This window comes from Danio aesculapii, chromosome 8 (genome assembly GCF_903798145.1).
Source record: "Danio aesculapii chromosome 8, fDanAes4.1, whole genome shotgun sequence".
Lineage (NCBI taxonomy): Eukaryota > Metazoa > Chordata > Actinopteri > Cypriniformes > Danionidae > Danio > Danio aesculapii.
In genome coordinates, this window is record NC_079442.1 from 29,926,142 (window position 1) to 30,070,320 (window position 144,179).

Below are 144,179 nucleotides of genomic sequence, written 5' to 3' on the forward strand. Positions count from 1 at the left end.
GGATTATAAGAAATGAGTTATTAAAACTATATCTATCTACTTATCTTCTCTCCGTTAAACAGAAATTGGGGAAAAAAATTAACAGGGGGGCTAATAATTCTAACTTCAACTGTATGTTGAATACATATATACAGTGTATTCTGTATATATGTATTACATATACATACATATATATACATACAGTTGAAGTCAGAATTATTAGCCCCATGAATTAAACACCTAAACACCTGTAAAATGTACAGGAGAAATAATTTTGCATTATCTTAGGCTATATATCATCCTTCCTAGTGTTCAATTTGAAATTTTTCTACAGTCCTTTCTTAGGGTGTATAAAATGTATGGCTACTAAGCTCACTCCATCTATCTATCATTAAATATTTTGTAAATGTAAACAATGATAAATGCAATTAAAATATATGCACATCTACAAATCGCACGTGTTTATAAAAAGGGATAATTATATATTTTAACACTGTCCATTTAAAAGTTGTGTTTGTGACTGAATGCACTAGAGAGTGACTGTGGTGGTGAGAACAGCGTCAATGAGGCTGCCGAAAAATCCCGAGACGTTTCCGAAAGGATCCGATCCAGAGAAAACTGAGGTAGAGCGCAGAGACGGGAGCCGCTGTTTCCAATTGACCATCGCAGAAGAACCCATTTCATTTCGTTCTTTTTTCGTTAACATTCTAAAATAAACGATGGCACCGGGATACTGACGGTCACGGCGAATTGACAGAATCGGGTCTGACTGCCATGTGTGATCCATCTTTTCTGCGCCTTGCATCAAAGACCGTACCAGGCATATGCATTTTAAATATATAGGGCGCTTACATGTACTGTGTACATGTCTCTACATAGAATGGCTACAGTATGTGAGAGGACAACACTGATGCCAGTGGATATACCCGGGGATGATGCTTGATAAAGCGGATTTATTCCCGTCGAAGATAAGATGTGTATCGGTGTGGCGTGGGAGAAAATGTCTTTGGCTCCAGCAAGAAAATGAAGATGGGAAGAAGCGTCTTGTCCTGTAGCCCAGTAGCGAGAGCCAGTCGTTATTTACACTTCTAAATCTGCGCACAAGATAATGAGACTGACGCCGTGTCTCAGGATTAAACCACAAAACACCGCAGAAATAGAGTAACTGTGCTATTGAACTCTGTTTGATTTAGTCACCGTGTGATGGGAATATACTGCTAAGGCTTGGCCTAGCTTTATGGAAAACCCGAAGACATGACATGCACACGAAAAAAGAGGAAACGATATTTTTGTTTTTTAAAACCCGTATGTGTGTAATATTCCAGTTTCGGGCAAAATATCCTTCACACCGTTCAGCAAACGACTTTCCAGCCAAACAGGTCTTGTTTGTCAGACGTGACCATTCCCTGTATTAATTAATTCATTTTTTTTTCGTTCTCTGTTGTTTATAAAGGACATCGAGAATCGTCTTGGATTATAATTTGGATTCATGTGCGATTCCCTGAACACGTTGTGTCGGGACGAAAAAAACCTATTCGCAAGTTTTTGTGTTTTTTCCCTTTTTTTCCCCCTATATTTACAACAAGGTCCCATTAAGGCCTACCATCGACACAAGATCCATTGTCTGAAGGAAGACTGAGAATTATAGGTAAGAGCTCTGTAAAATTATGGCTGTCCTATTTAATGTTAACCTTATTAACTATAAGCATGGGATAGGCGCTCGAGGATATACATAATAATAATAATAATAATAAAAATCAATAATGATCAAATTAAATATCAATGACTCTCGGCATGACGCATACTGTGTACTGAGTGAAATGCAAGCCTGTTTTATGTAGCCTATTTGTTATTTCATTGTCCCTCATGCAAACACACGCGAACGCGCGCGCGCACGGAATAAGACACACACACACACACACACAGAGGGGAGACGCCGTAGTTCTTCATGATATCTAATGATAACCATGCAGGTCACAATCCTCCGCGCATCTAAGAAGATGTGAATCGCACCCAAGAGAGTTAGATAACGAAATATCAATGTAACACAGTCTGGGACTGTCGCTCTGACAGTGTCCATACGGGATATTTGCACTTTTGCGTATTGGCTGTGCGGGTCACGTCATTAGTTCTAAGAAATTCATTATTTTCATGCTTTCTTGTGTCTCACGGAAAGCCATCGACAACCCGCGAGCTGTAAACAGCCTCCAGCTCACTAAACGGTTCAACATCAGTATTGCGCATCACCAAGCGCAACGCAAATGAAGATGATGGAGATACAGAGGAAACATTTTATAAAAGCTAGCCACGAACGACGGGATCACATTGTTCTTTCTCTATCGTATCAAAACGATAGGTGTGGGAGAGTCGAAATGATTCAGGCTCGTTTGGTTGGTGAATTCCGCGTCGCCTCCTCCCACCGAGACCACGGTAGCGATATTCACTGCTGTTGCTATCCAGCCTTCCACCTCCAACCAACTCCCTTTACATCTGACTCCTCCCAACGACATCGAGGGCCTTCTCACTATTAATGCGAGATAAGAGCACACTAAACCTCTGGAGGGAAATATTAAAGAGTCAGAAGAATTAATTCAACGTAATGATAACCCAAGAGATGTCAACTGTAATGGCACAAAGGCCTCCTTTAGGGAAAATGTTTGTTTGTGTGCTGTCAGGTGTGATAACACATTTCTTTTAATCATATTTTCTTTAATTTAATTTGTCTAAGGAAGTCTATTTTCATTTCCAATTTAGTCACATTTCTTTTTTTAATAATACATTATGTAAATTGCTCATATACAAAAAATGCTAGGTTGTTTCAACCCAACTACTGGATTATTTTTTAAACCCAACGCTTAAGTTTGTTCATATTTTACCAAATTTGAGTAGAAACAACCGAGCATTTTTTATAGGAGGGCTATAATGTACAGTATTCTGGCAGAATGTTTTACAATATTAATATAACATTTAAGCACAAAAGCAAACACTTTAGCTAATAATTATCTGTTTAATCACTTCCAGCATGATTACCTCATGTTTTTGTCTGTATTAATAAGTTTTTAGATAATATGAGGCATGAAATATTAGTACAGATATATTTAATTATGAATGAAGTCAGCAAGATTCATTTTTGGAGACAAATAATGCCCTTTGCGGTAGAAGAATGTTGCAGTGCATAGTGATAAACAGGTGTTTAGGAAAGGACTGTGTTGCTGTATAATTAAAAATTTAAAGAGCCATTGCCCCAGGGGGTCTTTTCTACCATATAGCCCCACAAGGAACATTTAAATTCATTAACATCAAGACCAGTTTGTCTTCAAGACATATAGCCCATATTAAATGATGAATATCTGAGAGACTGATTTAAAAGGCATTATCAAAAGTATTGTGGAGGAGGGTAAATTCTGTTTCATTGAACAAATGAAACTTCTCAGCCGCCCTCTTTGGAATGCATGCGTTTCTCCCACGAGTCTATCTAGAGCTGAGAAAATAGAGAGAGGTGAACTTTCACTGATGTAGGTGACATGAATGAAGCTCTGACGCATCCAAATAAGCCGCATATTTGTGTAGCCGTTAATTTAACAGAGCCAAAAAAATGACTGTGGGAACAATCCGCACGCGAATCGATGAAATCTGCATATCTGCGCACTGTAAATATGTTGATACTTCCCCTAATACCAGGTCGACAAACCTCTATTTAACGCGAGAAAATCGTGACATTAAGCAGTTGGGAAAACTCTTCTGGTTTCATGTTCTTTTTATCTTTTTATTTGCATAAAGTTCAATGACATGCATGGTAGTACATTTGATCAATTACTTTAAATACCAATTAAGATCGATTTATGTCTACCCAGCAATCGGAAACTTTTTAATGATATCAATGCTTAGACTTCCGTTCTGAAACAGAATCAGAGTGAAACAGCCAATTCAAATAACACCTTTAACTGATGCAAAGCTGTACAATTCGTAAACCAATTACAACAGGTTGTCACGATATGAGGTTGTAACATTTTGTCCTCTCTCTGACAGAAACATTCGCTCGAGTCTCCATTCTGGCTGATTATTCCTCATGAGTGACACTTCCCTTCCCTCACCTCGATGCATACAATTCTGAGTTGCATTCAGGCTTACAAAGACACATACACCGCACAAGGCAGAAGGACCCTGTAGCCTAGCAACAAGCAGCTGTAATTGCTGTGACACAAGTGAATTAGTGTTTCTGCTCTAAAACAATGGGTCGGCGCAGTTCTATCTCCTGTTGAACTAAGGTACTAGTGACTTTGTCATCAGCCACAGTCTACATATAGCTTTCTCTTTACCAGACGTTGTTAGCTGGTGAAAGCTAGCATAAGTGTCTCTTTAAATGCTGCCAATATCAGCGCAAGGTATAGACCTGAATTCAACACCGTTTCACATCAAGAGAATGTGCTAGTTAGCTGTTCTATGACACATCATGGTGTCTGTTTGACAAGTGTACATGCCTTTGTCTAAATATGTCAACCAGGGGTGGGGCTTTTCCATATGTGAGCAAAAATAAGGCGTAACTTCCAGCAACATTTGGTGAAAAGTGGACAGAAACTGCATTTGTGGAATAACGTCGCTGTGTATTCGAAAGCTGTGCCTTGAAGCTTTGCTACAGCCTTTAATGTTGATTAAAACGATTTACCGCTGCCTTACCTCCCCCTTGCCACAGCATTCCGGTCCACATGCCTATATACTCAACACATAAAAAGTGATGCGTTGTAGCCTAGCAACAATGAGGTAATTACCGTGATAGACTAGTTGCTGGCATGCCATGTAGCGTGTGGTGGAAACAGCTGATCTGCTCGCCTCTAAGGGGGAAGCAGAAGATGCTCCTCAGCATGTCACAGCAGATGCTTACAGGAGCCCTGTTTATCCCATTCAGCAGATTATTGATCGATCTGTGTTTACTGATGGTGGACACCAATGAAACCACTTGTTCTTTATAATATAAATATTAGCTTCCCTGAATATAAGCTTCCCTGAAGTGCCTTTAAGTAGGCAATGTTGGCCAGTCTGTTGGATGGATGTTTCTTACAATACAGTATGTACAGGAAATTTCCTGGAAGACTGGACAGAAGCTCCTCCTTTTAAAAAAAGAAAAAGCCAGTAGCGTTTTGTTTATATCACATCTCGATCAGAGCTATTCAGCTCAGTGAAGCCGTATTTGAGAGCTTATGACATCCACAGTCTAATAGTAATGCTGAGCCTTTCTAATCATTGCTCATCCTAATCTTCTCCGAATAGATTTCAAATGGGTCTGCTATGATTTGTGGTCTGCGTTGACTCAAATGCAAAACTAGATTTCACTCACTCTTATGGAAAGCGTATTTACTGTACATTGTCTGAATTTGTATCCTCTATATAGGGTACTATGTGCCATTCAACATTTGAAAATGGTATTTGTATGAATAAGTGGCTGATTTGAGTTGCTGAGCATAGAGAGCATTTGACTGGTCGGATTATCTGAGAAGAAGCTAAAGTGCAGTGTGACTTTGTGTGATGTTATCTTTGAAATGTGATATTTGTCATTGTTTTAGTGCATACTAGCTTATAGATAACCTGGAAGTGAAGCAGTCAGTCAAGTTTACATTATTTTGTAAACTGGTTTCCACTTTAAAGGGGTGGTCCAGAGTGTATTTTCATGGCTTGGTTGTGTTTATGGGATGTACTCATGCTTCATTTGTAAAAATCACGTTATTTTTTCATAAATCTCACTTTGATTATATACAGCTACTCAGCTAACATGAAAACGACTGTCATATTTCTTAGTTCCTCTGAAAGCCCGCCCTCAAGAGGCTCTGATTGGTCAGCTATCGGCTCCATGTCACCAGGAAGTGTCTCTGCTATAACAGCGCATCCACACGCCCCTTCACTGCATGGGGTGTATGCTCATAGCCTGAAGGGTTTATGACATCGTTAACCCGAATGTATTTTTTTGTAGTCCCCACACTTTGTTCACTGTAGGCTTTGCTAAGGTATCTCTGTAAAAGCCAGCGTCTCCCTTTGCATTCAACTTTAAACATATCAATTTCAGAGATGTTTTTTATGTTTACACTGCTACATTACACATCAACTAAAATTTTAAAAATGATACAGTATCATAGTGGACCCCCCTTTAATGAAAATGTGTTAACCTTGACTAATAAAACCATTTTAAAGAAAACAGCATGTTTTACTATAGCTTTTAGTGCAAGGGCACCGCCATCTTGGAATATAGTTGTGTCTGACGTCATGGGGTTGGTTTCGTTCCCTCAGCTAAACAGATACAGTGGAAGTAATGGACTGAACACGGAGACTGTAAAGCCTAATTTAACCCAATGCGTGAAGTTGTGGACGTGGATCGCAGAGCTGGTGCAAACACAAGCATCAAAGTTGTGTTTAATACATACAAAAATAGTTATACGTTTTCTATTTTTTAAATACCTTTCAATTGATGCACTTTGGTCCAACGCTGGTCCAGCGCTGCCTGACAAGGCAATTTACATTCAGACTAATGTAACGATTAAAGTACATGACTTCACGATTTACTAAGTCATGTCTTTGTGAATTCCCTTTTCAAGTGGATCAACTCGATCTCTTAACATGAAGGACATAAAAACTGCCCTGATCTTAGGCTGTTTCTCAATTTCAAGAACGCAGAGAACGGACTTGCGTTCTTGTGGAGACCGGTCTTGCCAAGTTATCTCAGAAGAATGAACTCGGGAGACTGCAAAAAGAGAGAACGTGTCCTGTGAGAAATGAGATGCTGCATTCTTCCTGATGGTCACATGACCTTCACGAATGTTTAACAGACAATTATTTAAACATTACAGCATTCATACAACAATTTGTTTTTCACCTTTTCACAACATATACTATGGATAAAGACCTTACAAATATATGTTGCACAATACAAATAAAACTAATTTTAATAAAGATTTCAGCAAATAAACACCCTTAAAGTGTTTATGCCTTTATAAAGATTTTCATGTTAATGTTTACTTTCATCGTCTCATTTAGGGAAAGTCCTGAGATAAGTTTAATCTCTAAACTTTATTAATAAATCTATATAAAATGCTGTGCTCCCGACCTCATTTATTGGGCCGCAATGACTTCTGGGACTTTGAGCGAATTTTGCGCTCAAGTCTGCATTGATGCTTCCTCGATATCAAGAACACATACAGGAACTTTCATGCGTCCTCCGTTCTTGCGGACTTGAGTTTTGGAACTGAACTTTGCAGTTAATGGTGACGTTACATGAGAACTTGAGGACGCAAGATGGCTGAAGAACGCATATTGAGAAACAGCCATTAATTGGTTTGAACATGAAAAGAGGTGAGGCGCTGTAATTGTGTAAAGTGAAAGTACCTGCCCCCATTACGTTGGCACTGGACCTCGTTCAAACAATGGTTGAAATCCAGACAGGCAGTGTAATACAGAGAGTGGACCAAAGTGCAGCAAACAATCTGAAATTAAAGGGAGGGGGGGGGAGAGAAGGAAAAATAGAATAAATATATTTTTATATATTAAACATGCATCTGATGCTTGTATTTACACCAGCTCCAAATCCACAAGCATCCCATCACTGGGAAACATTCATACACTCTCATTCACACACATACACTATGGACAATTTAGCCTACCCAATTCACCTATACCACGTCTTTGGACTTGTGGGGGAAACCGTAGCACCTGGAGGAAACCCACACGAACACGGGGAGAACATGCAAACTCCACACAGAAACACCAACTGAGCCAGTCGAGGCTCGAACCAGCGACCTTTTTGCTGGGAGGCGAACGTGCTACTCACTGTGCCACCGCATTGCCATTTCTTATATATTTTGGAGCTGGAGCTGAGCCAGTCTTTTTTGTTCTGTACAAGGTTTACAGTGTGAGACTGCAATTTCACAAGGCTGTTCACACAGCACTGGAAACCTATTATGCTAAATTCATTTTTACATGTTGTTTGATGTATGCCCACAGTGTGTAAACAACACCACCTGTATAGGTTAATATACACAACTGACTGTGTTTATGCAGATTTGTGTTTTTTTTATATAACCCAGTGGTTCTCAACCACGTTCCTGGGCCACCTCCCCCAAAAACTGATGTTACATTTTTACAGAATATCAGAGCCACAGGTTGTAAAGGAAAATGGGTGGGGAGCTCCTATTGACACCATAAATATACAACAATGGATGTCAACCCAGGGTTTAAGACGGTACAGTGTGAAACCCCAGCTTATAAATACCCCAGATTAATTATTAACCTTGGGTACATTAGGAGCAGTGTAAAACATGAGCTTTCATAAATGAAGCACTTTAGAGAAGATGTGCAACTTGTGCAAAACACCGGGTCAGTAAGGCCGCTTCATGCAGCATGACGCCGAGCTACCCGCACATACGTGGGTTAGTGTGATTTGGGTTTAATCAGAGCTGTATTTTTTTGTTTGTTTTGTTCATATATTAGCCTTTAAAACAATTCCATACTCTGCATTATTTTTCATTCAGCTTTTCTGTAAGTGAAAAGTCTATTATTATTTCTGTCTGGCTAGAATGACACCCCTTTAAACAAGAAAAAAAAGTGAGAAACTGTTTTGAGTGCAGAGGCTGTGGTTACAGGAATGAGGGTGGTGTAACCTGAAAATGAGAAAAACTGTTGCAGTTTGCCTCTAGCACATTTAACTAACAAGGAAGGTTACATCATTACATCTAGGCCAAAACTGCATTAACATTAACTTGCTATTAATCTTTTAAGGGAATGGTAATGCGTCATCAATAAGTTAGTTTGAAACTTAAACCTTTCTCATTCAAGTAACAGAATGTTAGAGTTTAGAAGTTCTCAATTTATTCAGGAATGCTAAAGTACATTAAGAGTTTACATTTCTATTGACACCAGTAGTTTGCTGTTGTATATGTGTGCCCTCCTCAGTTGACTAATAACTTAACATGTTTTATTTTCAAAGTAATAATTTAAAAAGTGTTTCTAATGGCATCAAGAATAATATTTTTTTTTCTCAGCATCAGTATCACTTTATGCTCGCTCAATCTTCTTGACCTAAAAATCTTTCTCCCAGGCATTACACAAATGCTAAATTGTCCCTGGAAGCCAGTAGAGTTTGTGGCATTTAAAAACTAGCATTTGTGTGTGAGAAAACAACAGTAACAAATGTTTTGTCCTTTATTCATAGGTGTCAAGGCCAAGAGAACTGACACATTTAAAAGGACGCTCCAAAGAGAACTGTACAAAATGGGGCAATGCAGATCAAGCTTCTCTCCTTCCATTTGAGACAACAACGAAAGGCAACCACGAGGACGGACGACAGCTCAGCCGGAGGCGGCGGAGGTGGAGGAGGGAGTGGAGGAAGTGGAGGTAAAGGAGGAGTTGAAGGAGGAGGGGTGCGATTCCAGCAGCAAAAGGTATGGCCAACGGAAACGCAAGCAGCGATGGGCCTGGGAACCCCTTGGCGGCCGTGGTGTCCACAACAGGCGGTGTGATGGGTGGAGCACCTTCTTCAGCCGTCTCAACCTATGTGAAACTCGTCCTTCTAGGTCTGATCATCTGCATCAGCCTGGTGGGCAACTTAGTTGTATCCCTGTTGGTGTTACGGGACAGAGCCTTACACAAGGCACCATACTACTTTCTTCTGGATCTCTGTCTCGCCGACACCATTCGCTCAGCGGTCTGCTTTCCCTTTGTGCTGGTGTCCATCAAGAACGGCTCGGCCTGGACTTACAGTGTGCTCAGCTGCAAGGTGGTGGCCTTCATGGCCGTCCTTTTCTGCTTCCATGCTGCCTTCATGCTGTTCTGCATCAGCGTCACTCGCTACATGGCCATTGCCCACCACCGCTTCTACTCCAAGCGAATGACCTTCTGGACCTGCGTTGCAGTGGTGTGTATGGTCTGGACGCTGTCAGTCGCCATGGCCTTCCCGCCTGTCTTTGACGTCGGCACGTACAAGTTCATCCGTGAGGAGGACCAATGTATCTTTGAACATCGCTACTTCAAGGCCAATGACACGCTAGGCTTCATGCTAATGCTGGCTGTGCTAATCCTGGCCACTCATGTGGTATACATGAAGCTCCTGCTGTTTGAATACAAGCACCGAAAGATGAAGCCGGTCCAGATGGTTCCAGCCATCAGCCAAAACTGGACCTTTCATGGACCTGGAGCCACCGGTCAGGCAGCTGCAAACTGGATAGCTGGGTTCGGCCGTGGCCCAATGCCTCCCACTTTATTGGGCATAAGACAGAACTTGCACAACCAGAACAGACGCCTACTGGGCATGGAGGAGTTTAAGGCTGAGAAGCAGCTTGGCAGGATGTTCTATGTCATTACCTTGTTTTTTCTGGTGCTCTGGTCCCCGTACATTGTGGCCTGTTACTGGCGGGTCTTTGTAAAGGCATGCACCATCCCGCACCGGTATCTGTCCACAACTGTGTGGATGAGTTTTGCCCAGGCAGGCGTGAACCCCATCATCTGCTTTTTCCTCAACAAGGACCTGAAGAAGGGTCTGCTGGCCCACCTGCCTCCCTGTTGTAGAACTCCACCTCAACTGCCCCGTGAGCCTTACTGTGTCATGTGAAGATGAGTGTTCATTCATTATGTTTTTTTTTTGTTGTTGTTGTTGTTTATTAGTTTTTCTATTCTTTCTCTTCTGAATGGTTGAAAAGTGGACAGCCAGGGGGAGGTAATAAGAGGTCTTTAAAGATGGAGACATGGACGAACTTTAAGAGTTGTTCTGTTGTGGCCTTTGATTCAGTTTAAGATGCTTTAAAGGGGTGTATGTCATTGAATAAGCATCTACTGTCACCTTAATGATTTTAAAGGGAATTGGGCTCTAAGCTATTGGGTGGTTTGGTAGTCAACTCTAAACTGGTTTGAAGAACCATGTTTCTTATTTGGGTGCAAAATTTACAGATCAGCCAAACTGGTGATATATTTTGTAGTGAATGTATGAAGGCTATGCCAAATTGCTTTTTTATGATTGATCTCTACAAACATTACCTTTTGATTTGGCTCAGTATCTGTATCCCTTGACCTGGATCCTGAGGGCCTCAAATCAAAGATTTGCAAAAATAGTATTCATGCCTTGTAAACAACTGCACTCCTGGCAGAGTAATTTATATTATTTGAACTACTGATTCAAAAATACTCAATGTGCATGTGTATTACCTTATCTTTAAGGGAAAACAAACTTGAGATTTAACATTTTCTAAGAATGAGGCATACGCCTCCGGGAATGAATGAGGCTGACATAAAAGACAAAGTTCCTACAATTTGTCCAAATTGGTTGGGCTGAATCCTTCCTGTGGCTCAAGCAGGAATTAAGACACAGTATGTACAAAAAAGCAACTTCCAGAAGAAATAATGTTTTTCCTCTCAAGATGATTCAGAGGGATTGTAGATGAAAGGAGCTGACTGAAAATGTGAACGAATCTGTGTGAATTATGGCCTATTCAGGTTTTTCCTGAGTTACATTTTGCTGTAAATTATTGTTTTTTATTTGTTTATTTTTTTCTCTGTTTCTCAACTCTGTTTACTTATTGAATTATAAATAGTTTCATAGCATTGCACAAAATAACTCATGCCCTTATAATTTCTATGACCAGTCTTATGAAAAGGTAAAGTACTGTATCTGGTCTTGCTTTGTGAAGTGATAGATCAGGATTGCTTGAAAAATCTGATCTGAGGTTAAACCAACCAATCATTTATCCTTCCAAATGATTGCACAGATGATGTTGTTAAGGAGAATTTACTTAGTCTTTGGTGTCTTGAATTACTTGAATGAAAGTTCGCTAGTCTATCAGATGTATATGAAAGGTTTTTTCATACACATATCTCGGAGGATAGTTAATGCAGCTTTTACATTCTCAATCATATGTAAGTGACAGGTAGGTTGCATTAGAGTTATTTTAGTTTGTATTTACAGACTAATAAATGACGAGAGGATTCCTGCAAGGAACAATTTGGCCTAGAGGTGACAAGAAACCTAAAGTTGAATGTTTGTGCTGCACTGAAGTCTAATGTGTAATTCGGCCTCTTATACAAATAATATTTAAAAAAATGGAATGTGTTTGACATTAGGAAAAACATATAAGCTATCAGAGGAATGTTTAGAATTGTTTTTAAATAATAAATTTCAATAGGAGCAAATAAGTGTGTTCATATAAACTGGATACATTTGAAAATGGTGCTTTCATTTAAAATTGCTCTCCGTCTATACTATTGTTCATCCACACCGAAACATCAGAAAATGATTACATCCACTGCAAGTAAGCATTACATCTCCCATTGAATAAATGCACTCTGAAGTATACAAACTGACATTAGCAATGATTCAAACTAAAAAGTAGCCAAAACAAGGTGGTATAATATCATACACCAACTCGCCTTTGGCTGAGTCACACAACTAAAACAGCATTTTCAAATATATCTACATTGAAGGGCATTTTCAAAAATGTCAATTTTTGTTAGCGAATCACCTCAGTGTTGGTGGTCAAAAGGGAAGGAAAAAAGCTGCATTTTCACACAAAAAGGTTGTGTAGACAAGGCCTCAGTGTCAAATGAATTTGAAAGAATATTTTGCACATAACTCACGAAATCATTGATCAGCTACTTGATTTCTCTGGCATATTTTGACTTGAATCAGAATGCTGACCAATGCAGACAGGACAGATTGTAAAATTTATGTGAATGTTCAATGAGATCTCTCTGTAGAGTAGGCGTGGGATTGGTAAGAATGACCAGACTTTCTTTTTCTGAAACCTGTCATTGCGACTGAACACACAGAAAACAGCATCTATGATGAGCAGAAAAAGAGGAATAATTTTTTCTGTTGTCTGCATTTTATGCCTTACTCCATTACCAAGGTTTAATGTTACCAATGCAAGAATGAGATGAAAGCTGTATGCTTCTATAGACACCAATAAATCATGCTAAAACATATGCTGGGGAAAACACAACACTGTGTATTAGTGGATTACCGGAGGACACGTCTTGCTGCCCTTCACAAGCCTGCGAGTGAAAAGTCATCGGTTGTGACAACCAATTCATGAACTGCAACACGCGGGACTGTACAACTTTGCTCAGTTCTCTGGAGAGACTTGAATTTACGAAGAAAATAAAAAATAAAACACGACACAGAGAGACACAACTTGATTTTCCGCGGAATTAAAAGGAACTTCTTGGATTCTTAAGGATTTCTTTGAGACTTTTTTCCTTCTTCTTGTCTTTGGGCGGGCTCGGGGTGGGGGACAGTACGTGAATGATGGTTTGGGCTATTGTATTCACCTGTGAATAGGAAATCGCTTGGGTCGGTGTTGGGTTGGGAGGAATGGATGTGATTTTGTAACAAGCAAAAATGCCTGGTAGAACATTTTTAGTTGCTTCAGGCATCTTATCTTTTGTAAAATAACTGTGAACCTCTGTGTAATTTCATGTGTATTATATGGACAGCGCACTAACTTCAAGTGGGGGGGCGGTGTGAAGGGTGGGTTTACGACCCTTGATCGTCATCTTTTTACCACGCATGTGTGTGTGAGTGTTTACGCCGAGTATGAGTGTGTGGACAGAATTGGGCACTCATGACGAGCAAAGCAAAGGTGAAAGGTCAGAGATACACCATCTGATAGGAAACGCTCCTGAAGTTGGTTCACTAAAATTTCAATGCTACAACAGTACTGTAAAGATTACAGCGAGCTGAGCCTTAAATAAGACAATGTTGATTCAAATCAGCAGGGGATATGGATCATGATCTTGTTTACTACAACTAAAACACCTACATAAAAAACAGAGTTATGGGTAGGCAGTTCCGTCTTTACAATTATGAAGGAATATGTTATGAAGTAATTCTATTTTAAATAGATTTAAAAAGACTGATTTGGCTAAATAACTTTGATTTGCTCATTAGATTTAAAAAACAATCAATTGTTTCAGATCATGGGTGTCAAACTCAGTTCTTTCAGGGCCATAGCCCTGCACAGTTTACTTCCAACCCTGCTCCAACACACTTACCTGTAGATTTCAAACAAGCCTGAAGGACTTAATGAGTTTGATCAGGTGTGTTTAATTAGGGTTAGAACTAAACTGTGCAGAGCTGCGGTGCTCCAGGATCTGAGTTTGACACCTGTGTTTTAAATCATCTTAAATATAATTCCGGGGTCTTTTTAAAAAATATATACACACATATATACACAAGTGCTGGATTGTTTCAACCCAAAAATAAGGACAAATCTATTTGTTTAATACAATTTTAAACACAGCTGTTGAAATTGTCAATATTTATCCCAGATTTGGTTTGAAACAACCCAGCACTTTTAGAGTGGAGTGTACCATGCTGTAAGGTAAGCAAAAAGGGAATATATTTACTTAAAATAGTTGACAACTATTTACTTGGAATCAGGAAAGATTTAGCTAACATACTTGTGTCTTATTTTTTTGCCTTTGAATTAAAGATTGATAGTGCCTGACTTGATCACAAAATCATATTTGTGAATAATTGCCAAATTACACAAACATGAATGAGTTCTACTAAATGAATGGCTAAAATCCTATAGAACAGATAGATACTGTATGACAAGCACTCATACATCTAACTATTATGACACCAGTAGAGAGCACATATCCATCAAACGGTAATCATGCTGAAATTTGAGTGGAACAACTCAGGGGTTGTTTATTAGTGAATGCATGATGAATGAGGGGGTAAAGGAAAATTAAAAAAATTAAAAAAATCAAAGAAACGCGAGTCAGCTTTCAGATATCTTGATCTGTAAATCAACAGGATTTTTTTCCAACATGACAATAAAAGTTTACTTTTGTTGCATTTTTGACTTGTTATTGTTAGCATGTGCGTAACCTGAAGTAACTCACAGCCACTTCAGGTATACACATTTGGATTATCAATTGATCTTTGACCTTAATCTAGCAGATATTATGCATGATGTTCTGCACTGCAGAAAGGCACGAGTGAGTCAGGTAAAATACGTCACTGCACTATACAGGGTTGTGTTTCCAAAACTTCAAGTAACTCACTTAATTACCATAGCACAGTCCATCTCTGAACCAGCTAACCAGCTAGTCATGACTATTTCCAGGCATGCACAGGAAATATGTTGCTTATGTTGTTTGAATAATGTTGATTTGCAGCGGCCTATTTTTTTCACAATATACATTTCAGCATCTTTTCTCTAAAGCTCTCATTTCTGAGAACCAGCTTTGTTCTGATTGGTCATGAAGGCCAAGTCTGTTGCGATTAGTCTACTTCTTATAGTGTGTTGTATATTGAGCTGGGTGGTATATTGAGTGTACAATACTTATACACTATTTCACTACATCTTTTATTAATGACATGGTTTGAAATTGAGACAGTACTGTTTATAATGGTAGGCTCTACAACAGTTTTACACAAGCACATCTGAAAAATAGCAAACAATACAAAGTGAGCTAAAGTGCAAAATCTAGTTCATTCTAAAAATGAGTCATGCTTTTTAGAAGTTACAAAATATATAGACTATATAACAAAGTATAAAGCGGTTTTCCTGTCAAACGCTCTAACAGGTAACATACTGCTGATATACTGTTTGTGACGTTGCATTTTCTTCTGTGCCTAACTTACATTTCACATGTATATTCTTCATGCGAAAATGTTATAAAGACATGAAAATATTTACATTTTGCTCTGCTTGAGCCTTTCACATGCACATTTCCACATGGAGCCATACAAATAGAGATTTGGGGCCCTATCATACACCCAGCGCAATAAGGTGCAAGACGTGTTTGAAGCAATTTATTGCTATTTTCATACCAGCACTACCCTAATTTTCATGTTTTCCATCACGTTGTTTAAATAGCAAATCCATTTGCGCCACTTTGTGGACTTATGGGTGTTCGGGTCTAAAAAGGTGTGTTAAGACACATTGTTGTCGCATTGCTATTTTGAAGAACTGAAATTGAGTGTGCCATCGACCAAATAAAACCTGGTCTAGTCCAGTCCAGCGCAGATCACATTAGTTATGCACCTATTCAAGTTCAAATGCTTAATATACACAGGATGTACAGCAATACACAATTATTTTAACAAAAAAATAAATAAATAAAGGATTAAAATGTTTCAAAAATTATTATTTTCTACATAAAAATAAAAGCCACTACCTCCTAGTTTTGAAACAAATCTTTGCGCTTAACAAACGAAATTTAATATGTAGGCTAATGGATGTCTTCAGCGGAGTGCGTACAACACTGTGTCCTTATCCATAAAAGTAAAGAAGTAAAGTGTAAAAGTAAAGAAAAGGTAAAGAGGCCGAATGGAGGCTTTTTCTTTATCCACTGCACTGCAGATGGTCTGTTTAACTGTTTTCTCACTAGTGAAACACTCAGTTTTTCTCTTACAAAGTCTGCCATGTACATAGCAAATGCGCTATGGCGCGACACAACTGACTCTTAAAGGGAATGTGAGATGAGACTCTGATTGGTTTAATGCAAGTCATGCGCAAAACACATCTATAACTCATTAAGAGAATAAGCACAACCCTGTTAGACCATGTGCCAGGGCACAAAGCGTATTTTTCCATCCTTAAAATAGCAAGATTGGATTCGGACACAGCCTTTTGCTTTTGCACTATGCGCTTTGGACTTTTGAGCCTAGATCATTAAGATAGAGCCCATAATGTTTGCCCAGATCACCTATAGTTGGAAACCAAATAGCCATCACCATATCTGAATATCAAGATTGAAGGCCCCCTCAGATATGGTAAACACAACGATAGAAACAGTAACTACGGTCATGGTTGTACCATATCAGTGATAGCCAAAGTCCTTTGGAAGCGTGTGCAAAGAGTGAATCTGCTTTCACAGAATTAAAAAAAGCACCCTCTTTCTGTCCACAAACCAAATCTCTTCTCCATATGCACCAGACACTTTCTTATAAACACTCCATGTTTCTGGAAAGACATATTGAAATTCTAAGTCTACTTCATGCAAGTAAGGGGCCTTGACAAATCACCTGTATATGACACACTCTTTTCCTCTCCATATGCACCAGACACATTTTTAAAAGCACCGCACACTTCCTGGAAAACACTATGCAATTCTGAGTGTGCTCCATTTAGGTGAGTGGGCTTGAAAAACCACCTGTACGCCACACTTTCTCCTCTTCGTATCCTCAAAGAAAAGAAAAACTGCATTTATGTACTGCCACTATCTGATGATTTGATGTGTTCTTTTATCCTCACAAAAGAGCCTGCTAAATGAGTAAATGTAAACCAATCTCTTCCAGGCCTCAGTTAAAGCTATGTGTCTGACAGTCAAAGTACACAATGTCCATGGACAGCCAATAAAGACAGGCTGACATTATGCAAATTAGATTCTAACCTACAAAGGTTTGTGCAGGAAGTAAACAGAAAGAACTGACGACTTGTTTCAGGCACTTTACAATCGACTCTTTCTTTTGGGACTTTGCACTTTGATCTTGGTAACTGCAGATGCTGACATTCACAAATCAGCTATATTATACACTTTATGTTAAAAAGCATCCATTACTCTCATCTTTCACATTGTGTTTAGGTGCTAAATATTTAGCGTAACATCACATAGCATTAGGTTTCTCAGCATCTCTGCGACCACCTCAGAAATTGCAATCTAAAACTTAAACTGAAAGCCAGGTTCAACAGTGAGTTCAACGGTGAAGTGATCAGCAGCATGGGGTGGATGAACATTAGTCCACTCGGCGTGAGACTGGCCACGGTTAGACGCTCGGACCATATGTGTGAGATCAGCTGATTAATGTTTGCCAGTCTGCGCTTACTGAGGTTTGATCCACAGCAAATCCAGCAAATCCAATAAAGGCAACCCCTCAGACTCATGGCAGACAGAGAGAAGCATGTTGGGATGTGTGTAGCTTGTTTACGTTCTAAAGAGAAGATAGATGGGAAAATGCAGTATGGATATATGTCTGAACAGATGGAAGATAGGAAGAAGGGTTTAACAGAAGAGGAAGAGGCACATGGATATATGCAGGCCTAGAGGAATCTCACCTCTTCATGGGAGGTTAAAGCTGAGCTGAGCTGACCGTCTCGCTGGCTCTGGGGATTCAGGCCACAGATCAAGCGAGGCCAGATGACTCCATCTATAAGGTTCTGCTGCAGCATTCTGATATATTCACTGCACAGATGTTTGCACTGTTGTTCACATAGCTATTACATGGACACAAACAGTGTTAATAAAACAGCCGGGTTTACATCTGTGAAAGAGACTGACAAAAATGAGGTGTTTTAATGGGATTGTTTACTCAAAAATGAAAATATAATCACTATTTACTCAACATCAAGTGGTTACATACCTTTATGAGTTTCTTTATTCTGATGAACACTAAAGAAGTTATGAAGAAAGCTGAAAACCTGTAACCATTGACTACCATAATAGGAGAAACAAATAATATGGAAGTCGGTGGTAACAGATTTCTTCAAAATGTCTTCTTTTCTGTCTGTATGTAACAGAAGAAAGTCTCAGAGGTTTGGAACAAGGGTGAATAAATGATTACAGAATTTTTATTATGGGCAAACTATCCCTTTAAGAAATGTAAAATTAATTAAAATACAACACTGCTTTACCTTGTATTGTAACTTTTGAAGATTGTGTGCGTGTTTAGCACACCCTCGTTTCCAATTTAACCGTCCAAATGTGCATTACGCTGAACTAAACACGTTGTGAATACAATATCACCATCTGGTGGCTAATATAGATATATGTACAGTAGTGGCTAAACAATTGATATCTTTGTCATTGATTCGAATATGTTACGTTGATTTTCTAAATCTGTATTGCGTAGTTGTATTTGAAGAGAGTAAATACTTTTCATGTGCTCCTCAAGTTAATAGTTTTACGTCTAAAAATGCAAGTAAAGATGAGGAATGAGTTTAAGATTGGCTGTTGGACGAAATCTTTATTAATTATATTCTAGTCACAAGCCCATAGCCAGCCTGCTGAAAGCGGTGATTCTTTTTCCTTTAATTTTGAGATTTAAATACTGACATTACTTATTGACTTTTTAAGCACTATTATTAGCTGGATTAGCTTGTTGGATGGTCATCATAACCACATTTTTTGATGTACCAAAAACATTTCCTAAAGACTTCGAATAAATAAATATAAAATACCAATTCATTACATCATATATTGCTAGAATAAAATGGAAATCTGTTCGTTTTAAATTAAAAACTGTAGTCTACAACAATACAGTAGGTCAGCGGCAAAATATGACTTCACATATGTCAGATTGTATTTTTTCTTGCATAGTCAAAAATTCTTGCATGTTGTTAAAATATATTTGTTTGCATTGACCAAAACTAATTAACTAAAGTCACAGAGGATTCCATTTGGTCCTAAAGCCTTTTTTCGATTTTCAGTTTATGATGGCATAGCATTCAAAGTAGGACAAATGAGTTCATGTATGGGACAAACTCAGGACCTTTGTCAATGAGGGGGTGGCCAGGGGCCACCCAAACCACCCCTGGCTACGGGCCTGAGTCATTACATTTAACAATTAAATAAATAAATATTATAAAATATTTTATAAAATCACAAAAATATTTTTATACGACACAATTTTTCATGAACTAAATAAATGAGCATAAAAGCATTGATTGTGGGGGTAAACATTACTTTATTAAAACAATCCTGAAAACCGATCAACTTATAATAACTGAATTAATAATAACAACATGAAGTTAAAAACTACTAAAAGTGTAAATATACAAATAAAAGTTTAAATGAACATTAAAATCTACCCAAAGACAAAACTCTTTTATGACAGCTGGATTAAAACAGATATTTCCGGCAGTTCCTCACACCACATTTGCACTCCATATGGATCCGCTTGATGGGTGATCCTTCAATCCCAGCTCGACTGAAGTCTAAATCCATTTTTGTACTCTCTGCATCTACTGGATCAACTGCAGCAGGAAATGAGAATTACTCAGTAGGCCTTTTACTGCAAACATTAAGATATCAGTTATTGTTTATTTATTATAATTGTATGAATAGTACCACAAGACAAATGAAAGATTATACCGGTCATCTTGTAATCAAAGGTGAGCTCTTCTCCTGCTTTGATCCCTCGTTTTGAAAATAAAGCAATTCTTGGAAGCCTCTCATCCAAGTTGTCAATAAAAACATTGTACACCTGCAAGTTTGGATCACACTGGAAAAACAATTTTAAAAGAATGATGTCATGTACTGTAAAGCTTTTCTGATATAATTGTATATAATGCATTTTAAATGTATACCTGTGATGGCAAATATGAATATTTAGCACAATTACTATAGTCTTGAGTGTCACATAAACATTTCTTAATATCACAGGTGCCCAAACTAGGGCCTGCGGGCCAAAGTTGGCTCATGGTAACCTTTGATTTGAGGGAGAAAGTTGGTGCAAAATGCCTTTAACAGAGATAGTCTTTTCGCATTTAAAGTAACCTTTCATTTGTTTGTTTCTGTCTTTCATTGATAAGCTTTAAAAAAGCAAACTGAAATTAAATGTTTAAATTAAATGTTGTGCATGAATCGGATTTTAAAAATGTAAATACTGCACTTGAAGATAGAGGACAATGCACAAGACATTGATGAGCAAATCAATAAAAAGCTCATTAGAAGATGTAAAAAATATATATATAAATAAATGAATAAAATAATAATTATATATATATAATTATTAATAAAAAAAAATCAAAATGTACTTCAATGTAAAAGTTTGGTATATTAACCTTTGGTCCACCACCCTCAATCAAGTTTGATTTTTGGCCAATCATAAGATAAAGTTTGGCCACGCCTGCCTGATATCATTAATGCTGAAAAGAGTTGATATTTTAGATACTTGACATTTTAGAATGAATGTTTGGCATGTTGACATGGGTTTTCTCTGAGTGCTCCGGTTTCCCCCACAGTCCAAAGACATGCTAAAGGTGAATAGAGTAAGCTAAATTGGCCGTAGCGCATGTGTGTGAGTGTGTATGGGTGTTTCCCAGTACTGGCTATGAGCTGGAAGGGCATCCGCTGAGTAAAACATATGCTGGATAAGTTTGTGGTTCATTCCGCTGTGGCGAACCCAAATTAATAAAAGGACGAAGCCGAAGAAAAATGAATGAATTAATGTATATGAATGATAAAGTACTGATGTACATTAAATGTCTTATTGGTTGGGAGACGTCCATATATTTATGAGCTCATAATTCAGATCTATTTATTTACATTTAGTCATTTAGCAGATGCTTTTCTACAAAGGAACTTACAAGAGAATATTTATGTGTGTAAATGTATATTTATTTGGTTTTTATATTAATTGCAGTATTATTATTGAATTTCATAAAATATTTAGATAAAGTACAATGAAATTTGAAAAGTGATATTCTCTGTCTTTCAGTTGATCTATTACATATTTTTTCACCAAACAAGTGAATCTAATTGGATTTTGATTGTAAAACTTACATAGAAGTTTTTTATTTTATGTCTTTCTATGCTCAAAAAAAATTCTGCATAAATCTGCAAAATTCTGCATACAAAAAGCTAAAAAGTTCCGTAGATTCCGTCTAGCCTTGCTTTTAAGCCACTAATTATACTAAATGAATAAATAAATAAATAAACAAATATATATATTTAACTTTCATTATTTACTGCATTTTTCCTAAATGTCCTAAAAACGTGTATCTGAGTAGTGTACTATAATACCAGAATTTAAGGAACATCAGGAAAACATGTATTAATACAACATATTTTCAGCAAATTAATATCACTTGACAAGAATCTGTTCTAAATGACTAGTGTACAGCTAGCTGGTGCTCACGCTGTGGTTGACAAAGTGAGAGATGTTTCCATAATGAGCCGCGTCGATGGTGTAGACGTCGTCCACATAGTCCAGATCAAACAGGTACGTGACGCCCTGCTTATCGTACAGCTCTCCTCTCCGCTCAGCTTCATCAGTGGTGATGATCTGATGGAACACACAGCTGACAGCAGGTCAGTAATCAACACTGACAGAAGAAAACACAGGGCTGTATCTGACATCTAAAACTGCAAACACACTCATAAAACCACGGGCTGAATAATGACCCACTGATGAGATTCTTAAAGGGATAGTTCACCCAAAACTGAAAATTCTGTCATCATTTACTCATCCTTCACTTGATCCAAATCTGGAAGATATTTGGAAGAAAGCTGGAATCCTGTAACCACTGACATTATTTGGTTTTCCTACCATGGAGGTTAATTGTTACAGATTTTCAGCTTTCCTTAAAATATATTCTTTAGTGTTCAACAGAATAAAGAAAGTTCTAAGTTTTGAAACCACTTGGGGGGGGGGGGGGGGGGGAGTATGGAGTAAATAAAGAGTAAATTTTCATTTTGGGGTAAACTATACCTTTAAGTGTGCATATGTTGGACACATTACAAACCCAGTGGAACATTATTTGACGCATAATATGACTTTTTATTTGCACAAAAGATATTGGATACATTAATTTGAACAATTTACTTGCATATCATATGCGAATAGTTAAATATAGACATTTAATTTTCGATGCTAGCATTACACAGGTTTAGAATTACTTTAAGTCAGCCTGAAATGAAAAATCATCTTATACTGCCTATTGTGATGTATATTTGGGTAAATCTGCAACTTCAAAAGCTGTTTCCATCCAGAGAAGTGAATTAAATACCTCAAAACTGCATAGAACATTTGCAAATAAAGCACAGTTTCTATTTAGTGAGTCAAAGTAAACAAAATGTCCCTTCCTGATAAACTGGCACCAAATATAAAGGTGGCTTTTGGAAACATGAAACCACTCATTGGGAGTGCAGCACATTTCTGATAGATAGTAATACTGAACCACTTTGATGATGAACTTAGGCAAAGGGATTTTAGAATGACCAAAACAACATTTCAGATGTGGTCAGGCCATTGGTTTGTCCATCAATGCCATCCCATTGTGCAATTTTTTTAATCATCAAAATATCTGTTAAAACCAAACCACATTATTTTTTAAGCACATGTGGATATATCCATTAGTATTTTATGAGCAATTCCAGCGTTATGGATCGGACATTTATAGTAAAAACTCAAAACATAAATTCACAGAGAAAGTATATGTTTACATTATATTGAAACATCTCTTATTTTCCAAAACAACTAACCACAGAGTTATGGGATCAGAAAAATATCAATCTGTAAACATTTTTATACTTTAAATGAGGCAAATACACATCCTTTATGCATGTGACCAAAAAAGTATGCGAGTTTACAGTATATGACATACTTTGTAGAAATTCTGTGAATTAAAACTGCACAACCCAAAAGAAACAATGATAATCAATAGGATTACTGTTGTCTCATTATAGAACAAGCATGACTGATTTTATTTTATTTTACATTTTTGTATTTATGAGGAAAAAATGATGTGAAATTGGAACTTGAATGACTTTGGTAAATAAAAAATAATAGTTCGAGAACATTGACGGAGACATTGAGTATTTTTACAGTCCTGTAAAATAAAAGCCTACACAAAAAACTTTAAAAGGGTTTTGCTATTTATCAAAACGTACATTTTTTTCATGCAAGGTTGGCATTTGCATGGAATTGCTCTTATCCAGATCTTCAAAATCGATGTGCATCCTGCAATTTCTATTAACAAAATAGAGTGGGGCTTCATTTGGTCCATTAGGAACTGTGGTTTGCGATTGGTCAATCTCATGTAAGGGACCTGCCTTCAATCCAGCAATCACATCACCAAAGAAAAGATGATGAACCAATCTCAAATGACACACTTCACACACACATTTGTGGTCTAACTATGACCTCCGTGGACTTATCGCTCTATTAAACCCAAGAGACTGTATACAGGATTTCTGCAGGTTTCATCAAGTCAATTTTTTTACTTTTTAGGAACCTTTTAAGACCATTAAGAATGAAATTTTAGACTTATACAGGGTTAAAGACTAAGGGGTTTTGCTAATGGCCTGGTATAATTTAGCTTTTTTTTTAATCAGTTGATTTTTATTTGATAATTTTTAATATTAAAAAAACTTTTTAATTTGGGAATTTGCTGTAAAACAAATGTCATACCAGCTGTTATGAATTGTGTTTCTTTGCAATAAAAAAACTGAAATATAAAAAATAAGATTTTGTTAAGATGTATTTGGTCATTGGATGGATGTCAGCTCGATTGAGGAGGTTTACTTTGACCTGTTTAAAATGATTTAAGACCTACAACAAAATACTTCAGTAAATTTAAGACTTTTTAAGGCCTAAAATTTCATTTTTTGAATTTAAGACTTAAGACCCAGCACACACCCTGTGTATATAGCATAGGGTCTTGTTTATTATTTTAGCTTTGTGAAGAGTACTCAAGTGTCTCCTTTGCAGCCTCTATCCACCCTTGATGAGCACAGAGCAGACATCTACTAACAGTCAAAGTGGCATTATAACTTGAAGATGTGGACTCAAGTGGAAGACCTCAAGGGTTGTGGGTGCCATTTGGGATTGGGCTGAGATGTTGACAGAGAAGGAATATAACTTTTCAAGGGCACATGAATTTTAATAGAATCAAGATTTGCTCAAAAAGATTTATTGATGTTAAACACTCTTTACCACTCCGTATCAGTTGAAAAAAAAATGAATGGTGAATTTAACATCTTACCTCTCCAAGATACTCCATAACAAAGCTGTTTTTATTAATCCTCTGCAGTGTTCGCACTCCCCAGCCTCTGCCATTGTCTGTTTTGAAGATGCACAGGTCATACTGAATACCTCTCTGCACAACCCTGTTGGCACAGTCCGGTCCACAGCGGCACTTGGAGTTACACTCGTAAATGGGTACACCGGGCATCACTTTCACCTGCCTGCTCTCATTATATGCCCTACGAACCTTCAGCAGCCCTGGACAGCAGCCATCAACTGGCTGAGAGATGCAGTCTTCACACTCGCAGCCCACTATCACTGCATTCGTATCTACTCCTTTCCCTAACTTATTCTCATTAATGTAGGTGAAGTTTTTGGGAGGTCCATCCAGGTCCACCTCATTTGAGACAAATATGCGGCCCTTGTGCCTGCAGGTCTGGTTCATGAAGTCTTCCCATTTTTTAAGCCTAATGCGCTGTGTGGCCTTTTGGCGGAGGAAGGAGATGATGGGGCCACTCAAAGATGCAGAATCGAGTGGTTCATTGGCCTGAAGCAGAGCTGTCCTCATGTCTTTTCGGAACTGGTGTAACAGTATTGGGCATTTAAGGTTTTTAAGAGGCTCCCAAGTGTTTTCTGACTCCGCGTAGCCTTTCCACTTCACCAAGAAGAACTCTCGACCCTAAACAGGCATATATTTAAAGGTTACTGTGAGGTAAATCTTATAAATTGGGGATATGAAAAATGGATGAGGAGAAACAGTTGAGGCCAGTGGCTAGGCTACATAAGGGCCCGGGGTGGCACTGACCCCATCAGATTGATAGCTGGTCCACACAATTAAATGAGACAAAAATGTTTTGAAGAAAGGAAAAACATTTCTTTATATTAAATTTGTAAAGATTTAGTCAAAATAGTTAGATCCTGATAGACGAGCCCAGATCTACTATATCTGTGCTTCTATTTTAGGGCAAATTGTAAACGCCAAAGCTGTTGATCAGGGAGCTCAATCTAGGACTGGACAATAAATCGAAAAGTCATTGTAATCGACATTCAGAACCTATAATCGATCTAATTTTTCCAATTACTTTCCCTATTGTGTGTGGAGTCATGTGACCTCGCTCTGTTAAGGCTGATTTATAATTCTGCATCGGGCGCATGTGTATGGTTCGCAGCCTTTGTGCGGTCATATATCTGCGCACCTCTCGAGAAATGTAACTACACATTACAGGATATACAAGAGTTGTTTTATTTAGAAAAGATACTGCTGATTTTCTGCTTTTAATATAAAAAAATCATTGAAAATTATTTGTTTTTAAAAGTGCAAGTTTTTTTACTTTCACTTTTTATAAGAAAAAAAGTGACTGTTTGTTTTAGGCAATGCGTTTTAATTTCAGCTGTTTAACATTGATGTTCAATAAATAATCATAGATAGTAGATGGTGTTTGTTTGCTTTAGTTATTTTTAAATCAAGTCATGCACTCTTTGGTCAAAAATCTCTCTTGTAATACGTGAGCATATTTACTGTACACAACTTATCAGTTAATTATGAGGACAAAAATAAAATAAATTTTATTTAATTTAATTAGAGTTAAATAACCAACTAATCAAGATTTAGGCCAAATCGCCCACCCGTAGCTTAATCCAACACAAGCACTCTCTTGCTGTAAATCTGTCCAGAATTTGTCTCTATCTACTAAACCTACCAAACAACCTTAGCTGAGATTCAGATTCAGTTAAATATTTTCAAGAAAACATTGGAAAACAATGCGATTGGATCCCAGATCCCCAATAGCTTTGCTAGTAGATACAGCGTTTACAAAAATACAGTAAACTAAATTTAATAATGCCATTTTTATCTGTCAAACATTTTACCTCAAATTATATAAAATTCTGTATTTTAGTTTAAGAGACTCTGCAGGTCCATGTTATTTTAATATTTCTGACCTCGCCACAGCCATTAACGTTATACTTACAAAGCAAAATAAACTGACCTTGTGTTTTTTGTAGTTACACAGATACTCCACTTCGTAGTCATTAAAGTTGTTCTTTGTCACACTTAGCTGCTTGCAAACTAGTTTTTTTCTTCGGCACAAAGCCTGAAGGTCCTCCAACAAAAGCTTACAGGGCACCCTGCAATCTTAAAGAACATAAATATGGCTCGATAATGTCGTTTGAGTTAGCGTTAGAAACTACTGCAACTTTTCCCATTCATGTGTAATGGAGCACTTTCTGCACACTAGTAATGTTATTACCTTTGAACTTTAATTAAAACAGCACGTTTATTCGTTGCAAATTATCTGGGACGTGTATAACAGGACTGTTTGTCAAAACTTAAAGAAAGCACAAGCAATCCTACCTTTCAGATCTCGCGCCATGTTCACTTCGTCGCTTCTAGCTAGATGGATTGTTTATGATTCCCAATGAAGGAAAGCCCGCGTTAAGGTATTCGCGTTGATGATTGGTTGAGCTGTAGCCAGGAGAACAATTTCTAACGCTCATTGGTCAGTCCGTCCCTTTGATAGCATGAGGTGGGGGACAGCGATAAATTGCTGTCAATATTTTTTACATGTTATATTTTATTTACTGTGGATTTATGTACATGTGACAAATAGCCATTGAAAGGCTTCATGTAGGCTTCATGAAACACTGAAACAGTCGAAGCAAATGTGTCGAAGCTTCGAAACGTTTCGAAATCCCCCTCTACGGTGACACCTAGTGGTCATTTTTATGTATTGCACTGCAACAGCTTCAGCAAAGTACAGTTTAGCAAATTGAGGTATTAAACCCGCTTTGTGGAATTAAATTTTCAAGTGATTTAGTGGAGTGGTTAGAGTTCCTGACTACCGTACGAGGAGGACAGTGGGTTCAAATCCAGGCTGGTTCTGCTATTTTGAAATGTTTTAATATCAGTTTGAAATGCTTTATTCTTGTATCGTTTTGTTTCAACATTGGTCTGACATCCGAATAAACACGTTGTTTTGGTCATAAAACAGGGTTGTTGCTAGATCAGAGACAGTTCGGCTGTGGCCAGAAGTTAACAGGAATTATTTATATTATTCATTAAATTTCCCATTGTATTTTATTAACGTCTACCCAAAACCTGAACCCAACCATCACAGTACTGTAAAATATACATTATTGTTCTACAGTGTTACAAAAATGATTCTAAATTGATAGCATATCAGCAGCTGTATTGTCTAGACTACACCATAAAACAGTAACATGATTAAAATAAATAAAATCATAATTTCTGAGTATTTGTGCAAGTCGGGATTCAAACCCAAAACTGATTAGAAGCATAGTAACAACGTGCACACACACGGTCCACTAGGCCATATGAGACAGAAGTGAATGCGACTCTGTCAGTTAAAGGGCACCTATGGTTAAAAATCAACTTTTCAAGCTGTTTGGACAGACATATGTGCATGTATGGTATATAGACTGTCATATTGGGGTGATATAAGCACACCCAGTGCTTTTTTTTTTTTTCAATTTAACAACATAAAAAACGGTGGACCAATTGGAACTTGGAATTGGAACTTTACGTAGGAGTGCGGTCCCCCCAACCACCAATATTGATTGACAGACGCGTCATTATATCCTCAGTTTGTTGATGCACGTCCGCCATTTTCAGCGTGAGCCGAAGCGATATCACTAAAGGAACACCCTAGCTCTATTTTTAGATGCAAGGCTCATTGGGCTCAACACAAGAGCAATATTCTCCACATTATCTGAATTATAGGTTGTATCTTTAGGTAGGTTTGCAAACATGTGTACTTCTCATTGAGTCTACCTTATACTTCAGCCGTTTGCATTTCTCGCGATCCCAGAAGCTCCCTGTGATCTTGACTAGCATGCGTTTTAGAATTCTAAACATAGGTTTCTATCAGGGTACACTCAAGTCGACGGCTGGGTGCCGCGGACCGCTGCAGAAACCTATGTTTAGAATTCAAAAATGCGTTGCGCGACAATTCGATGAACTTCATGTTTCTGCCGCGCCACAGAAAGTGTCTGGTGTGCCATGTCACGGCTTCGAGCGGCGCATCCTGTGCCTCAGTCAAAGTTAATTCAGTGTGCGTGTTTATTAGTTTCTGTGTACAAGCTTGGCACTTGAAACTAGCACACAGTTGGCTGTAAAACTGTACAAAGACACATATGATTTTGTACTCTCTGCTTGGTCTGTGTCTCCTGCTCCTCTCAGTCTGCCTGTCAGACTCTGTTGCAAACACAGAGCGGGTGAGCTCATGGCCCCGCCCCCTTGTTAAGTTGGGCGGGAAGCCGAAACTAATCTACATGTGAAGCAACACACCCCTAAATCAGCGAACTGTGGACACACCCCCAACATGACACTTTTTAACACATTATAATAAAAAATCTGAATTGTGTTTTAAACTGAACCTAAACTGGCACACTCAGAAGAACCATAATATCAATATTAAATCATAAAAAAGAGGTAAACTATGTGCCCTTTAAATGCAGATTCGTCAGGTCTCGAAACGCTTCTGAAATGCCTGATGATTTGAATCGCTTTAGTCACGTGACCAGGAACACTTTAGTCACGTGACCTGGGTGTTTCGGATCATACTTCGGTGCAATGTTTCGAAACACTTGCGCTTCGGGATCTCGACACTGTCAAAACATCAGTTTCACGCCAGCCATCCCTTCTAATAATAACAAACTACACAAGCTAACAGCTATTATAGGCCTAACACTTCTAGAACTATTCTAGTAGTGATGGTGAGATTAATCGAATTGGCATTTGTGCATATCCTTAAATGTATTTGTTTAGTTTTCACAGAATGATGTCACATTTAAATTAGATACAGGACTATAAAACGTAAATTTTTCTTTTTCTCTATACAACAGTAACATCGCCATTGTCCACATGGTTAATTTGAGCACTGACAGTAATAGTTGGCATCTTCACTCTCGTAGAGTCCTCTGGTGACGGCGTATGTACTTTCTCTGTGTTTGCTGCAGTTTGCAGTCTGTGCTGTAAGGGGAAAGTAAAGCGGTCCAGTGGTGCGTGTTCAATTTTACAGAGGCTGTCTTCACTGTCGCTATTGTACCCCAGGTTGGAATGGCATGCGTCGTCCTCTTGAGAGGACAGTTGCACTGCGATTGGCAGCTCCTCTTCTGTCTGAATTGCCTTCTCATTGAAGACTCTCAGAACATCCACTTCCATTTCTTCAGCCACATCTTGACATGGTTCAACTTTACGAAATGTATAATGTGCAAAGAGGCTGATGCAGAACATCTCCACAATTACTGAGTAGTGGTAAATTACTTAGAGAAAGGGAAAAATAGACAAAATCAGATAAAAAAAACATTCAGCTCTAAAAGCTTGAGAAAATCTAATTTCTTGTCATTCTTACATTGAGAACGAAACAGGTCAGAGAAGGGTGGAGTGCAGGGGATGACATTCAGCGCACCCATGGTCTCCAGAACTCCACTCTGAAGTCCACAAAGGACCAGGACAACAATGATGCAAATAAACTTGGCTCGAAGACCATATCCAGGTAATGCCCTTTTTGTAGCTTTATAAAACAGCAAGTAGCCATAAAAGGACAGAAATGTGGATATGGCAATGATGGCATTGACATACATGTTGAGATTCACAGAATTCACCTGTGAAAGACATGCGGATTAGTCACATAATTTAGTAATAAATTAATATGCCACTGTAAATGAGATTTCTAAAGTACAGTGCCAATACTAACAACTAACCCGAATAAACAATGTTTCTTGAGAGCCAAATCAGCATATTGGAATGACAGGGACTCATGAAAAACATACCTGTTAAAACATTTTAGGATAATGTTTTTATTTATTTTGTAATATCATTTCAGAATAATGCTGTATGTTTTATCAAATACATGAATCCTTTAAGGCAGAGATGCCCAAAGTAGGGCCGTGGGCCAAAGTTGGCCCATTGTAATTTTTGATTTGGCCTACCATCCCATCTGAGAAGAGAGTGAGGATGATGGAGAGGGCTGGGGCAAATGCCTTTAACACAGAGATCGCTGTTTCTAATTTGATGTAACATTTTTTGTTTATTTTATTGATGAGCTACAAAAGAGAAAACAAATTAAATTTTACAATTAAATGTTGTAAATTAAGCAGATGTTTTTTCAGTACTGGGTTGCGGCTGGAAGGGTAAATCATATGCTGGAATAGTTGACGGTTCATTCCTCTTTGGCAACCTCTGTAATAGATTCTAAGTCAAAGGAAAATCAATGAATAAACTAGATTTTTTAAAATATAAATACTGTCACTCGACGGATAGAGAACTATGCAGAAGACATCAGCGAGCAAATCAGGGCAATATCTGCATTTTGTTTTTACTGTAATAAGTTCATTATAAAATGTAAAAATATATACTGTATTGGTTAATATAAAGCAATGTTTTCTAGTCATTTTTAAATAATAGTAAATAAATTAGGAAATCACCCATGGCAACTGTATTTACCTTCAGTCCACTAGCCTTAATCATGTTTGGTTTTTTGCCCTTCTTAAGAAAGTTTGGGCATCCCTGCTTTATAGTAAACAAAGGCGGAAAACCTGACCTCAAACCTAAATGTAGTGTAGACAAATTATAATTAAAAATGCCTTTTAACTAAGCACATAATGTAGTGGACCTTGAATATTTCAGCTGAATTAATTTAGCTGAATGAAAGATTTTTCCTCTGTAGGCCTCATCAGAACATTAGTATTCTCAGAGAAATAGTGTTGTACTCACATCCCCGTAGTCATATTGTTCATCTGTCCACAGGACGAGAGTAAGGAAGAATAGGATTGTTCTGACCACAGAGAGCTGAAGAACAGCCGCCATCATCCAGCTCACACTGGTCCTAATGACAGAAAAAGGTTTAGATTGCTCCATTATAATAAAACAATCTAGTTATTGTAAATGAATGTGTGATGAAGTACTTGTTGATGTCGAACAGAGGAAGACAGCAGCAGCAGCAGCAGGGGAAGGGGTTTGGAGATACCTGCTCCCCTGCTAATGTCTCCAGCATGCGGGTATTTCCACCAAAGAAGTTTTTGATAAGACCCATGAACTTCAAGAGAGTAATGGAGTGATATCTGGCAAGAGATGCACAACATCCTTTACTTTTGTGACTGGCCATTCGGACCATATTGTTCAATACTACTACAGCACTGCAAGTTAAAAGTTACTCACAGGGATGCAATGAAATTGCACAGAGATGATGAGCGTGGGACATACAGCGCTATGATAGACGTCATCCCGAAGACCTGTCGAGGAAATGAAACGTTAGCAAAGGTTAACTGAATTTTGAAATGAGCTCACTGTGCATGTCCTGCATTACTGGATAAACTCCCAGGATCCACAAACTGAGGCGTTTACGTCGATGAGAGGGAACATGCCGCAGAAAGAAGCCGATCTCCTCCAGAAAGAGAGCAAGCAGAAGCACAGCAAACACAGCAGGGAGGAGGAACAGCCAGAGATCATCCTTGATCACTACAAGAAATCAAAGAAAACCACAAATGAAGCTGCCAGCAGGACAACAGAACTATTTCAGAAGAAAGTTTTTAATAATCTAAAAAGCTTTTTTTTTTCCCAGTACAAAGAATCTTTGCTACAAAGTGCATTGCAGTGATGTAGTCCACGAGTTCCCAAACTTTTCAGCCCTCGACCCCCAAAAGAACTATGCCAGTGACTCACGACTCCCAGTATCATCTGAGGTGGTTATGAATAAACCTTACACACAACAGCGCACACATACCAATAGGACTAAGTCTATTCATTGTTTAATTGTGGAGAATGCCACTTGGAGACCATCCTTCATGTTCAGTTGTGGTCTGTATTTATTTTTAATGTGCTTGAGTGCCGTAAAGGTGTCAGAACGTTTAACCTGGTGCCATAACATCAATGTGCTGTCTTTAATATAGCGTAATCACCTCAGGGGCCACAAAAAATCAAATGGCTGATGGCTTTTCATTTGCATGTTGTTTTTTTAATGTAACTATTAACTACTATTTTGTGTTGGTTATGGATAAAATATGGTAATTCTAATAGTTTAATTAAGTGAATTTGAATTTTTGGAAATCACCAAGCGACCCCCCCCCCCCTCATTGTCCCCCGACCCCCACTTTGGGAACCACTGATGTAGTCAAGACAACTTAAACCAAGACCGAGACTTTCAAAACTGGTCCAGCGATACTGCCATCAAAGGCTCCATAGAGAAACTTTAACAACTGTAAAACTTCTCCACTTCACTACAGGTTCTTTAACTTGAAAATGTTTTTTAGATAATAAGAAAATGATTTACTCTGAGGAATAAAGGGTCTTTTTAGGAACCATTGACTAAAAGATTCTTTGGGCAACCCAAAAGTTATTTTAGGTATTGCTGCTAAAAAAAAAAAAAAAAAAATAAATAAATAATAACTCATGTCCCATTCATGTCTAAAATCTTTTAGCAACATCTAGCTAACTCAGCTTTGTGTATGTTGTTGACTGATGCGCAAGTTCTTTGTTGTCTATTTACCACATACAATCATCCAGTTTACTTAACAATATTTTGCCATTCCTGTCATTATCTGGGGAAAATTAGGTTCAGCACTGTAACATGGAAGACAAGCAGACTCACATGACTTAAGAGCATCTTTCATCATGGTGTGCTGAATTTCTTACCTTTAAAGAACTCAGATGACAGAGGGATCCCACCTCCCATTAAAGTGCAGTTATGGTTTCGCATTGTTCAGTGAAATCTGAAAAACATGAAACACAAAGACAAAAAGAAAGTGGGATTCTTTAAATGCCTCAATCAAAACAGGTAAATGCAATCTTATCTGTAGTTTGTTATGGCATAAACCGCAGCACAGAATAGAACTTATATAACCAATACTTACACTAGATCTATACGAAAGTGGCTTCCTATTATCTATGGATGTCTTTCTGAGCTCACTTGTCAATGATTGACTTACACAGGTAGAGTGCAGGTGTAGAGGGCCAAGTCCATCTTCCCACAGGTCCAGACGGTCTCTACATGTATGCAAATAATCTCACAATGATTTAATCCTTGGAAAAATACATGGAAAGTTTTAAAAACAATTTTATATAGTACTTGACTGATAAAATATATAGCAAACAGCTCCATCTATATATCTCTTATATATAAGGAACACCACAGAAACATTGAAAAAGCTCTTGACTGCAACGGCAACAGACAGAAATCACAGATATACATCATTTGAACAGTTGTACATAGCGTATATTTCATGGTAGTTTTACTGAATGCTATTATTCTAAATCATTTATATTTTATATTCTATACACGTTGTATTATAAGGTTGGAAAATAATTCTCTTTAATAATTTTAAAAAATACATATATTTTGTATATGAAGACTTAAATTAAATATAGGATATTTGCCTATTGCCTAAAGAAATACATTTAAAAATAATTGTATTAACTGTCACAGTTAGGAAATAAATTAAGTTTCTATTTAAAATAAATGTTGACCACAAAAATATTTTTAACCATATGAGTGGATCTGATATAAAATGAACCCAACAAAAACCACACACAATTAAACAAGTCAGCTTAAAATGGCACATTATTACTTATAATAATGATTTACTGGGACGCAATATGCAGAGCGTTAGTTAGAGACTTTTATTTTAAAATCCGTCATTGAAAAACTGACTGGAGACGGAAGTCTAGAGACAGATGTAACGTTACTTGGTATACATTAGGACAACATGCTGCGGTGTATAGCTTTTTTCTGTTTATAACATTTATTTACATTTAATATGCAAGTGCTTATTCGTGTGACTTTAAATATGCATATAGTTTTCATGATAGCCTGAAAAACATGTAAGTCCGCGATATTAACAAAGCATCACATTTGATCTCAGATAAGAGAGTTAAATGAAGACTTCCTCTAATTTTCCTACACAGAGCTGTGGTAGTCAGTAACTAAAGCGATGGAGAAGCAGGATGAAGCCGCTGTCGGTGTGCAGGAGTCTGCAGAAGCTGAGGAGCCGCCGTCTCTCTCTTTTCCAGAGGTTTTCCGCAGGATTCAAGCAGGAGAGGAAGTTCCCGGACTCCAGAAGCTGGACATCAAGCCTTGCCACGACCAACCCACGGTTTCTCAGATGCCCAGAAAATCAAAACCATGGGAAAATAACTAGTGCCTCAAAAATAAAAAAAATGCGGACTGCTTTATCTCTTGTAAAGTAAAACATATTGTGTTATTTGACACTAATGAATAGCAGATTTGTGGATATAAGTGTAAAAAAATACATGCTACTTTAAGATTTAGCATTAAAAACTGCCTGATACCTTCAACTTTAACAAGTTCACCCCAAAATAAAAATTTGATTCATTTGACCATTCAAGATATATGTTTTATAATAAATATATGTACACAATATACTGTTTTAGTTTAGTATATTGTGAAGAATGCTGAAAATCTGCAAGCATTAACTTTCTTCATACTTGTTTTACTGATGTAAATGGTTGCAGGTTTCCAACATTCTTCAAAATATCTTCTTTTGTGTTCAACAGAATACAAAAAATGGTTTGAATTAAGTAAAGGGTTTCATTTTTTTGGGTGAACTATCCCTTTAAATGAAAGAGCAAGTGAATAGTGCTGAACAAAGAATACTTTTGAAGGTCCAAAATCCATATTGAGGCAGTTTTAAGGTAATCCACAAAACATATACCTAAACAATCAGTCATTTTTCATGAAAAAATTTAAATTACATAATTTTTTTTTACAAACGCATTCATGAAACAGCAATTAACAGCCTCTTGCATGACCTATGCACATTATAAAGGTGGAATTATGCTGCCATAGTATGCAGTATGGATTTGAATGGTAAAACAAGGTCAATCCTGGGCTTGCTTATTTTCATTAAATATAATAAAACCATATTCCTCTAAAACTTTCCTTTATGGAAAAAACAACCACTCATAAATCTCAGATGACCTGGGGGGGTCAATAATAAAATTCAGTTTTTGGAAAAATATTCCTTTAAAGACAAGTAAAAATAAAAAAAAAGCAGTGTAACCCAGTTCAAACAAAGACTCTCAGTGTTGTTATTGTCAAGTGGTTCCTCATTGCCTCATGCTCTCATAAAAGGGAAATGCAAACCATTGACACACATCCTGCTTCAGAGTTAATTAGAGGAAGTGAGCGTCACTTGCAGCTGGTCAACTTGCAGTCAAATGTGCAGATCAGACACTAGATAATAACAGTAAAGTTATGCTTAAACCTATACTCATAAATGGGCCAGACTGTGGCTTGCTCAAGTCGGTTTCATTGTTGGCAGGTTGGACTCAGACCTCAGTGGACTGCTTTATAGAAACAGACTTTGATAAGTACTTTATTTTTTCATTCACAAAAATAGTTGTGTTTTGATGGTCAATAAAAAAAAAGCTGAAAATTCAATGTATAGAAACGTCCCTGAATAAAAAGACATTCAAAAGTCAAAGTCCAAAACGATGGACCGAAGGCAAGTGCAGCAGAACAGCAGGAATAAGCCAGTATGTGCATTCGAGTGTCCAGCGGGGTCTTTAATAATAAAAAATTTAAACGGTCACCCCTGGATTGATCAAAACTCTTCTGGTTCACCACCCTCATCTTCTGGAATTACAAACCCTTCCTGTTGAAAGATGGAGTAAGACAGAACTGAGCAGGATGAAGAAAGTTTAACGTCAGTCTTATTTACACATACAGATATTGACTTACGTCTGTGGCGTACAGAATATCCACAATCTTCTGCAGTGTCGGATCACCCTCGCCCTCTTTCTCTTGACAGATGAGCTCGATGTTTCTCAACTTGCCGAAGTAGAAATCCCTTTCCTTTTCCATGTCAGCAATGGTGGCCTTCAAGTCGTTTATCTGCTCAGATGAACAGAACAACGATCAGTAAAACATTTAATATAAGGATACTGAATTATACATAGAATTATTAAACATAACTAATACAAAGACCAAATAGTATAAATTCTAATTAAATCATGTAATATAAAAGCAACACAGATGGAACTTTCATATTTAATGTTGTGAAGCTTATTAAAGCAATCTGCACAAATCTATTAAATTCAACTAAATTAAAGTTTAATGTAAATGAACCAGACATCACTAGATTTTCACCTCTGAAGAATGAAAGAGCTTTAAACTCCAAAATAATCAATTGCAGCCTATGGATGCACACCTATGCACAATTTTACAATTTTTGTTGTATAAATAGTTTAAAGGGCACCTAAATTACCCCTTTTTCAAGATTTAAGATCTTTTGTGTCTCCAGAATGTGTCTGTAAAGTTTCAGATCAAAACACCCATCAGATTATTTATTAAACCTTTCAGAACATTGGAATTTTCTGCTTTGAACACAATGTAGCTGTTTTTATTGCCTGTGCCTATTAAGCTAGTTCTCCCCCCATCATTCCCACATGCCTTTCAGAGTGTGCTTCAGTCTCAGCCTCTGCTGCATCAGATAATCAGCACAGTGACAGAGATGCAAGGAAGCAGATCTCACGTAACGTTTGGGAGAAATACTACAGTAAAAACTTTCCCAATGATTATTTGATGTTTTTGTTGTGGAGTTGCAATGATGAGTCACACAAAATGTTGTTACAAAGTTCACAAACACACACACAGAACCGGCGTTAACGTTTATGTGACAGGATACACGTTAAGATCCACTGCTGTATGGATATCCGTTATGTTATTGTACAAAATAATCCTTATTTAACGTCCACAAACTGGGACTGAAGCGTTTTCTTTTAGAATTGTTCTGACACGTGGCTATGGTGATGAAGTAAAGACGGTAAAATCGCTGTAATTCATTACAAACATGCACTGTTTTAGAAACATTTTAAACTTGTTCTTGATCACAAACTCATTCTTGATCACATTTGATGATGACTAATGATCACAGCGAGCTGAACAGATATTTTGATCCCGGTTGCTTTGCGCAGGTCGTGTCTTGTTGATATGATTATACGTGTTACTATAGAGACATGCTAATACGTGGCTGTCAATCAATTCTGTGGGCGGGGAAACCGCACTCCTACATCACGTTGCAGTTACTTTTTTTCTTTATATCACTCCAATTTGACTGTGGACACACTATACCTATACACAGTTCTGTCCAAACAGCTTAAAAAGATGACTTTCATCATAGGTGCCCTTTAAGTAATGCATTTACACTGAAAATTATAAGGACACTTTAAATACTTGGATGATAATACTACTTATTCAACTGATAAAAAGTGTGAAATGTTGAAAACTTCATGCACTCAACAGTCACAGCTTTGCACACTATCTTGCGCTGAAATACTTCATTTTGAATTGTGCAAGGTAAATTCACAACTGGGATGATTACGACTCCTGATTGTGAATGTGGTTGTACTCATAACAGGCACTATTTGTTTCTTTGATGATTTATAGCACTAGTTTAACAACTGTTAAATGTCTTGGAAATGGTTAGAATATTTTTTTATCGTTTTATTTGTGAACTCAAAGACTACACTGTTCAGTGTATAAGTGCATAGAATGTAATTTGGGACACAACTTGTGTTTTATATAAGCTATTTAAATGCTCAGAACATCTGTACAGCTAAAGCCTTACCATCTGAGTAAGTGCACCCTTTTCTTCATCGCCGCTGCCTGTGGCTCTCGTTGCCGCAGGAGATGTTTTTGCTGTAGATTTAGGTGCTGCTGCTGAACGCTGTGGAGCTGAACAACATAATGACATCCATCACATTCTGATATTTTCAATTTGTTTAGGCATAATGTCTGTTCTAGCCTAAAATACTGTGTATAGACCAATTTCAAGAAAAAAATAAACAAACAAACAAAAATAATCTGCTTTTAGAAAATTAAACCAATAAGAGCAGTAGACCCAACAATCTGTGTCTTTTGTTTAGTGTTCTGTTTTTAGAAAAGTGCAGTATTTGGAAATGTGTTACCAAACTGAGAAAAAAATACCAACAATGTGCATCAAACAATGATAGGTTTACATGACAATGAATGTACTAAAAACAGACAAGCGTAAATTATATGAATTTGTGTGTGTGTGTGTGTGTGTGTGTACACAATAGCAACAGCTGGTATTGTGGTTCAAATTGTGCAAACTGAACTGCGACTTGTTCTTTAACACATTCTATAAATGTGGTTATAAAATGGTCTCTTTTGGTCGTGATGCAGCAGGCGCTAAAAGAGGATCTACTGCATAGTACAACTCCAAAGAAAGGCTGATCTTTTTGTACCCCATATTTTGTAAAATGAGTTGTAATTTTTTACTATCTGCCCTGGCAGTGATGGTTTTCTTTTATGAATAAATAGGATAAGCAAATTCCAAACTGTTTCTTTGTATTTATTTTAACTGTAATAAAAATATTTGGCTTGCGAATAACGTGGGTACTAGGGTTCTCTTTAATCTGTGTGGATGACCATGCTGATCAGCCACCACCAAAAGCTAGTATAGTGGCTGTGTTATATGTAAACCCACCAACATCTGTCATATTAACTTTTGGGATGACTTATCATGAGATAATTGTGAGATGATGTATAACACTGGTCATTAAAAATATATGTAAATTTGCATCAGTTTTTCATTGACATTTTATTTTTTTAAATGGCATGTTGTGCACATTTGTAATTGAAATGAGGCTCATCTCAAAATGATCAATGAAAACAACATGTATGCCAGGCCAATAGGTGGCAATGCAACTTTACAGAAATGCTGTTTTTGAGCACTTCCACATGCCTATAGATCGAACACGTAAAGCCATTTTCGTTTTCAGACACCCAGAACGTGGTGTTCTGTTTTTAGTCAAAACTATGTCATGTAAACCACTAGAACTTATATCTTACCAACAGGGGCCATTGGCTTGATTGCAGGTGTGATACCTGTGTCTGAAGTAAACAGAGAGATCCATGCACAGGCGACGTAAGGCTCCAGCTATTCTCACACATGTAAAAGCAGCTAAAGCATGTTGGACTAGCACATGGGTGCGTGACTGGGTCACACCCACATATTTTGGCCTTATAATCCATAGCAGCTGCAGCTGCCATGCACCTGTTAGCCCTAGAACAGCTAGCTACCCACAATAACAAGTCTAACATACTTTTAAGAGGGTTATATAAATCTAGAAAAACTGATTTGTTGATCAGCAGTTGTATTGAGAACTCCTTACCTGAGCTAGGCTTCCTTCCCTTGTTAGCCGTGGCTACTGCTGGACTCTGACTGGCTGGAATATCTTGTCCCTGTCGAGCTGCCACCGGATCATATTCCTTCCCATCATAGTTCGCATCGAAGAACTTTTTAAACCACTGCACAAATTCAAAGTTGTCCTGAAACTTGCCCTTCACAAGCTTGTCAACAGGAATAATCTGCAGAGACAGATGATGGTTCAAAATAAGCCAAAATCAAGATATGCTGTACATGAATCAAAGTCAAAAAATCATATTTTGCTGTTTATGTCAAATTTTACACACAGAAACAATATTAAATTCAAGTGTCTAAATGTAAATGCTTAAACGTGTTGCCTGCAAATGGGTAAAACCAAGCGTTTTGAAGATTAAAAAGCCAGTTTCGTAGCCACAGTAATTGTAAAATAGGTCTTTTAATGTGTTCTAAAATGTTTCATGGGCTTAATATGCAAAACAAGATTTTCTGCTCTTTACACTGATTTTTTAGAGGATGTCTTCTGGTTAAACTGTATGATGTTAATTTTCTTAACTGAAGAAAAACTTTTTGGTTCAAAATTGTTAAAAAAAAAGCTCTTTTCAAAAACAAAAACTGTGTGTGTTAATAAATGCAACTGGTTGACATACTTTACTAACACCCATCTTTTTAAAACTGGCTTGAAGGAGTTTGAAGTTATGGATGTATTCGTGTTCGAGTTTGGCCTGGAACTTGACTTTCTTCAGTGGAAGACACGATGGGAACAGCATGTCCATAAAGTGACAGTAAGCGGCACCTTAAAACACAAACAAAACTTAATCAGCGAATAAATCAAACAATCAATAAATACACATTTAAATCCAATCTGAACAAAAACTCTCTGGTTTTTACAATCTTTGTCCATCCCTTTAATAAAATGACCACTTACTCAAATATTTAAAGGGATAGCTTGTGAAAATAATTTAGAAAAACTTTGAAAGCCTGCATCATTTGACCTCCAAGGCATTTGTATATCCTATTATGGAATTTGATGATTACAGGTTTTCAGCTTTCTTCAAAGTATCTGTTTTTATGTTCAACAGAAGAAAGAAACTCAAAGGTTTGGAACCACTTGAGGGGCAGTAAATATGTGAGATTTTTTGGTGAACTATCCCTTTAATATATTAATAACCCATATATATGACAAACTATGCCATCCCATTGTTATAACATGAAAGGTAGACTTTGTGTTTACCTCTGAATTGAAGCTCGTGTGTAACGTTAATGTATTGATGCTCAAGCTGATAGTGTGAAAAGTGAAGAGGCCAAGCAGCTGCTCACTGACCTGTGCACAGTTGCTCGATCTTGGCATGGTTCATCTGTAATGACTCGTTTATCCATGTGAGCATGTCATGGCGGCTGAGGTTTTCACTTGTCACCGATGTCGAGAACACGTTCACAGCCATGACTGAGGCAAAACCGGGGATTTAAAGCTGATGGAGACACACTTTCCGCTGATGTTGCAGGAGAGAACGAGAAGGGAGATTGCGTTAAGCCTCATTTCCTTAAACATACATTCACACCCTTTAACACTCAACTTACACCACCATCATTTTACTTCCTAATGTTACTTGATGTCAATTAAAATGTTTGGTTTTACATTTATATCCACGAAAACAAGTCCGATACATACGAGAATAGAAAAACAATGATTAACGTTAACGTAGTTACTTTTCTGTTAACTTTGTTAGATGTCGGTTGACTCCAGGTTTAAAATAGTTTGTTAGTCTTGTTTCACTTTATATAAACAGTTAAGGCGTCACGTAAAACCGTTGCTTTTTAATCCGCTGAACTTTTAAATGAAAACGTTACCAAAAAACAAACAAACAACGTGTCGTTAAAATGAACACAACTACTATTAAATGACGTGTGTAAACAAAAAAGTGTGTGTAAAGTTTATTATATCAAAGTTTAATCTTACATTTAATTATGAAAGTCCGCGCTCGGCCGGGATCTTCTGTTTCACCGGCGTGTCGTTCGTAAAGCGCCGCTTCGGCAGCAGCAGCGACCCTGAAACCACAGCAGCCGCTCGATAACTAACCTCAGATGTCAAAATAAAAGTCATCATCCTGCTATATCAAACCATTAACAAAATAAAAGTAGTCACGTCCAAATAAAAGTCACTCTAGTAAATCACGTTTCTATTTTAGAAAACAGTCGTTGTAAAGATCAGTATATTATTCATATTTTGAGAACTTCAACTCCCTTGCTACGTATATTTCTTTATCATTTATTTTATTTGTTCATTTTTTATATTTCTTTTTGTATATATGTTGTATTATTATTAATGGTGATGGAAAGATTGTGAATGTAAATTGATTATCTCAGTCTTTTGTGCATTTCTATTATTGTTCAAGAATTGTTAATAAATTAATTAATTAAAAAAAAAATCAGTCTATTAAACTCCTCATTACCCGGAAGTTTAATTTCAGACTTTTATTTCAGCATGTCTAAAAAATGTATTACAATGAAATTAGCTTAGCTATCATACTAAAATGCATGATATTTTACATGTCTTCATAGCATTTTACTCATGCTTTTAATCAATATAAACTATAAAGTGGCATACATGAAAAAAATATTTTTTAAACAAATTTAAAACATTTAATTACTTGCTCCTAAGCACAATATTAAATATAAATCTAATAAGACATGCATTCAAAACAAGCAGAAATCTGACACTTAGTTATTTGCCAAAACAATTACATGAACATTTCAATAAAAAAAAGACAGTCAGATAAAAGAGTTTGGTGCAATTTATTTTTCATCAGTGATGTTAGTACAAGCACAGAATATTAAAGCTAGGGATGAAGATTATTTCAGATATTAAAATCTATGTCTTGTCAATCATCAGTTAAAAAAACATCCTAGACCTACAGAAATAATTAGCATTTCATTTAGCACCAAAATACAGGGTTTTAAAGGACCCCTTCAGAAAAAAACAGAACAGAAAAAAGACATTAAGGCCAATTTAAAGGGTAAAAATATATAGTATATTCTGTTCACAAAGTATTGAATAAAAAAAAAAAAATCAAGTGTAACATTATATATCAGTCCAATGAGGCCTGCTGGTGTTGAGACCTGAGGGAGTTATTCTAAAAGAGACAATACTGCACCTCAAAATTACTAACAGACCATCACATCAACATTTTAAAAATGATAACAGATGATTCTGGGACTTTCTAAAGCTTTGCTACAACACATAAACATCCAAATGGGACACAGAATCCAGTTACTGATGTTTCACGAAAGCTCACATTCACCTCATGGTGACCCGTGTCTCACTAAGTTTTTTATCCTTGACCACAATCACCATCTGCATAATGCTTAAAAACACACATGCTAAACGCACAACTACAGAACACACAGTATTTCAACACACATTCTGAAGCTCTAAACTGACATGTTCCACCACAAGTGTTGACAAAAATCTTATATACTTGCCCTAGACAAATGCAAAGTAGCTCAAATGATTCCTTTTAGTTCATTCTCAAGTCATGCCAGTTAAAAACAACACAGTTATCACAAAAATAGAGCCTGCTCACTTGTAGGCACTTGTTTCAGTTTAAGCTCTTAATCAGTCTGCATAATGTTGTACAAAAAAGGCTTAAAATTTAGCACCGGGGCTTACTCTTGAATATATATTGTGGCAAATCCTAAAAAACAAAACAAATTAAAGGCATCCTGCAGTGACTACAGTTTTATACCAATAGCCAAAAGTTGCAATTCGGAAGTGCGTACAGGTAACAAATGGGGTAAACAAAAAAATGCTGCAGTCTTAAAGGAACAGTTCAACCAAAAATGAAAATACTTCAAAAAAGAAAGTTTTCTTACTCTCAGGAGGTTCCAAAACCTTAAGTGTTTTTTTTCCTCTAATGAACACAATATTATTTATTATTTTAAAGATTGTTGGGCACCAGTAGCCACTGACGTCCTATATCAGAAAAGAAATGGCTGTCAGTCTACAACATTCTTCAAAATATCTTTGTGTTCAGCAAAAGAAATAAACTTAAAAAGCTTTGGAACAATTGGAGAGGAAGTAAATTACAGAATTGGAGTAAACCATCCATTTAATTGAAATCCAAGTCACGTATGTGTATTAATATTGTTTTTAGATGATCCTAAACAGAAAATGTTTAAGTGTGGTCATGGTGGCCAAACATTCTACATTATAAAACAGCACCAATACTACCAATTATTATTTTTTAAAATGCATTATTTAATAAAAGAACATGTATTCCTAAACAAGGAACATATCTGTGGAAATGTGATATAAAATGCTGCCATGAGGTTAAAATGATTTCAGATAAAAGAGAACTAGTTAACTTATTCATTAAATTATAAATAGCCATTGCTCCAGACAAAGAACCAATCACAGAGTGGCACTGAGGTAGCGGGTGGAGAATAGTGTGTCTTTCTCCACGTTTACAGTTAAAAACAACAGTACTTATGACTTTAAAAATCAGATCCAAAAGTGTCTGTGCATTCCAAGGACCACTGACCAGGATTTTGAAACAAGTTCTCAATATTGGAAACTAATGAAATGTTAAAACTTGAGAAAAATATTCTGTGAAGTCAGAATCTGCAGAAACCTTTAAAAATAACAATCAAATTCATTTTTCTGAGGGATTTGATGTTAAACCTCCAGTGTTGTCATGACCAGAGAGCGGCTTCACTCGCAAGCAAAGTAATCCTTCAGAGGTGCAAAGAGATGTCGGATCACAGGAACGCTCCAGGACCGTCCTAGAACCTTCTGCCTCTGTCCTCGGCCCATATTATTCACATCTGTGTAATGCTTTGGGAAGCCAAATATTCTGAAAGTGCAAGCAAAAAGAAAAATCAGCCATTTTGTTAAGCCACGTTAGAACAAACAATTTTGGTCTAATAGATTTGCATTATGCATTATATGCGCATTTTGGAGATGCACATAAAAAAAGGGTTGATGAAAACGCCAAGATGCACTTAAATTTTCATATATTCTCTATCTTCATATATTGTCTATAATAATTTTCCCATTTTTGTTTTAACAATGTTGAAATATGAAATAACTGCTTGATAAAGCATGTTATGTAATTACAATGACAGAATAAATATCCCAATTAATTTTTTGAAGTATTAGATATATAGTTATATATAAAATGGGCAAGAGATGTCCTGAATATCAGCAAATAAATTGGACTACAAATGTGATATGGATTTCATTTTTTTACAGCGCATTCCATTTCAGAATTTTTCTTTTGCTATTTTGTTCCTGAATTAACCTGTTTTTTAATTGATCACATGAGAACAAGAGCTGATGATCCCTTCAAAAAGAAATTAGTGAAGTTTCTTATAGAATCATCTGTTTGATTGAATTGTGAATGATTAAATGAGTCGCTGACATCTTTAGTCATGTGACTATTCAGCAAAAATGGTGGTCGACAACAACAACTCCACCTCACTGTCAGTCCATTAAAAAAAAAAAAAAAAAAAAAAAAAAAGAGATACACAACTTTTAGCAATTACACACTATTAATTAAACACTTATGGAAATCAAATTTAAAAATCAGTTTATATAAATATCTCACTTCTCCATTTCGGTGCACCAAAGATAGTCTTCTTTTCCATTCATAGTGACTGGCAGAGGTCCCGTCTTCCCTTGTTTAATGGAATTGGACTTGGTGGTGATGGTGCGAACTTTGCTGAACTAATGATAGAGTGAAAAAAGAAATGGAGTTTAATTGGTTTTGTTAACAGGAAAGAAACTGAGTGAAAGATTTTTTTCTGACATTCTATTACATACCTTTGTTTTCTAGCTCTAGATTTCTGACATTACAACATACATCTTCTTAGACTAATGTAAACTGCAACTACATTAAACTTGTTTTTCTGCATTTGTCTTCCCCCATTCTTGAGCAAAACGTTAATGTCTCAGTCAGAAGACACAATGAACATTTTACCATTGCGGTTCGTCCGGATTCCAGGCAGTCCTGCAGATCTACATTGTCAGTCAGGGAAGTCGCAACAGGTCTAAAAATACAAAATAAAAGTCACATTAATCTATTTCTGAACTGTGCTTTATGCCAATGGATATGCGTGTATGTCGGTGTGCATTTATACCGGTTCATTCCAGGTAAATTCCCCCAGAAGTAACGTGCCCTGTGGGCTGGGCTTACTTTTACAGCATCAATCATCACAGGATTGCACTGGAAAAAGACAAATACATGACAACACACCTTCACAGTAAAATGCCTCTGCTACAAATTATGCATTCATATGAAAATCACAGTGAAGCACAGAAAACATCTCTCTACAGATTTTGCATGCATTTATATTGGTTTGTAGGTGTCTGCAGTTTGTGATTTGCTTCGTAGAACATTAAAGTACTGACAACAGACCTATTGCATGCAAAAAAATGAGAAATGTTCACAAATGTTCATAAAAATCTGACCACATCTCAAGCCAGAGGAAAAGAAAATAACTTTTTTTTACCTCCAAGAAACGGCAGATATCAGCCTTGTCGTGGGCACTCATAGCTACTACATTCTCAAAGAGCCAGAAAAAGGGCCGATCGTCATCCTCTTTTGGTCTCATCATAGTTAACATGCGGTAATATTCAAAGAACAGCCGGCCTGTGCCTTCTGAAACAATACAAGAGAAAGTCAAAATATAACTTTATTGTAATTGCATTATATACTTCTTCTTACTACTAAAAATCTATATCAAATCTATTAAATATGTAGCATGAACACGGAATAAAAAACAAATGTCTTACCAAAAAGACCTTTTCTGGCTGGATTCACCATGGACAGGTCATTACAAGGACTTCCACCAATCAGAAGGTCAAATGGCCCCCATTCTGCCAGCTGCAAAAATGATCAACAGTCGTTTAACAACTACCTTCTTTGTTCTTACTAGGGGATGCTCCGATGAGGATTTTTGGAGCTGATACAGTGTACCGATTACTGGTCATGGTGATCGGCCGATACAGAGTACCGATTCTAATGCTTCAAGCTTTATATAACTTTAACATTGCATAAAGCACAATTTCCCTCTAAGTGGAGAGCTCTTCTTTCCTAAGAGAATAAATGAAGGATGTTGCATATAATCCCTTAAACACATCTCTTATAAACATTTAGTGTGAACACGTCATGGTCAGAAGCTGCTTTACAGAAAATAATACATAAAACATTGGCTTACAATGCAATTTGGAAACATTGCAAATGTAGAAGAAGAATTCAACGTTCCTCAAAGAAGAAAAAGTTTGGAGTGCATATCTGATACATAAGAAGTTAAAATGCATCTTCCTCTGCTTGTAAACCTGTTAACGAACACTTGTGATTCGTTCATGTGATCAGCCAGATTAGCGAGTACCGATTGAGTCAAAAAATCAGATTATTGGCCGATACCGATCTCTGGTCGATCGATCGGAGCATCCCTAGTTCTTACAGGTATGAAAAACGTTGTAAATAAAAATATAGAAGTTCAGCTATTCAAATTTGGTTAACTGCTATAATCTATATACACTTTAAAAAATGTATATAAACAACGTCAAATAGTTCAAGGGCTACGTTCACACTGCGAGGTTTAGTGCTCAAATCTGATTTTTTCTCAGATCTGATTTTTTTGCATGGCTGTTCACACTGCTCTTATAAATGTGGCCAATATCAGATTTGCAGTGTTCAGTTCAATTCAATTCAATTCACCTTTATTTGTATAGCACTTTTACAATGTAGATTGTGTCAAAGCAGCTCCACATAAAAGATCATAAAAAATTGGAACAGTGTAGTTCAGTTTGTAGTGTTTAAGTTCAGTTCAGTTTAGCTCAGTTCAGTGTGGTTTAATAATCACTACTGAGAGTTCAAACACTGAAGAGCAAATCCAACGATGCGCAGCTCTACAGATCCCAAACCATGCAAGCCAGTGGCGACAGCGGAGAGGGAAAAAAACTTCACTAATTGGCGAAGTGTAGAAAAAAAAAAAAAAAAAACAGTAAACAGATCCTGTTCCTAAACTGACCCGCATGTGCAAAAGTACAGATACGGGCAGCACAAAATGTCTAATTATGCACACAATGTGTATACTGTATGAAGTAAGCATGCTGTCAGATCATGCTTATGATTATTACTCTTTCCACAGACAACCGTGGTGTATTTCATGAACTGTAAAGGGTTGTTCTGCTACAACTAATGTGTATTTCGCCATTTGAGACCTAAAATTAGTCTCTTGTGATTAAAAACACTGATCATTTGTGATTTATGACAACCACGGCACGTGGCGTTCTGATCAGCAGTGTAGTGAACTCAAAGGGTTAATGAGCAGCAGCAGACTAAACTGTGAAGGCGGAGTTGCTTTATCTCCGTTTGCAGAGTTATTTAATTTTACTTCGTTATAAACAACAAACAAGTGCAGAAGGGGGGTTTGGGTGCTCGAGCACCTGCCTTTTTTTCCTCTCGGAAAGATCTCCCTCCTTTGCACACAGATCCCCTATCCGCAACACCCACGATGCTTTTCAGCTTCGCGATCAACCCGTGCCTCAATCGTTAACCAGATTGGTTAACAAGCACCAGTTTTGCCTTTAAAATCTTTTAACATGAACAACCAACTTTCTGTGGTACAGTAATCACCCTGTGTGCCATTCTACTATGCTGCTGAGGAGTAGAGGATGTTTGCAGCACAGAATGATGACGCATGTCGCTTGAAGATTATGTAAAAGTCACACACAAAACCGTTCACACTGCGGTCGCATTGCAAAACATCAGATCTGTGTCTGATTTAGGACTACACATGAAAGTGGCACAGATCTGACCTGAAAAGATCACATTCCATGCGGTTTGGGCTGTTCACACTGTCATCACCCGAGTCACATGAGGGGGAAAAAAATCAGATTTGGGCCACATTTGCCTGCAGTGTGAACGTAGCCAAAGTGTATGCAATAATGGTTTATACGCACATGTTTCCTAGTGATGGTGCGCACGTCCTTCACGTATTCAATCTTGCCCTCATGTTTGACCATTCCGACAGCAATGGAGTCTTCACAGATCTCAGAGGCAATGTAGCGCTCCAACTTAAATCCCAGATCTTTCAAAACCAGATAGCCTAAAGGAGAAAAAACAAGTATAGTGGGTTTTCCATGATTAATTAAAACATGTGTCATGTAAACACCCATTTAGTATTTAAATTAAGCAGATTTGAATGGATAATTCAACCGAAAACTAAAACCATTATTCATTATACAAGTCATTATTTCCTCCCTTTCCTGTCACTTCAAACCTTTTGACTGCAGAATACAAAAAATGAATAGTGAACAGACCTGTTGCAATTCCATCAAACAGGGAGAGGACTTTGATTGGACGGCGCTTATGAGCTGGAATAGAAGGATACACTCGATGTGGCTCCTGAAAAATTATTTAATTACATTTTTTTAAATACGTAGATTTATAACAACATCACATGTCAAAAACAGTTTTGGGGTCAGCTCTCTCTTTTAAATCAATCAATAACTACATTAAATAAACACTCACAAATTCTAAGGCACTGTTATTGGCGAAAAACTCCTGCACACGAACACTCCAGTCAGTCCTCAGCTTGAGCACGCCGTAGCACTTTGATGGCAGACAAACGTAGCAGCTCCATGGGTCAACCTCCTTCAGCTTATCAAATGTCCCCGGACCAACCAACACATTCAAACAGTCTTTACAGAAACACCTGAAAAGAGAGTGAAAACAATTATTAAAACAGCGTATTTGGCTGGTTATCATGGCATACAAGAATTAATGTTTAAATGAGCATGTTTCCAAACCTGCAGCAGCTGGCATTTCCACAGAGAATGACCTCTAGTCCAGCGCAGCACACGGTGCAGTAGGATTGATAGCCATCATCATCATATCTGTACAGTGTCTCTGTGAAGTTCTCCTGCACAATCACACAGTGAAAAATGACACTCTCGATGACCAACAGCGTAATGGTTTTGTTATTACTAAAAAGAAAAGGATTCGCTTCATACCTTGCATTTAATACAAAGGCTTCCTTTAAAAAGAGGATGGAATATTTCAGTGTTGCTGCTTCCACAGGACAGACAGAAATCTGGAGAAAAAGCCATAAGACATTCTTTATGATGAATTACACATAAAACAAAAAGCACCTCATGAAGGCAAATATATGTTAGTGTACTGCATTCAACTAACTGGGAATTATATATATATATATATATATATATATATATATATATATATATATATATATATATATATATATATATATATATATATATATATATATATATATATATATATATATATGTATGTATTTGCATGTTGTTGTTTCTAATGCTTTGATTACTCCAATTCTCCACAATTATTAAACATTTTTTATTGTAGAAAAAAAAACACTTGAAATTTAACAGTTACATTTTTTTTTTTTACATTTTCCACACACAAATTCAGTTAAAGAGGTAAATATATTGTTATACATGGGCTAAAACACAACCATATACTGTATTCCACATACAAAAATATACATGTACACATATCAATCAAAATTATCAGTATAATGAGAGGTATTTCCTTGTGCCATGGTATGATTTTGTTCCAAAAACTGTATAAACAGATCCAAAATTTTATAGTACTCCTTTAACTTGCCCTTTATACTGTAGGTGATTCTTTCCAGTGCAATGTACCGTGTCAAATCTTTTAGCCAGAGGTCAATGAATGCACTTTCTATGTTCTTCCAATAGAGTGCTATCAAACGCCTTGCAATAACAAGACACATGTTAATCATTTTAGTTTGATAACCTGGTAATGACAAACTTACAGGAAATAGACCTAAAGCACATATTTCAGAGGTAACTGGAATTGGTTTTGAAATAATTGAGGAGATTAATGTTATTATGTTGTGCCAGAAAATCTTAACCACCTCACATTTCCAGATCCAATAAATGAATGTTCCTTTATGTTTTTGTCATTTCAACATATATCTGGGATATATCTGTTTGGGTTAAACTTGTTTAGTTTTTCAGGTGTGATACAAGTACGCATGGCCAGTTATAATGGATCATTTTAAATCTAGTACTAATTGACAAGTTCTGGGTTTTAACACATATTTCGCTCCATTCAATTCTCCACAATTATAATTCGCTTTGAATAAAAGTAGAGTAAAAAAATAAATACAGAATATTTTAAACCTCAGTTGACCCAGCAAGGGTAAAATAAATTATTGAACAGTTAACAAGCTAAAATGACTAATTAAAAAAAGAAAATAAGTAAGTAAAGTAATAAAATAAGTGCTCACCTTCAATTTTTCTGCCTTTACTGGTTACCTCAAGGACCATTTGATCTGAGAAAAACACAAAATAATAAGTGTACAATTCCTCAATAACACACAATTCAATGCTTAATGAGATGAAAACGATTTATGATTTATGCTCTTTATGTGACGCTTCTGATCTATATTCAGATTGATATAACTCAGTGGTTCCCAAAGTGGGGATTGGGACCCCTTGGGGAGTCATGGGACAATGACAGGGGGTCGTTTGGTGATTTCCAAAAGTCAAATAAATTTGATTAAACTATTAGAATTACCATATTTTATCCATAACTTACTGAAGGTAGGAATAGTAGTTAATAATTGCACAAAAAAAAAATACAACGATCAGTCTTTCAATTTTTTTCATAGGATCGGTGTGTTTACGTTAAATTAATAACACAGCAATAGCGTCAGCTGCAGCAGATTGATTTTATAGCACGAGGTTAAACTTTCTGACACCTTCATGGCAATCAAACACTAAAAATAAAAACAGGCCACAACTGAACAATGAGAATGATGTCCAAGTGGCGGTCTCCAAAATTAAGCCAAGAATAGACTTGTGCTGAAAACATTGTGCCCACCAGTCTCATTACGTAAGGTTAATATTAAATTAAACTAATTAATAAATGACTATAAAATGTATATGGTTGTTAGATAGTTACACTTTTTTCTGTTGTCAATACTCTCGTGTTTATATAGGACTAATGTTGTGTGCCCAATGTTTGGATATTTATAACCACCTCAGAAGATAGTGGAGGTCGCGAGTCACTGGCATTGTTATTTTGGGAGTCATGGGCTAAAAAGTTTGGGAACCCTTGATATAACTGACCTCTGGTGCACTCCTGAGTTAAAGGTCTGTTCTTCAAGACGTACTTTCTCTTTGCTGGAGGCTGATAATCAGACACAGAGGAATCTGACTCCGTTTTATTACTGGTAGAGCTATCTGTGAAATAGAAACCAGAGGAAACAGCGGTTTATAAATCCAGATGTTTTTTATGTGCATAGGCTTTATTTTCTGTTCAATGTGACAATTATAATGTTTTTGTAACAGGCAACTTGCCACTGTTCGCATCTTTTTACATACAGATCATTTTTAGCTTATGTACATACCTGCAGCGGGCAAAAAGCCATCAGCACCCATGGGCTGAAAGCCTCCTAATGCCCAATCCATCATGGCTTTTACCTCTTCGCCTTTCTTCTCTGAAGGCGGGAACAACTTCCCACTGCGCTCTGCTGCCAGCTACACATGAACATTAACATCTCAATACAATTAGAACTGGTTCTTGATTCCTAGCAGAATAATGGATAAAAGAGTATTTTCCACAGTACCTCTAGGATTTGGAAGATGGCATTCTTGTAGGTAGGCAAACCTTCATAGGATTTACTACAGAAATTCTTTGAAAACGCACCAAATGGCAGAAGTCCATCTGTATGAATCTAAGATTGACAAAGAAAACATGCTCTAATAAAAAACTGTATTCTTTAAATCATATGTCTCAAACTGGATTCCTGGAGCGCCGCAGCTCTGCACAGTTTTGCTCCAACCCTCAATCAAACACAGCTGATCCAACTAATCAAGGTGTTCAAGACTACTATTGACTATTAAGCAAGTGTAAGTTGGGGCTGGTTGGAGCTAAACTATGCAGAGCTGTGGACCTCCAAGAATTGAGTTTGAGACCATTGATCTAAAGAAATCTGGGAAATAATGTGAGAATATGGTTGACTCTTAACCTCTGAAAACATTCCATCTCCAAACCACTCCACGCGCCTCATAGACACAGGAACGATCCTGCCCTTCCATGCCACCACCAGTCCAGGCCACAAAGAGAAGTCCTTGACTTTACCCCAAACCAGCTCTCCAACGGCAAAACCTTTTCCATCCTGCACAGAGAAACAGACAATCGGTATGGCATACTACATTCAGAACATCTATGAATAATCACTATTTATTATATCAATCAAGAAGTTACTGTATAGCCAGGATAAATACTACTTTCAATTTTTTTCTAAAACATTTTAGAAAATTACAATTACAAAAAATGTTCCAAAAAACAAAAGATTATATTAACTTCAAACTTATAGATATAACTTCAAACAAGATTCCGCAATATGCTGAAATGTGTGTATTATGAAATGTGGTGGTATTTCTATCAGTTTTTAAAATGTGTAAAAAAAAAAAAATTAAATAAGAGTTGGGCGTTGTCGACCAATTTGGCATTTTACAATGTCTAATGTAAAACATTGCGATGGACGATGGCATTATTGTCGTAGGCTGCGGTAAATTAATTATAGAGGAATAATTAATTAATTCATAACAAATTATTTGTAGTCTACTGTTTCAACTACCTGACCTGTATGGTCTTTGTTTTACCCATAACCAAATCATAAATAAATAAAGATAAGTTACACACAAATTACCACCTGTCAATCACTTTTTCCGCGGGACTCTGGCATGAACAGGCAGAGTGATTGGTGTCGTTATAATGGCATCAACAAACTTGGTTGGTAAAAAGGTGCACAACCAACAGGAACCAACCAATAGTATCTGAGGTTTTTGCTAAAATTACTAAGTACAAGCGTGAAAGTGAAAGACTGAAGCAGTGTACTGACACTGTGACACGTTACCTAATAGATTCAAAGGACCGAAGATTTGTAAGGCAAGGCAAGGCAAGTTTATTTATATTGCACATTTCATACACAGTGGCAATTCAAAGTGCTTTACATAAACAGGAATAAAAGAGACAAGTATAAGAAAAATAAAAAACAAATAATAAAAATTATTTTAAAAAACTGATAAAAACAGATAAAATGGTGTTAAAACGGTTATAAAAAGATGAAAAGGAGAAAAACAAAATAGTGCGATCTGTCGGACGTAGCAGAGTGCTCATTCAGTAAAGACACAGCTAAACAGATGTGTTTTCAGTCTTGATTTGAATGTGCCTAATGTTGGAGCACATCTGATCATTTCTGGAAGCTAATTCCAGCAGCGGGGGGTGTAGTAGCTGAAAGCAGATTCACCCTGCTTTGACTGAACTCTTGGAATTTCTAGTTTATATGATCTTAATGATCTAAGTGATCTATTAGGTTTGTATTTAGTGAGCATATCTGTCATGTATTGAGGTCCTTGGTCATTTAGTGGTTTATAGACAAGTAATAATACTTTAAAATCTATTCTGAATGTAACTGGGAGCCAGTGTAAAGACCTGAGGACAGGCGTGATGTGCTCTGATTTCCTGGTTCTGGTCAGAATCCTGGCCGCAGCGTTCTGGATGAGCTGCAACTGTCTGACTGTCTTTTTGGGAAGACCCGTTTTTTTGGGAAGGCTGTTACAGTAATCCACCCTGCTGCTGATAAAAGCACGAACAAGTTTCTCTGATTTCTCTTAAAATCCCCAGCAATAGTAAAATAGTCAAATTCAGAGGTTACTATTATTAACAGCTCTGTAAAATCATCAAAAGTTGGAGAATATTTTGGAGGTCTGTAGATCATGATCAGTAAGATGCGTGGAGCACCTTTTTAGTGCTATACTCAGATATTCAAAAGACAAATAGTCACCAAATGACACTTGTTTACACTCATAGACATTTTTAAACAGGGCAGCGATGCCTCCACCTCTCCTAGAGACAAGATGAATTAAATGTTACGTTTAACAACTATAGTGAGATGCAATCCAGCGGTACATCCTTGATAAACTGTCTGATATGCACTGCTCTCTGGGTTGACTGCTAGAGCTCAGACGCTGCAGCGCATAACAGAGTTTGTGTGTGTGGTCACGTGAGGTGCTTTTTCAGCTGTATAGTGTGGACATAATAGACGTATTAGTGTAAACGGGGCTGTGTGTATTTTTTGCAAGCGGGTTGCTGCTGCGAAGGGGGTGGGACATTGTGATGGCATCGTCTATTGATCCAATCCTAATCTAAAATGTGCCACAAATTCCATTTTGCATTTCTGACACATGCAGTAAACTGTAACAGCCAGCATTGTGAGAAAAAAAAACAGACATGATGTGTTTTTAGGTTAGATCTTGTAACCTGTCCTGTTTTTGTTTAATAGTTTTCATAGATCAAACCACACAAACATAAATCTTACCAGTTTGTTTTAATTTAAATAAATCTGCCCACGGGTAAACCCTAAAATAACAAAGATTAATGAGAGAATCCTAGAGGACTTACATTGTACGCTTGATCTCTTTTTCCACGTCTGGGACTCGGTGTGGAACTTGATAAATGAGCATCATTTTTCACCTTCAATTAAAAAAACAATTACATTAGGGAGACAAAAATAACATAGCATAGGAAAATTAAAAACCACATATTTCGCATACATAACACACAGTTTAATGAAGCCTCCAGCAAATCTGTGTGTATGCAAGCTTCCAAACAGCAAGCAGCAAGCAGCAATTCTGTTGAAGCTTAAAGGGCTTGAAATATTCTTCATACCCCATGAAAGTTCACCCAAAAACAAAACTGCTATCTTTTGCTACCTTTTACAAACTTGTATTAAGTTCTGTTTGTAATGATCATCATTTTTTAACAATGTGGATGAGCAAAACTTTTATGCTTTCCTATAAATTCCACAGTAAATTGAAAAATTACAATGGAAAAAATTGAATACTAGAAACTATGAGTATTTACACTAGTTACTCCCTCCTACATTTTGCAAAACAAAACTCCAAAATGATGAAATAGTTCATTTTTGGGTGAACTATCCCTTAATTACACAAGCAATTTGCCTTTTGTTAGCTTATCACTACCACATGTGTAATGCTGCAACAGCGCTTCCCACATTATCACTTGCAGTGATAGCCGGATTGAAGCACACCTTTTACCCACAGCACATAAATGGTCAACAAGCAACAAACAAAAAAAATTGTTTTTTAACTATATTTTTATTTATTATGACACTGTTATACAGCTTTTTTTCAGTGGGTAAAGGTTAAAGAAATGGGTAAGTGGGTAAAAGAAATCCACAATTTCTTATACTTTTATGCTATTTAGGAGCCATGTGCACCCACTAACAGGTAAAGGCTGCCCTCTCTCTCTCTAAAGTTGCTTTATTGGCTTGACTTTACAGTATTGACATTACAGACACCAAAGCATTTTAGATTTGTATAAAAGTATGTAATATATTAACATCAATAAATTAATAAAATATGCAGCAAATAAGTAATAAATAACAAAAAAAGTAATAAAAATAGACATTATTGCTAAAAATGATAATAATTACTAGAAGAAAAAGTGTAGATCATTTAAATAAGGCAAATTTGTTGATTAGCCATTTCTAATGGTGTACAAATATTTTGCAGCCAGTATATTTTGTTCTCTCCAAGTATATAGTAAAGTTTATCTGAGCAGTTTATTAAATAATTATTTAATGTTTCTCTAGGGGCTGTGCGTGCGCAGTCAGCTGCGAAAAAGTAATGCAATAAGGTAACGCATACAATTAAAGGCAACTTTAGACAGCGAAAGTAAAACCTGAACCCCGGATATTTTAGGAGATTCAGACTATGGTCGGACGCATTTTGGCACATCTCTGTGGGTCTGCAGAGCACGTGACTGTCTGTGGGAGTGTTGACAGTTTTCACAACACAGAACCAGCAGTAGGAAATGTGCAGTGCGACAGAAGATTTTTCCACTGGTTAATCGATCGCAAACGTTTGGATTTCTTGGGCGGATACAAAAAAAGTGTAAAAGGATGATAATAATAGTATTGTTCATGTGTCACCACCAAATATTCTTGGGCGGCCATTAATATACCGGGGCAGCCTGCCCAAGTAAAGTCTATGTGTGGGAAGCACTGTGCAATGATTTTTAATTGATTCATAAAACAATTTTCACAAAACATTTTCTAAATCAGCAAAGCAAAAAAAACAAGAAACTAAACGCCATTGAGAAGCAAAAGTTAATGTTAGCGATAAAACTGCAGGGGAAAAACAGACAGTGACACACAGCTACAGGAGGAACACAAGATTCATCTAGCAACTAAAAAAGAAACCACAGGACTCATGCACACATTCATGAAGCGGCATTAAATCGCGTATAAAAATGGCTCAATGTAACACAGAGAGCATAAATGGGAGGACATGAAGAAGTGGACACTCGACGTCTGCGATAAAGCCAGAATCTTGACCTGTGCAGGTACATACCGCCTCTGGTTTGCGGTCCATGTCTTGAATCGCTGGTTTGCTCCAGGTACCTGCACCGGCCTGAAAGACTGAACGAGCCTGTGGTTTCTGCCGTAAGCTGCTCTCCCAACCGTGTATTCCCCTAACAGAATCCTATACATAGGCATATAAATTACATACAAGTACGCTAACACTCAGGTCACATGACACCTACAGTGAAGTAATCATTATCAGGGTCCAAAGTTACAGGCTTCAATGATGAAACATCCTATTTTGTTGAACGAGTTTTTATAGAACGCAAATTAAATGCAAGTAAAGTGACAATTTCAATGTTTCAAATAACTTTTGAGAAAGTATCAAAATATGGTGATATAATGCTCCATCGCCAATCAGCTTAAAAAATGATTAATCCATGTATGCATGTACGTATGCATGTATGCATTTGACAATTTGTCTCACTGACCAATGAGGAAATCCAAATGGATTGAAGAATAGTGGAAGTAAAAAAATGTATAGATAGGGCTGGGCGATTTATAGATAGGGCTTTCTCGATCAATTGAACATTTTAACTCGATTACGATTAATGAATGATTCTTTTTATTTATTCATATATTATTTGCCCACTCCGCGCCACCCAAACTCGTCAACAATACCAAGCCGACCAATCACAGAGCTTGCGCTATGCGTAGTTGTGACGTGTAGTTACATTTTTTGAGATGTCAGCATTGGCATCAGTCACGGCGAGGGGTATGCGACCGCGTGTAGGCTGTGCCAGACCATACGCTCTGCTTGACACAAAACAGTAAACAGAGCAGGGTCACGTGACTCCACACGCTGTAGGGAAAGTAATTGAAAAATGTGACCTGGAAAATTTTGATCAATTATAGGTTTTGAATGTTGATTTCAATTACTTTACAAGTAATTGCCCAGCCCTATTTATAAAACATTTGTAGAGGAAAAAAGCAGCGTTACACTTTTATTGATTTGATGGTTGGAAACTCTAAAGAAGTTAAATCAAGTGAGATGAGTGTAATGATATGGTTGATTTGCATGTGAGTGCCAGTGCTTTTTCTTCTGTGGAGCTGATTTAATCAGTTATATTTTGCTTTGTCATCTCAAGAATACAATGTGTCTTTGGTAAGCACTAGTCTAAAAAAAGTCTGAAAACTTTTTTGATGGCTTCAATGCCAAACTTGTTTCGCAGATATTACCTCCTTTAATGTGTTACTAGTCAAGGTGCCATCACTTTTGACTCCGTCTTTCTTCAGGTTCACTTCTGCAGAGGATAACAAAATAAAACAGTTAAATTGATAAGAACAGCCAACAATAACTGTATCCATTTAGTGGTGTCTACGCAAAAAGCAACAATTAACATTGCCTTCACCCACAAAAAAAAAAAAAACATTTGTATTTTCAATGCAATAAATCATTTTCTTGAGCGGAGGCAAAGTAAGAAGATTAACACGAAAAGATGTTCGACACCAACAGAAGCAGTTAAGATTATAAAGCATTATTCGATAGCTGCTCTAGAACCTCTTAAACTGGTCTTAAGCATTTAATTCACACCTCTCTGACTGGTGATCTTCTCCAGTTGCACCACACAAGGCTTCACTGCATTTGAGTGTTGAACCGTCTCTGGAAAACAACACATTGTTTCCATCAATCTAACCAGCCTCTGCTGGATCTGACTGGACAGAATTTTAACTGCTATAAAAATAACAACTTTATTGTACTTATCACATGATAGCACTAAATTGATCCATAACAATTCATTGGGAAATGAATCAAGTAATTTGAGGAACACAACAAAGACTTAATATTAACAACCAGTAGGTCAGAAGATCTTCATATGCTTTAAAAACTTTATGCTGCTCCAGATATTAGTCTTGCAGAGCAGGACCTTAAGCAGTCACCACAAAGTTCACCATGCTGCTTATTTTGACCAAGAACCACCCACTAAATGCTGTCATCAGTACATTCAAAAATAATGAATAATAAAGAAGTTTTCAGCAATTGTCAGCCTGCTCTGACATTGATTCACACTTTTTCTGCAGCAACAGAACTTTGAATATAAAATTTAATAGCATGAACCTAAAATCCAGTGACTTATCAAGGTTTTAGGTTCCTCCTCAAGCATGCTCATGATAGCAAATGTGTAAGCCCAATTTTTCATCCATTTTTCTCCGATTGTTCCCCAGGTATTTCAACTACTGCTGAACTGAGGATATACATCAATCTCATTATGAATTGTTTTCATGCTAATTTTCCTCCTATGATCGTCTGCTTCATTCTTCTAAAAAGAAAACTTACCTGATGTGCTCCGTCTGGATTTTTTCATTATCCCATTTTTGATGGGTGAAATCTGAAGTTCAGAGTTATCTAGGGAGTTGTCATCATTGGAATCCAGCTCCTTTGCCATATCTCTGTCGCTTTCACTTGAACTATCATCCAACTGATCAGCATCGCCACTTTCAATAGCCTATGAGCAATATACCCACTTTAATTTCACGCAAATTGATTAAGACTGATAGAATGTTAGATGCTAAGAAAGATAAATAGCACGATGGAGCAACAGACAGAATAACAGAACGAAAGACGGAAGCAAGATAAAGCAAGAAATGGAATGATAAAAGGAACCACTGGAAGGATGGAGCGAATGATAGAACAATAGATGTAAAACAGAAATGTAAATAAACAACACTCTATACCTGAGCAAAGATATCTTTTGCATCAAGAGATGGACTGGGCAAAACCAAAAGACAGAGGACAAGTCTCTTGAAGATGGACGTTGGTGGAAAAGTCTTGAGCACAGTACACCAGTATCGCTCAATTGAATGAGCTGAAGACATGTTTTCTTCTTCAACAAGCTGGTACTCCAAGAACTCATCGTTGAGTTTTGCAGAATCCTCAGGTTTGGAGCAGAAGCCAAATCGTATAGCTAGGTCAACTATATTCTTTCCTGTGACCTTTAATCGTCCGGCTGGACTAAGAAGCTGTGAAATAGCTCTTAAGACACTATCGCTCAAAGGGAGACTGGCAGCGATGGCGGTAGTAAGAGTTTTATAGATCGCCAAACATACATCATAAAATGTGTTAAGGGAATCTGCTAGTTCCTCTTCTCTGGCAGAAATGAAGTCTTCTAGCACACCCCCCAGACTGAGCTCAGATGCAGGAAGGCACAATGCTTTGTTCTCTAGGATGGCTGGGTCTTGTTCTTTCAGATAGCGTATGACCGCTTGAGGGCGGAGGAAGCTTGAGGCATATGAACGTAAAAGCCCACTTGCTTCTCTAAGGATCTCCACAAGATCAGCACGAACAGAGCTTTTGCTTTCCTGCAAGTGCTGCCCAAAGGCACGAAGTGGACCAAGAGCTTGATCAAGAAACATCAAGGTGAGCCTGATTTCAGGGTTCTCCAACTGTGAACAAATTTGCTTAACGTTGTCATTGTTTTCATCACAGGAAGAGAAGTATGATACCAAATCGCTCCACATTTCAAGCATCCTTTGGACAAGCACACAAAACTCCTCACAGTTTGAGAGGGGATTGCTGTGGACTTTTAGTCCATCAATACCTGCAAACAGCATCTTGAGGTTGTCGTTGCTGGTGGAACCAGTAGAGAAGTGTCTATAGATGTTGACAATAAACTCTTGGATCTGAATAGAGTGAGTCTGTAGGCCAGCACTGCAGGCAGTGTCAGGTATGCTGTAAAGTCCACCGAGGTCAATCACCTGTGGATTGAGCTCCCGGATCTGAGACACTACACTTTCTGAGGTCAGTTCATGGTCATTAATATAAACAGCTACCATGTTGCTTGCAGGAACTTCAAACTTTTTTAGGGTGCTAAATAAACCTCCTGATACAGAGCTAGCGGAGTCTTCAGGCTGAAAGACATCAAGGAAACGGATACAATATCTTGCTTGTTTTTCCTCAAAAAACCCAACAAGTACCACATGGCAGTTGGTCTTTTCTCCAGTCTTCACATCAAGTGGTACCTGCCCGTAAATGTAGATACAGTACGGGTTCAGCTTACAAGCAGAAACAATGTCGTTCGGATACTTTAGACCAAGGATGTATCTTGCACTGCGTTGGGAGACCCCGTTGATCCTTGAGGGTAAACTGGAAAGACAATGCGATTGAATAAAGAGCAGCATGGTTTCACTACATGAAATAGACTCTTCAATCTTCTTTCTCCCAGGTAAATTTGTTCTCCCTGTCTCATGTTTCTTATGATTTTGAGTCAGCTGGTGGCGCTTTAGATCATGAAAACCCGCAAGTAGGATGATATTGTAGTCACACGTTGTGCAGTAAGCATAGTTGTCCCCCATATCGCTAGCTCTGATCCATTTCAAGCTTCTTTGCCACTTAGGATCATAAGTTGCAGAACGCCTCCCTCCATTTAATTCCATGTCAGACTCTTCTCCTACTCTGCCTGTATAAAAAGAAAAACAAACGGCTTTAGAGTTTGCATTTCACTGCCAAGCTGATTTCCCAGACCTATGTATAGTTTAATAAAATAATTAAATTCAACACTCACTAAAAAAATATATATATAACAATAAAATTTTGAAAAAAAATGAAGGCTTACCAGATTCATGTGATCTTGGAGACTTCATGACATCATCTACCTGTACAATTTCTTGACCATCACGAGCTTCATATGCATTGTACACCATCCCTTGCTTTACATTGGCATGGAAAAATTTCTTAAACCACTTCAAATAGGTGAAATTGGGTCTAAACTTCCCAGAGAGAAGCTCATTCACAGGAACTGGCTGAAAGAGGCATAAAAAAATTGTGAAAAATCTAAGTAAAGTAAATAAGTTGATTATTAACATACTTCTCAGATGTTCTAAGAAAAGAGCTGTATTTAAATATTCAGTGTACCATTTCTAATGCATTTGTGTCCACTAGGACCAAACAGGATAGCAACAACATAAAAAATTGTAAGTAAAGGTTTATACACACTGAATACGAAATTTTAGTCCATAAATTTCAGATGTAAAAAAATCTATTCAAACTCATGTTGTGTCAAACATATTGACACACTGCCTCCGAAACTTTTGACTGCAACAAAAAAAATGTGAACCTGGTTAGATTTTTTACGCTTTTCGCATCCAAAAGGCACTTTGAGAGGTGTTTTATCAGTTCTGAACTACTGTACAAGTGAAAAGCTAAATACAGAATGCCGTCATTTAAGCTACAGACAAACACAGAGCATAAAATAAAGACAGAATGTGGCAGACAGTTGAGAACCCCTATGCTGGATTCAGTGACTGATGCGCCACTCCTCTGCTCTTGTTTTGTGTGTATGTATGTGTGTGCGTGTGTCCAAACATTTAAATGTATTAAAATTGCTCTGATTTCCTGAAATAAACTTTGCATTTCGGGATAATCCAGCAGAGCTCTTTGATAATGAACTATACTCTCCTTCCTTTATGCAGTATTGGATGAACACAATATGCAGCTTATTCCTCTTTCATATTCTACTTTGGACAAGAGAGCAGAACAAATGATCACTGCTTTAAACGTTTAGCATTTTTTCGTAATGGATTCATTAATATGCATCGGACTCAAGTGCAAGGTTTGTTTACGTGAAAATTTTTTACACAAATGAATACAAAAAAAAAACAAAAACGCACATGAAAATTTCAGATTCAGTGTGCAAAGACCTTTAGTGTAAAAAAAATGTAAATATGTTTTTTTTTTTACTTATAACAATGTTATAACATCCACAATTTTATATGCAACAAAGAGATTAATAAAACTCATTAGGGCGAATCTAACCTCTGTCACTTCTAAATCCCGGAAAGCTGCCTGAAGAAGACCATAGTTCTGCATAAAATCAGACCTCTTTTGCGACTCAAATTTTACTTTCTTCAAGTTGATGGTCCCTGGGAATAGCAGGTCTATAAGCTGGCAAAAACATGCACCTAAAAACAAGGCAAAACAGAATTATTTTCTCTTATTCATATTAGAGATTTCCTCAATATCTAGACAACAGAATAAAATGTAAACAGTACCTGAACGACATTGCTCCACTTGAGTAAAATTAGTCTGTAGTGTTTTGTTGATCCAACCCAAAACCTCATAGCGACTCCACTTGTCATCAGGATTGTTAGGCTCCAGACTAACATTTGTAGCCATCTTCTGCTTTCATGGGGAAAAGAATCATGCATGTCAGCGATACCCAGGGACAATAAATCATAACCACAAACAAAGCAAGATCAGACAACTGACTTCTGTGTGCACAAAAACAAAACTAAAACAAAGACAGAAGAGACCATATGAACCAGCTCATAGTTATGGAAAAGATGTCAACTTTGCATCAACTTGTTGATGATTAGCATGCAATATAATCCTTTATTAATTTTAGCATATTTATTGCAAACATTTCAGCGGACATGCATTACAGCAGTAAAGACGTTTAAGATGGTGCCAAGTTTCTTATGATGAGATCAGACATTAGACCCAGGATAGAGATAGGGTATGATGGTAAAAATGACACTGAATCCACTTTTTATCATGCTGATTGAGAATTGAAGTTACTCTTATGTGATTGGTAATCTCAAAAACATGTGAAGTATATTAAATTATATTATTGTGCAAAGCATGTGAGACACATATTGCAATGTTATGTTTACTGAAGTACTGTTTCACTGTATTCTGGAGTAGACCAACTAGATTATATTATGCCAACTACCAACCCGATTGTATGATAAAGAAACACTGGTATGTATGTGTTAGCATATTTTGATTTTAAAGCCACAATGTTTACTTATCGCCGACCTGATTTCACCATGTAGGACGTTCCTGGATTTACATCTACAGTGTAAAAAAATGCAGGGTTCCACACAATCCAGTCATCTTGTCCCAACACAAACCGATTAAGTTAACTTAACACTTTTAACAAATTTATGTGGATTGAACATTAAAAAATTAAGTTGTCCCAATGAAATCTCAAGAATTGTGTTGTTTCAGCTTATTTTAAATAAGTAGTCTGAACGAGCAAGAAAAAATATTTGAGTGTATGTAAACAACATTCCAATCAGCAAAACAAATTAAGGGATATGTTTACCGTTTGTGTCAAGTTTAGGCTTACAGATTTCTGTAGACTGTTCTACATGATTGTTATCCAACTATTATTCCCCTCTGATTTTGGAAATTATGTACAGTTATGGTTGGGTTTAGGGGTTGGGAATAAATATGCATTACATATTCGAACAAAAATTATGTTCTAGGATCAACATAGACGTTAATCAGGAACTTGGCAAAATCATGACGTGCTTTACTGACGGTTAGTTTTCCGAAGAGTAACTAGCAGACTGCATTTCCTCGAAACTAAAAAGACTACAGCCTCATTCTCGCGTCAGTGTTGAGTTAAACAACTCCTCCCCAAGTCACGAAAATCTCGCGGGGTAATTTTTGCCGCGAATGAGGCACACTTAAAAAATAGCTTTCACTTTTACAGGTTTCAACGGTGTCGACAAATTGATACACAATACACTTCAGGCTGCTAACGACACCTAAAGTAACGTTAAAAGCTTGAAGTCTACACGTGATATAAAACATATAGCATACATTTAGCCTTTAGCGCTTGGTATATTTGTGGGATGACATAATAAAATTGTAGTGGCAAATAACATGCGATTATTTTAGAATCTTATCAGCGATCTTTGTCTTTGTAACGTTTTCGAAACAATTGGTAAACGCTAACGAAGCTGGAATCTTTATTTGCATTGTATAGTTCTAACTTTGCAAGTACGTTCAACCTAACGAGGTAAACAGCTCACATGCGGTGCATAACATATTAGTAAATAATGGCAATTCAGACGGTAAACACTTTTTTCATAAATCAGATCTTTGTTCTCGTTGTATTAAGACCGGTTGCCTTTGTCAGTATGTCTTTGTGTAGCTGCAATGGTCGCTTGCAAAACAGCGAAATTGTATAACGTTAGGACCATGCAACATACAGATGAGTGCTTTCTAGTGCAGCACAATCCTAAGTCTTTACATAAAATTACAAATTGAAAAGTGTTTTTAGTAATATATGTCCTACCTTATTTGTACCTTGGTCCCGGAGACCTCGCTACTCCCCAGCCTAGAAGGTAATCCCAAATCTACCCAGTGCCTTCCCCCAACACATGCATTGTGCTGACAAGGATTGGCCTGTAGTAGAACCCGAAGTGGGAGGTACTAACGTGAGTGCACTAGCTACCGGCTTAAATTTCACGAAGGAAATAGCTCCACGTTTTTTTTCTTGACGAAAAGTTTAAATACTTTTCACATTGAGATAAAGATAAGATCAAAAGCTTTACCCTATTTATTTGAATTTTGTTTTGTACGTAAACCACATACTGTAGGCCACTTCAATGCAAATCGCCATTCTGTTTCTAGTTATCGCTCAGTTAAAGTTATAACGTTACCCGTTTAGTGTTTTAGCCTACTGTGTTCAGTTAAATTGAAACTGTCGAAACGTATTCTGAATATTTAAATTCGGTAAAAAAAATTAACGCAGGGTAAATAAACGGACTACAATTATGACGGTTAGTGTGATGTTAGCTCGTTTGAGCAATCCTTCAATTAGCAAAGAACGACATTACACAATTGTGACCTCATCTTAAATAAACTGCCGACCTTTTCCGAGAGGATTAAATGATAAGCGTGGAGGCGCGTAGAAAATCGCCAATGAAAGCCACGTGGCGGGCACGCGCGTGGCTCCAGTTAAAGTGCTGACATTAAAATATAATGATTAAATAGTTTACCATTCTGGTTTTAGATATTTAAATATTTACTCAGTGGTCAAACCAGAAGGCGTTTCTACCGTTAAACGCACATGTAGCCTACGTCCGCCAAGCTAACATAAAGCCTGAGTATTCTATATAGCTACAGTAGTAAACAATGAGAAGTTCAGTGATACTGAAATGGCGGGCGGTGCATCGTGCGTTGAGTGTGTGTTAATATGGCGCCAGAATCAGGAAGAGGCTATTTTTCACCACCAAAAATGGCAGGGTAATTTGAATTGGTTTCTTTTTAGTTACTAGGAAACGAGTCGTTTGAAGAGCTTTAAAACTGCGATTTATTACTGATTGGTCAATTTTAGCTTGCTTTAAGCAACAAAAAATTAAGATGTAGCCAAAGTTTGTAAATAATTTATTCAAGAGCTGTTAGCGACCAAAATGGTTAGCCTACATTCAATCATACATACTGATTCATTTACAGTTACTATTGCAATCAGATTACAGCAGCAAAAGACTTTTGTAGAAATAGTAGCATATAGGCTACCTAAAGTAATAAAATTCATTCATGCATTCTAATTAGATGTCAAATTAAAATCAGGGGTCGCCACAGCAGAATGAACCGCCAACTTATCCAGCATATGTTTTATGCAGTGGATGCCCTTACAGTTGCAACACAACACTGGAAAACACCCATCTCCGTTTAATGGACACATTTCTAAACATAATAGTTTTAATAACTCTTTGCCATGATGACAGTAAATAATTTTTTTACTAGATATTTTTCAAGACACTTCTATACAGCTTAAAGTGATGGTTTCTTCTGTCGAAAAAATATAGCTGTAAGGGGTTAATAATTTTGAGCTTTAAATGTTTTTTTAAAAATTAAAAACTGTTTTTATTCTAGCCAAAATAAAACAAATAAGACTTTCTCCATAAGAAAAAATATTATCAGACATACTGTGAAAATTTCCTTTCTCTGTTAAACATAATTTGGTAAATATTTAAAAAGAAAAAAATTCAAAGGGGGTTTAATAATTCTGATTTTAACTGTATATAGCATGTCTTTGAACTGTGGGGGAAACCGGAGCACCTGGAGGAAACCCATGTGAACATGGGGAAAACATGCAAACTCCACACAGAAATGCCAACTTACTCAGCCGGGGCTCGAACCAGCGACCTTGCTGCGAGGTGCCACCGTGACGCCCTAAAGTAATAACATATCGGAGCAAAAAAAAATTCCAGAAAAGTAAAACAGTCATTGGTGTAAAAGTAGGTAAATATACTGAGTTAAAGCATATGATGAAGTTAAATTGTGTTTAGAGGTTTCCCTTTAAATTGCAATTCAACATATTTTTGGAAATATTTGTTTAGTCAAAACAGCTTCTGAACAGACCGGACAGGTGAGTCTCCACCCATGACAACAGCTGACAATAGACTTGTTTGTTTTTTCTTTCTCTTTCTCATAGTCTCTTTCATTTAGCCCTTGTTCTACTTTCTTTCAGAAATTAAAAAAAGAAATAAGATTAATAAAAAAATAATTAAATGTTTTGTAGCCTATAGGCTATTTTTCTTATGAAATCTTAATGCTTCTCAATCTTTAAATGAAGAACCTTTTTGTCTTATTTAAAGAACATTTATTTACTATTTGAACACATTGACAGCTTATCAGAAAAATAGATGATGAATACAGGGCACAAGCAAAGGCACTCAATGCAATCTGTTTTAATCATTTAGTTAATTTATTGAAGTTTACTGTCCAGTGAAACACGGAAATGAGTTCCTTATCAGAAGTGAAAGAAGTTGTCAGTGATCCCTATCACACGTTCCACTTACAAAAGAACACTATAGACGTTATCCTCTCTGCTTCCTGTCCCCTCCAGATGTCTGCTGTTTGAAACTGAAATTAACCGTTTCACTATAACCAAGCGTAAACCCACACATAAATCACTCTCATGCATATTTCAAAATGTGTCTTTTGGCATGCTGGAGAAAGTGACCATTTAACTTATCTGTGACATACTGTTTCTCGTGTTTATATGTAGCTGCCTATTTATGAAAGTATGCTTGTAGAGGAAATGGAAACAATTGGGATACCTGGGTCTTTCACATTCCTAATAGTGATAATAAAATGAAAGCTTTGCCATATTTGCTTGTTGCTCCAGTGTATTCTAAAACAAAATATTCTTAGGATATTAAAGTATTAATCACCAAAAATGCCTCAAAAGTTGCTTGTGTGCTGTACGCCAAACTTTGTTAAGTCATATCTAGAAACATGTTCAAATTAGTTAAATAATCATTTAGATCTGTAAACAAATGTTCTGAATATAGATTATGGTTTTGCATCTGTTTTGAAGCTTGAAAGTTTTCTATAAACCTACATTAAAACTTTATTATATCTGTATGTTTATTATATCTGCAGGGGAAATGTCTTCAAACTATTACTTAATTTCTAATATAAATAATATTAAAATTCTGTGTTCCATGTGGGTTTCCTTCAGGTACCACACACAGTCCAAAGACATGCAGTATAATTGAAATGGATGAACTAAAATTGGCCTTAGTTTATCAGTGCATGTGTGAATGCAAGAGTGTATGGGTGTTTCCCAGTACTGGGTTGCGGCTGGAAGGGCATCCACTGCGTAAAATATATGCCGGAGTAGTTGGCAGTTCATTCCGCTGTGACAACCTCTGATAAATCAGAGATTAAGCCAAAGGAAAATAACTGAATAATATATAAATATATATGAATGAATATAAAATTCTGAAAGCTTTTGCACTGAGTCATATAAATTAGTGTAGCTGTAAAATAGTTTTAAAACTACAAATATTTTCAAGATAATGATTAAATATTTTTTGAAGTATTATGTCACACCACAGTGCACACTTTTTCTTGCTTTAAAAATAGCAAATGCTTCCTAACACAAACACCCAACTCTCGCCTTTAGCCATAGATGAACTCAAGAACCCAGACAGCTCATCACATCACTGACCTCGCTATTGAGATGGCAAATCCTATCTCGCTCAGTACTAGTCATGCCTGGTCTACCACAGCAGGGTCATTGGGGTCAAGGTACGCTTTTGTTATTTATCAAGGAGCAACGCCCTGTGAATGACAGCAGGAGTTTGGTTCTTACCTTCACAAAAGGGAAGTTTTGCTTGAAAAAAGCTGCAATGCTAAATACATTAGACTGTAGCCAGGAGAAAATTTCAATTCAATTCAATTCAATTCACCTTTATTTGTATAGCGCTTATACAATGTAGATTGTGTCAAAGCAGCTTCACATAAAAGGTCACAGTAAATAGGAACAGTGTAGTTAAGTTTGTAGTGTTTAAGTTCAGTTCAGTTTAGCTCAGTTCAGTGTGGTTTAATAATCACTACTGAGAGTCCAAACACTGAAGAGCAAATCCAACGATGCGCGGCTCTACAGATCCTGAACCATGCAAGCCAGTGGCGACAGCGGAGAGGGAAAAAAAACTTCACTAAAGGCGGAAGTGAAGAAAAAAAACCTTGAGAGAAACCAGGCTCAGTTGGGCACGACCATTTTAATTTCTCCGCTGGCCAAACGTCTTGTGCAGAGCTGCAGTCTCAGTGGCGGAGGCTGGAAGCTGGCCTCAGCGAAGACTCGTCTGTCTCTGGAGCGTCATAGGAAACAGTCTCATGTTCTCCACTCTTCCATGACCATCGCAGTAGTTGTTCAGGATTCGGCCAGGTCCAGGATATGGAAACCTTGGGATCATCTCGTCGTTGGTCTTGGATCGAATCAGTGACTCTGCATAGTCTGAGGGCCTCGGGAAGAGTATCCCCAGGTGGAAATGGAGAATAAAGAAAATAATTAGCGTAGCTGATGTTCACAGTGTATATCAGCAAGATGCATAACCTGTGTGGAAGCCCCCTAAGTGGTGCACTAAGTGTATGCTTTACTGAACAGATAGGTCTTTAATCTAGTTTTGAATTGGGAGAGTGTGTCTGAGCCTCGGACGTTATCAGGAAGGCTATTCCAGAGTTTAGGAGCTATAAATGAGAAGGCTCGACCTCCTTTACTCGACTTTGCTATTCGAGGTACTACCAGAAGTCCTGAGTTTTGAGATCTTAAAGAGCGAGTTGGATTGTAGCGAGACAGAAGATTGGTTAGATAAACAGGAGCTAGATTATTTAAAGCTTTATATGTAAGAAGCAATATTTTAAATTCAATACGAAACTTAACAGGCAGCCAGTGTAAGGAGGATAAAATTGGGGTGATGTGATCAAATTTTCTAGACCTGGTTAGAACTCTGGCAGCTGCATTTTGTACTAATTGAAGTTTGTTAATAGAGGATGCTGGGCAGCCAGCAAACAGAGCATTACAGTAGTCCAGCCTAGAAGTCATAAAAGCATGGACTAGCTTTTCTGCATCTGAGATGGATAGCATACTTCGTAACTTAGCTATATTTCTCAGATGAAAGAAAGCAGTTTTTGTGACATGGGAGATATGATTTTTAAAAGTTAAATTGCTGTCTAATATGACACCCAGATCTTTTATAGTAGAACTAACGCTAACTTTGTATCCCTCTAATTGTAGATCGAGTTGTGAGATCTGCTGTGTACAGGATTTAGGCCCAATAAGTAATAATTCTGTTTTGTCTGAGTTTAAGAGAAGATAATTGTTGGTCATCCAGTCTTTAACATCTTTAATACACTCAGTTAGCTTGGACAGATTAGACGTCTCGTCAGGTTTAGTTGAAATATATAATTGAGTATCATCTGCATAGCAGTGAAAGCTGATCCCATGTCTTCTAATAATGTCTCCCAGGGGTAGCATGTATATTGTAAACAGTAAAGGGCCTAAAACTGATCCTTGAGGCACCCCGTATTTTACTGGGCTGATTTGTGAAGGCTGTCCATTTATATTTACAAACTGGTAACGGTCAGATAAGTATGACTTAAACCATTGTAGGGCATGTCCTTGGACACCTGTAGACTTTAAGCGATTAATAAGGATACCATGGTCAATGGTGTCAAATGCCGCACTAAGATCGAGTAGAACTAATAGCGAGATGCACCCTTGGTCAGCAGCTAAGAGTAAATCGTTGGTTATTTTCACTAATGCAGTTTCTGTACTGTGATGAGCTCTGAAACCTGACTGAAACACTTCAAAAACATTGTTGGTCTGCAGAAAGGAGCATAATTGAGCAGAAACAACTTTTTCTAGTATTTTAGATATAAATGGAAGGTTTGAAATAGGCCTATAATTAGCTAAGTTGCTGGGTTCCAGTTGTGGTTTCTTAATAATAGGTTTAATAACAGCTAACTTGTAGGGATTTGGAACATGGCCTAAAGATAAAGAAGAGTTGATAATGTTAAGAAGAGGTTCTCCTATAACAGGTAGCAATTCTTTCAGTAACTTTGTTGGAATTGGGTCCAATATACACGTAGCTGATTTAGAGCTATTTATAATTTTGTCTAGCTCTTCCTGTTGTATGATTTTAAAGCACTGTAGGTTATTTAGATTCAGAGGCGTGTTTACTGGATCTGAAGTATAAGGCGGTGCAGAAAGTTTAATATCTCCTATTTTCTGTCTAAAGCCTTCTATTTTATCACTGAAAAAATTCATGAAGTCATCACTACTAATTTGCGGTGGAACGTTTTGTTCCAAAGATGACCGATTATTTGTTAATTTAGCGATGGTGTTAAATAAGAATCTAGGATTGTTTTGATTATTTTCTATCAGTTTGCGGAGGTGCTCAGCCCTGGCAGATTTTAAAGCCCTCCTAATTCATAACTGAGAGTTGTTGACTTAAACTTGCAAAACTCCCATTAAAGTTCATGGCCAAAAATATGTTTATTATTGTAGCAGTGTATGAAGCAACTTTCTGTCAATAATGAAAAGAAAGTAAAATCGCTGTGTAATTCATAATTGCTGGAATCCCCACCGCTGCATCTGAGGATGCTTCAAAAACGCCCCGGTTCCCACATAAAAAAGTGCAAAGTTAGTGTGTGTACTGCAATCTTTGTAACAGCATTTGTGTGTGACTCATCACTGCAGAAAGGCTTGAATAAACTCCACAATAAATACAGCAAATAACCTTACTTGGTATTTTGACTCTGAACTGAATATCTGCTTCATTGCTGTCTCTTGTGCTGTTCATGTGACGAAGCAGGAGAAGCAGACACGCATGTGGGAATGGTGGGCTGGGAGAACCAGCTCATTTGCATTTAAAGGCCTAGGCAACAAAAGAGCTACAATGCAATCTTACTTCAAAATTCACATATTCAGCATCATATATTTAATGGTCTGATGGGTATTTTGAGCTGAAACTTCACACATTCTAGAGACACCAAAGACATATCCTACATATTGTAAAATAGATAAAATAGGAGCCCCTAACACAAGTTTAAATGTGTGCCATTTAACCATGTGTTCAGATTTCATTACACCTTATGGGAGTGCTCAATATCAATGCACAAGTAATTGTAGGCCTGTCATGATAGATATATTTTTTAAATTATTGTTATAAGTGATATGATTGTCATTTTAAGATCGTTTTATGTCTCTGATTACAAAAGTATGTGGCATAAACACTTTACTTTTTAAAACTATTAGTTTTTAAGATTATTTGGATTATGAAATTTGATATTAAAAGGTAAATGTCCTAAAATAAATGTTGAAATCAGTAGAGATGTAATGATTTTCTGAACTTACGATTTGTTTCTTGATTTTGATTACACAATTCGATTTCCCCACAATTTTCTTTTAAAAAAGTAGTAAATTAAAAGTTGTCCTTTTAATAGGCTATTGCTGCATGTTTGTTTGTAAAAATTAAATGAAATCAAAAATAAATTTAATTTTTAAAACAATCACCAATTTAAATGAGTAAGTAGATAAAAGACATGTATTGTTATAAACAAAGTAAGGCTTTTCCTGTGCTCTTTCCATGTTGAGCCACTGCATTTTGATCATGATCCAAACAATGATAAAGCTTACATGAAGCATGAGCAGTTTTTAATCTAAATTAGACTGTATAGTTTTAAGCTTTAAAGCAAAAAAAAAGTTCCTTCTTTAGTTTTATGAAACTATTTTCATAAAATATCAGAAGGAAACAGCAGACGAGCTGAATGAAACACAGATTCACCCTCCAGCAGGTGACGCTTATGAACAGCACTGATATGACGCTTGATATAGCATGTAATGTTGGTGACATTCACTTTTATGTAAAAATTATGTGTGAAATATATACTGGGTCACCAACAATTATTGAGGCCATGTCCATGCAGTAAGTCAATATATTGATTATGGCAAGAGGTGTAAGTACTAATGAATGAACAAATCCATGTTTAGTTTGTAAGTAAGCATGAAAACAGACAAATGAAAAGGACCTGTGTGGCAACTATCATTTTGAACACAATCAACTGTATGTTTTGTACAACATAGCAAAGTATGAAGTCCTTGTTTTGATGTGCTTTCTCACAACGCATCCCATAATGATGACATGTTTACACAGTGGGCAGAGAATGGGTCAAGTTTTGTGGTTGTTTCGACTTACTCTTGAAGTGGAAAAGCTCTAAATGTTTCAGACACACCTTACCATTGCTCACTTGTGATCTGTTTGATCTAAATGCATCTTAATTCTAAGTGCAGAGTAAATCAGGAGATAAGTAACATATTCTTCCATGATAGGGCTATTTGTATTAATGATTTCTTTGGTTTTTGGAAGTGTGTTAGTCATTAATCACACTTTGAGGAGTCTTATAACTTATATGTTGTACTTTGGGTACATTTGGAGCAAAAAAGTGATACCACTTTAAAATTCTCTATTAAAAATGTTTAGTTTATATCATTTTTGTTTTACTCTCCAAACTTTTGATGACATTGCTTCCAAAATATTGTCATTTAGAACATTTCATTTGCATAAAATTATAAACTAACCACACTATACTACTAATTTGAATTCAGAAGAATTATGAAATAAATTGGAATAACCTTGGTTTTCTATTACAACAAATGAAAATATTTGTCAATTGTCATTTTCTGGTGAAAAAAGGGCTCTAAATTACAATATATTTCATTTGAAATTACGGGTGGCATGGTGGCTCAGTGGTTAGCACTGTCCCCTCAAGGCAAGAAGGTCACTGGTTCGAGTCCTGGCTGGGTCAGTTGGCATTTCTGTGTTTGCATGTTCTCCCAGTGTGCGTGTGGGTTTTTTTCTGGGTGCTCCGGATTCCCCCACAATCCAAAACATGCAGTATAGGTGATTTGGAGCAACTAAATTGGCTGTAGTGTATGAATGTGAGAGCGTACGGGTGTTTCCCAGTATTGAGTTGTGGCTGGAAGGACATTCGCTGCATAAAACATGTGTCGGAGTAGTTGGCGGTTCATTCCGCTGTGGTGACCCCTGATAAATCAGGGACTAAGCTGAAGGAAAATGAATGAATGAAATTGAAATTAGGAAGATTTTTTTCAGACTCCTGAAAACAACTATATGTATAAGAATTCAAATGTATTCTTGAGAATCTTTAAGTAGTCTCATAATTTTCATAGCTGTATATGTGACTTTAGGGAGTTGTGTGTGTTTTCAAAGAGAAAGGTGAGGATAAAATCCCTGCGAGAAAGACGAAGAGCAGCTGCGACAGGGAAAAGACAGAACACAATACTAGAGGTCAAATCCTGACAGGTGTGATCAAACTCATCACAACCTCTCAGGATAAGGAACTCACAGCCACCGCAGGGGGTCACACTGCACTTGTCACAGCCAATCAGACACAACCACAGCATGAGCACTGCCTGTGTTTGTGTCTCCTCACTGAGAGACTTTTCTAGCCAATCATCTTCATCGATTCTGGGTTTGACTGACAGGGATGAGAAGAGAATCGCAAAGCGTGCAATAAAGGTCAGTGGAGCTGGAAGTAGTTTTGAAAACTGCTCTGGACACACGTGGAAGATCTACAAGTGAAATTTTGTGTTTCCAATCGGAAGTGTTTTCAGTGTTGTATTGGTGCTGTTATTATGTTTGTATTAATATATTTTTAATTGGTTCTTATTTTACGTATTAGTTTTAAAGTTTTAGTATTTTTTAGACAAAACATTTCTATATTGTTATTAAACATTAGTAACTGTTTTCTACATATTTAAACAGTATTAGTGACTGATTCTTGAATATGTTTTAAAATAATTAAACAAAAGCCTGTGACTGAAAGCAGAATATTCTGCATCCCTTTTTCATTGTCATGTAAACCTTAGGAAAAATTCTAATATAATAATTAGCTATTTTGTTATATATGATAATTAATTAATTGATTAATAAGGATTATTATTATGAGAAAATCTGTCTTTAAATTTTTGTGAAAAAAAATGCATTTTATGTTTCACAATAATTTGATGAATGCAAAATTCAAAATAGCATTTATTTGAAGTCTTCATTGTCATTAAAAATAATTATATTATCATCTATGTAGGAAATAAATGTAGTGTTGGTAAGCAACAAAGACTTTGAAAATATAATGTTTCCAAACTTTTGACTGTTTGTTTGTATACATTTAATTTGATTCCATTTTAATTAAACACAATCCATATTATGTTGGATTACAATGAGCATTACACTTAACCATAGCAATAAAAGTTTTTTAATCAGTTTATTCAATAGGCTTTATGTGCACAGACTTTTCATTTTCAGCCAGGCAGCCCAAGGGTTTCTGGTGAACTGTCTTTCAATTACAAAATTGTCACAGTTAAGATCTGATTTCTTCAAAAATCAGCGATCTTCACTGCCTGTTAGATATACAATATGTCTCAGATCGGACAAGAAGCACTGCATTAAATTCCATTTTCCCCCACCATGTCTTTAAAATGTATAAATTTATTTTACCCCAGTATTTTCAATGGAATTTCTGCGCTAGCCTGTTGCCTCTGATGGCGCTAGTGGTTACAACAGTCTTTCGTCTCGTTTTACAATTATGTTTAATAACTGCTTAACCTATTTAACTGAATGTATTGTTATAACGTTACAACATTGATGCTGTAAAAACAACCTTGTGAAATAAAAAAAATAGTTACATTAAGCTTTCCCCGGAAGTTTATCGTTGGCTTTAAAACTCTAGCGGTGCATAAAGCCTGTTGGAGTCACACTATAGCTCAACAACATGTTGTATGTTTTTATGAGAGAAACGATGCTATAACAGTAACAATGCCACTGAAATGAACACCACAAAGCTGTCATTGTGAGTGTGCCTGCAAATTGCCACACTAGTATGCAACGTCTAGTTAAAGCAGACAGAACTGTGTTAATGTGTGACTGAGGGTGTTCATATAGAGATGGGGGTGTGTTTGTTGAGGTCAAGAAGGTCATAAACACACATTGGCTTTATGTGGAGTCACAGTTGTATTCTTACACTTGGTCACAATGTGGTTTTGAGTATTGTTAACCCCATAGATAATATAGATACCAGTCATAAACACATTTAACAAATATAATCTCTTTCTTTCTTGTAATTTTCTTCTTTGGTAATTTATTGTGCTGTTTTAACATTCAAAATCCAATAACAGGCATATATATTTTTGTCTAAAACCATGCGGCAAACACATGGCTTGTGAAACAGTTACTTCCTCACAGAAAACCCCACATGGTTGGAAAAAAAAAGTGCTTGAGAAGCACAATGTATAGAAGGGCTGGTTAATAAGGGAATAGAGCGACCTCTACTGGACATGAGTTTTCATCACAACAACCTTTATTAGAGCCTGTATTGCGCATGCGGCGTGTTTTCATGTGCACGTTCTGTTGATTTGTTTGACCATTATTTAAAGTGATAGTTCAGCCAAAAATAAATGTTCTGTCATCATTTACCCACTCTTTACTTACAAACGGTTTTTACGGTTTGATATTCTTCTTCTGTTAAAAACATAATAAGTTATCATGAAGAAAGCTAAAAATGTGTAACAATTGACCTCCATATTGTTTTTCCTATGATATCAATGGTTACCGGATTTCATCTTTCGTCAAAATATCTTCTTTTGCTCTGGAAAAAAGCTTTCATTCATCCAATTAAAAAAATGGGGTAATGGTTCACATCTAAATTTTGTCACTTGACCCCAAAAAACTTTAAACAATATTTTCTATCTCCATGAGAACAATTTTATATAACCTGGTACAAAGCATATTTGTCTTGTTGAAAAAAGTAAATTAATTTAACTTCTTTTTTTGTTCTAAACAAGAAGATATAGCTTTAATCAAAACAACAATTTCCATAAAATGTTCATTCATTCAATTAAATAAATGTAGGGTCATGGTTTCACATCTAAATTTGCTCACTTGAGCCAATGAAAAATAAATATTTTGCCTTAAACAATATTTTTCCATGAAAGTCCATAAATGTACAAAGCATATAGAGCTTCTGTTTAATATGCATCCACTGGCCTGCATAAGTAACCTTAAAGTTTTACATTGGTCAAAAGAAATATTTCTTACTTGAACTCTTAATCAAAAACGTTTATATTTAACTATGAACAATAAATAATACAAATAATATTAAATTGAAATGAAAGATACATATTTAATTGGATGAAGTACTAAAATGTTTTTTCCCAATGTGTGTTTAACAGAAGTACAAAAGTCATAAAGGTTTATAACCACTTGTGGGTAAGTAAACAGTGAGTAAATATAAATTTTTGGCTGAAACATCCCTTTAATTTTTTACACATATAGGCCTTCACATTTACTGCACAGCTTGAGTTTTCAGTCTTTAATCATATTTAAGAGCTCAAGATTTGTCTTTTTCATCAACAAATGACTTTCTATTAGTCTAATACTGTTCATTTTATATTTTACCTTAAATAAATAAAATAAAAAATCTAAATAAATTGCTCTGGACCCTCATTGACACTTGTATTTTGTATTCAACTTTTTATTATTAAAAACACATTGGTATGACTTTTTAAAACGAATTCTCTTTCGGTCTAGTTTTGTTTTTGTTGTTGCTTTGATTACTTTTATTGGTCGTTCATTCATTAGTTGCTTAATAAAAGGGTTTGCCAAATTATTACATTTATTACTGTTATGTTATTATGAATAACTATATTTCATTACAAATAATATTCATATTAATAATTTCAGTGGAAATTTAGAACACTTCCTTTATCGGATGCCTTCGTGCTCCGGCCGCGACTCACTGCAGCCGCCCCAGGAGTCAAACACACACACAGATGCACATACACACACACTGACCTTGAGTTTCCATGACAACCTCACTGCTCCACATGAAGCTTGACTTAAGTAAACAGGCATGCATATAAAGACTTACACATTGGTATGTAAAGTCTGTTTACCCTAAACTATAATTATAGTAAGTGTATCAAGAGAATAATAAGGTCGGAAACAGTCATTTAACACACTCTTAAAGCTTCAATTTCTGAAGAAATATTGAGGTTGATTGACAGAAGAGTGACAGATGAGGTTTTGGGCTTGAACCGACACTGCAAAAAATAGGTTAATTAACAGTTTCCTGTGTGATTAGCAGGTGTTTTTCTGTTTGATTCATTTCTGCTCTGTCAGACTTTTGATGTTGTAATTTTAACTCTGTCAGCCACTTCACCCCAAAAATGAAAACATCTTCACCATTTACTCACAGATACTTTTAAACATTTATGAATTTATTTTCTCTGATAAAAGATATTCTGAAGCACTTTGGAAAAAAATCTGCCAACATCCACAGTTGGAACAAAAATACTATGGGAGTCAATGGCTGTTTTTTTCCAAAGCATTCATTCATTTTTTTTCTGCTTAGTCCCTTTATTAATCTGGGTTCGCCACAGCGGAATGAACCACCAACTTATGTAGCATGTCTTACGCAGTGGATGGCCTTCCAGCTGCAACCCAACACTGGAAACACCCATACACGCTCATTCACACACAAACACTATGGACAACTTAGCCTACCCAATTCACCTATACCACATGTTTTTGGACTTGTGGGGGAAACCGGAGCACCCTGAGGTAACCCACATGAACACGTGGAGAACATGCAAACTCCACACAGAAGCGCCAACTGACACAGCTGAGGCTCGAACCATGCGACCTTGCTGTGAGGCGAACGTGCGACCCACTGCTCCACCGTGCAGCCTTTCTAAGCATTCTTCAGCATATTTTTTATGTTCAACAAAAGGCAGCATCTCAAAATAGTTGGGAACAAGTGGAGGGTGCGTAAATGATGGCAGAATATTAATTTGAGTTTATATTATATTTATTTTTCTATACCTTTACAAAGTGACTTTTATTGACATTTTCAGTGGGTGAATGCTACGGAATAATATAAATAAATCTGCAAATACCAAAATATCACTGTCAGCTTGTAAAACCAGATAATAATTTCATTCTTAAAAGCATACAAACTATAAATTATCTATTAAATAGCAACCTCTCTTGTTGATGCAGAGATCAAGGACCCATAATGAAATGCAAACGCATATATAAAAAGAAAAGATGAATAATAAAATATGAAACAAATATTAAATGGATGATTCTTATAATGAACAACTTTCCAAGGGACAGAGTCACACATGGTTAACAGTTTCCTGTAGAATCTACAATAACTTACTGGCACCAGTTTAATTTACAGCACTATTAACCTTGCTGTAAAATCTTTAGATCTTTACTGTAAAATATACAGTAATTTTCTCAATGCAACTTTAAAACACAGTAACATACTGAATAACTGTCAGTTCATATAATGTAATATATATATATATATATATATATATATATATATATATATATATATATAGAATATTTATACACCAAAGAGCTTCACAATCATGGGTGGGTCTCTCCACACCACCACCAGTGTGCAGCATCCTCTTGGATGATGTGACGGCAGCCACAGGACAAAGACGCCAGTGCGCTCACCACACACCAGCTGTAGGTAGATTGAAAAGAGAGTAGCCAGTTCGATGGATGGGGATGATTGGGAGGCCAGGAAGATAAGGGCCAATGTTGGAAATTTAGCACCTACTCTTTTTACGAGAAGTGCAATGGGATTTTTAATGACCACAGAGAGTCAGTACCTCGGTTTAACGTCTCATCCAAAAGACGGTGCTTACTGAGTATATTGTGTCTCCTGCACTATACTGAGGTATTAGGACCCACACAGACCGCAGGCTGAGCACACCCTGCTGGCCTCACTAACACCACTTCCAACAGCAACCTAGTGTACCCATGTGTTTTCCCATCCAGGTACTGATCAGACTCAGCCCTGCTTAGCTTCAGTGAGTAACCGGCCTTGGGCTGCAGGGTGATATGACTGTGACCTCACAGTTATGTATTTTACTTCTCTTTAACATTATATTGCTAATGTGAAACAACTAAGAATTTAGTTGCTGCCTTAAATTTGTAAGATAAATACAATTTATTTTAAAATGTTGACTCTTAAATAACATAAAAAATGAAGATGAAATATGGTCAACTGCTTTAAACTTTTGCAGTATTTTCATGACATCTGCATAACAATTTAAAGTAATGAAGGTATAAAAAGAAGTCTTGTTATGCAGCTTGAGTTTTCAGTCTTTAATCATATTTAAGAGCTCAAGATTTGTCTTTTTCATCAACAAATGACTTTCTATTAGTCTAATACTGTTCATTTTATATTTTACCTTAAATAAATAAAATAAAAAATCTAAATAAATTGCTCTGGACCCTCATTGACACTTGTATTTTGTATTCAACTTTTTATTATTAAAAACACATTGGTATGACTTTTTAAAACGAATTCTCTTTCGGTCTAGTTTTGTTTTTGTTGTTGCTTTGATTACTTTTATTGGTCGTTCATTCATTAGTTGCTTAATAAAAGGGTTTGCCAAATTATTACATTTATTACTGTTATGTTATTATGAATAACTATATTTCATTACAAATAATATTCATATTAATAATTTCAGTGGAAATTTAGAACACTTCCTTTATCGGATGCCTTCGTGCTCCGGCCGCGACTCACTGCAGCCGCCCCAGGAGTCAAACACACACACAGATGCACATACACACACACTGACCTTGAGTTTCCATGACAACCTCACTGCTCCACATGAAGCTTGACTTAAGTAAACAGGCATGCATATAAAGACTTACACATTGGTATGTAAAGTCTGTTTACCCTAAACTATAATTATAGTAAGTGTATCAAGAGAATAATAAGGTCGGAAACAGTCATTTAACACACTCTTAAAGCTTCAATTTCTGAAGAAATATTGAGGTTGATTGACAGAAGAGTGACAGATGAGGTTTTGGGCTTGAACCGACACTGCAAAAAATAGGTTAATTAACAGTTTCCTGTGTGATTAGCAGGTGTTTTTCTGTTTGATTCATTTCTGCTCTGTCAGACTTTTGATGTTGTAATTTTAACTCTGTCAGCCACTTCACCCCAAAAATGAAAACATCTTCACCATTTACTCACAGATACTTTTAAACATTTATGAATTTATTTTCTCTGATAAAAGATATTCTGAAGCACTTTGGAAAAAAATCTGCCAACATCCACAGTTGGAACAAAAATACTATGGGAGTCAATGGCTGTTTTTTTCCAAAGCATTCATTCATTTTTTTTCTGCTTAGTCCCTTTATTAATCTGGGTTCGCCACAGCGGAATGAACCACCAACTTATGTAGCATGTCTTACGCAGTGGATGGCCTTCCAGCTGCAACCCAACACTGGAAACACCCATACACGCTCATTCACACACAAACACTATGGACAACTTAGCCTACCCAATTCACCTATACCACATGTTTTTGGACTTGTGGGGGAAACCGGAGCACCCTGAGGTAACCCACATGAACACGTGGAGAACATGCAAACTCCACACAGAAGCGCCAACTGACACAGCTGAGGCTCGAACCATGCGACCTTGCTGTGAGGCGAACGTGCGACCCACTGCTCCACCGTGCAGCCTTTCTAAGCATTCTTCAGCATATTTTTTATGTTCAACAAAAGGCAGCATCTCAAAATAGTTGGGAACAAGTGGAGGGTGCGTAAATGATGGCAGAATATTAATTTGAGTTTATATTATATTTATTTTTCTATACCTTTACAAAGTGACTTTTATTGACATTTTCAGTGGGTGAATGCTACGGAATAATATAAATAAATCTGCAAATACCAAAATATCACTGTCAGCTTGTAAAACCAGATAATAATTTCATTCTTAAAAGCATACAAACTATAAATTATCTATTAAATAGCAACCTCTCTTGTTGATGCAGAGATCAAGGACCCATAATGAAATGCAAACGCATATATAAAAAGAAAAGATGAATAATAAAATATGAAACAAATATTAAATGGATGATTCTTATAATGAACAACTTTCCAAGGGACAGAGTCACACATGGTTAACAGTTTCCTGTAGAATCTACAATAACTTACTGGCACCAGTTTAATTTACAGCACTATTAACCTTGCTGTAAAATCTTTAGATCTTTACTGTAAAATATACAGTAATTTTCTCAATGCAACTTTAAAACACAGTAACATACTGAATAACTGTCAGTTCATATAATGTAATATATATATATATATATATATATATATATATATATATATATATATATATATATATATATATATATATATATATATATATATATATATATATATATATATATATATATATATAGCATATTTATACACCAAAGAGCTTCACAATCATGGGTGGGTCTCTCCACACCACCACCAGTGTGCAGCATCCTCTTGGATGATGTGACGGCAGCCACAGGACAAAGACGCCAGTGCGCTCACCACACACCAGCTGTAGGTAGATTGAAAAGAGAGTAGCCAGTTCGATGGATGGGGATGATTGGGAGGCCAGGAAGATAAGGGCCAATGTTGGAAATTTAGCACCTACTCTTTTTACGAGAAGTGCAATGGGATTTTTAATGACCACAGAGAGTCAGTACCTCGGTTTAACGTCTCATCCAAAAGACGGTGCTTACTGAGTATATTGTGTCTCCTGCACTATACTGAGGTATTAGGACCCACACAGACCGCAGGCTGAGCACACCCTGCTGGCCTCACTAACACCACTTCCAACAGCAACCTAGTGTACCCATGTGTTTTCCCATCCAGGTACTGATCAGACTCAGCCCTGCTTAGCTTCAGTGAGTAACCGGCCTTGGGCTGCAGGGTGATATGACTGTGACCTCACAGTTATGTATTTTACTTCTCTTTAACATTATATTGCTAATGTGAAACAACTAAGAATTTAGTTGCTGCCTTAAATTTGTAAGATAAATACAATTTATTTTAAAATGTTGACTCTTAAATAACATAAAAAATGAAGATGAAATATGGTCAACTGCTTTAAACTTTTGCAGTATTTTCATGACATCTGCATAACAATTTAAAGTAATGAAGGTATAAAAAGAAGTCTTGTTATGCACTTCTTCAAAAACAAGGACATCTTGCCAAAACTTCTCCAAAAGAACATTATGTCTCTGCAGCATCAAACATTTATTCACAGACTAACAAAACAGACACAATAAGATGTTAGTTCATTGTAAATCTGAATCAGGCCATGACATTTTGCTCAAGGAAAATACACACTTTTCTTTCTTTCTTTCTTTCTTTCTTTCTTTCTTTCTTTCTTTCTTTCTTTCTTTCTTTCTTTCTTTCTTTCTTTCTTTCTTTCTTTCTTTCTTTCCTTTCTTTCTATCTTTCTTTCTTTCTCCTTTCTTTCTTTCTTTCTTTTACTTTGATGGAATAGTTAAATAGTTAATCTATCATCAGGAAAATATTTATGTCATAATTTGTAAAGCTGCTCCAGTTAAGTGGTGCTGCCATTTATGAAGAAATTGAAAATGCTCTTGGATTTCATTGATTTACTGATGATTCCAGTAGCTCACATTTAATTTGTACTATACTCCATGTTATTTATGTTCCATGGGGACACTGTGAGATGAAGGAACTTTTTGCGACTGTGGCATAGAAGGAGTTATTTCTGTTTATTTTCCTCAACTTAATTAACACAAGTCAGTCTTCATTAGTGAGCGTCTTTGTATTTATGGACTGCAGAGCGAGTGGTTGTTCAGAACTATATTTGCCTCTGAGAGCCAATATGAACAAGTTGTCAAGACGACAAGGTTGATCCTTAAATAACTGTTTTCAACTAGGGAAAGTACATGGAGAAAAGTTTAAAAGGTCCTGAAGATGTATACTTTTTTAATGAAATCAAATAAAATGATGAAAGAAATTGTTTGAACATGATTTTTATTAATCTGATGTATTTTGTACTTCAAAAATATTCTTATTTTAAATAAAAAAAAATATCCCATTGATGGGTTGCAACTGGAAGGGCATCCGCTGTGTAAAACATATGCTGGATAAGTTGGTGGTTCATTCCGCTGTGGCAACCCTAGATTAATAAAGGTACTAAGCCGAAAAGAAAATGAACGAATGAATAAATTTAAATTTTATAGGAGGCACAGTGGCTCAGTAGTTAGCAGCAAGAAGCTATGGTTCGAGTCCTGTCTGGGCCAGTTGGCATTTCTGTGTGGAGTTTGCATGTTCTTCTCGTGTTCACCTTTGTTTCCTCCGGGTGCTCCAGTTTCCCCCACAGTCCAAAGACATGCGCTATAGGTGAATTGAATAAACTAAATCGGCAGTAGTGTATGTGTGTGAATGTGAGAGTGTATGGGTGTTGATGGTTCATTCTGCTGTGGCGACCCCAGATGAATAAAGGGACTAAGCCAAAGGAAAATGAATGAATGAATGAATGAAATTGACTGTGTGTGCATGTTAGTGAATGGGTGTTTCTCAGCACTGGGTTGCAGTTAGAAGGGCATCCGCTGCGTAAAACATATGCTTGATAAGTTGGCGGTTCATTCTACTGTGGTGACACCTGATGAATAAAGGGACTAAGCTGAAGGAAAATGAATGAATGAATGAAAATGTTCTCATAACATAAAATAAAATGATTTGTATGTGCAAAAAAGTGTGTTTCATTATTCTGCTGAGTAAATGCATGAATTGGATTTATTAATAGGAAAGTGTTTTAAAAATCTATAAAAGTAAGCATTTTAATTTTCTTATTGTATTTCTAAATTGTTTTAATGGTAAAACACTGTAATATGCAATAATAAAAACATGTCAATGGCCTTACAGTAAGTCTTCCTCATATGCACTCTTAACAATTACCTGTAGAATACAGCAACTTACTGGGAGCACTTTGCCAGTAACTCACTGTAAATCAGTTATAGCAAAAATACCAGGTTTACAGTATTGTATACTTTTACTGTAAAATATACAGTAATTTTCACAATGCAACTTTTAAATACAGTAATAAACTGCATAACTGTCCTACTCTCAAAAATAAGACACGCAAGGTGTCCCTTTTTATAAGGTACACATTTTTACCTGAAGGGTCCATATTGGTACCTCAAAAGTATATATTATTAGTACCTACAAATTTTAAGAGCAACAGTTTTGTACTTTTTATGTACCCTTGAGGTATTAATATGGACTTTTTAGGTACAAATTTGTATCTTTTATAAAGGTACCACCCCAGTGACAGCTCGTGTACTTTTATTTCTGAGAGTGTAAAATTTAGTTCATATTACAGTTAAATACTGTGTAATTTACAAAAATTGTTAACAGTGTGTTGAATAGAGGACCAAACCAATATTCAGTTATATAATAGTTTGTTTTAGAAAGTGAAATAAAAACAAGTGTTTTTTTGTTAATTTATGTAAAATTAGGGATGACATGGGGCCTCAGCACTGTCGCCTCACAGCAGCTTTGAGTACCAGCAGGGCCAATTGGCATTTCTGTGTGGAGTTAGCATGTTCTCCTCGTGTTTGCGTGGGTTTTCTCCAGGTGCTCCGGTTTCCTCTACAAGTCCAAATACATGCGCTATAGGTGAATTGAATAAGCTTAATTGGCCGTAGTATGAGTGTATATGGGTTTCCCAGTACTGGGTTGCAGCTGAAAGGGCAACTGTGTAAAACATATGCTGGATAAGTTGGCGGTTTATTCCGCTGTGGCAACCCCTAATTAATAAGGGGACTAAGCTAAAGGAAAAGTATTGAATGAATGTAAAATCCTGGCATGTCAGTTTATATTTGTTCATTTTTTAAATCTTTCCTGTATTATGTTGCTGTTAAATGAATCTGTATGACGCTGTACATCATATGAACTTCGAGTACAGCACAAGTTGCTCTAATAAAGTATAACTCTAACTCCAAGTTGAATCCTCATATGATTCTCTAATCACTAAGTGGGTTTGATGATTATAAATAAGCCTATAAACAGAAAAGCTATTTTTATTTCAGTGGGCTGGTATGTGAAATACTAATGAAAAATCTTTTATAGGTATAGGTGATACTCTCTGTCTCCCTCCCTCTCTTTTTCTCTGTTGTGTGTGACGTGTATATACCTATATGCTTCAGATATATAAGATTTATGCATTTAAGTTTAGAGCTCTTTCTTGCATTAAACAAAAACTATTGCTATGTTTTCAGACATTTCTAATCTTTTTTGGACAACATAATACCAATGTTTTAACTTGAAAAGAGTTGAGAAACCAATATTTGGTGTAATAACCTTATTTTTTTATTTTTAATCCCTATATATTAACTTATTTTGACCAATTTTCATACAAAATCTGAATGAAAGTGTCCATTTTTATTTGAAATTTAAAAAAATCACATCTTTATGTGCATCACACCTTTGTAGAATAAATTAAATATTATTATTTTACACAAACTAGTGAATCCTTAATTCATTCAATCATAATTCTGAATAAAAATCTTAACATTTTAACAAACAAAGAAATCATTTATCCATTTTTTCCGTATCTATCTTTTCTAATTCATTTTAAGCATTACACTTTTCTCTCTCTCCTTGCTTGTTGTAGCCCCATGTGTCATAGTTGTCACCGCTGGTTATAATGGTGTACTGTAGTCCAGAGACTGTCAGTCAGTCACATATGGTGTCTTACACACACACACACACACACACACGCACAAACACATGTTCATTCTGCTGAGACTTCAGGGCACACACAGATGTATAAACAAACATATTTACACACATATAAAAGACCTTTATAAATGACCCTCTGCGTCCATCAAGAGTTCAAGTCTGTCCCATTAGCGAAGACCTCCCTCCTTCAGCATCTTCAGCCTCTGCTTCTCCCCCATTCACTGCTCATTTCCTGTTACTTGGTTACCGGTTGCCTCGAACTGCTTGGGCCAATTGTGTTGCCATGGCGACCATGCCCATTCTGTCGTCTCCCAACAGCCTCTTGGCTCTCCTGTCCTGACATTCCCCGCTGCCCCCCAGCTCGAGCGCCAGGGTCCTGGCCCACCCTGCGCCAATGTCCCGCGAGGCTGTCTGTGTGTGTTTGCCCGCCTGTGTTAATCTGTGTGTTTCTCCCCTTCCCCTCGATTCTTCCTCAGTCAGGACAACAAACAGACCGACCACCTCCATGTACAAGCAATTTAACACCTGCTGAAGAATTCATGGCTGATCTGCATGGAAAGACAAGAGGTGGAGAGACAAACCCTGCCGAAATAAACAATAGAAGCCATCATACAATTTGTATTGTTTGTCATGGATATGTGGGAAATTGCATTGGTTTTAATGGAAACTGTAATGGTGGTTTGAGTATCTACTGGTAATTTTTTGGGCCTACTATTGGTGGCATGTTAAAAACAAGAAATCCTAATAGAATAAGTCACAAAACACATTAGATATCATTAAAACTGGTTTTGATTGGCAGATTTTGATGGATTGTATTGTTTTGAAGATGGAATCCATTAGAAGTTCTGTGATGGCTTCCATTGTTTAGTTTGTTTGCTGTTCCAGCAGCAAGGACTGAGGTAAGAAACTGGAAACAGCTATTCATAGTTGTTCCTGGAGGAACAAAACACAGAAAAAAATGCCCAAACATGTCTAAAATGTAGCATGTTGGTGGTTCTCTAAGGCTTAAATTAAATATTTCACTGATTTTGAAGTCTTATGATGCTAATTAGTTTGATTTTGTTCTGCATTCAGAATATATTTTGGAAAAATTAAATAAGTGAGACAGATTGGTCATTACTCTGAAAAAAATAAATGAAGTAAATTAACTGATTGGATTTATTTAGCATTTTTTCAGACAAAAGCCTACTGCATTATAAGTGCAATTCCGCGGCTGAACTTAAGGTGGCAGCAGCGAATAGATCATCCGTCAACTTCACATCAGGCTCCAACTGAGAAACATTAATGTTTGTTGTCAGTGTTAAACTTCATTGGATTCAGCTCTGCCCACACTCTCCTTCTCAGCCACTCTGTTCTTTTAGGTCCGAAAAAATTGGTCAAATGTTTTGTCGAGAGAACTTGATAAATCGCCAGCTTTGACGAACGGGGCGTTGGCCTCAAGTTATATTACAGGTATAGTTTATCTCAACACGAAAATTCTATCGTTATATTGTTGCAAACTGCCTTTCTTCACATATAATGATTTTGCTGAGGGTTTAATCTGTCCTTGTTCATAACTGAAGTAAATTGTGATCTTAGGCCCAGTTTTCACCTGACATTACGATGTGTTTTCGTCAATTTGATCACAAGTTTAGTTATGAACAGTGTCTGATACATTTTAAAACATGAACAAAGAACAATGTCCTACCTCCCATTCAAAAAGTAGATAGCACATTTTGATGACGCAATATGCTAACTTACACATCTGATTTTGCTACCAGTGTAAATTTTAATGTGGAGTAGTGTGATTTGAAGCTCTAACCCCAAACTCAGAACCATTCAAATTAGGGATGTCGCGAGAGACCATTAATTCACGTTACGATATTATACCAGCTGAAGTATCATGACACCAAGTAGTACTGCCATACTGTCATTCATTCATTCATTCATTCATTCATTCATTCATTCATTCATTCATTCATTCATTCATTCATTCATTCATTTTCTTTTCTGCTTAGTCAATTTAATTCAGTTAAATTCACCTTTATTTGTATAGCGCTTTTACAATGTAGATTGTGTCAAAGCAGCTTCACATAGAAGATTATAGTAAATTGAAACAGTGTCAGTCCAGTTTTCAGTGTTTAAGTTCAGTTTAGCTCAGTTCAGCGTGGTTTAATAATCACTACTGAGAGTCCAAACACTGAAGAGCAAATCCATCGATGCGTAGCTCTACAGATCCCGAACCATGCAAGCTAGTTGCGACAGCGGCGAGGAAAAAAACTTCACCAAATGTCGAAAGTGAAGAATTTAAAAACCCCAAGAGAAACCAGTCCCTTTATTAATCTGGGGTCGGCACAGTAGAATAAACCGCCAACTTATCCAGCATTTGCATTACACAGCAAATGCCCCTCCAGCTGCAACCCATCACTGGGAAATATCCATACACACTCATTAACACCCATACACTACAGGAAATTTAGCTTACCCAATTCACCTATACCACATGTGGGAGAAACAGGAGCATCCGGAGTAAACCCACGCCAACACGGGGAGAACATGCAAACTCCACACAGAAAAGCCAACTAACCCAGCTGGGGCTCGAACCAGTGACCTTCTTGCTGTGAGGTGATTGTGCTACCCACTGCGCCACCGTACTGCCCCGATACTGTAATTCATAACTTAAATTTATGAAATAAAGAAAATTGTCAGAAATTTTATATGTTATAATAGGTCTATTAGAATGAATTCATAATTCCCTTATTATTGAAAAAAGTATTTGCACATCACTTCACCTATAATGCATTGGTTTTGTAGATAAATAACCAACACAAAATACATGGAAAAAAGATACAAATTTACCGAACAAAGTTTGTTACAAAAATGCTAATTTTGTGCAAATTTTGGCTATATGAAGTGGTCAAAATTGTTTCAATGTTTCCTGTTCTTCCTTTGGGCTTTTATCTATTGTTTTTTTTTTAGTCTTGTATAAGAATCCAACATAATTCAAAATGTCACTTTGTGAGTCGTTCTTTTTAAGAGATTGCTGCAGTTGTTGTAGCTACTAAATCATATTAACATGAACAGAAATGAACTGATTCAGATGTGCGTTCGAACTGAAGCATCAGAAAACGTGTAAAGGCTACCATAAAAGCCATGATTTCCACACAGTTTTGCAACCTTAAAGTGCTCCACAGACTATTCAAATAAAATGGTCTATTATTGCACAAACATGTGAGCATTTTAGCGACTTTTACACATGGAACATTATGTATTGTAGATAGACCGTTAATGACGATGCTACGTTTACAAAGTACAGTGGTACCGCCAGTATTTTGGAGCCATAGAATCACGATACTACCATAGTACTGGTAAACCGTGCAACCCTAATTTAAATACAGTGTTTGTAACATAATTTGATGGGTAGGATAAAATGTCAGGATAAACACAATCTGTAAACACAAACCCATGGAATTTGGTGTAGTTTTGTGGGTGAAGGAAAAAAGCTCAGCTCTCGTTCATTTTTAATTGCCTCATTTAGCATTGGTATAAATTGTGCAAGTTTATTTCACAATATAAAAAAGAAATAATATTAATAAAAAACTGAGAAATTATAAAAGTTTTCAATAATGGACAAAAGAGAAAGCACCATGTGAAAATGGGCTTGAGTTTTCCATAGTCTGATTATGTTCTGCATGACCAAAATGCATTTGAGCTGTCTCAAACTGCTTACCCGTTCACTCATTTGCTGTCACTAAGTCATATTTAGTGTATGTACATTTAGTATGCTATATCAGGAAATAGGAAACAAAAATGTGTGAGCAAATTTAGATGGAGACATAAATAGCATGAACCAAAGAGCTGTTTGTCACGGATTGTATCATTATGAACACAGCACCGACTCATCTGTTAAGTTTTCATGTGGTAAAGCAGTTTTCCTCTGACTGTGAATGTCAATGGCTACCAGTTTTCAACATTCTAAATATATATATATATATATATATATATATATATATATATATATATATATATATATATATATATATATATATATATAAATATTTTTTTGTTTGTTTGAGGGTAAATTTCCATTTTTGGGTGAACTGTCCCTTTAACGAAGATGAAAATGAGGCTGTGAGAGACCTACACTCACAGGAAGGTCATGGATCACATAAATTTCACAACTTTTAAAAACCTTTTGTCTAAAGTGTTTTTCAGAAAGGCATTCCATCAGCTGAACGTCCATTGAACACACTGTAAACCCATCCCTCCCTCACAGGGTCATATTCCTTCCTTTCTAAGATTAAATATGGTGCCCTGACTAAGGTCTCTTGACTTTCATTAGATGCACACAAAGCCAAGTCCTACTGTTTGGAACAGCGGGATGACTAAATGATGACAGAAGTCTCCAAGGCTTTCCCTTAATTTATACACACAGTCATAGTGCATCCCACTAAACACCTCAGAACCGGGATGAGAATACATGTCCTGCTTGACACTAATCACCACAGTTAGAGAGCAAGGCTTGCTGGCGTACAACTGAGATGAGTCATGTGACCCCTTTGAGGGACCTGGAAGGGGGAGAGATTGCTTCTCCCCGTCCTCCTTCCCTCCTCCAGTTCTAAATGACAGGGTTATGGAGACGATCGCTGAAGGTACATCATTGTCCCCTCCTGCTAAGGGGGAAGGGGAGAGTATTAAGGGGAGTTTAATTATGAAGCGATGGGCTTATTAAGAATGGGAAATGATAACCCCCCTCCTTACGCCAACACACACACACACACACACATACACACACACACACACACCCATCTTCTATTCATCCCACCAGCTGATCCTGATGTAATTTGGGCCGCAGGGTGTTCCGGCACCAATCTAAAGGGGCAAAGGTCAATAAAGTCAAAAGGTCTTAAAATAGACACCGAAGAGAGATTTTTGTGTTGAACGAATACAGTCATCACCAGCAGTCGTGTAATTTTTGTGAGTGTGCTCTTATTTTCTTGCTTATGTTTTAGTTATGTAAATATATCCAGGCCCATAGCTGGGGGATGGGGGTTCAGGCGGTTCGAAAGACGTAGTTACCTACCTGTTATGGACCTACCTACCACAGAAAAAGGTCCAGAATTTGCCATTGGTTCAGAATTTTTGCCCTTATTTTCTCATTTATTCTATTTTGACCTCCATGTCATCATACATTGTGAAAATAACCCATCGAAGGTTTTAAGACCATGCAGAATATGATGTAAATGAAGTCATCTTTTAATTGTTTTTCATTCAGATGGCCAAATTCTGATTGAGGAAAGTTGATTGTGTTGGTCGGTTTGTTATTTGTCTAATAAATGACAACAGGCTACATTTTCTTTTCTAATGATATATGATGTAATAAATTTGTATTTTAAAAATAAGTTTTTGTTCCCCTATGATTGAATAGAAAATGAGGCGAATAACTGAGTCCATCACCCCTATTTATGAGAAAAAAGAACCACCCCTTTCACCAGGCTCGCTACGGGCCTGATATAAACTCAGATATACTCTGGTTAAGTGCAGAGGGTTGCTATGGAGAGGATTAGAGAAAATTTAAAGGTGCAGTATGTAAGTTTGACACTCAGTGGTTGAACTAGGTATTGCATTCCTGGATCAAAACAAATGCAAGCACAGGATGCCAGATTGAGGATCAACAGGAGTGATTGACTATCAAGCCTAACCGTACCTTCCAACACTCCTGTTTCTCCAGAGAGTCTCCCGTATTTCAGACCCATCTCCCGCCACCCTCCCGTTTTGTTATTTCTTCCAGAAAACTCCCGGAATTTTCCTGAGCATTTTCGTACAGTCTGTGAAACCCCCGGGTCTCCATTTTTGGTATAGGATCCGAGCGCAGCAGCAGCCCGAAACACACTCCATAGTACAGTTAGCCTCAGCCTTCAACCGCAGCAGACAAGCTGACTTTACCACAAGTTCTTATAACATATTTAGTTTAGTATTGTTTGACAACGAGTGATGAAACACGACTTTGGGTTCACGAGATTGTACACTTTTCATTAAGAAATTATAATTTGTTTAAATTACATCTTAAATATTTTTAAATAAATAATAAATTAATACATTTTATCTGATTGAAAACCACAAATCCAAAAAAATAAATTTTTGATTTGAAATCAGTTTTTCAGAATCTAGTTTATTTAGCTTTATTTAGTTTATACATCAATAGAAGAAGCTGTATTAAAAATATCGTGGCTCAAAATGAATATGGATAAATTGTTCAGTTTGTTCAATTGTCTGTGTTTTTTTTTTTTTATTAAATATTGATTTCTGTTTGGTTTGCATATGTACTGATATTACATATATATATCGGCAAACTGGGGTGCTGATATATAATTGGCCAAAGTGGCAGTGGGTGGGTCAAAAGAACCGATGCAAAGAAAGCGTAACAGACATTTTCAAAGCAGAATAACTGACTTTAGCATTGTTTTTCAGATAAACAAGTATTCTTGGCAGTTTACTTAGCATGTTCATTAAATATCTGCAAGCATATTATCGTATTTTTGTTCTTTTGAAAAGTCAAAAACTTATATACAGCTAGAAAGGTCAGTAAAGTCAAAAGGTCTTAAAAATGACAGAATAGAGATTTTGCATTGCATGCCTACTGTCATCACCATGAGTCATGTATTTTCTGCTAATATCTTGTTATATTTGTTACGTAAACATATATTTACAGGACCAGTGCAGAAGGATGTTGTGGAGGGGATGAAAGAAAATTTAAGTGATCAACGTCAAGGAAGACTACGTAAAAGATGGGCAAAAAAAGAGGAAAACGTTTTGAGAGAGAAATGAGTGGAAGAGAGGGAGAGATTAAAAGAAAAAGGGTGAGTGTTTTTTTTCCTAAGCTAAGTTCTAAGCTAATGCGCAGCTTTAGTTACACCCACCCTGAGCCGGCAAATATAAGCAGCACTGCACATACACACACACACACACATCCATACAAAACGGCAGCCTCCTCTGCACTGGCACCGTAATCCCTTCTCTCCCATTCACTTCTGCACACACACGCTCTCAATGGGAGTGAGATACACCCTTTGTTGCTGTAACAGAAACCTGGCATGCTGAAGCCAAAGGCTGGTGGTGCGCACTGTCTGTGTGGCCAAAACGGAGAGAGAAACACAGCAAAGGAATGACATGGGAACATAAACTCATAGAAGCACATGCAAAAGGACAAAATAAGAGTGTTCGTTTCAGTGCCAGTACATTTAATCATAGCCAGAAGGCATGATGTAGAAATGTTAGGGTAAGCTCTGCTTTTAACCTCCCTGCCTGTCAGCGATTAGTCATGTGAGCTGATCTGCTAACTCAGAAAGGATGCTCAGGCCCAAAACAGACCAATCACGAGTCAGACCTGGAATTCGCATGTCTCTGTCCAGAGTTTGGTCAAAATGATGAAACTAAGAGAAATGTCCTCTGTTGAAAATTCACACCTGAACAGCACACTGCAGCAGGAGTTCTCATGGTTGGAGACATGCTCCATTTTGGATTATTATAAAATAAATGCAAAATCATTTCTTTTTTAAGGGACAAATTAATAGCCAAATAATCAAAAACGGGTTTCAAATTAGACACTGTAAAATAAATTGCTACCATAAAGAGATATTTCACCCCAAATGTTTAAATCTGTCATCATTGACTCATCCTTTGCTTGCTTTTATGACCTTTATGAGTTTCTTTCTTCTGTTGAACACAAAAGAAGATATTTTAAAGAAAGCTGAAAACCTGAAAACACTGACTTCCATAGTAGGAAAAACAAATATTATGGAACACCAATGGTTTCAGGTTGTCAGCTTTCTTCAAAATATCTTCTTTTGGGTTCAACAGAAGAAAGAATATCATAAAGGTCATAAAAGCATTGAGGGTGAGTAAGTTGAAATCGGTGAGTTATACCTCTTAAATGTTTAGCTTGAATCAAACTTTTATAGGTAATTTCCATTTTTTTTTACAGCAAACTCAAATTTAAAGATTTAAAACATCAAGTTGAGCTTTGAATCTTTTTAAAATGTTTGGATAAAAACTTATTTGAATAACTTAATGCATCATAAAAACAAATTATTAATCATATTTTTACAGGGCATTTCAGTTGTCTTCCATAATGACAATTCATTTAAATTATATATTTGACTCCGCTTTAAAAACTTTGTCTCAAACTTTGCAATAACACCTTCATAAGAAAGCCTGTATTTTAATAGACACCAGTAAGTCCACATGGTTCCTATGGAACAACTATATTTATTTTAAAAGGCGTGACTCGTGCCATGACAAGTGAGTGTTAAAAAATGCAGGTGTTTGATACCAGAATGCTTATAGAATCTTTAGGTTGTACCTTATTCATGCAATTATTACTGTAAAACTGATAATATATAATCTATATGTACAGTGCTCAGCATAATTGAGTACACCACATTTTGGAAATGAATATTTTTATCCATTTCTCAGTGAATATAGGCAATGTATTTTGGTGCATTTAAACAAAACAGATTTATTAAACAGTTATATTTATTACAATAATATTTTATTCAACAAACATATTTAGAGATTGAAAGATAATACAATTAAATTCAAGCAAAATATTGCAAAAAACAATTACAAATTTCAAAATTTGTAAATTTTTTTATAACATATACATTTAGGTGGACTAGTTTTTGGATCGTTATCGCAAGTTATTTTGTTAGATTAGCTCCAGATTTGGCTTCAGTACTGACTAATCTAATGTATATGCAAAAATATAATATTGTATAGCTTCCTATTAAAAATATGAATTTAAAAGAGAGATTTATGAGGGGTGTACTTGCATATGCTGAGCACTGTATATTTTGTTAGCAACAATAATCCTTTACTTTTATAATTCTGCTATATATTTATAAAAAATACCTCTTCTATTATATACTAATGTTTGAAACACATGCAATCACATAAAATATTGTGAAAATGTAGCTTGCTTGGATTATTTTTAGCCAGCAAATGCCTAATTTCAGAGGCTATTATCTTACTAAATCACTTTAACGTAGCTATCTTCTTCATAATTGGTGTGATATAGTTACTAATTAGTTAACTTGAAATTATATCTCTTTTATGTCACTTAAAGGTGTTTGAAAGATCAAGTAATTAGCTTAATATGTGCCCACACGTTTCTATATTCCCACATTGTTTATCCTTTTGCAGAGGTTCATACGTTACTGTTGTAAATTAAAACTGATTTTCTCTAACAGCTCTGTATAATTTATGCTTTCAAACCACTTAAAGGGTCAAAAAATTATATATTTCTTTTGGGAAAAGTAAAATAACGAGTTTATTCTTAGGTGACTAAATAAAAAAACAACATTAATTTAAACACATTTATCTCAAACGTCAGTTTCATCTAAATATAGCTGTGCCTTGAGATGTTAATTGGTTTGTTAATATCTTTTCCAACTAAAGGGGTGCACATCTGGGACAGATATGCAGGGTTGAGCTAATCAAAGAGGATTTACTGCTGTCAGTCAAACATTTTATTGGAACCGACCAGTCAATACTAGCTGCCGGGCAAAACGAACATGGTATTTAAACAAGGTGGAATACCTCTTTAAGAATCGGAGAACATCAAAGGGGACACATTCCGCTCAGCTTCATCCTCTGAATCCCAGATGTTTTGACAGAATTCTGGAGCTCATGGCAGATTCCGGATTGCTGAAGTGATTCTAGACCTTTCAGAACTCTGAGCAGGTTCTAGGACTGAGAGAAGATTCTAGAGCGAGGCAATGCAGTCTGGATGGGGCAGATACAGGCGGCCTGTTCTGCTTCTTCAGCTGCTGGAGCTGAGCTGCTGTCATAGCAACAGCAGCCGACATCACCAGCAGTCCCAGCATGGTCCTCGACACAGCCCCGGAGCACTCACACTGCTGCCTGCACAGAGAACATACCAGCACTCACACAAACACGCTGCAACTAATATGTACACATACATGACCAGACTGTCACAGAGTGTGTTTGGAAATAACAGGCCAAATACACACAACCTGACATCAGAGGGCACTTGAACACACTTGACCACACACAAGCAGTCAGAAACAACAACATAACACAAACCCAGACCCTGCCAAGAATGATGGTGGGAAGAACATGCATATATATAGAAATGTGTGTGTGTGTATATAAGTGTGTATTGGTTTTCCTGAAAAACATTGGAAATTAAAACAAATATCAGTCCATGTTTATTCCCACATAAGTACTGCTTGAGCTAATCACAGTTTTTCTTCAAAAACAATAACCAGAAATTAATTTTAAACTAAATTTCATTTATTGAACACAATGAGTTTAGCATGTGTAACAGTATTTCATGGTGTTGGCAGCATAGCATAGCCCAAATATTTGTGGGCTATATGAATTTTACTAAAACAAATGTTGTATTGTTGTAAAATTGTTAGACTGCAAACCAAAATTTTACAGAAATATGGACTTTTATTTTGTGCCCATAATGAGTTTTATTTTAAAATGTTAGTTAGGTAGTCTATTGTTTTAAAGATTGAGAGAATCATGAGTTGGAGGGCTACTTTAATGTTAAATTATCAACTATCCCCTCTTTTGTTAATGGATTTACTTGTTGATGTAGCCTATAATTTTGTTTGAATATGTTGTGTATTATTGCAAAATTGTCGAACTGAGAAAACAGTAGTTGGTGGACTACCGAATACCCCTTATATTTACAAAATGGTATCCTTGTTTGGTCAGTAATTTTATAATGGAAGAAAACATTGAAGTCGTGGTGATGTATCTGCGGGTAATTATTAATATTATTTAAATATGATGGGTTGTTTTAAAAATATTCAAGTGATCAAGTGGGTCATTTTCTTTTGTCTGAATCGGAAAATGTCTTTTTGTTGCGACACCAGATACAGCCTACCCGCTTTGTAACCGCTGCGTCCACGCGCTGCACAGTCTACTTCCTGAAAAAAAAGAGACTGAGATAAAAAACAAAGCTACTACCTCGTTTCAGCTGCCTTTTATTTCTATCCAAACCACGGTAAACCTTTACATCATAAAACTACCAGTACATATTACATTTTGAGGATTATAAACGAGAAATGTCAATTTGGGACGGTCTGTAGCGTGGCGGCAGCAGTGCACGCGCAGGTCCGATTCAAACAGGTGGAAAGAGTGGGACAGTCCTAGCGCGTGACGGCGGCTTCGGAAGGGAGGCTGTTTCAACCCACTGAGCGTTTTTTTTTTTTGTTTGATGCCTGAATTTCAAAATAATTCAACTCGTCGCTTTCGCTAAACACTCTCGCGTCCGTGTGACATCAACAGGCTTGTGCCACATCCCGTGATAGAACGCGCAGTCTCGCGCCGGTCGTTTGAAAAAGTGGGCCGTTAAAGTCTGTTACGCTGAGCTCTTTTTATCCGGTTTGTGGGTCTTTTTTTACATTTACGGTAACGACCCTTGGGGTTTTTCCCACTTGCGCTGGTCCTCGAGCCGTTTACGCACAGGTGGGAGATACCCGCTTGGTAGGACGGCCCCCTCTCTCAGTTCCTCAGCGGATGATGTGTGCAAGTGACATTTGCCGTTGCGGTTTGGGACAGTAGGCGAGGCGTCTCTGCAAACAGGTGTGCGGCTGCCCGAACCAGGCACATATAATACGACTTTTTTCGCCTTGTTGAGCAGAGGTGGACCCCCAGCACCCGTGTCAAAGCGATCATCCTCGTAGCGGGACAGGGAGAGGAGGGGGAGTCTACTATCATTTTCAGGCTTTGTAGTTGCATTTGATCGTTCCGCGTAGGGCGCACAAAGAGGAAGGAATGGCAACTAAGAAACCATGCGCAGATTTAACGAAAAGGAGCCGAAGTCCCGTCGTGCTGGAAGCGGAGATGTTCAGCGAATTTCAGGACTGGTGCCTCCGGACTTACGGAGACTCGGGTAAAACAAAGACCGTCACGCGCCGAAAATATAACAAAATCATGCAGACCTTGCTGCAGAACGAGGAGTCGGACGGTGTCTATGTCGACAACAGCCACATCAACGCCAAATTCAAATTCTGGGTGAAGTCCAAAGGCTTTCAGGTCGGCAGCAACATCTTGGGCGAGCACAACAAGAAAGAGTCATCGGGGAAGCCCGTCCTGTACGTCCCTGTCAAGTCTACGGTAAAGTGCTTTTTCCAGTTGACTGTGTGTGAGTGAATTGTGTTTGTGTGTCTATGATTGTGAGACTTTAACTCTCAATGTGCTTCTGTAGCCCTCTGTCAATATGCTTCGGGACAGCGCTCGTTTGATTCCACCTACGCGCAACCCACATTGCTGTGCGCAACTTTTCAATCTTACACCTCGGGTTGACCGAGCATATTCATCCCTCACCCCAACCGGGCAGAACAGTCTTACTCCGAGAGCTGGCTGCCATAGCAACGCCGGTCCCTCTTAGCAGTAACGGCGGTGTAGTAATGGTATCTGACGAATTGGCATGACGTTGTCCTGCTGACGGGATCGGGATGTCACAGAAAATCACAGCGTGGCCCGTTTCTTTCCATCTGAGCAAATCGTGAGAACGTTGGTCGGGGCAGTGTGATTTTATTCACTTTGCTTTAACGTTATGTGTCGCTGGACGATTGGAGGCGGGCGAGCGCCCGGGCGCGCGCGTACGGTGAGCTCCCCAATTGTTGGGAACGTCGGGGCGCGGAGAGTTTTCCTGTGGGGTTAATGCTACTATATACCTTAAAACATGATGTAAATAAATGAGTATGAAGTCTGCGGGACTTCAGCTGCTCTCTTGGGCCACTTGAGAGTCTCGCGCAACATCCTCCTCTTGTGGGCATCTCATGACACTCGCGCGCATCCTGATCAATGTGTCATCCAGAGCAGTGTTAAACAACAATCGGCGCACTTTGAACAGGTGCACTCCGAAATGGGCAACTGTTTCACGATCGTGCTCTGTACACTGGAGAAGAAAAGCACTTGCATTGTTCTGTACCGGATGAGGGCGGAGCGGACGGTTGGCACCCGTTGCTCTGGTAACCTACCTGTTCTGCTCTACAATGCTCGCGTTTTTTTCACACATCCCAGGACTATGACAGAATCCATCATTAGAAAGACAGCCGGGGTTCATTTAAAATCAGCCCTAGGGCCTGGAAATGGACAAAATTTGTATTCTGAATATGTTGCTTTATAATTTGTTCAATAAATAAAATACATTTGGTCACGAAGCTTAATTAAACATCCGGTTTGGCCAATAATAGTTTTAATAACACTTTATTGGACTGCAATAATTGTGATGATGATTGCAGAAGGGATTGATGTTTTTATGATATGAGATTATAAAAAATGACCACATTTACAACAGCCTACAAAAGGGAGTGATTTACATCCCAGACTGTTTTCTTGAACACTAGGAGGTCCTCGACTACCACTGGTGCATTATGCCGTTCAGAGTGTCATGAACAGACACCATTTTGAGAATTGCCCTCAAGGGGTCCCACCAACAGACCTTTGTCTGCCACCCAGGAGGGACTAAATCCCCAGAGACTGGCACACCTCAGCCTGAGAAAAATAAGCATTCAAATTAGTGACAGAACTATTTTGTAATGAGCACTTTAATGACTTGTTTCAGTATTCACATAAAGTCCCAGTTGTTTCAGAACACAAGTAATCATGTCAACAGGAGCCACAAAGTCTTTTGATCACTTTCTACAAAATAAACATTCTTCTTCTTTCTTTTTTTTTTTGAAAATAACCAAAGCATTAGTGTCAATTAATCCTCGTTAGCAGATAATTGCTATATGCAAGCATTTGACAGCTCCTAACAGGCAGCTCGCAGCTTGCTTTTAATTTATAAGACTGTGTTAAGAAGAAATGAGGCAGAACTCTGAACAAAGTAATGTCTCCCGCCACTGTTAACCCTTCACACAGACGTGTGGGTTTAACTACCCAAAGGACGTCCAGTGAGCCTGTGGCAATTACAGATCCTCCACCCATAAATTGCCCCTGTAATGGAATGAATGTGCAAAGTCAGATGTGAAAGTGAAGTTCATGATTACACATCTGAATTACTTGTTGAGATGTACGGCCCTCCCCCCAACATACACGCACATCTCTCCACCCACCACCTTTTCTCTCTTTCTCTGAGGACATGTGGCTGATCTGAGGTCTGTATACACTGGCATTCACTATCATTATTTAACAGCTCCCTAATGCCGTGTTTGTTTTACCCTTCATCAGTCATTCTGTCCCTCTGTGGAGCCTCTGTGCATCCTAATACAGCCTCCCTTCACTGCATGACACATACACTACATCTCACAAATGATCTGTCAGTCACACAGATGACCAGTTCTGTCATATGGAAGAGGTTATCTGATGTATGCCCATATATATATATATATATATATATATATATATATATATATATATATATATATATATATATATATTAGTGTTCAGCATAATTATGTACACCCCATTTTGAAAATGAATATTTTTATCCATTTCTCAGTAAATATAGGCAATGTATTTTGGTGCATTTCACCTAAACAGATATATTTATTAAAATAATATTTTATTCAGCAAACATATTTAGAAATTGAAAGATAATACCATTAAATTCAAGCAAAATACTGCAAAAATAAATTACAACCCACAAAATTTCAACAAAATTGTTCAATTTTTTTGGTTGTCTCTTCCTCCTTTTTAAATTTGTATTTAATATTTTTCTATAACATATAAACTTGGTTAAAGTTATTTTGGTAGACCACTACACACACATCATTTAAAAATATTAAAACACTCAAATTATTTAAAACATTAACATTTGCAAATAATATGCTTAATATGTTTATAAATTCACTTTTATAAATTTACTGTAACGAAGACACCAAAATGGAACATCTTGTGTTTGGCTCATGATGACAAAAAAAAATTATGCCTGAAAAGATATTTCTGCCCAACACATCATTGGTCATCTTTTTTTAGTATTTTATATATTTGATTTATGTTGGCTGTAAAAAAGCTATTTTTAAAAAACTTTTTAAGGTCAATATTATTGGCCCCCTTAAGCTATATATATATATATATATATATATATATATATATATATATATATATATATATATATATATATATACACACACATACAGTTGAAGTCAAAATTGTTAGCCTTCCTGAATTATTAGCCCCCCCTGTTTAATTTTTTCCCCCAATTTCTATTAAATGGAGAGAAGATTTTTTCAGCACATTTCTAAACACAATAGTTTTAACTCATTTCTAATAACTGATTAATTTAATCTTTGCCATGATGACAGTAAATAATAATTTACTAGATATTTTTCAAGACACTTCTAATCAGCTTAAAGTGACCTTTAAAGGCTTAACTAGGTTAATTAGGTTAACTAGGCAGGTTAGGGTAATTAGGCAAGTTATTGTATAACGATGTTTTGTTCTGTAGACTATAGAAAAAAATAGCTTAAAGGGGCTAATAATTTTGACCTTAAAATGTTTTAAAAAAAAAATTAAAAACTGCTTTTATTCCAGCAGAAAAATCTCCAGAAGAAAAAAATATTATCAGACATACTGTGAAAATTTCCTTGCTCTGTTAAACATCATTTGGAAAATATTTAAAAAAGAAAATAAAAAAACTCAAACTTCAAATGTGTGTGTATATATATATATGTGTGTATGTATGTATATATATATATATATATATATATAATTATATATTGTAATTGTTTTGAATGGGATGCCTAGTTAAACTAGTTAAGCCTTTAAGTTGAAAACTAGCATTTTGAATAATATCTAAAATATTATGTACTGTCATCATGACCAAGACGAAAGAAATCAGTTAGCACAAATTAGTTATTAAAACTATTATGTTTAGAAATGTGTTTAAAAAATTTCTCCGTTTAACACAACTTGGGGGAAAAATATTAAAGAATTAAAATTTAACAGGATGGCTAACATTTCTGACTTTTATGTATGTGTTGTAAATTAAAAAGAAATGTTTGAGTAAATTTATTAACTTGCACCTAATTATAGGCTCAAAATTTGCAGTAGTCAAAATATGAAGCATGGAAGCTTTTTCATATAGGCCAATAAACTGAAGTACTTTCTCTCATGCCCACCCTGCTGTTGACCAGTCAGCATGCGACAAAGTGGCCAAGAACAAGTAAGCGCAACCATCCACACTTGTATGCACTAAGCAAGCGAGATGTTCACATCAGCATTATTATCTCATTAAAGACTGGAACAGTAGGGGATCCTTCCCAACCTGCTCTATGTACGCAAATTAGACAACAAACAAAGAAAGAAGAACAAACAAAACAGAGCAGAATAATAAGAGGAACAGAGGCAACCGGGGACCTTTTTACAGTAATAGGATACAGACAAAGTGTGGCACAATATCTCTGTGCTTCCCTTTAGTACCATACATGTAGCTAATTGTTTATATCGTGTACAACTTCGCTTGTTAAAACACAACAGATCTGGTGCGTTCATTAAATTGGATTTGGGCACGCTTTTTAAAAATGTTTAATTTCTGTGTCTACCTTTATTTCCTGCTTCTATTTTTGTGTCAAGAGACAGACAGTGAATGCTGTCGCTTATCAGTCACTCTCTCTTTATCATCAGCAATAAACACGAAAATTGACTTCACCCAGGCTGCTCTCTGCCGGCTCCCATCTGAACATTCTCCTCTCCGTTTTTCTCTTTTACCCCACCCCAATTGTGAGCAGTGTCTTCCCTTTCACCTCCCCCTGGGCAGCATGGAGCCGTGCTGTGGCTTGAAGCCCTAGTGCAGTGTAGGATGCAGAAGAGTGGCAGAGGGCCTGTCTGATGCAGCTACTCCATGCATGTGCCAACTTTAGGAAGGAGGGGGACCTGAACAAGCGGTTGTTTATCCTGTGCTGTTGAAGAGAAAATCCCTCTAGGATTTTGCGATTCTGCAGTCTTAGTCAGAATTTTATGCGAAATCATGTCACAATTGTTCTACGTTGTTGTAGATTTTGGGCTGCCTTAGATGCATTTTTTTTGAGTAGAGCCCAATCCCAATTCTATTTTTTTACCCCTACCCCTTCTCCTTGGCCTTTGAAATAGAGTATGAAGGGGAAGGGCTTCAGATTTTACCCCTAAAAATGGGACTCCACTACAACACCTGCACACGTCATCATAAGTCATTGCGAGCTCTCACTTCATACTGTATGAGATCAATGACAGCAATAAGCTTATAACTGTCCTGTGTATTTACACCACGGCCATATTCATTTATATAAACACACGAAAAAAACATTATTCCAGACACTGTAAAAAGGTCATTCCCAGCCACTAGTCTTTTCTGATAGGGTATTCCAGTGTCATCAAGTGTCAGATGTGAAATTATGTTGTGGGACTACTATACAATAGTTATAGCGAAATTTAGCAGTTTTTATAATTTTTTTAAAAGCATGATGGTAAAACACAAGTGCCATTATGAATGTATTAAAACAAGCTTGTTTATTGTAAAAAGTAAAAATAATGACATTAAATACAGTGCATTTCTTGACTTCCGCGTGCAGCCATTTTGCCTTTGTAAATGGTGTACCCCTTGGTTTCGAGTGTTTTTTTTAGCCCTACTGTAAATAATGTACCCCTTGGTAGCGAGTGTGGTTTTTTTAGCCCTACTCCTTCAAACTGATAAAAATTGCGACATACCTTCCCCTTCACGTGAACACACACAACGAGAGGTAGGGGTAAGGGCTAAGGGGTAGAATGGGAATTAGGCATTTATCACAACACATTTTTATCAAAAGTTGAGTTGAAGTACACAATGTATGCTTTGAACCAATCACTAAACTTCTAGGTAATTCATCTATTACTTCCAGTTAGTGTACCACTACAAACATAAAACATTTCTATTTGGACTAACATGCAAGAAAAAATGAGATTACTTAATATATCATGCTTTTTCTAAAAAACTAAAGTTTTCTTTAGTGACTCAAACTGGGCAAAAATAGCAATTTGGTGTACTTTGTTATTCATATGGCCACAGATCAATAATCAATAATATTTTTAGCAATAGTGGAGCAGACTGTTGTATAATTCACATAAATAATAATTTGTTGCTCTAAATCTCTCAGTAACTTCTAGTAAGATTATATTTAAGTGCTTTTATGATCAAAGCTGTAGTTTTAATTGTGGGCAAAATACAATGCAAGAGCCTACAATGATTTTTTTCAACACATTTTTATAACACAATAGTTTTAATATTTAAGTTATAATAACTGATTTCTTTTATCTTTGCCGTGATGGCAGTACATAATATTGTAGTAGATATTTTTAAGATACTAGTATTCAGCTCAAGTGCAATTTGAAGGCTTAACTCGGATATGTTAATTAGGCAAGTGAGAGTATTTAGGCAAGTCATTGTATAATGACGTTTGTTCTGTGGATAATGCGAAAAAATATATGTAGCTTAAAGGGGGCTAATAATGTTTACAATAAAATAGTAAAAAAAAATTAAAAACTGCATTTTATTCTAGCCAAAAAACCCCAAATAAGACTTTATCCAGTAGAAAAATAATTATAGGAAATACTGTGAAAATTTCCCTGCTATGTTAAACAAATATTTAAAAAGAAAAGAAGTCTACAGGAGGGCGAATAATTTTGACCTCAACTGTACATCATATTTGATTAAATATATATTAGAATATTTTTTCTAATGCTAATGATTAGCAAATATTTGATCTTTTGGCACCCTTCGTTTATTAATAATGATACAGTATCCTTATGGTGTTTCTTTGTTTCTCTCAGTGTTCCCTATATAAATGAGAGCCTAATGTTAGTTGAGGTCAAAAAGTCATACAGATTTTACAATATTATTGGCTATGTATAATTATCTCAGCAAAACAACATAAATATATAATAAATGCTGCAAAATTACAGCAATTTGTGAAAAAAGCTGCCGCAAAAGCAGTAATTTTAGGCTGAATCAGAAAAAATGTCTTGTGAAATCCCGTAGAGACTGAAGAGAGTTGTACTTTCACGAAAGAGAAAGAAATAGATCTGCTAATAGTATCTAAGTCGAACATCCCATTCTATTCTGTCAGCGCTGACTGGGCTCACAGCACACATATCATTCATAAAGCTATTAAATATGTATCTGTTGTGTCACAGGCCCAGTGTAGACTTTGTTTCATGAGAGTGGTGCTCAATTCAGCTGCAGGGCATCACAGGCCCGCTCTGCTCTCTGTCTGTCAAAGTCTTTCTCTGTATCACTTTAATATTCTCTCTCTCCCTCTCTCTTGATCTCTTTCTGCTCTTTCTCTTTGTTGGTGTCTTTCTAGTGAAGGGGAGTAGCTTCATTTATCACCTGTTATGTCCTGTGGCAAACACTGGGAGAAAAAACACACTTGTATACAATCAGACACGCAACGTCACATGTAGCTGTGACCACAAGTTCACAGGTGCTCAGAATTTGGCTTTTGGGCCATATCAGTTCATATCAGAGTTTTGTTGTTTGGCCAGATCAGGTCAGTCATGCAGATTTTTATTTGCCCTGCCAACAGTTTTAGAGCACTTTTGGAAAAAAAAATAGAACATTATTTATATATGATGTATATAATCTATACACATGCACTTATTTAGCTGTTTAAAATGTAAAAAAAAAGTTTAAATGATTAAAAAAAAAGAATTAATACGTAATTGCTGACATAAAATCTGATTTTGTAATGTAATGTGTACCTTTTGTGAAGCTGCTTTGGATGGAATATTATTAACTTAAACTGAATTGAATTGATAATAATGCCAATTCAGCATGTTAGCATAATTTCTGAAGAGACTTCTGAAAGTTGAGCTTTAAAAACAATGATTAGGCCTATTTGAAAAAGAAAACGCTTTAAATTTAAATAATATTTTACAAGGGCAGCTTGGTGGCGCAGTGGGTAGAACAAATGCCTCACAGCAAGAAGGTCGCTGGTTCAAGCCCCGTCTGGGTCAGTTGGCATTTCTGTGTGGAGTTTGCAAGTTCTCCCTGTGTTTGTGTGGGTTATCTCTGGGTGCTCCGTTTTCCCCCACAAGTCCAAAGACATATGGTATAGGTGAATTGGGTAAGCTAAATTGGCCGTAGTGTATGTGTGTGAATGAGTGTGTATGGATGTTTTCCATTGATAAGTTGCAGCTGGAAGGGTATCCGCTGTGTAAAACGTATACTGGATAAGTTGGCGGTTCATTCAGCTGTGGCCACCCCAGATGAATAAAGAGACCAAATGGATATAATTTTTTTAAATGTAATTTCTTATGTTCACATATGTACATATGTACATATATATATATATATATATATACACACACACACACACACTACCGGTCAAAAGTTGGGTTCAGTAGGATTTTTAAATGTTTTAAAATAAGCTTATCCTGATTACCAAGGCTGCATTTATCTAATCAAAAATACAGTAAAAATTGTGAAATGTTATTGCACTATAAAATAACGGTTCAGAAGTAGTTTATAATTTAATTTTAATAATTTATTCCAGTGATTTTAATAATGAAATTTCAGCTTCACAACTCTAGTCTTCAGAGTCACATGATCCTTCAGAAATCACTCTAATGTTGGTGCCAATGTTGTAGTGGTTAGTGCGTCGACACATGGCACTGCAGTGCTCACGGCGACCTGAGTTCAATTCCTGCCTATGCCGATCCTTCCTCTCTATATGCTCCCGACAATATCCTGTCAATACTTTCTACTGTCCTGTCCATTAAAGGTGAAAACCCTGAAAAAATTATTTTAAAACAAAAGAAATCACTCTAATATGAATTATTATTGTTATTATTAATATTAATGTTGTTATTATTAGTATTGAAAGCAATAATGACTAGACTCATAATTTAATTTGAAAATACATACAATAAGTTATAAATAAATATTTAATAAATTGGTATTTAACCATTTTTTTGCATTTAATAAATGCTGCCTTGATGAACAGAAAAATTTCCTTAAAAAATGTGAAAAAAACCCGACCCCCAAAAAAAACCCTGGTAGTGTATATGTATGTATGTATGTATGTATGTATGTATGTATGTATGTATGTATGTATGTATGTATGTATGTATGTATGTATATATATATTTTTTAATTTATTTATTTATTTTTTATTTTAGCTAGTCATTTATTTTTGTGTGTTGTATATTCACTAATTTCCATTACGTTTGTTTTCCAGAAATTATTAAAAATGAAGTATAAATTTTGCAGTAATAGACTGCTAAAAACTAAATAACAAAATACACAAATAAGATTGAGATTTGAGATTAATAGCTGTAAATATATTACCCTAACATATTTTGATAGAGCCACATCTAATGAGGAAACTCCAATAATGACCAATCAGTCATTTTAAAATTCTCTCACAGTAGACTGTTCTTATTGTCAGAGATTCTTTATAACACATCTTACAGCCTTCTGCATTTGCACCAAATAAGCATCAACGCTGCTCTACCAACACTCGCACACTTGTTTTCCCCCTTCATCTATGTCCCTGTTGATATTCAGAAACTGATGAAGAGTCCAGCGAGAGGGAGACTTTTTAAAGATTTCCCTTATTAAGGGGGCAAAGGAGAAGAAAGGATGCTGCAAGATTTTAAGTGAGGGAAATGATTGCTTTCTGTTGCTATGCCAACCGAAACAGAAATATCCTCATAGCTGTGTATGTGTGTGTGGCAGAGCGAAGGTTTAGTCAGTGTTCTGCAGTATAGGCCTATAGCGAGAGCATATTCTGAGTCTGTAAGCGGGGGGATATCTCCTGGTCAAGCATACGAGACTCACTCCTGCCAGTATTCTACTGAGGGATGATAGAGGTGCAAGAGAAGCGCACAGGTGTTTCAGAAAATCGAAGGCTTCTTACATCATTCCTGTAACCTAATGTGACTCATCGGTTAGAAATTTCCCTGTCAGATGAACAATTTTTTTTCAGACTAGTAAAAAATTAAATATATTGTGAATGATTTTGCTAGCAGAGGTGCTGAGTAATGCAATGGCCAAGCAGTTATTTATGCAAAATATATATTTTAAGAAAATATAAAAGAACTACAGAACACTTCTTCCCTCAAGGCTGATTTATACTCCTGCGTCAAGCGCATGTATATGGTCTGGCGAAGTCTTCGTGCGGTCGCATAAGGCTGCTTTTTATATATATATACCCATGGTGCCTGCCTTGCACGTAGCTGTTCATTTATACTTCTGCGTGCTGTTTGTGTTGCTTTGCTATAACACTTCCGAAATGCGAGCTGGAAGTAGGTTATGTTATTTTCCTCTGTATCGAGTTTCTGCGTAAGGGTTTTGTTTTTCTGGACGCTACCTTAAATGCACAAGTAGATAAAACTCGCTCATTCAGTGACAAGAACCGGCGGAAGTGCAACAACTTAAATCATTCGGTAAATACAAAACATCTGGAGCTCCTTCAAGGGATTCAACACTTGTAAACTTTCGCTCCATTGGGCTCGCGGCTCTCAGCACCGCCTACACTGCTGAGTGTAGGTGGTGCTGAGAGCTGTCAGCCCGATAGAGCGAGTGTTCACGTGTCGACTAAGCTCCAGGGACCTCATGTATCAACGCTGAAATGAATGTGCGTTGGTCCACGCCAACTTCGTGTCTGGCGTACGTGCATTTCTCGTGTGTGTTTGTTATATTTCCATTGGCGACTCCTAGAGGTAATTATGTTAAATTGCACACTACAAAGTATCTTTGAGCCGTGCAATACCAGCTGTATGAGACGGGATCATCGGCATGTCTAGCAGGTATATAAGGTTTCCATACCATGCAGTTGACCAACCAAACATTAAAGTGAAATTTGCACGCACATTGAGGACAAACTTGCAAATAACACAGTTTTTCTCCGGTCTACCTCTGATAGGAGCACCTCCAATTCACATTCTGTGAAGTTTCTCTTTTGCTTGCTTTTGCCATTGCTTTTTCGTTTGGTTTTGCCAAAGTGGAGTCATTACCATATTTATTAGGGGGAGGAGGCAGGGAGAGGGTTTTGCGCTCGTGCACGTGCGCTCAGTTTCACGTTAATTCGGATGTACAAAGAGAATATGCGTGGGATTTCGCGTACGCAGTGTTTCATACATCTGATTTTTTTACTGCGTACGCACATTTACAGCTTTGTGAGTACGCAATGTTTTAGTATGAATTCAACGCAAGTCTTCGTACATGAGGCCCCAGATGTTTTGTGTTTACACGTCCGCCAGTTCTTATCTCTGAATGAGAGAGTTTTAGGTCATGGTAGCGTTCGGAAAAAACAAAACACCCGCGAAGAAACTCGATACAGAGGAACATAACATAACCTACTGCCAGCTAGCGTTTCGGAAGAGTTATTGTAGAGCAACACAATCAGCAGCTGAAGTATAAATGCACAGCTACGTGAAAGGCATGCAACGGCAATTGCTTGACACAGAAGTATAAATCAGCCTTCAGACAGACGCTACAGATCTCTTTATGCACTAAAACATTTAGGCATAATTTTTTTTCCTCAGACGATCTCAAACTTAAACAGCTAGCACAGCAGTAATAAACAATACAGTATTATTATTGTGTTTATGGTTTCTATAACCTAAAAGTAGCTTATTTGTAAATACAAATATGTTAAAGATCTCATGAAGTGCTTTGAAATGTGCATTTTTTTGTCTTTGTTTGACGTAATCTAAACTGAAAAATATACACATATAGTAGAGGAACATAGAGTAACCCCTCCCCTTAAAAAAAGCAGCCAGTAATGTTTTGAGAGTGGTTGAGCTCAAGGAAATGAGAAGCATCTCGAAGGGGGCGGGACATGTCAGATACTAGAGAGCATTTGATTGGTCAAGATTTGATGAGAAACTGAAATATGAGGTGACATGAAAAAAAAAATCAATGATCCAGTTAGGTGGAGGTAACAAACTGCACGCTTTTTATGTTTATTTCAGTTTTATATTTCCAAAATGCGAATTTTGTCACTGTTTTGGAGTACACTAGCTAGTAGATATCCCTAAAACTAATTCTAGTTCGTCTTATTTTTTGACTTATTTAAATGTATTTTCTGTTCTCTTGTGTTAACATGTGTATATTCTCTGAGCTCCTGTAAAGCACAAAAAATTCCTTGGCGAATAAAGATCATTCTGATTCTAAAAAGGAAGACAGAGGACATACAAAACAAAAAACTAACAGTAACAACCTGCAAGTGTGCTTGCAAACCCTTTTTTAAAATGATTCTTTGGATCGGAGAACTGACACCTTTTCCAAAGCAACATTGGGGTCAGCGATTTTCATCATAATGTAAATGTGTGTGCGTGTTTGCGTGTTTGTTACTGTGTACCCTCTCTTGCTCAAAGCTCCGGGTCAGCAGAAGGCTGATCTGTTCAGCTAAACTCTCAAGAGACGCTGTTGTCCGGCCTGCGGGGATCAGGAGACACTGTCCTCTGTCCTGGAGGAGTTGCTTCTCTTGGCGACTGAGCTCAAAAATATACACACATCCACCCAGATGACTACTGACAACAGTGCACATATCCACACTTAAACGCGTGAAGAAGAGAAGGACTTAAACTGTAGCCAACTGCATTTCGACTCCATTATTAGCATATCACTGAGGAAAAAAATCAGGCAAAAATCTCATTATGATAAGTGATTAATTAGCGAGCGTATCTGGAGAGAGCCTTGGAGAAAAAGGGATCTAAACAGACCTTCCCTCAGCTCCCCTCCCCACCCCTCCAAACCCAGAGACACTCTCTGCTTCAACAGTGGCCTTTTATCTACCAGTCATTTGCATGAATGCTAACAGTTTTGCATGATGCATTTGCAATAGCAGGTTACAACATGAAAAGCCCACAGAGCGCCCTGTGCTGCTGTCCACATGCAACATGTAACAAGACAGCCACAATCTCCCCATCACAAAGACTCTCTGTGACTTGTGTACTTCATTAGTACTGACTCCAAACTTCTTAAATCAGTTCTGTAAAGAAAACTATAAACCTCACCAAGGATAAAAACTGTAATGTTGTGAAATATTATCATTTAAACTCTTTTTGAATAATTCTAGTTAAACTAACTCTGATTGAATATATGTATAATAAGATGTATAAGCATTTATGCCTATGATGGCAAAATTGATCACTGAGCAGTTATTAGTCCAATCCATAAGAAATCATTCTGATTTGCGATGGTTTTTATTATATAATTCTGACGTGCAGCTTCAACATATTTTTGAAGCTCTGCTTTTTTTCTTTTAAATTTAGCATGATAAAAACTATATCTTTAAGTCCTTGCTATCATTCATTACTCATAGAAGTTTTTTGTTCTTTGCTTAAATCAAAGAGGTCCAAACTAGGGCCCGCGGGCCAAAATTGGCCCATGGTAACCTTTGATTTGGCCCGTCATCCCATCTGAGAAGAGAGGGAGATTTTTGGGGAGGGTTGGGGTTAATGCCTTTAATAAAGTCATTTCTAATTTAGCATAACCTTCCGTTTGATAGTTTTATTGATAGCTACAAAAGACACACGAGTTATATTTCAATTAAATGTTGTAAATGAATATGATTTTATTTTTAAAATGAATATACTGTTGCTCATCAGATAGACCACAATTCAGAAGTCCTCAATGGGCAAATCAGAGGCAGGTGCAGCTTGACTAGTGTATTCAGCATTAAACTCTATTGTGTTATAAATGGAATTCTTATGTTTTCATTATATTAGGTTCATTATAAAATAAAATGAAAACATATAATGCATTAGTTAATATGATTAAAGTAATGTTTTCTCTTTATTTTTTAAATGAATGAGGAAATTATCCATGGCAACTTGTAATACAGCTTGATATATTTATTTTCGGCCCACAGCCCTCAATCAAGTTTGGTTTTTAGCTCTTCATAAGAAAAAGTTTGGGCACCCTTGGTTTAGATGAACATGTAAATATGTGCCGTGCACTTCCCAATCTATTATAAAATAAATGTAACATTACATTATATTAATTATAAAAACGACATTTAGGAAATCACCTCATCATAGTGACATCATTAAAGCAATATTGTGACAATTGTGTATACCCTTATGATATTATGTATGACCATAATTACAAATCAAAATTCAGGTTCATTTAAATGTATTATGTGGATTTTCCCATATCAATGATTTTCCTAATTCTAGTTCACATTTGGAGGAACTGTTTTTGCTATGCTCCAATGGTTTCCATATTGATTTACGAACTGTTTGAATGTCTAAAAACTAATGGCAGTTCAGATGTGTTTACCAGAAGTAAATTTTTCCAGATTGGCCAATTTGGCAAACTGTTTTGAAGTCCTGTATAGCAATGGTCCCCAAACTTTTTATCACCAAAGACTGATCAACTTTACAATTTCACCCTGGTGTGGGTGTACGTAGATAACTAGGCGACCATTATCCATTTTCTTAGAGGATGACAAGCTGACAAAATGTTGCTGCTACTCTGATACAAGTTTTATTTATAAAGAAAATGAAAAAGCACTGCAGTGTTTGGGTGTTCAGTGTTAGTCTGAGATAATTGGTCTCCTGAAATGTGTTTACTCCATACCAAGTATGAAGCTGATCGGTTAGTTCTTTTCACGTGACTCGCGGTGCGCTTGCGGTGCGCTTGAAGTGCCCTGGAAGGCGCAAGCGTGTCTGCGCGCCTACATTGCACAAAATGAACTTGCACGTGGAAAAGACGTGATATATGAATGGTCCCTAAATGGCCCTCTTCATTGGCAGTCTTCTTGCACAGACATGCTGGATTCACCTGATTTGTTCACAAATGAGTTGCGGATCCATTCCATGGCAGTTGTGTCCTTCACTGGGCTTTTCCCCTTCACAAAGAAACTTTCCAAAGACGTCTGGTTCTTACTCATTTTGCTAGCTCAGATGACCGAGAAGTAAGCGAGAGGTCATTTTTCAGAACAAAAGTTCCGATTTAGATAATAAATAAGACTTAGGCTTAATTAATGATTTCTTGTGCAGCCCGGTACCAATTGGTCTGCGGACTGGTACCTGGTGGTTGGGGACCACGGCTGTATAGTATTCAAAACAAACTTTTTCGTTTGAATATTTAGTTTGAAATGAAAATATACTTATAACTAGCAGCTCTTAAGTTCTTTTAAGTATACCGGGACGTTTATTGCTAACGTTACATTCCTAAAAGTGTCAATATCTTTCAAAAGAAAACTGTTTGGCCCAAACCATTTCAATCATTGTGTATGCAAGTTAAACATTGCTTAATAAAGTCCAACTGCACATTTTATACTAACAATTGTTGCATCTTTATTGGATCTAAGTAAAAGTTTAAGTTGTTAAGCTGCTAACAATAATTGCAGAGGACAAAAATAATTACCACATTGGTCTCTCAATTTACTAAGAACTGTTCTGATTGTGCTACACACATCCACACGCACACACACCGCCTGATTGACCCACTTCAGTCTGTCTCTTAGAAGTGAGAAGCCTCCTACTTGAAATGGATGTTTGATTCAGAAGTAGGTGATCTGATCCACTATCCTCTCTCTTCTTCCCATCCTTCATGCCATTGTCTTTCTGAGATTTTGGGTTTGACAGAAGTAGAAGTAGTCTGAATCTATAGGAATGTTCAAGGAATGGACACGTGAAGTTCGGGTGCATGTATATGATTATGTACATTGCCAGTGTGTGTATGTTTGTTTTTGTGTGTTACGCATGTTCTGGTGTGTGTGTGTGTGTGAGGAGAGAGGGTCGCGGATGGTGCTGCTCTGGTGTTCCTCCCCTCGGCTCCTTCTCTCTGTTGCCATGGAGAGACCATTCTCCTCTCCCATAGGAGAAGAAATTAACACCATTTTTAACTGGCTCCAGGGCCTCCCCCCTACCAGAGAGAGAGAGAGAGAGAGAGAGATCCTGCAAACACACACTCGCACACCTACACAGATAACCACACACAGACACAGTCCTGCTACACGCTGCCTCCCTGAGCGGATCATGTATGTGCGAGCGAACGAAAGCTCTCTCCATCTCTATTCTGGGAGGATGCAGCTTTGGGACAAAAGAGTGTCTCACTCCATCTCCCCCTCCTCATATTCACCCTCCCTACCCTCTGTGGCACTGTCTCTCTCTCTCTCGTTCTCTCTCTCTCTCTCCTTTGTAATTAACTGCTGCAGTCTCTCATTAGCGTTGTGATCCTGTCCGGTTGTCTCACTGTCTGAACCCCCCCTCCCCACCGCGCAATTACACCATGACACCAGGGTCATGTGACCCAACAGACACCTCCGAGCATGAACACAACACGTTTATACCCACATGCAAACAAGTGTTTCATTTTTTTGTGCTATGCCGTTGCTTAAGTTTGAGGTTTTCAAACTAGCCATTGTTCAATACTGACTAATTCTTTCATTTTTTGGGATGTTTTTCACTATAGTGCAGAGAGGACACATCGGATGCTTAGTGGGTGTGGGATCAGAAAGGACCACGAGCCAGAACTCAAACTTTGTCAGCGCATCCACGCTATGTGTCAAAATGCAGCCCACAAGGCTATTGGCTGTGACAGTGCCCTTCAATCTTGATTTTAGTCATGCATCTCAAGGAAATTCTTGGATGAAACCTAACTTTTTGGACATACTGGGCGAAAAAAAAAGAAACTTTAGTTAGCTATAGCAATTAATATAATATGAATGTAATAGCAATTTTGAATTAGACTTAAGAATAATCAAACATTTAAAATTTTATAAAACTTCACTCATTCTTTCAATTTCTTTTAGTCTTAGTCTTTTTATTAATCTGGGGTTGCCAGATGAACTGCCAACTTATCCAGCATATGTTTTACGCAGCGGATGCCCTTCCAGCTGCAACCCATCACTGGGAAACACCCATACACATTCATTCACACACATACACTACACACAATTTTAGCTTTTGCAATTCACCTATAGCGCATAGGTTTGGACTTGTGGGGGAAACCGGAGCACCCTGAGGAAATCTATACGAACACGGGGAAAACATGCAAACTCCACACAGAAATGCCATCGACCTTGCTGTGAGGCAACAGCGCTGTGCCACTGTGCCAATATTTGATACTGGTCTTTCTGGTTCAAATACTGTGCCACTTGCAAAATGTATTTGTCATATGTTAATTTTTTCAAATAATCGATATTAGGGCGAATCTGAAATTTCGAAATTTTATTTTTCTGTGATTGAAAATTGCGAAATTAATACAGTTTCACAAGATAGTTTCAATGGCTCTATTTGACGGTTTTGTGGAGTTTTAACAGTATTAAGTCACGGAAAATTAATAAATATTTAAATACAATTTTGTAGCTACTGGTCAGCTATAATTCAGACTCAACATTGTATATCTTGCGATGTGACTATTGCAGATGTGCATGTTGTGATATCGATGCTGAAACGATATTGTAACTTGAGGATGCTGGATGACAAAGTTATACTGTATATACAGTATAGTCCATGTAATCAGTCTTTGAGCAGCTCCCAGCTGTGTGTGTAATCAAAGAAGAACTGCAATAGGTGCGAGTATGTGGTGCATGACAGGATTTGTAGTTCAGATTTGTAGTTCTCCAGCGATCTGTATAGACTAGATCACTGGTAATTGTGACAGATATATTGTGCAGCCCTAATCAATATTGGTTAATATAATTATATATTAATAAAATAGGTTAATATAATTAATCAATATTATTGGTTAATAAATTACAAAATCAATTTTTTAAGGATGTTTCAGTTGATGTGAGAATAAAAATATGTAAGATAATATAAAGTGCAAATCCCCTATAATACTTGCAAGAAGCTTTATGTTTTGTTATTATTGATAATAAAACAAAGTCTTTCCGATTCTGTCTATGATACCAGGAAATTCTGACAAAAGTGTTCTTTTGGGTCTTTTTAATATGGCATGAAGATATATAAAAAACATTAATAAATATCTTGTAATAATAATAAGTCAATTATTATTATTATCATTATTATTATTATTAATTCTATTACTTTAAGTAATAGTTTTGATTATAAAGAATCTTGTTCAATACTATACTTTAATATTTTTTAAACCACTAGTTGTAATACTGGCCATTGTGATTTGTCAATCCGCAAATGTGTCATATTTGTTAAAATTTCATACTCTGTGAGTTGTAAAATGTGATTGCAATTGTTTGTATTATAAAACGTTCCCTACATAACACAAAGGTGTAATAACAAATGCAAGTATTTTATAAATAATTCATAAATATTGTAGCTTAATGTACAATAGCTTGTCAAGCAGGGTGTCTGCTGGGTCTTAAAAAGTCTTAAATTTGTTGGCGCCAATGGTGTAGTGGTTAGTGTGTCGACACATAGCACTCCGGTGCTCACGGCAACCCAAGTTCGATTTCTGCTTCTAGGTCCTATGCCGATCTTTTCACTCAATCTGCTCCCCACACTTTCATGTCAAATACTCTCTACTGTTTTATAAGTTGAAGGTGAAAACCCTGAAAAAATTATTATTAAAAAAGTCTTAAATTTCAAAAACAAACTTTTTGGCCTTAAAAAGTCTTAAATTTACTGAAGTATTGTGTTGTAGGTTAAATCAATTTAAACAGGTCTTAATTTTGCTTTGTCAAAGTAAACCTACTCAATCGAGCCAACATCCATTCAGTGACCAACAATACATCTCAATAAAATCAAATTTTTTATATTTAAGTTTTTATTGCAAAGAAACACAATTCATACCAGCTGTTATGACATTTTTACAACAAATCCCCCAAATTAAACTCCTTAATCCTCTGATTCCTCTGAAAAACATTTTACAATACCGGGCCATTATAAAAATCCTTAGTCTTTAACCCTGCATAAGTCTAAAATTTCATTCTTAATGGTCTTAAAAAGTTTTAAATTTAACTTGATGAAGCCTGAAGAAACCCTGTCAAGTGATGTCAGCAGAAAAGAAACTCATTGCAAACAAAGTTCAAAGATTAAGACATTTTTGGAATAATATGCTCTGAAAATATGCCATAGGAAAACGAATTGGGTCAGTTCAGATTTATGTTGAGTTTAGCAGTGTGCACAACAATGTCAGATATGCTGCTTGACTACCACCCTGCAGGAGCGGCACATCAGATGCACACACAAATTATTTTTAAGGGAGCACAATTGAGGCCAAAGCTTTATAGTGACAGACTAATGCAGATGACAGTTAATGATCAGTTGTGTGTGGGTAATGTGGGTGCAGGGAGTCAGATGGAGCTCAGGGAAGAGCAGCACCCGTACGAGGAGCTGAAAGCGTCCGTCACACCCTGTCAGAGAGAGAGAGAGAGAGGAGGGGAGAAAAAGAAACGAGTAGCTGAATGAGAGGGAGGGTTAGGAATGAGGAAAGAGTGAAGGGAGAGGGAAAACTGTAATGTGGATTTAATGGAAGAGTATGGTGAACTTGTAGTGGAAGGATGGTGAGAGAGGAGGGGGAGGGATAATGGGGGGGGGGGGGTCGCAGGACTGAAAAGAGGAGATGAGAGGAGAGGAAAGGAACGGAAGGATTACACTTCATCTTTCCTTGACCTTCATGCACAAAGATTCATACACAGCACCCCTGCCCCGTAACCCTCTTCTAAATCCCTCACCTCCCGCTGAGAAAAAGCCTCTCTACAATTTGTAGGTCCATACCTTTTGCTGGGCTCACAGGATGGAGATGGGACTTTAAGAGGTGACCTGTTATCAGATTTGCAGCAGGCTGATCTGAATCGCATGCTTCACTGAAACACTTCTTTTCTCTCACGCACACACACACACACACACACACACACACACACACACACACAAACACATGCACACACACGCACACACACACACACACACACACACACACAATTCCACTCTAATACAAATATTTCCCCCATTATCCCTCAAGCACTATATCATTGTAATGTGTTATGGCAGATTTAACAAACAAAGCAATTCATAAATACACTGCTGTTTATTAAGTGGCCTGATAGCAGACAACACTCAATTTGCACCACACTAATGTAGTTAGCAATGTTCACTAAGTCTTGCAGCGCTATATGTAAAGCTCGTATGTAAAAATGTTGAAATTCTAATTTTTCCATATCAGGACATTTTATTATATATTATATTAATTATCTGATCTTTTAAAATCTAGAACATAATAACAATAACATATAGTATTAACAAAAAAAGCAGACACTTCTAATCAAATGCTTTAACTATCATTGGCTGAAGATTTTAGCAGTTTGTTGGTCTGGAGCCTTCAGATGTGTGTTAACACGATACCCATTATACAGCTAAAGCTTAGCCAAAGCAATGATCTGCAAACACACCAGCAAATCTATAACAGAAACACCTGAAAAAAGTGAAATAAATCGATGTGTTTATTAGTCCAGTCAAAGTAAAGACCTCGCCCTGACTGAAATATCTGATAACATCATACAGAAAATGTTTACGTTAAAAAATTACTGCTTAAAGTAGATCTACAGGCATCTGAATCAAAGGGTGTCACCCATGACTTTTCTATCTTGGTACTTGGTCTATCTTGGTACTGACAGGGTGGAAAATATGGAAAACCATAAAAGAGTCCTAACTAGGTGTTAGGTGTCCTAACTACTTACATGACTGTAGGTGAGTTAGAATTGAGCCAGTTGTGCTATGCACATAAATAACAACTTAAATTGTGTCGCTTGTGGAGAAGAACTGCAATAAAGCGATTTTTCCTGGAGAAACTGGTATGCCTTAGCAACCATATATATGTATGTCTCATTAAGTGCCATTCCTATGGCTGTTATACCCAAGATGTAAGCCATATTTGAACTGTTTTACAAAAGGTTCCCATTATTGCAGTAGAGTCAAATTAAGCTAAAGTTACATTCAAATACAAGTTATTTTACAGTACAGACCCATAGTTAACCTGGTGAAAAGGGGTGGTTCTTTTTTCTCAAAAAGTGGACATTTTTGCAATTATACAGCTCATTTTCTATTTAATTATCAAATAAAAAATTGCATTTTAGTGACATTTTAAGCACTATTCTGAATTAGCTTGTCGGTTTTCTGAGTTAGCTTTTTGACTGTTTTAGCCAAAATATTATTTAAATCGATTTTAATATGTTCCGCTTTTGGTGCTTCACACCTTTTTATTGGTAATTTTTTGTTTTAAGAATAAGGTCTAAGATTTAGAATAAAAGTTACTTTGAAAAATGTTTTCTCAACAATACAGTAGCGTATAATGACTTCTCTTATATCAGATGCACAGCTGGATGTTGGCCTCATGAAAAATATTTGTTAGTATTCACCAAAACTGATTAGCTAGTCACACTGAAGTGACAGCCAACAGAGGATTCTGCTTGGTCTTAAAACCATTTTCGATGGGTTATTTTCACCATTATGGCAAAGCAATCAAAATAGGACAAATGAGCTCATGTATAGGACAAATTCTGGACCTTTGTCAGTGAGGGGTGGGTCTTCCGAACCACCCGAACCATCTGGCAAAGGGCCTGCAGTATATAAACATGGTTAATCTGCAGGTTTACAGATAATAGGTGATGTCTATGTGTACATGTTTAATGAAGTGTATTTGTGTACTTAAGTGTGTGTGTTGTCCTTGAGGTCCTCAATGATTGGCATCATCTTTTCACAGGTCTTGGATCCCATCAATGGCGCTGCACAAACTCTAGTGGCCTCGGGATGGGCATCCCCAGGTGGAAATAGAGAACAATGAATATAATTAGCATAGCGCTGTTCATAATGTATTTGAATAGGAGATATTAAATGCATCTTATATAAATTAAGATAGGAGTTTAGGAAACAAACAAAAAGCATAGAGTTATTTCTACGTGGTGCATTAAGACAGGAGGAGTGTGTGTACAGGTGGTTTGTCATGCCCACTCAACTCATGGAGCAGGATTATGTGGTGTATTAAGTGTATGCTTTACTAAAAGATAGGTCTTTAATCTAGTTTTGGACTGAAAGAGTGTGTGTCTGAGCCTCGGACATTATCAGGAAGGCTATTCTCGAGTTTAGTAGCCATAAATGAGAAGGCTCGACCTCTTTTAGTAGACTTTGCTATTCTGGGTACTACCAGAAGGCCCAACATGTCCTCTGAAGCCTTTTTTATATGACTTCTTTGATTGTTGTATGCTATATAATCATTAGCTGGCTGAAATCAGACAGCTAATGATTAGGAACTGTAATGCGTTCAAGACTTGCCTTGAATGACTTTAGATGATTATATAAGTGCACACCCTAGAAGGTTCATGCTGTTTTATGTAAAATTACTTGTATTGTCTGTCTTAGGTTATGTATATAGTTTAAGTATTTATATTATATGTATAGATAGCAGACCCCTGTTGAATAAAGGGACTAAGCCAAAAAGAAAATGAATGTATAGATAGTATAGTTTGATTACCCATCCAATATGTTAATTATGAATAGGTTAAAAATAGCTCTTACGTCCAGTGTTGTGTTCATGTTTATGATTGTTTATTTATGTAGCACCATAATACTGCGAGACACGACATTTCGTTTCACTGTATGTCCACACGTCTCACACATGACTCATTAGCCAATCAGAATCAAGCATTCAACAGGCCTCTTGTCTAAATTGCTTTAGTTTATATGAACACTGATCGCTTATGTGAAAAGATTAGGTTAATGCGCTGCAAACATACCACTATAGTGTCCTACTGTCCAGCTATATAGGATTCATGCCCTTGAGGGTTTCATTTTCAAAAGCATCTGACATGTATATATGTATGTAATGTGTAGTGTTTGGTGTCATATCGCTCACGTTCTCATCTATCAGGCCCTCTTTACCCTTTCAAATATTTGCTAGGGCTCTTTTTTTCTCCATCGGCCCATGCATACGTGCATGTGTGTATGACCCAGCTGCCTCCTTTCTCTTGCCCCCCTCCCTTCACTGGCCCTGTGTGTGTACGACTGTTCAGAGACTCTCTGTCTGTGTCTCTGTGTGTGTGTGTGTGTGTGTGTGTGTGTGTGTGTGTGTGTGTGTGTGTGTGTGTGTGTGTGTGTGTGTATGTGTGTGTGTGCACGACTGCCAGAGGGGGTGGGGGGTCGGGGTGGCCGCTTGCCGAATCAGCCCCTCCAGTCTCCTAGCAACAGAGCTGTTTGGAGCGGGACGGGTGAGAGAGGGAAAGAAAGAGAGAGAGAAAAGCAGAGAGAAAGAGAATAGAAAGGATAGAGGAGAGGGGGATTGAAAAATATGCCACATCTGGAAAAAGCCAAGGCTTGCAGGGTCTCAAGAAAAGAGAGAGAGAGACAGATAGAGTTTTAGAAGGGGAAATGCTGATTGCTGCTGCTGACAATTCACAGCGCTTCTTTAAAATGATGAGAGGATGATGAAACTGTGCACTTTCAGGCCCAGAACGCAGCATCTCACACACGCCAGTTCAGCTCTACAGCGGTTTAATGATTAAACACACACTCTGTTGCTCCACGATGGGAACAAACAGTCAGCTCAACCTGTGAATCAAAACACTGGGCTTTTGTGCTTTGAGGAAGAGCGAGTGAGCTAGTGTGTTGTTCACCTGATCAGGGTTAATATCTGAAGCAATCTGAAACATTCACTGTGTGAGTCATACTACAGTATACGCTTTCACAATTGGCTACTGTTAATCGGATTAGGAACAGTCTGCTTTTTTCCAATATAACATTTTTGCAACCAAGCTTTTGTAATATTTATTATCTGTTTATTTTTAAGCACTGCGGAATAATTGATTCTGATTGCTCGATTGCTGCATTCTACAAATGTTTGTGACCGCTAAACTGTGTAATGCATCATTAGCATTAAAACATTCATTCATTCATTTTCCTTCGGCTTAGTCCCCTATTTATCAGGGGTCACCACAGCAGAATGTACCACCAACTATTCCAGCGTATGTTTTATGTGGCAGATGCCCTTCCAGCCGCATCCCAGCACTGGGAAACTCCCATACACTCTATCATTCACACACACACATACTCTACAGCCAATTTAGTTCATCCAATTTACCTATAGTTTTCCAGTGATGGGTTGCAGCTGGAAGGGCATCCGCTGCATAAAACATATACTGGATAAGTTGGCGGTTCATTCTGCTGTGGTGACCCCTGATTAATAAAGAGACTAAGCTGAAAAGAAAATGAATTTACCTAAACTGCATGTCTTTGGACTGTGGGGGAAACCGGAGCACCTGGAGGAAACCCACGTGAACAACATGCAAACTCAACACAGAAATGCCAACTGGCCCTGCCTGGACTCGAAGCAGCGACCTTCTTGCTGTGGGGTGGCAATGCTAACCACTGAGCCATAGTGCATAAAGCATTTGCAAATAAAGTACTGTTTCCATCCAAAATTGCCACTTCCTGATAAACTGGTGCCAAATATAAAAAAGTAAATTGGAAATTGCTACATTAGGAGAAGCCACCGTGGGCCTTTTTTCTTGTATAATAAAATTCTTGCGCCTTAGAATATGAAACACAATAGGCATGCAGTGGCTTTTGAATGTGCAAAACCGCTCTTCAGTTCTAGGAAGTAATGGCTTTGGCTAAGGGGTTTTAGAATGACCAAAACAACTTAGAATATCCATTAATGCTGTCTCACTGCACCTCCTCAGATCACATGATCTGATAAAGCAAAATTCCATGACTTTTTTGATGAGCATGCAGGAATTTATTTGGTAAATATGTTTCCACTGTAGTTTTTGAACACTTTTTTCCAGATAAAACATTTATCCTACTCGTTTGTTATCTGCATTTTAAAAACGTATGTGCTAGGCATGGGCCGGTATAAGATTCTGATAGTATGATAACCTTGGATAAAAATATCACGGTTTCACGGTATTGCAATTACTGTTTTAAAATATATTCTTTTTTTAAATGTCTGGGTTTTTTCTGCTTTGAAAACAATGTATTTTATTTTGAGAAACTTTTAAAATATTTTGGGACAGTAAACATGTCAGGCTAATTTATTAAAATAAATCATCGACTTCTGTTGTGTTCATTAGTTTCAAAAACACAGATTTTAAAACGGCATCTTTTTATATGTTTTTTGCTGGAGATACTGTTGTCCTAAAATAGCTTTACATAAAAAGCTTACACATACTGTAGGAACGGAATAGCTGAACATTTTGGTGGTTTTAAAACCTTGACTTTTCTAAACTGCGGTATACCTTGAAAACAGTTTTGTCCCATGCCTAGTGTGTGCATCTTGCCATTTTCATCATTCCAAATAAGTGAATGAAAACATGACTATTATATCAGTCAACTGATTTTCTAATTGGTCAAAGATGAAAACTGTGCCATAATTTACTTCAGGCGACTGGCCATGATACAGAACTTGCTATTTTTTGGTTGTATTTTGGTCAGAATGTTCTCCAGTCTTGCATACAACCCTAAGTAGTTTTCCAAAATATAATTTGTGTGTAAATATTAGAAGTCTGTTAGCAGGATGCATTTATATGCTTGTGCCTTAAAACAGGAGAAGTAAGGTACCATCTCTACCATCTAGTGCAGTGGTTCCCAAAGTGAGGGTCGCTTGGTGATTTTCAAAAATCTCATATATGTTATTAAACTATTAGAATTACCATACTTTATGCATGACCTACAGAAGTTAAAAATAGTATTCAATAGTTTCTTTAAAAACAAAATAGAAATAAAAGGCCATCAGACTTTAAATTTTTTTTTCCATTGGATTGTGACCCCTGGGGTTATTACGCTAGATTAACGACACAGCAATAGCGTTAGTTGCAGCAGATAAATTTTACGATCTCCAAGTGGTGATCTTCAAAATAACCCAAAATTCTCAGTCTTGCACTGTAAACATTGTGCCCACCAGTCTCATAATATGAGGTTACTATTGAAATAATCAAATGAATAATGACTATAAAAATGATATGGTTGTTAGACTGATGCACTTTTTTTGTGTTGTCAATATGCTCGTGTTTATATAGTATTGGTGTGTATGCACCGTAGTGTGCAATATTTGTATGTTTGTAACTACATCCGAGAATAGTGGGGGGTCACGAGTCACTGGGATTGATATTTTGGAGGTTGCGGGCTGAAAAATTTGTGAACCCCTGACCTACTGGACTGGAGTTATATCAGTTAAAAATTGAGGTTTCGTAAATACACATTAAAATATCTAATAAATAAACAGTATATTTCACTCAGCAGTCTCTTTTCTGGCATAACTGGAGTACCCTAATGTACAGCTCCTCAGTCATTACCGCAAAACAAAGCACTTCAGGGAAATACCAGATCCCCTGTTTTACCCTGCCATTTATTTTGTGATTTACTTGTGGTTTGTTGTTTTTATTGCACACTCAGTGATTCAACGGGCTGTACACAAATCTGTCCCATATTTGGATACATACATATATATTTGGGTACAGTATGGCGTCACTGTGTGTCAGGTTTGGCCCAAGTTAGGCCTTGGGTAGAGCTGAGCAGATCGCCCTGATCCTGCTGGCCTACTTTAGTCACCCACACACTGGTGTCCCAGACTGCGATGTGCCCTCAGATTGGGGAAATGGGTGGGGGGTGTAGAGGAAATGTTTGTGTCTGTGAGTGCATGTGTGAAAGCAACCGGAATGGAGCAGTCAAGCTGAGATGGCGATGTTTGTAGGACAGAGAGAGTCAAACACACACCGAGTCCTTCCCCCACGGCTATAGCCGAGGCTTTCTTCTCAAAGGTATTGAAGGAGCCTGCGTCTGGTGTCCTAGAGGGAGCATTTCTGGAGTATTCTTTGGTAGACGGAAAGCAGGGGTGTTTGTGCATAGGTGTGGTGCTGTCACCTCATGACTGAGATCATGACAGCTAGGCTGCCGCATGTTTGACTGATCATAGCATATTAAGAGTGATAATTATGACGACAAGAGGGAACGCATGCACGAGCAGGATGGCTGGAGAGGGCCGGATTAAATCGAGCCCGCTCTGTGCGCTGGTTTTAGTTGCCATGGCAACCTTCATTACCTGGCACTTGGGAAAGGGGGAGCGAGAGAAAGAGGGAGAGAAGGAAGATGGAGCGGGACAGGAGAAAAAAAAGGAATGGAGAGCAGCAGAGAAAGAGAAAAAAGGAAGATGTCTTGGGGAAAAGGTGATGGTGAAAGGAAAACTGGAGAAAAGAGGAAAAAAATGTTAGCTCCTCAGGGAATCAAAGTAGAAATATGCAGTTAAAGAATGACAGAGAGAGAGAAATAAAAGAAGAGGAAGGAGAATGATTGCTACTTCCTTTTTTACACCACACCTGCTGTTGTGTGTACAAAAACAGGCACTACAAACTAACTTTGTTTGTGCCAGTTAAAGAATCTGGAAACCAGGATAGATGTTTCAGATTTTAGTGACATAAAAAAACAGATTTGTTTAAATAATAATAAGCAAAATAATATGTAGTTACATTCCACTTATACACACTTAATTAAAAGTAAGCTAACAGTAAATAAATGCTCCAAAATGTAAATCTAAAGACAGCTTAGCAGAGTTGCTCAGGCAATGGTGTGATTATGGGGTGGGGCCATCTATGTTTGTCCAATGAAAGACAGTAGTGTGTTCTGGAAACCTGTTTGGAAACAAAAGCTTTTGCAATTTCGTTCGTCCCCCCACATTTGGAATTCACACATTAGCATTATTAGCATTACATTAGCATTATTGTTGATAGATGCATATTAAACAGTCTGTCAAGGTAAGGTTTAGAATAGTTTTATTTTTTAATGTGCTAAAAAAAATCTCAAATATGGGATGTAACAGTTGAGGGGTTAAAAGAAGTAAAATAAGTTACACGTACATGAGAAAAAGACATGTCATTCTGAAGTAGAGCGGAGAAAGAAGTAATGAGAGAAAAAAGGTGTGAAAGCAACAAAGAACAGGTGACAGCGTGGCCTGTGTGGGACTGGGGGAATGAAAAGGTTGTCGTAGCGATCAGAGTTCCGGCAGGTGTCACATGACCCGCTGCCCTCCACACCTGCACGAGAGCGCTGCCAGTTGCCATAGCGACAGGGTCAGCTTTATGGAAAGCAGGGTTGAAGGTGGTGATGGTGGGAGGTGGGGCTGGTCGTGTGTGTGTGTGTGGTGAAGAAAGCAGTTATTTTTAAAATGCTGCAGGAAAGTGTTTAAAAACCACAGTGTTTCTCTCTCACACACAGATCTTAACAGTGGAGACGTTCTGTAAGAGACCCCTTGAGCTGTGGAGGACTTAATATTAGATTCAGATCAATGGACGTCTGAATAATACACTACACAAAGAGACTCTCTTAACCTTACACATAGCCACCATAACCCAAGGGCAGTACTCGTACAGCCCTGTAGCTCAGCACTGTTTAAGGAACTGAGATCAGCATAAATGTGGAGAATACGACTCAAATAATGTATGAGCTGTAAAGAACTGTGCCCATAAAGATGCCAGTCTGTGGACTGGTGCATGCAGAGTTCAGCTGGTTGCTGTGTCATTGCTGCTGTCAGAGGCCTTTGAGCCTGTCAGAGCGACTCTTACTCTTTCTCCAAACCAGACTGCAGTTTTCTGGTCTACAAACACAGACAGAATTGCTTCCTAGCTGTCTGAGCCCAACCTGGACAAGAGAAAGCCTATAATGGCTTTCATCTGAGGGAAATTAATTGGTTACAACTTTCAACGACTTGCGAGCTGCTTCACAAGAGACAAACAATCATCAACTAAACAGTGCTCAGCTCATTAAATATTCATGAGCTTTGTACAGTCCCAAACTTTACATACTGTTAAGTGGCAGTGTTTGAGGGAACAAATGCAACAGGAGTGAAAAAGAAAATGTGTTATTAGCTTTTCTACATTGCTGTTATTTGCCCAATCAGTGTTACTGACCTCATGAATACGCAAATAAGAACATTAACCCAAATGTACAGTAGGAAATCTTGAAACATGAATGCTGTAAAAACTATTTGCAGTGATTGTGAAAAGTGGGAGAATAGAGCTGGTGAATCTGGTCCATCAGAACCATCAAACTAGTAACAAGAATCCCATACTGGTTCCAGCATGTAAAAGATACCTTTTACCTCAATTCTGATTTAATTATTTATAAATTTTAGATTTTTTTTATTATTTAAATGTAACTAAGATACATTTGAATGTGAATTTGTCATTCATAAGAAAGTCTTTAGATCCTTTCACTTGAGAAAAGTGTAAACAAAATGTCTCAGCCTGGCCACTGTCATCTTTTGAGTTTGGAGCCTGAGTTTGCGTAGGAAAATCCAGCACAAAATCCCAAAACCAATTGCAAGCACATAATCGTGACACCACATCATTCTTATATTATTAAAATACTTACTTAAAACATACACTACCTGACAAAATTCTTATCATCAATTCCAGTTGTAAGAGCAACAAATAATAACTTGACTTCTAGTTGTTCATTTGGAAAAGTGGCAGAAGGTAGACATTTTCAGATGAATCATCTGTCGAATGGCATCTCAATCATCACAAATACTGCAGAAGGCCTATCGGAACCAGCATGGACCCAAGATTCTCACAGAAATCAGTCAAGTTTGGTGAAAGGAAAAATTATGGTTTGGGGTTACATTTAGTATGGGGGCGTGCGAGAGATGTGCAGAGTGGATGGCAACATCAACAGCCTGAGGTATCAAGATATTTATGCTGCCCATTACATTACAAACCACATGGAGAGGACAAATTCTTCAGCAGGATAGCGCTCATTCTCATCCTTCAGCCTCCACATTAAAGTTCCTGAAAGCAAAGAAGGTCAAGGTGCTCCAGGATTGGCCAGTACAGTCTCCAGACATGAACATTATTGAGCCTGTCTGGGGTAAGATGAATAAGGGAGGCACTGAAGATGAATCTAAAGCATCTTGATGAACTCTGGAGCTCCTGCAACTCTTTGTCTTTCCAGATTATTTTATTTGAGTCATTACAGAGATGTATGGATGCAGTCATCCAAGCTCATGGGAGTCATACACAATATTCTTTCTTTTTCCACTGCAGCATGACTTTATATTCTATACTGTACATTATTTCTGTTAAGTGAGAAGACTTTTGTCAAAGCAAAGTTAGACCTTACTGTCCTAATTAAATAATTAAAAATCAAGGCATGATCATATTTTATTTTGGTAAAGTAAGCATAATCTAGAGGCCTTTGCCTTTTATATAAGACACTTCTGATTCTAAATGATCAACTAGAAGTCAAGTTATAATTCGTTGTTTCTAAAACTTGGTAAGGCGACAATACTTTTGTCAGGTAGTGTATAAGAGTAACACCTGAACAGGCATCAGTGTAAAAACGTCATTACTAATTGTTAATGAGGACAACCAACAATGATTTAAACAATATTGAAAAAAACACAACAATCTGAAGATAAATGTCATTTTTATTGTGGCTCGCATCCCTTTATTCTACATAGATTGGGCGGGGTTTATACCTTTTACCGCATCCAGTCACCAAGGTACGATTCAAATGGCGTAGCAACCAGGGGGCACAGGGGGGATCCGTCCCCCTCACTTTTAGAGACAGACCACTTAGAAACAGGTGATTAATAATTATATGAACGTATGATCTCATATAGCCGTCCCCCCACTTTTAAAATGTCTGCTACGCCCCTGATTCAAATAGTTTGGCCTCACATTTCAGGATGCCTGAGGTACACTTGGTCCTGATCTAAAGCTGCTGTCACATTTAATTTGGACACTGAATTACAGCTGCAACAGTTGTAATCATATCATGTCACATTCTGCGGCATCATTTATTTATTTATTTTTATTTTATTTTTTATTTTTTTTTTATTTGTTTATTAAACTTTTCAGATATAACATAGTATTTTTACAGAGAAATTTAAACAAATATTATTCCCACCCCTACCCTCTGCATAACATAAGTTGAAATTACATTTATCATAAAAAAATAAATAAATAAATAAATAAAAAAATAAATTAAAAAAATTAAAAAAAAAAAAAATGATTACTCATGATAACAACAAAATAATAATCAAATAAATAGAAACAGTTTAGTAAATAAAATGAATACATTATAAAGAATAAAAATTAAATAAATAAATAACTCAAAATTATATTAAAAAATGAGTCCTCGGATATTTATAAAGTACCTAGTCATGTGATATGCTCAGAAAAAAAAAGTCTAAATGGATCCCATGTTTCAGAAAAGGCCCTAGTATTGCCATTTATTGTAAACCTAATTTTTTCCAAGTGGATGAAGCTCATTGCGTCCCGCAACCAGCTGTCAAAACTCGGAGGGAATCTTTGTTTCCATAATAACAGAATACAACGTCTTGCTAACAGTGTCAAAAATGCAAGGGCATTTGCAGTACGGCTTGATAACCCTACTAAATTCTGGGAAAGTCCAAAAAGTGCAATAAGAGGGCATGGTTCGATGTGTATCTTTGTCACAGAAGAGAAACACTTGAAAATTGATAGCCAAAAAGAAGTGATTGATGGGCACAGCCAAAACATATGTATTAAGTCTGCAGGTGCTTGATTACAGCGGTCACATATAGGATCCACGTCTTGAGTTATTTTTGCCAATCTCACTTTTGTCCAGTATATACGATTAACAAATTTTAATTGGATGAGGCTATGTCGTGCGCAGATAGAGGAGGTATGAATGCGGGACAGAATCTGGTCCCACGTATCATCCTCAAATGTAAGATTGAGGTCTGACTCCCATTGTTGTTTAATAAAGAAAAGAGAGGTAGTAGAAAAAGAGGAGATCAGCCTGTATAAAGTAGACAGTATACCTTTTTTATCTAAGGGTACTTCAAAAATTTGGTCAAGTTGAGATTTTGGTGGAAGGTTCGGAAAATCTGGATATGAGTTTTTAACAAAGTTTCTAATTTGTAAGTATCTGAAGAAATGAGTGCTAGGAAGAGAAAATTTTTGTATTAATTGTGAAAAGCTGGGAAAAATATTATCAATATAAATATCATTGACAGTGGATATTCCTGCTCTCTGCCAAATATTAAATGCTTTATCGTTAAGTGATGGGGGAAATGCAGGGTTATGGTTAATAGGTAATACCAAGGGAAGACGTTGAAGACCGAAATGATTCCGAAGTTGAGACCATATTCGTAATGAGTGTCGGACAATGCAGTTTCCAAAGGGACATCGTGAGATGGCGGTGAGGGGACCACAAAGTAATGCGGCCGGAGAGGCTGGTGAACAAGACCCTACCTCTATACTGACCCAAGCCGGAGTCCAGTCACAGAGCCCGAAGTGGCTCTGAAACCAGAAAAGTGTGGGATGTATGTTTGCAGCCCAGTAGTAATGTAAAAAATTAGGAAGAGCAAGCCCACCTTCAAGCTTCGGTTTCTGCAGTACTTCTCTTCGTATTCTGGCCGGTTTTTTATTCCAAATAAAGGAAGAAATATGTTGATTTAAAATCTTAAAAAATGATTTGGGTATGAAAGTGGGAACGCACTGGAATAAATAAAGGAATCTGGGTAAAACATTCATCTTCACTGTGTTTACTCGACCAGTCAGTGACAGAGGGAGAACTGACCATCGTATGAAGTCTTCCTGAATTCGCAGGAGAAGCGCAGTGAAATTAGCTTTAAAAAGTTCTGTGTATTTACGAGTAATTGTTATGCCTAAGTATTTAAAACTATGAGTGGCCACTTTGAGCATTGAAATACTTGGGGGTAATTTAGAAGTAGGAAAATTTATCGGATATATCTCACTTTTATTTATATTTAATTTATAGCCAGAGAAAAGACTAAAAGATTTTATAATTCTAAGGGCTTCGGGTAAAGAAACATCCGGGTTTGACATGTAAAGTAACACATCATCAGCATATAGTGAGATTTTGTGGTCTGTGCCAGCTCTCCCAATGCCTTGTATGGTCTGCTCAGTACGAATGGCAATCGCCAAAGGCTCGATTGCCAATGCAAAAAGCAGTGGTGAAAGCGGGCAGCCCTGTCTTGTACCTCTTTTCAAAGGAAAGTTTGAGGAAGCTATCCGGTTTACGCAAACTGAGGATGTTGGAGAAGAATATAAAAGTTTAATCCAGGATATGAACTTATTACCAAAGCCAAATTTCTGTAATACATAAAATAAGTAATCCCATTCCACGCGGTCGAAGGCTTTCTCTGCGTCGAGCAAGAGAAGAGCCTCCGGTTGTTGAGAATCAGAAGTATAAATTATATTTAATAATCTTCTTATGTTGTGTGACAATAATCTATTTTTAATAAAACCTGTTTGATCGTCGTGTATAATTGTAGTTAAAACAGATTCCAAGCGCTTTTGCAAGCATTTTAGCTAGAATTTTTATATCTACATTTAAGAGACTAATGGGCCGGTAAGATCCACATTCAAGTGGGTCTTTGTCTTTTTTTAAAATCAAAGAGATACTGGAGTGTCGAAGGGTTGGAGGTAGGCAGCCCTTATCAAAGGAGTCTACAAGCATATTTAAAAAAGGCGTTTTAATTGTTTGAGAAAACTTTTTAAAGAATTCTGCAGGGAATCCATCGGGTCCAGGACTCTTACCATTTTGCATATTCTGAATAGCTAGAGTTATTTCTTCAGAAGAAAAAGGCAATTCTAATTCTTCTCTCATCGTGTCTGATATAGTAGGTATGGACAGCTGTTCAAAAAAACTCTCCATAAGGAATCCCGAGGTTGGGGGTTCTGAATTGTATAGCTTAGCATAATAATCTTTAAAATGAGCAGAAATATCTACAGGATTGATAATCAAATCACCAGCAGGGGAGCGGATCTGAGAGATTAAATTTTGAGCCGATTTTTCTTTTAATTGAAATGCAAGAAGTTTATTTGGCTTTTCCCCATATTCAAAAGACTTTTGTTTAGACTTAAGCAGTAACTTCTCAGCTTGGTGAGTTGATAATATATTAAAATCAGACTGCAGTTTCAGTCTCTCTTTATATATACCAGGATCTGGAGAGATTGCATAGGTCGAATCAAGCTGAAGGATTTTGATGGACAGTTCTTCTAAATTCTTTCGTCGTTGACGGTTTATATAGGCTGAGTGAGAGATGACTTGCCCTCGCATATAGGCCTTCAGGGCTTCCCAAATCATAGATGGTGAGGTCTCTGGCACTGTATTTATGTCCAAGAAAGTATCTAAGTGAGTTTGTAATATATTACAAAACTCTTTATCAGACAGAAAAAGGGGGTTAAATCTCCAACTTCCAGAATGTAGCATCTTATTCTGAAATCTGATAGACAGTGTAAGTGGGGCGTGGTCTGATATAACAATACTGTTATATGAACAGTCCTTCACATTAGATAGCCACTTCTTGTCTAAAAAAAAATAATCAATGCGGGAGTAACTGTGATGGACATGTGAAAAGAAAGAATACTGTCGTGCTGAAGGGTTAAAAAAGCGCCATACATCGACTTGACCGCAAGTGTTTAGGAGCAACTTAAGTTTAGTAGCCATTTTAGAAGATTGAATAGGTTTTATGGAAGAGCGATCCTGTAAGGTGTTCAGAGTACAATTAAAATCACCTCCCATAATAAGACAGTGTGTATTCAAATCAGGAAGTAAAGAAAATATTTTCTGGGCAAAGTGTTCATCGTCATAGTTCGGTGCATATATATTGGCCAGTGTAACAGGTGCGCCATATAGAACACCTGAAACAATTACATATCTTCCCCCAGGATCAGTTAAAATATCTGAAGGGGAAAACTGAACACATTTGTTTAAAATAATTGCTACCCCTCTGGATTTACTGTTGAATTTGGTGTGATATACTTGTCCAACCCATTTCTTACACAACCTGTTATGATTTAAGTTTTTTAAGTGAGTTTCTTGTAGAAAACCAATATGGGTATCTAAGTGTTCCAGATGTGACAGAACCTTATTACATTTTATTATACTATTTAACCCTTTAACATTCCAACTGGTGAAACGGACGCATGAGCTTCCTTGCTTAATATTACTGGTCATAGGTTATACGACTGGCAATAGATGCAAAAAAATTGGCCGAGTAAAAAGACATGGGATAGCAACTTCTGAGTTTGGCATGTGAAATACTGATAATAGGAAGAAAAAAAAAGGCAAATAAAAAAATTGAGAAAATAAATAAATAAAAGAGAAAAAAAAAAAAAAAAAAAAAAAACACCCTCCCTTGCATGTTTGAATAAACATTCCCCATTAACACACAACAACAATCTCTCCGTCGAACATTTCGGAGAGAGCTCCGTAATACATTACCAAAAAATAAAAGTAAGGAACCTCATGTGAGATGTAATATTACCATATGTTGTAGGATAACGACTTCGGGGTGCCTGGATAATAAGTATAACACAAAAAGTCAATAGTCCGGTATCATGCACCCATTTTGTGACAAGTCCACATTAGTCTTATAGACGTATTTTCTATAAAGTGTCACTCACGTATTAACAAAAGAGAAAGATCCTCCGTCGGTGGTCAGCTATGTATCCGAGTCCGCTGCGTGCATCTCCTTGGACTGTTGAGGTTTAATCGTTGTAGCAAAAAAGAGAGCGCAGCGCCAGGTGTATCGAAACTGCGCGTTTCTCCGTTGAATGAAAGGATGAGTTTGCAGGGATACACCATTCTGAATTTAACCCCCGCGGCGTGTAGGTCTGTCTTAACAGACTTGAACTGGTCTCGCCGTTTCTTGAGATCCGCGGAAAAGTCAGGGAAAATCAAAACTTTTGATTCTTTGTAACGCAGTTCTCCGTGTTCCCGTGCCAGACGTAATATCTCCTCCCTTGTTTGGAAGCGAAGAAAGCGCACAATCATTGGTCTTGGAGGTGCGCCAGGCCGCGGTTTGGTAGCGAGAGACCGGTGTGCCCGTTCAATCTCTGGCGCTGTAGATATCTTATCTCCAAAAAGTTCTGTGAAAAACGTTGCCATAAAATGAGAGGGCTTAGACGTTTCCATATTCTCCGGGATACCCAAAATGCGAAGGTTGTTACGCCGCGAGCGGTTTTCCAGGTCGTCCGCTTTAGCTTTCAATTCCTCGTTGTCCTTTTCTAGTGACTGGCATTTACGCTCCAGTGCGCCGAGCCTTTCGTCCACGCTGTTCAGCGATGTTTCAATGTCTGCGATCTTGGTGCTATGACAGGAAATGGTGGCCTGAAGGGTAGCTGTAGAGGCGCGTATTTCAGCGAGGAATTCTGTTCTCAACTCAGTTATTTCCTGACGTATAGTTGTAATGAGCAACTCTTTTAAAACAGCTGGCGTTAAATCTGAAGAAAGCGCAGCCATTTTGGCGTCGTCATCAGTTTCAGCAGGACCAGGAGAAACACGCTTGGTTTTAGGCATCGTAATAATGAGAACTGGTTCTAGCTAGATTTGAAAGGATCTTTACCTTTGCGGACGTCACTTTTAGTCTTTAAAAGCTCAGAGTGTCCCTTTTTACTGCCTAAATTAAATCGAATTTACGGAGCGGCTCCCGTACACGTCTCACTCTCCTAACTGCATACCGGAAGTCCATTTATTTATTTTTGATCAAAACATCAGATCTGTATCTAAATTAGGATTACAAGTAGAGGTGGCCCATTTCAGAATCAAAACAATCAGATTCCACATGGATTATTCTCAACCTAGCTTCTCAATGTTGACCTTTCATTTTTTTTTCATGATCACCTTTTCTCTCTGTGTCTGCAGTGTTCAGACGGAGGGACGGCCCAGGACAGCTCTTTGAAGAGGGTTGCTGTGGTGGAGGATTTTTTTGATATCATCTATGCCATGCACGTCGAGATGGGGGCGGATCCCGGTAGAGCACCCAAACACGCCGGACAGAAAAAGACCTATAAGGCGGTGAGACAACCAAAAACAAGTCCAAACACACAGAAATGAAACTCAGGCTATAAAAAAATGATGTGCTCTGCTTCATGTTGAGCAATGTGTAAAACTGCTCTCACTCTATTTCTTCTAATAACCACACAGGCAACTCGAAAATAGAACATCTAAATAACTGTAATGAGTGGAGGCTGTTGCTGAGGTAACGGCAGCCATTTTGAAACACCTGTCGCACTGTTAAACCATTATAGAATGTAAAGGAACAAGGAGTCTTAACTACCACATTCTGAAGATGTACTCTTTGGCTTTTTAATGCAGCAACAGCAATTGCACTTATACATACTAGTGATGCATTTGCCAGCTTTTTCCGACTCGCGCCCACCCACGTTTGTGAAAAACAAACCAACGCAATCTAAAATCTTTTTAAACCTGAACTCGTCTGACCTACCGATGTAAGTCAACATCACTACCTCTCAAGCTGTCAAACATGACAAGACCCAAGTGACAAGTATTGCATCATGGGACTTATATAAAACTGCCTGACTTGCCAAGCCCAGAGGAAAATTGTATTGCTCAGAGTTTGCCCTTTCGTGACTCAGTACTTCTGTAGTTTCAGTAGGCCTGCACGATTAATTGTGATATGGCTTAGTGCGATTATCAAAACTCAATGGCTACATTGCAGCTCAGTTCACAGCAAATGCTACTTAATACAAACTCATCTCAGCATGTGCTGAACATGCACCAGTCATCTTTCTAAATGTGTAATGAGAAGAGTTTACAACTGTCTACGGAATGCTTTAAGGTCACCCTGTAGTTTTTCATTTTTCAAAATTTAAAAACTGAAGTTTTTTCAATACTTTCAGGTTCCTTTTTAGTGTAATGTTGCTCTTTGAGCATGAAAATTATCTGCAGTAGGGCTGCACGATATTGGAAAAATCTAGCATTATTAAATAGCAATATTTTTTTAAATTTTGGATATATATTGCGATATGAATACAGTTTCACCAGATGACTTAATGGGCCCTATCATACACCCAGCACAAGAAGTTGCAAGGTGTGTTTGGTGCGATTTGTTGCTATTTTCAGACCAGCGCAAACCTAACTTTCACATTTTGCACCATGTTGTTTAAATAGCAGATTCATTTGTGCCCCTTTGTGGACTTATGGGTGTGCTGGTCTAAAAAAAGATGCGTTAAGACGCATTGTTGGCGCATTGCTATTTTGAAGAACTGAAATAGACTGCGCCACTGACCAACTGAAAGCAGGTCTGAAAGCAAGTCCATCGCAGAGTGTGTTAGTTATGCGCCTTTGTGAGTTCATACACTTACACACTGCTTAAGATACACAGGATGAACAGCAATACACAAATATCTTTACATATGAAAAAACTAAGCATCAAAATTTTACAAAAATTATTATTTTCTACATAAATATAAAAACCACTACCTCCATGAGTCATTTCGGGGGGCTTTTTCAGTTTATTTATGAGAATTTGCGTTTGTATAATGTTATTATTATTACTAGTAGTATTTGTATTATTTATTATATGCATATTTACATTTGCTTAAATAAAAACAAGTTTAGATTTGTCCACCTGTCGGGTTTTGGAGATGTATGCATCACCATATGGGACATAAGAATAGGATGTGTGTTTGGATACAGCTTTTTTGACCACAATTCATTATTATTGTTCATTTATTAGTTTGCTGGAAATTAGAACTGAATTTAGAAAAAAAAAAATTTTGCGCTTAACAAATTAAATTAAATATGTAGTCTAATGAATGTCTTCAGTGGAGTGCGTACAACACTGTTTCTTTTTCCACGAAAGTAAAAGAGTAAAGAGTTAAAGTAAAGAGAAAGTAAAGAGGCCAAATAGAGGAGGCTCGTTCTTTATCCCCGCATGGCAGATGGTTTGTTTAACTGTTTTCTCGCTAGTGAAGCATTCATTTTTTCCACTTACGAATTCTGCCATGTACATGGCAAATGTGCCATGGCGCGACACAACTGACTCTTAAAGGGAATGGGAGATGAGACTTTGATTGGATTAATGCATGTTATGCTCAAAACACACCCATTACTCATTAAGAGAATAAGCACAAACCTGTTAGACCTTGCGCCAGGGGGAAGAGCGTATTTTTCCGTCCTTTAAATAGCAAAAGTGGATTCGGACACACCCTTAATGCTTTTGTGCCATGTGCGTTAGACTTTGCACCTGGATCATTAAAACAGGGTCCTATATCTCTATTTGAAAAGAACTTAAATTGTTAGATCAATCAGGATGATTCTGCAGTCGGAATACATCCATAAAATCTAGTAAACATTCCTTTTTGGGGTCCCCCGACACATTTTCGTTGTGGTCTGCTATTTGCGGTGCATTTCTGTATTTGCATGTGTTGTGAGTATTTTCATGCTTAACAATCTAAAAATACAATCAAGAAAAAGATATAATGGAAAAAGTGTTTTATTGTTTCCCGAGTCTAACAGTATTCAAGTACAGTAACTGAATGATAAAAATAAAAATAATTCAATAAATTTAATCATTGTTAAAGTCACAAATGGTACAGTTTCTTATGCCTGAATGCTTTTAAGATCATTATACAATCACAGGCATCAAAAACACATGCAGATGATGAATTATAATACAAACTTAACATCGCATGTCCTGCGACGTGGGCACAGACTTCACTCCAAAGGAAGTCATTTTCTATTTCAATAAGCATTGTATCTAAACTCCCTGAAATGCTTTGATTGAAATCCTCTGTTTTCATCAAGGAATGTACAAGTCACAATAACAGGAATTTAAATGAAATAATTGACTGCCCTTCAGCTGTTTACATTCAAAGACATAACCAAAAGGATGTAAATGTCTAGTGTGCTTCTAGCAACATAGGCTCATTCTGAAAACGGAGCCATATACGTTTCTGGAGATTGTCAATTATGTAGCCAGAAGTATGTGTGGCTGCATTTCATTTTTAAAAAGAGGCGGTATGACTGCATTTCTTTTCGCGTTTACCAATCAGTCAATTAGTGCCTTTGAAAATAATATTGGTTGGGTTTAGGGAAGTAGGAGGGTGGGTCAGTCGATCGGTCAGTCATTAGCCGCGTTTCCACTATCGCGCCTAAAGCGAGCGAGCCAGGGCAAGCCAAGGCCAGTCGCGTTTCCACTATCACTTCCGGGGCGTAATCGGGCCAAAGCGGGGCTTCCTTGGGGCCAGCGTCCGGCCTTTTTCGGCCCGCCGAATACCTTGGGCCAAGGAGGGCCAACTGGGGCTTCGGGGCAGGGTTACGTACAAAGGCGGAGTTTTCCTGTCAGGTAAAGGGGAGACAAGATGTTTTCTTCCCATACATTTGTTTTGCTATGGCGCTTGATCAACTCACTAAGAAAAATCTGTGTTCGAAGTAAATGCCGCCGAACTCGAATGTCCTTATCCAGGGATCGCTGTCTGGCCTTACACCAACAGACCACAAACAGTAAAAAAGCAATCGCTTCGGTGTTCTCCATCTTCCAGCTCTCGTAGTTCTGCCAGGTTGTGTTTGTGGTTATAATTTGAGTTTTTTGTTCCCGGTGAAGTGGGCGGGTTGTGTGACATTTGATTCGGGGGACGTTCTGGGGGCGGTGTTTGCGTGACGCGCTGCGAGCAACTAGCCCGACAATGGAAACGCGACATGATTTCGGCCTTATTTCTCAACCTCCCGGGCTATTGGCCCGGCCTGGCCCGATTAAAGCCCTGGCTCGCACTGGCCCGATAGTGGAAATGCGGCTATTCAGTCAATCAAACAGTTGACAGCGGCCTCTGGTGGATTTATGCGAGAACAGCAGGCAAGAATGGCACTCGCGAGAGAAATTTGAGATCTGAAAGAGCATACACAGTAATCTCTAGTGGATTCGCAATAACAAAAACTGCAAAAAACTTAGCTCCTGGGATGTATTTGGTGCTCTCCAGAAATGTATATATAGAGGTACGTTTTCAGAATGAGCCTGAGTTGGCTTCTAGTGTGCTTTTGACATAACCTTGTATTGTATGTGCAGCTGACGTGAAAGACAACTTAATATTACTTAGTAACATTAATAAAACTTAACATTAATAGTAATATTACTTAATATTAAACTTAATATTCACCCAATGCATGGTCTTGAATCTGAGAAAAAAAAATCACTATTAGACCCCTCAAAATCAATGTAACCCTTCAATTTTTTTGTTAATTAGTTTTCCTTAATTTCCTTAGGTGTAATAAATGTACAGTAGACAAAATGAGAACTGTTGATACCAGACTGTAGCACTAGAAACTGTATAGACAGGGTTGCTCAGATAGTTTGACGAAAGTAAATATAATCTTGTTTATACTGAAATCTGGGGCTTTAAAAACCAACAGTTTGGGACTGGCATCATTTCTGAAATGTGTACATAATTTCAGGAGAATAATAAGAGAAGAAAACAACTTAAATTGTCCTCTTTTTAAAAATATGATTATAATATATATTGCATAATACTAAATACATCTTGTTTGTAATGTTTACTCCCTATACAGTATAGTAATAAAGCTTTGTCCTGAAATACAGCTGTATTTTAAGTTGATGTCCAAACTGCAGGATAAGCCAACCTGTACATCACCCTCGCAAACCTTTTGTCTCCAGTGTACCTCTCAATTTTCTGTCATATTCTTTTTTTCTCTGACTGTCAGAGATGTCTGAGAGGTCTTGAAAACTTAAGAGTGTCAGACAGAGTTTTCTATGGTATTTAGTGGATGAAAAAAAAGCAGTGACCATTTTTGCTTCACTTCAAAACAACTCTGTCCAATTTCATTTCTACTGGTGCTCATAATAACGAGTGCTTTCTCATCCACCTTACATAGGTGTAAAGGGAGCTGGCTGTGTGTACGTGTGTGTGTGTGTGAATCACCTCTCCTTTATCTGAGACTCTGGTGAATGAAGTAGGAGGAACAAACATAAATGAATTAGTGAGTGAATCTGAGGGTCCAGATAGACTCATTCTGAACTGCCATGCCACACTGCGAGGGGGGTTTTATATCACATACCTTTATTCTTGTGCAGTGCAATCTCTCTACGAGACCGCATTGAAGTGTTTCGTGTAGTGTGCAATTATACACACGCTATTATATTTCCTAGCACATACATTTCAGCAGCATAGGTGTTATCGAGTTATTATGTTGCTTAGTATTTCATAATGAGGGAGGGAGAAAGCCGATACGAGTTACTAAACTAATGCAGCATTTAGCATCTGATCCAATTAAACGAGAACACACCAACTAGCCTTGTTCTTCTAGAAGTAGGTAGTGGATGTGTAAGTGTGCACTTGATTATTCTCCCTTGTGCTGTGATTCCTTGGTGTGTGAAAGCAGGTGTCGGGTTCCAGCCCCCACTAAGCTCTGTGCTAATCACCTAATTAAAGCAATTAACTGCCTGATAGCCATGTTTTTGACATTTGGCACACATCGAGCCACTCTCAAACCGCTGGACTATGAGACCAGCAAGGAGCAGAGCCCTCTTAAGTTCTCACCGGTTTGCTGTAGCCTTCTGAAATCAGCTGTTATTGGCTTGATTTGCTCTGGCTGAACTGTAATTAGCTATGACTGACTCTGATTGGTGGTGTCCAGAATCCTTACACACTTTACCATCAATGGCTTTGTCCCAAATGCTGCCTCAGTCTTTTAGGTCATAATGAGTCCGTAGTTTTGGCATAACGGTACAGGTATGGTGAGGTAGAAATTTACTTTGAAGCTATTTTATTTTATTTATTTATTTTATTTTATTTTATTTTATTTTATTTTATTTATTTTATTTTATTTTGTTTTGTTTTGTTATTTTATTTTATTTTATTTTATTTTATTTTATTTTATTTTATTATTTTATTTTATTATTTAATTAATTTATTTTATTTACTTATTTATTTTTATTTATTTATTGTTATTATTTTCGTATGGTGAGGTAGAAATTGACTTTGAAGCTATTTTATTTTATTTTATTTTGTTTATTTTATTTTATTTTATTTTATAATTTTTTTTTTTTTTTTTTTATTTTATTTAATTTTATTAATTTATTTTATTTTATTTACTTATTTATTTTTATTTATTTATTGTTATTATTTTCGTATGGTGAGGTAGAAATTGACTTTAAAGCTATTTTATTTTATTTTGTTTTATTTATTTATTTATTTTATTTACCTATTTATTTTTATTTATTTTTTGTTATTATTTTCGTATTTTAAGATTTTATTATTATTATTATTATATTTAGTTATTATTATTATTATTTAAAAAAATATTCTTTTTATTTTATTATATTTTATTTTGTTTTGTATTGTTTTATTCATTTATTTTATTTTTACTGGAAATTTTTATATTAATTAAACAATAATTACTGCAGATTAATAGATTGAAGTCTTTAAAGTTAATTTCTAAAAACAGATGTTAATATTTTGTAGGAGTATATTATATAAACATTTTAAAGCATTAATAAAAATGTGTGTTGTTAAATAGAAATTAAATAGAACTATAAGTTAAATTAATAAAAATACATAATTGTAATTGTAAATCCTTTTTATAATACAAGTTATTTTAGTATTACTATATTAATACCATTATTAATAACAATAGCTATCATTATCATTAACGTAGCTCATAAACACCATGTAACTATGTTGTAATTACTTTATTAACCCGTGCATTTTCAGATATGTATCAAATCAAGATGATTAGTTATAACTGTGACTAAAATAAGATCACCCCTTCTGTCCTGACCCACAACGTCTCATACTGCTCCTGTCTGCACAGTGCCCTCTAGTGGTGGCCTCAGGTAAATGCAATCTTGCTCTACTGAGCCTGAGACCACTAAAGGGGCACCTATAATACCACTCCCTTAAATTTCAGGCATTTCCATTGTAACTTTATATTATAAAATAAAATTAATTAATGTGGCTATGAAATATTACAATATTACTGGACCACTTAAACGAGCGAGAAAGGGAGGGGCATTTATTTTTTCGGGACACACAAAGGGAAAGAAAGCACCCCCGATTCTGAAGATGCAGAAGGATGTTTTTTTGTGTGTGAGTGTGTGTTATGTGTGTGTGATTCAGGGGTGGCAGGGGGCTGCACAATGTCCTTGGGGCAACGTTCACCTCGTCTCCTCAGCCCGTGCCCCGGAGAGCCCTGCTGTCAGGTCTCATAGCACGAGCAGCCCACAGAGAGCAGCCCTGCCAGCCGGGGAGGAGGGGGCAGTCTGGGAGCATGGCATTCTGGGAGGTGCGGTTTTCCCCAGTTGGCCTTTTCCCTCTGTGCCGCCTGAAGGGGGGAGGGTGCTAGGCCTGCCATTCCTACTGCTCCATCACCCTCTCTGTGTGAAGGTCGCACTCAGAAAGCCTCCAGGAGAAGAAAGCTAGAGCGGAAGAGAGAGGAGGGAGAGGGGACAGGGATGAGAGATACCAGAAAAGACTGGAAAAGAGAGGAAAGGAGGCATTGAGGAAGAGTAAGGGGTTTTATAGCATGCAGTTGCACATGCGTTGTCATTAGTGTGGAAGTTAATAGCGTTGTGCTAAAATCTACAATGGTTCCTAAATAAGCAGCTGCCTTCTGAACCACAGTGGACAGCCTTTATCCTGCAGGCACTGTGTGTCTTAAAATGTATCGATCGATAGATAGATAGATAGATAGATAGATAGATAGATAGATAGATAGATAGATAGATAGATAGATAGATAGATAGATAGATAGATAGATAGATAGATAGAAAGTTGTTCAGTTATATTGTTGTGCCAGTAGGTGGCGACATATAAAGCATATTGACTATTTAATCATTTAGATCTGGGCTATTCAATTAGTTTGTCATGGGGGCCGTTTCATGAAAAGCATCCCAAATGAAGGGCCGGAGAGATATGACTTGCAATATGAGACAATATGACACAACTGCATATAAGAGCCTATATGCTTTATTTTTGCTCTTTAAGACACCGACGTTGGCTTTTTCTACATCAAAATGTTAATAGATTGTATTTTGAAACTAAATAATGTCAGTGCAGTTAACAATAGACTTTTTTTTTTTTTACAAACTTTCAAATGTTGTATTTCAGAGCACAACAAATGCAGTGCATTGCTTAGGTAGGTTTCTTCTACATCTAGACACATTCATATGTTATGTTTTGAACTGCATAACAATTAGGGATGCAACAATTATAGATTTGGGTTGTACTATAGTCTGAAGAATAATCATAGTTTCACGGTTATCACGTATAATATAAATTCATGCTTTAGATTAGGTAAGTAGTTATTTAGATTAACTGTTGTTGCCATCTGCGTTCATACATACATAATAATTTTAATAACAATTCGTCTAACATATCTTTTGTTTACATTGCACTGAAAGACACGCACAACTCTTAACGTGAGATGTTTTATACTGCATGCACCCGGAAAGCCGCAAGCGTGCATTGCTCCACTTGTGCGCGCATATTGGCATATATTTTTACATTAGAAATAACAAATTTGCAAGGGGAAAAGACGTAATATGGGGACGGCCCTCTGCTATAGTTAATCCGGTGTACGTGCATATTAGCCTCGGTATGCAAGCTTGGAACTTTAAACTAGTTTACAGAAAATT

General features: G+C 37.0%; 6 protein-coding genes across 13 annotated transcripts in view; 2 read left to right on the forward strand and 4 right to left on the reverse strand.

Annotated features, from left to right (window-relative positions):
• Window positions 1-601: 601 nt before the first annotated feature.
• On the forward strand, window positions 602-13,199 carry gpr173 (G protein-coupled receptor 173). Its single transcript, XM_056463659.1, has 2 exons — window positions 602-1,627; window positions 9,173-13,199. Exon 2 carries the CDS (start codon window positions 9,404-9,406, stop codon window positions 10,565-10,567), a length of 1,164 nt encoding a protein of 387 aa, XP_056319634.1. The 5' UTR covers window positions 602-1,627; window positions 9,173-9,403; the 3' UTR covers window positions 10,568-13,199.
• A 6,576-nt stretch (window positions 13,200-19,775) lies between these two features.
• Window positions 19,776-27,021, reverse strand: suv39h1a (SUV39H1 histone lysine methyltransferase a). The gene is given in 7 exon segments (XM_056464337.1): window positions 19,776-19,934; window positions 20,053-20,182; window positions 21,821-21,967; window positions 24,669-25,328; window positions 26,638-26,803; window positions 26,899-26,905; window positions 27,003-27,021. Coding segments are annotated over 7 exon segments (1,263 nt in total). The 3' UTR covers window positions 19,776-19,800.
• A 2,383-nt stretch (window positions 27,022-29,404) lies between these two features.
• On the reverse strand, window positions 29,405-33,567 carry si:dkey-16n15.6 (organic solute transporter subunit alpha). 2 transcript variants are annotated; one of them, XM_056464385.1, is made up of 8 exons: window positions 33,521-33,567; window positions 33,303-33,379; window positions 31,978-32,129; window positions 31,830-31,903; window positions 31,577-31,732; window positions 31,386-31,497; window positions 30,022-30,274; window positions 29,405-29,932 (listed from the first exon to the last, which is right to left on the reverse strand). In XM_056464385.1, exons 2-8 carry the CDS (start codon window positions 33,364-33,366, stop codon window positions 29,502-29,504), a joined length of 1,242 nt encoding a protein of 413 aa, XP_056320360.1. In that variant the 5' UTR covers window positions 33,367-33,379; window positions 33,521-33,567; the 3' UTR covers window positions 29,405-29,501. The 2 variants fall into 2 exon arrangements, with proteins under 2 accessions (XP_056320360.1, XP_056320359.1); XM_056464384.1 differs by lacking the exon at window positions 33,521-33,567 and having other exon boundaries at window positions 33,303-33,454.
• Window positions 33,568-35,973: 2,406 nt separating this feature from the next.
• mapre1a (microtubule-associated protein, RP/EB family, member 1a) lies at window positions 35,974-41,887 on the reverse strand. Of its 2 annotated transcripts, XM_056463660.1 has the most exons (8): window positions 41,775-41,887; window positions 41,139-41,307; window positions 40,465-40,610; window positions 39,825-40,020; window positions 39,502-39,543; window positions 38,255-38,361; window positions 36,367-36,519; window positions 35,974-36,280 (listed from the first exon to the last, which is right to left on the reverse strand). In XM_056463660.1, the coding sequence occupies exons 2-8, from the start codon at window positions 41,257-41,259 to the stop codon at window positions 36,230-36,232; spliced, it is 816 nt and encodes a 271-aa protein (XP_056319635.1). In that variant the 5' UTR covers window positions 41,260-41,307; window positions 41,775-41,887; the 3' UTR covers window positions 35,974-36,229. The 2 variants fall into 2 exon arrangements, with proteins under 2 accessions (XP_056319635.1, XP_056319637.1); XM_056463662.1 differs by lacking the exon at window positions 39,502-39,543 and having other exon boundaries at window positions 41,775-41,885.
• A 704-nt stretch (window positions 41,888-42,591) lies between these two features.
• On the reverse strand, window positions 42,592-65,399 carry dnmt3ba (DNA (cytosine-5-)-methyltransferase 3 beta, duplicate a). Of its 6 annotated transcripts, none has more exons than XM_056463663.1 (26): window positions 65,317-65,399; window positions 63,281-63,410; window positions 63,045-63,190; window positions 61,846-62,032; window positions 59,969-61,689; window positions 59,571-59,739; window positions 58,827-58,895; window positions 58,472-58,536; window positions 57,282-57,413; window positions 55,309-55,380; window positions 52,868-53,017; window positions 52,466-52,573; window positions 52,247-52,376; window positions 51,966-52,079; window positions 51,122-51,166; window positions 49,839-49,918; window positions 49,635-49,747; window positions 49,357-49,540; window positions 49,146-49,230; window positions 48,786-48,931; window positions 46,608-46,698; window positions 46,325-46,473; window positions 45,953-46,038; window positions 45,793-45,862; window positions 45,421-45,539; window positions 42,592-44,667 (listed from the first exon to the last, which is right to left on the reverse strand). In XM_056463663.1, the coding sequence occupies exons 2-26, from the start codon at window positions 63,402-63,404 to the stop codon at window positions 44,526-44,528; spliced, it is 4,497 nt and encodes a 1,498-aa protein (XP_056319638.1). In that variant the 5' UTR covers window positions 63,405-63,410; window positions 65,317-65,399; the 3' UTR covers window positions 42,592-44,525. The 6 variants fall into 6 exon arrangements, with proteins under 6 accessions (XP_056319638.1, XP_056319639.1, XP_056319640.1 ...); XM_056463664.1 differs by having other exon boundaries at window positions 63,281-63,407; window positions 65,317-65,372; XM_056463665.1 differs by lacking the exon at window positions 58,827-58,895.
• A 33,126-nt stretch (window positions 65,400-98,525) lies between these two features.
• nol4la (nucleolar protein 4-like a) overlaps window positions 98,526-144,179 on the forward strand; it is an 86,871-nt gene continuing 41,217 nt past the window's right edge. Inside the window, exons 1-2 of the mRNA XM_056463669.1 lie at window positions 98,526-99,058; window positions 135,431-135,583. Coding sequence (XP_056319644.1) covers window positions 98,717-99,058; window positions 135,431-135,583 — 495 coding nt within the window. The 5' untranslated portion in view covers window positions 98,526-98,716. The remainder of the gene's footprint in view (window positions 99,059-135,430; window positions 135,584-144,179) is intronic.

Excerpts from the sequence above, each read along its gene's own strand:
- si:dkey-16n15.6 (XM_056464385.1), bottom strand. The coding sequence starts at position 33,366 with ATGCGAAACCATAACTGCACTTTAATGGGAGGTGGGATCCCTCTGTCA. Across the intron at positions 31,904-31,977 it reads GGATCCTGGGAGTTTATCCA|GTCTTCGGGATGACGTCTAT; the intron begins GTAATGCAGGAC and ends TTTCCTCGACAG. Across the intron at positions 31,498-31,576 it reads CCTCTGTTCGACATCAACAA|GACCAGTGTGAGCTGGATGA; the intron begins GTACTTCATCAC and ends TTCTGTCATTAG.
- mapre1a (XM_056463660.1), bottom strand. The coding sequence starts at position 41,259 with ATGGCTGTGAACGTGTTCTCGACATCGGTGACAAGTGAAAACCTCAGC. Across the intron at positions 40,611-41,138 it reads GATCGAGCAACTGTGCACAG|GTGCCGCTTACTGTCACTTT; the intron begins GTCAGTGAGCAG and ends TTGTGTTTTAAG. Across the intron at positions 38,362-39,501 it reads CAAGCCAATGGCCCCTGTTG|CTCCACAGCGTTCAGCAGCA; the intron begins GTAAGATATAAG and ends TATGTTGTTCAG.
- gpr173 (XM_056463659.1), top strand. The coding sequence starts at position 9,404 with ATGGCCAACGGAAACGCAAGCAGCGATGGGCCTGGGAACCCCTTGGCG.
- dnmt3ba (XM_056463663.1), bottom strand. The coding sequence starts at position 63,404 with ATGGCTACAAATGTTAGTCTGGAGCCTAACAATCCTGATGACAAGTGG. Across the intron at positions 61,690-61,845 it reads TCCAAGATCACATGAATCTG|GCAGAGTAGGAGAAGAGTCT; the intron begins GTAAGCCTTCAT and ends CTTTTTATACAG. Across the intron at positions 52,080-52,246 it reads TGGCTTTTTGCCCGCTGCAG|ATAGCTCTACCAGTAATAAA; the intron begins GTATGTACATAA and ends TCTATTTCACAG.